The sequence below is a fragment of the Dipteris shenzhenensis genome, chromosome 30 (genome assembly GCF_047967505.1).
Source record: "Dipteris shenzhenensis isolate YYH24624 ecotype China chromosome 30, Dip_SZ_1.0, whole genome shotgun sequence".
NCBI lineage: Eukaryota > Viridiplantae > Streptophyta > Polypodiopsida > Gleicheniales > Dipteridaceae > Dipteris > Dipteris shenzhenensis.
In genome coordinates this window covers 34,753,302-34,897,480 of record NC_141625.1, presented here as the reverse complement: position 1 = coordinate 34,897,480, position 144,179 = coordinate 34,753,302, and the positions used below count along the sequence as shown (strand labels likewise).

General features: G+C 42.2%; 1 pseudogene across 1 annotated transcript; it reads right to left on the bottom strand.

Moving 5' to 3' along the window:
- Positions 1 to 57,122: 57,122 nt before the first annotated feature.
- LOC147882028 (disease resistance protein Roq1-like) lies at positions 57,123 to 87,400 on the bottom strand (annotated as a pseudogene). The gene is made up of 5 exons (XR_015543967.1): positions 87,069 to 87,400; positions 86,664 to 86,983; positions 62,053 to 63,304; positions 61,644 to 61,946; positions 57,123 to 57,962 (listed from the first exon to the last, which is right to left on the bottom strand). The product of XR_015543967.1 is annotated as a disease resistance protein Roq1-like (transcript).
- Positions 87,401 to 144,179: the final 56,779 nt, after the last annotated feature.

The following is a 144,179-nucleotide window of genomic DNA, read 5'->3' as shown; positions in this document are numbered from 1 at the left end:
TCACAAACAAGGTTGTCGATCGTAGGATAGATGATAACCCAAATTTTTTCATCTTTGAAGCAGTTTTAAAAAATCAAATCAACACTTTCATCTTTGAGTTTCTCTTGAACAATTCGAATCAACCTATGATAGAAAGGTTTCTTTGAGTCTCTCTTCAATAATTCAAACAAACTTCTGATAGAAAGGTCTAGGCAGCCTTGGATGTCACAAACAAGGTTGTCGATCGTAGGATAGATGATAACCCAAATTTTTTCATCTTTGAAGCAGTTTTAGAAAATCAAATCAACACTTTCATCTTTGAGTTTCTCTTGAACAATTCGAATCAACCTATGATAGAAAGGTTTCCTTGAGTCTCTCTTCAATAATTCAAACAAACTTCTGATAGAAAGGTTTCGTTATAGTAGCTGGGAAAGAGCAAGCATTGGAAAGGGATGTTCATCGATTGAGCTATAGGATACGAGCAATATATCTCAGTGGTACCAAGGCACTTGAGTGGAACCCACACTCTAGCCATGAACTAGGAGCAAAAATGTTCAGCCAAGTACATCACTCCACTAGCAAGGGCTCAAAATGCATATGATTGAAGGGGATTTGAGGTTACCAGTAGGTAATTGGCAATTCACATTGGGAGCTAACTTTATTTCCCCTCAAGGTGAGTGGGAAAAAAAGCATGATTCAAAAGCTTAATGCTTGGAATACTCATGGGAGCGGGATTTTAGGGGCACTCATAATGATGATAAGGACAAAACCGTTTAGGAACCATAAAGCAAGGGTTTATTATAGAGGGATTAAGGATGACTCAAGAAAAGATGTGAGTCCAACATTGGAAAATCATGATGGGGACTAGAAGAAAGAGATGGAATGTTATAGCATGGATGGAGTCCTTATCCTATTCGTCTAGGTGTGCCTCGAACCTACGGTAGGTCCAATAGCTCAACTCCATGCTTGCTCCACAGAGTCCCCATATCAATCCCTATGCCTTTTCTTCGCTCCTTCATCCTTTTCCTCAAGAGGGAGATCCCTCGGCTATGAAGATGACTTTGCACATGGTGGACATTGTTAGTATCAACTGAAAACTTCTTTTTATTCAGACTTAGAATATTTGTTGTTAGCTTCCTAACTGTAACTACTTCGTAGGTTTATTGTATAGTATTGTGTGTAAATGATACCATCTGGAGTGTCTATAACTTTAAACATGGACATTAAATGTCACTCAATTGATACATTTGATGTAGAATAAATAAAGCAAATTATAGCGAAGAGATAGTACTAGGGAAGGTGAATCGAATGGCAATGGAATAATGATTTCGGCATCATACGGGCAATCACAAGGGTAATAAAAGGGATGAGGAGGAGGAGCTTATGGCATAGAGATTGGATTTGGGGTGTTGTTGCTAATCTTTAGCTCACCTTGAAGCAAGTGTTTTGATTGGACATAGTGGTGATTACCCAAATACTACTTAAGAAGGTCTGATCATCTCCCTTTAGCCTTTCAAAACTAGATGTTTGATTATGATGGCATAAGTACGTAAATAGTTATAAAGACTTGGAAAAATTCTTCATAGCTCTTAAGCTTTGCTAGTACTCCAATATTCTATGCACACATATGAGTTGCATGCCCACCCGCCCACCCACCTACCTCTTTACCCATCCTAATATAAAATTCTATGTCCTTTATAAACAATTCACAAATATGGAAAGACCATATATTCAAAATAGAGTTTGACCATCTATACTTCACCTTTAATATCATGTCACCAAGATTGAGTGAGCCAAGCCAAGCGGTGCCTAGGGTTGAAATTTTATTTCTTGAAATTAAAAACATTTAACCACGTTGAGACTCAATGAAGCGAGCCTCTAACCCATCGTAGACGGGTCAAGCTACTCATGGTAAATAAAGCTGAGCTTTATCAAAAAGCAAAGCTGAGGCTGTATGCCTGTTACCTCTAACGCATCGTAGACAGGTCAAGCTACTCATGGTCAATAAAGCTGAGCTTTATCATAAAGCAAAGCTGAGGCTGTATGCTTTAACAGGTGGTAGGGCCGATAGATTGTAGGCTATTAATGTTTAAAATAGATTGTAGGCTATTAACGTTTAAAAATAAGCGGCACAACTGAACACCCGTCCATGAAGATGGGGGCCTGGTGGAGCGGCAATGGACGAGGTATAATCTCATGGAGTTGCGGATTGTGTGACCTGTTGTTTTGCTCCTCGGCAGAGCATGAAGAAGAGGGACCTCTCATTGATGCCAACGCTCCCAGGAAATTGCCAAGCATGTCAGCAGTCGAAGCCGGCGTCCGTGTTCTTTCTGCAGCTGCGAACCCAATTCTATCACGAGACAATGTTCCAAGACCGAATCCCGGACGCGAATTGGAGAACACCACGAGGAAGAAGGCCACTGTCATTAGGATTGGCAAAGTGGACTACGTCTGGATCGAGCAGGATGAGCAGGACATCTGCCCGACGTGCCTTGATAGGTTTGACGACGAAAATCCTAGGGTGCGAAGTGGTTGCAAATTACATTACTTCCATCTAAGTTGTATTGCGGAATGGGCCGCAAGGAGCTCTTCTTGTCCTCTATGTGATAAAGAGTTTGTATATTGCTAAACGAGCTTTGTGCTTATCATTGTGTCGGGTTAAAATCACGAGTCACCTCTTTCAGAGTTGTGCTTGCTATCCTGGCCGAATATATACTTCAAGACTCAAATGTCTTTCTGATCGTGCTCGACTTTATTCCAAATTATATTCGTTTAAGGTGCCCCATCAGAGTAATGATTGGAACTTGTGAAATCTCTCGCGCTTCAAAAGAAGACTCTAAGACTCTTCTCAAGAATTGCTTAGTCAGGTCACCTGAGACCTCTCCTTTACGTTAAGATTACCTTAAGATCGTAATATTTCAAAAGCTTATTATATAGTTTTACGTCAAAATCCTATTTTTGAAATGATAACGCTTTTCAGTTTATGCACGGGACAAAAAATACTGGTCGTGTGCTAAAAGTGGAATGATGACAATTGTAGGGTTAAGCCTAGAGTACCAATAGTGATCCCTCATTGTGGCTGCATTCATATTTTTAAGTTAACACATATCCTTAGCTTCTTGTTGAGTTTAGGCACGATGAAACCCAATCAATATGTTCTATCTCATAGATGAATCCTACATCTAAGAGTTTTTCCAGTTCGTCTTAGACCATGGTGCCATATATTGGATCGGAGCGTGGACTTCGAAGAATTTAACGGAGGATGACTTTCATGTCTTGACGTCCCTACCTCATCCCTTGTCTAAGCCACCCACCCTCTGGCTCCATGAGATCAGCTTCCTACTTTTTAGTTCTTGCAATTCCTTACTAGCCGACACCAGTCTCCTTCAACGGCATGAGTGGGAGTGATTGTCATGGGGGATCTTGATGCGAATGTATCCCATCTTATACTCCTCTTTTGAAAGTCCCCATCTGATTCTTGATTTTCTTGTGTTGTCATTAGTTCAAGATGCCTTAGGGCCTCTAACAGCTAGAGAGCGGAGGGCAACATAAACCACTGGCCGAAAATAACCCAACAGCTCACGAGAACAAAGGGACGTGATATGAAGGATAGTTCCACACAATTAAGAACGTTGATGATCGCATACCAGAGTCTCAATTTCCATTTATAAATCATTTGCAAAGAAAGTGGTTAGACTATTGATCAAAAAGGTTCTGAGGGATGTCAAGAACTCAGAGGCATTTATCGCAACGAGTAACCTAACCTATCTATGATGGGTTAGAGACCTGCTCCATTGCATCTCAAGGTGTTAAAATGTCATTAATTTCTATAAAAAGAATATCAAATAAAAGGCACCACATAACTTGGTTACGGGATAGTAAAGGTGAAGCATAGATGGCAAATCTAAAAAGATGCACTTTCCACAAATGCATGCAATTCGTGTTTTAATTAACGGAAACTTTTAATGACATAAATATTTTATCTACGCATCAAGGAGAATGTGAAGACACACACTCACACATAGTGACAGACATGTATGTGATAGAGAGAGTTGTTTGTTATGCCTAAGGGAAAGAGGCTCGGCAGGGGGGGGGGAAGGGTTGAAATTAGATGAGTAAGATCACCTAATTTATTAAGTGTGTATGGCCAGAGATAGCACTGTTGGCAAGTCTTGTATGCCTATCTCTTATAATAAAAGAACTTTTATCATCACAATAAACTAATATCTAAATGCCTAAATTGTCTAAACCCTTTTTGGATTATCTAAACCCTTTTTGGTTTCTTGTGAAAAATAGACTTTCCATTGGAATTGTCAACTTTATAAAACAACCTCTCACCATTCAAGCATGGCTCCTTTTCTTTCATGCACCTAATGCATTGGATATCTTCGATGCCAATGTTGTGCTACATGCAAACATAATCAATGGGATACATTAGTTTGAGCAAATAAATAAATAGATTTTATGAAATTATTCAAATGAAACTCGTTTGTATGCATACAAATGAATATATGCATGCTCAAGTTTGGGAATATAGGCCACTTAGATCTTTGTTTACAACACAACAAAACATTTAAATGCAAGCAGTGGACTCTAACCAAAAAATTATCTATAATAGAGTACTTCAAAGTATTACATCCAAAAGGGGAGTCACATATTTGAATGCAATATCTACATCCAAGAACCAAGTGATATGTCCAAACACACATTCGCGAACAAAGTTATAACTGAACATACAAAATCTACAATAGACACACAAACTTTCCTAAGGGAAAATCCAATAACCATGTGCTCCATGTCCACCGCTTCTCTATCAATGGTGAACATACTGGTCACAGACTATATCCACATTAGGAAAAAAGACAATCTAAGGACTACAATTATTGATCCATAAAACTTTTATAACTATATGTTGGTAAAACCTAACTCATTAGTTAGAGTACTTACTCTGATGCAAAAGACTATGAATAATGTTGACAAAGGTGTATGTATATTCTAAGTTCTCCCCTTGCTAGACACATGCATAGTATCCTAGCCAGCAGATAGTGATGGTCTACAATCCATCAGCCCCATGAAGCCACCAAGCAATGATATTGTAATATCCTAGATGGACTCATCTAGCCAAAGGAGGACCAACAATGAGATTCATTACAAACCTTGAATCAAGAAAAAACCTGAAAGAAAAACAATAGCATGTTTACCAACTCATATATAATCCAAATAACTTTTTGTTTTAAAAAAAATAAAGGAACAAACAATACATAGGTTTTTCACCCAAAGTAGCTCTGCAGATCTAGCAGATCTAGGAGTAGCTGCGCACTCTCCAGAGAACCTCATCCTACGAGATATATATGTTTCTAATAGTCAACAACACTACTATTAAATAGATCAACATTGAACTTGGCTATCAAGCAATTATGTACTTTCCACCTCCGCTCCTGTTTTGGTGACAAAGTACACTCTGATCTAGACATCATGTTGCATTGCAATAACAATATGTATGTGTTAATTGTGGGGGTTAAAGGTCACTGTGCCTTTACCCCGTTCATGTACAATACTCAAACACATATATAAATGAATGAAAAAGAAGATTAGGGTGTTCTGCACCCACCAAAACTTGTGTGGCTCTTTGTTTCTCTCTCTCCCTCTTCCATTCTTGCTTCCGTTGAGAGCACTCTCAACTGGTATCAGAGCCCGGGTGATCTACCTGAGTGTGCGTGAATGCTTGGAAGCTCAGCAGCTCTGTAGGAGGAAGGAGAAGCTGTGTGGGAAGCTTTATGGGTGACTTTACTTGCATCCGAGTGTGCAGAGACCTTGGAGGAACCTTTGGAAAAGTCATTTCGTCTTTGCAAAGTGGTTTTGAGAGCCTGTTAAGTGTTTTCAAAGAAAAAGTCATTTTTTGAGCTTTTCCCTGTTCCATTCAATGACAGAGACTCCATATTGACTTGTAGAGGCAACTATTGCTTGCTTTTGGTATCCACTTCACTTCAAGAGCTTGGAAACACCTTCATTCTTGAATCTGGTCCATCATTTCATTGGATTTCTGACTCACTGTATCAGTTTCTGCGTTTTTCTGCCTGGGTGTTGGAACTCAAGTTTGGAGCAACCATTTGCAGATCTGTCAATTCCGATGGACTCAGGAGGTCCTAAAACTTCTACGTTGCTGATCATTCGCACTCTGGTGGAGTTTACAAACAGATCTGTTTCCAAAAACGTTTTTCAGTCCATGTGTTGGACCCAGTGATTGAGACCACGGTTTCCAAAACCGTCTGTCCCATTGCGTTTCGGACGCCCAAAAACCCCTACCTATCAGTTCTTACGCGATTCGGTGGAGGATTTTCAGAGTTATAGATCTCTGTGTATTCGATTTCGTCTCTCTGTTATGCATTTTTCATTCTAAGGTTTTGAAACCTTAGATTTATGCCACATGGCAGTGGATAAGTGTTGACTCCCATTTCTCACTCATCGGTTGGGATTTTGGAGTTACGGCAGAAGAGAGATATTTGTAGATTATCTTGCTGAGTCCGATTATGCAATGGCACCCATGTTTTGAGGCATCTCAGGTTCTATTTTCAGTAGCGAACATTACCGTGGGACTATGATTTCTTGAGCATACCTTATGCAGATCACTCTGGTTACAGTTTGAGCAGTGGTTTGAGCAGTGTGCGCTCATTCGTGGTGTGCATTGGGTTGCAATGAATGATTTATAGGCCATTTGGATGCATTGCGGTCCTTATTGGATGCACTGATAGGCCCAAATTGCCTTGTGGGATGCTATTTTTATGGACGCTTTGCACATGGATGCTATTTTTATGGACGCTTTGCACATGGATGCTATTTTATGTTGAGGGACAGCTTTGACACATTGTAGGTGATGCACTGATAGTGCTATGCTCTCTTGGATGAGATATTATTAATGCATATGCCAGTGGACGGTGTTTATGCTTGAGTCATTTGGCACTTATTGGCATTTTGGATTGCCATTGCAGTTGGCATTTTCTTTTGGGCCAAATTTGCTCATATGGATGCATAGTATATGCACATGAGTCAGATGCTTTGAGACATGAGTTTTGGTGATATTTCACTCTATTGTGGCATACACATTTGGGTGCACCTGGTATTTGGTGTGATTCTCTCTGGTAGGCACTAGAATTTGGGATTTTTGCTTCATTTGCATCATGGCATCCTCTTCCATGTCTGAAAAGGAGTTTTTTAGCATTAAAAAGTTTGATGGGACAAACTTTTCTTTGTGGAAAGAACAAATAAGGGATGTGCTTATTCAAAAGAAGCAGATTAAACCCTTGTCAGGGATTGAAGCTAAGTCTGCAAATATGTCTGAGGATGACTGGAATGAGTTGGATGCATTAGCAAAATCTACTTTTAGACTTCATCTTGCAGAGTCAGTTTATTTCACAGTAGTAAATGAGCAGACTACGGAAGATTTGTGGAAGAAACTGTGTGCCACTTATGAAAAGGAAACTGCCTCTAATAAAGTTTACCTCATGAAGAGGTTGTTTGAGCTACAGATGAAGGAAGGGGTCTCCATTGCTTCTCACTTGAATGAATTCAATATTATTTTCAGCCAGCTTCAGGCTCAGAAGATGAATTTTGATGCGGAGACTAAGGCAATATTTCTCTTATGTTCATTGCCATCCTCATGGGATACCTTCCGTACAGCTGTCAGTAACTCTGCACCTGGTGGAGTACTGAAATTTGATGATGTTGTGGGTAGCTTGTTGGCCGAGCAGATTAGATGGAAGTCTATGGATAGCAACAAGCAGGATGCAGCCTTAAATGTGCAAAGGGACAGATCACAGTTCAGGGGGAAGTCCCAAGAAAGAGGGAAGTCTCGTAGCAAATCCAGGGCACGGAACATTGAGTGTTACCACTGTGGCAAGAAGGGCCATATAAAAAAGGATTGCTACAAGCTCAAAAGAGAGCAAAAGGATAAGAAAAAGAATGCAAATTGGGGTGCAAATCAAAAGGAAGAGAGTCCAAGGGAGGACAAAGGAAAAGTGAAGATCGAGAAGATCAATGTAGTCACACATGATAGTGACAATGACGTTCTCTTCATGTCTAGTTTATCTACAGAGTTGCTTACCACTTCAGATGATGCATATGCCCAAGATTGGATTTTGGATTCTGGTGCTTCATTTCATGTTACTCCCCATAGGGAATGGTTCTCCACTTATGACAGTGGAAAGACAGGTTGTGTGCATCTTGGAAATGACTATGCATGTGACATAGTCGGAGCAGGTGACATAAAGTTTTCTTTTGCAAATGGGTCTGCATTTATTTTGAAACATGTGAGACATGTGCCTAAGTTGACCAAGAGTCTTATTTCAGTGGGTCAGCTAGATGATGCTGGTTTTCACACCACTTTTGGCTTTCACAGTTGGAAAATTCAGAAGGGCTCTATGCTTTTGGCCAGGGGTGCCAAGTGTGGGACTTTGTATCCCTTACATGTATCAGGGGTATTTGATCATGTTGTTGCAATAACCGAGCAGCCAAGCACTTCTTTGTGGCATTGCAAGTTGGGGCACATGAGCCAGAATGGAATGAAACTCTTATGCCGTTTGGGTTATCTACTGCATTTGAGTTTCTCTGATTTTGAAATTTGTGAGCATTGTCTCTATGGGAAGCAGACTAAATCAACCCATAAAAGAAGGGGAAAGAAATAGTTTGAAAAGCTTGATTTAATGCATTCAGACGTATGTGGTCCCATGCCTACACGGTCATTAGGCGGGGCTGAAATTATGTGACATTCATTGATGATGCAACTAGGAAAGTGTGGGTTTATGCTATAGCTCGGAAGAGTGATGTCTTCTAGGTATTTCAGAAATGGCTGGCCTTGGTTGAGAATCATTCAGGTAGAACGCTTAAATGCCTATGGACTGACAATGGTGGAGAGTATCTCTCTCATGACTTTCAGTATTTCTATGATACACGTGGGATTAAGAGGGAGCTCACATCCCCTCGTACTCCAGAGCAAAATCCAATTGCAGAAAAGATGAACCGTACCATTCAAGAAAGGTTTCAATGCATGCTTTCCAATGCAAGTCTTTCTGGTGGTTTTTGGGCTGAGGCAATGAAGACTACAGTGCATGTGATCAATAGATCACCTAGTAAGAGTTTGGATGGTGGTATTCCTGAAGAGGCATGGAGTGGCAAGAAGCCCTCTTACTCTCATTTGCATATATTTGTGTGTGAGGCATACGCACATGTGCCAAAAGAGCTTCGAAAGAAGCTAGATCCTAAGTCTAGGAAATGCATCTTTCTGGGTTATGGTGAAAGTGGAGAGATGGGCTATCATCTCTGGGATCCAGAAGCAAAGAAGATCATACGCAGCCATGATGTAGTCTTCAATGAGAAGAAGATGCATAAGGCACCCATGAGGGATGTTGAAATGAGGAGAATCACTTTCCAGGATGTGAATCCACCAGCACCAAATGTGCAAGAAATGGTACCACCAAGTACTCCCACAGGTATACAATCAAGGGTAGATGATAAATCATCTATTGGTGGAAATGATGAGCCAAATTTGGTTGATATGCAGGTGGGACAGCAAGCTAAAATGCCCTTGAGAAGATCATCTAGAGTGTCTAGACCACCTGATAGGTTTGTTCCAGGGGTAGACTATGTGATGCTTACTGATTGCGAGGAGCCTTCTTGCTACAGAGAGGCTATGATGCACGAGGATCAACGCAAGTGGGAGTATGCTATGCAATCAGAGATTCATGAGTTCACTTATGAAGAATAAGACTTGGGACTTGGTTTCTTTGCCACATGGAAAGAAAGCATTGCCATGTAAATGGGTCTACAAAATGAAGGTCACAGGTGATGATGTGCCTAGGTACAAGGCCCTTTGGTCGCTAAAGGGTTCAAGCAAGAGAAGGGTGTGGACTTTGATGAGATATTCTCTCCGGTTGTGAAGATGACCACACTTAGATGCATGCTTGGACTAGTGGTAGTAGAGGATATGGAGCTTATGCAGATGGATGTCAAGACAGCTTTCTTGCATGGGGATTTGCATGAGGAAATCTACATGGTGCAGCCGGAAAGCTTTGAAGAAAAGGGCAAAGACCATTTAGTTTGCAAGCTGAAGAAGAGTCTCTATGGTCTTAAGCAAGCGCCTAGAGAATGGTATCAAAAGTTTGATGCTTTCATTTGGTCCCAGGGTTTTAGAAGGAGTGAAATTGATCACTGCCTCTACACTAAAAGGGCTAAGGATAATAGCTTGATAATCTTGGCACTATATGTGGATGATATGCTATTGGCTAGCAAGAATACTTATGAGCTAGATGCATTAAAGGCCAAGTTGCATGAGGCCTTTGATATGAAGGATTTGGGACTTGCAGGTCATATTCTTGGTATGCGCATCACGCGTGATCAGAGTAGGAAACTCCTTTGGCTTTCACAAAAAGAGTATGTTACAAAAGTATTGCAGCATTTCAATATGGAGGGAGGGAAGGCAGTGAGTACTCCATTGCCTCCATATGTGAAACTGAGTCATATAGATAGTCCCAAATCAGATGAGGAGAGGGCCATGATGGCCAAGGTTCCTTATCAGCAGTTGGGAGTCTTATGTATGCTATGATAGCTACTAGACCAGACATTGCATTTGCAGTGGGAGTTGTTAGCCGGTATATGGCTAATCCAGGAAAGAGGCATTGGGAGGAAATTAATTGCATCATGAGGTACATGAAGGGTACCAAGGAGATGTGCATCTGCTTTGGTAGAGGAGACATCCGTGTACTTGGGTACACAAATTCAGACTATGCAGGGGGCATGTGGATAGTAGGAGATCCACTTCTGGTTATGTGTTCACCTTTGTAGGTGGTGCAGTGTCGTGGGAGTCTCGTGCACAGAAGTGCATTGCTTTGTCTACCATAGAGGCTGAGTATGTTGTAGCCACAGAGGGTTGCAAGGAGGCTATATGGCTTGATTGGCTAGTGGGAGATTTGGGGATTCATACAGGTGTACCGACATTGCATGGTGATTCCATGGGTGCTATTCATCTAGCACAGAATCCGGTCTTTCATGCAAAGACCAAACACATTGAGGTCAGGTACCATTTCATCAGGGAGGTACTTGAGGACAAGCACATAGATCTTGTCAAGGTTCATACAGATGATAACCTTGCAGATATGCTGATGAAGAGTCTACCTAGTCAGCGGTTTGAGTACTGTTGTGTATTGATGGGCATTGGATAGTATGCTCACTGGTCGTTCTCCCTTAAAGGCACATTGTCCTTTAAGTGGGAGGTTGTGGGGGTTAAAGGTCACTGTGCCTTTACCCCGGTTATGTACAATACTCAAACACATATATAAATGAATGAAAAAGAAGATTAGGGTGTTCTACACCCACCAAAACTTGTGTGGCTCTCTGTTTCTCTCTCTCCCTCTTCCATTCTTGCTTCCGTTGAGAGCACTCTCATTAATCTATATATACAAGAGAAATCAATAGACTTTCTAAGCCACAATTTCAAGAGAAAATAGTCCGTAGTATATTTCAAACCCATAACTCAAATGCAAACTAATTCTTATAGAGTAGTGAACACACAAAATTCATATTAAAGCCATACATTGTTAAGGAAAAAGTCAAGAAGTATTCCATCTCACATAATATTTGTATATATAGCTGGAATTTCCAAAGAGATACAACAATTCTTGGATGGAACATTGAATGAACTAAAAAAATCTATACAAACAGGGGCCCCGAGTTGGTGAAAAATCGTATTCGTTAGTGAAAGATGAGGAGAAGGGGGAGGGATAAAACGTAGGGATGGATACATTACCACGTGCCCCTCATAGATTTTTCTTCACAGCCCTGGGCAATGCATATAAAGACAAGCCTTCACAAGGTTCTTTTCACCTTGCCTCTTGCCTCGTTCATCCTGTTGTTTTGTCCGAGAATAGATCCCTACAGCAGCGCAAGGTGGTAGAGCTCAAAAAAAGGGGATTGAGTCTAAAAGGAATAAAGAAGGATCATGTTGAGAGATTGGAGGAAGTTCACAGGGGGCTAGGAATTGCTAAGAATGATAAACATGTGACGGAGGGAATATGTGAAGAGGGGGGGGGGAGGGGAGGAGGGGGTAGGCGACGAGACAGAGGGGGAAGGACAAATGAAAATTTCTACATCAGAGATGCTCTACTCCTCACATAGCCATAAAACAATTATCTGATGATGTCTTTGAATAGGGCCTTGCGGTGCTTGTTTTTCATCAAGCATGCATCACTGGAGGCTGAGATGCAAATTCACATCACTGCTACTTGTTTTTCATCAAGCATGGCATTAGTCGATGCTGAATATTGAAAACATTGACGAAAGGATTTAGAATCAAGATGACTGTAGATTACAATAGCTCTACATGAAATGTAGGTAGTAGAACTCTGCAGGGGTTGAGCAGAGGGAGGGAGAGAGGGGCAAGGTGGGTTGAGCAGAGGGAGTGAGATAAGGGGTGAGGGCAGTGAGGCGGAGGGGAGGAAGCAGCTATTGCGACGGAGTAAGAGAGGTGGCTATGAAAGGGGGCAATGGGAGAGAGGTAGCAATTGTGGGTGATGAGGTAGAGGGGGAGGCAGGGTTAATTTAGATTCCATTAATTAGATTGGATTAACTTAGGCTAACGACCCATTAGATCACCAAGCTTTTGTACAAATGGATTTTACAAAATTAATTTTGAATTGTTTAATTTTTCTTTTGTAAATCTAATCCCTGAATATAGAGTGAATTAAAGCACAAAATTATGAAGCTATTGCAACAAATCCTATGAAAATCTGTTGCGAGAATGTCTAGAGATATGGCTTTTTTTAGTATAGTAGACCCATAAGACCAATGATATGCAACAAACGGTCGTGACCACTTTTCAATCCATGCTCAATAATAATAATGATACAAAATAGACACTTGAGGTCTATGATACCATAAGTGTGGAGATTACATAAACGAAGATTTTCCACCAAAGAAAGTCTTAAGAGGGTTTCTAATAATATGGCATACTCCTAGGCTCTTGAGTTTTCCAATTGCAAAACTTCCCGATATACAACATTTGTGGTAGAGATCTTTTCTACATCCTCCTCATTGGCATTAGACACATTCTTTGGAAGGAACATCTTATTAACATTCCATGCTCAGACACACGAGAATGCCACGTACAGTTGCCCATGACTGAACAATAGCATTGCCAAGTACAAAACAATCTTTTCTAGAATTCCAATTTCACCAGAGGATTATAAACTAAACCTCTACTTCACTTCTACACTACAAGGCACAGGCGCTTTTTTGATGGAGATACCAACCTTTTTTATACTAAATAGTTTTTTTTAACAAGCGCAAAGGTCAGTATTTACGTTGCTATAAGCATCAAAAAAGAACGATCGCTATATAAGCGTCGCAAGCGTCGCTGTATACCGACGCTAGTAAACATCACTATATAGCGACACTTGTAAATGTTGCTATATAGAGAAACTGGTAAACGTCACTATAAAGCGACGATTAACAAAAGCTTAAAAAAAAATATTAGTGGGGCTAAACAGGGCCACAGCAAGCCCTGTTTTGCCCCACTAATGTTTGTTTTTAGTAATTACAAAAGAATGTTTTTTGTTACAAAATTTCCCTTGTGAAAAGGGTGATACAAAATTGCTCAAACGAGTCGAGTGACAGAAGCATATACATGTACAGCTTCTACCTCACAAGGGCAAATCTGCAAAACTAATGAAAGTGGTATTTGACCACACAGTCACTTCCTAGTGACGATTTTGCATGAACAAGCAATAAGGATGGTTCTGTAACTCCCAATATCTCTGTGCATAGGCATACGATGTAATTTTTGTGGCAACTTTTCACTGACCTACAGCGCAATGATAGCATAGCAAAAACAGGGCCTTTTTCTCAGTGCTTGTGGAGAACTTCCGCCTCTAAAATGGGCCCTAAAATGGCCTCGAATCATAAAAATAAGGTCACCCAGCGCTTTGCCCTGTCCGCAACATATACTGCCCTCTCGCCACACCGCGAAGGGCATCTCAATTTGAGACAATGCACTCTTGCACTTTTCGGATGTGCTACCTACAGAGCCAAACTCGAAAAAGGAAAGCAACACTGGTCCTCTTACCAGGACACCGCGAAATTGGTTTGCTTTCGTGAGCTCCTTACCACAAACCAGGCTCTGATACCATGTGAAGATAGTGGGAGAGAAGGAAGGAGTCTCACTTGCGGCTTTCTCACATACACAATGGGGGAATACACACAAAGGTGGAGGTTGAAAACAGTTTTTCTCTTCTTAGTTGTGAAAGCCAAAAGAGCTCTAGTATAAAGAAATAGAAGAACCCTATATGTGGGCCTTAAACCAAACTCAGCTAACTAAGGTGGCATACTAACTGAGCCACAAACTAGAGTACATAAGGATATCTGTCATCCAGCTATTATTCATGGGCGGTGTACCAACCGCATCTACAGCTAACAAGTTGGTGACATAAATGCAATAGGGGCTTATTAATAATAGGAAATTTGTTTGCTGAAGTTGGGGGATTGTATCATGATTAATGATATGCAAAAATCCATGGTCGGGGGAGCTACAAGGTCGTGCAATGCGAGTCGCAAGTGAGTAGGAGGGCGAGGAAGCCAACACATGGCACAAGAGGGGGGTTTGTTTTGTTTAAGTATGGAAAAATGAGTAAAAGTGAAAAATTAACAGTGGAAGTGGTGCAAATTAGGAAAGTAGGTGAGAAAAATGTAAGGGGGTCTTTTAATGATAGGTTACAAGTATAAATTTGTTTTTAAAATATTTCAATAGTGGTTTATTAAGAGTAATGAAAAAGTAAAAAAAATGATTCAAAAAATTAAGTAGAGCTAAGAAGACAAGAAATAAGATAAAATATATAATGGAAAAATTAAACAAGAAAAGAGAAATTAATAAAGGAAATTAAGAAAATAGTAAGAAATAGGAAAAAGGAAAATATTAAGGAAAAAAGGAAAACATTAAGGGAAAATTTTATGGAGTTAAAGAGAGATTAGAAAAGATGATTACTAAAAAAGGAAAAAGGGGTTATTTAATAAAGGATAAAAAGGGAAAGGAAGAGATGGAAAAAAAGGAAAAAATAAGGGAAAGGAGATAAGAAAAATTAAAGCAAAACAAAAAGAAAGGAGAAAATTAAGGTAGGTAAATTCTTTTAAAAAGGAAAACAATGAAGAAATAAATTTAATAAATAAGAAAATTAGGGAGAAGAGAAAAGAAAAGGAAAAATGAGTGACAATCAAAACACGAAATAAATAGGGAAAATAGGGGATATTAAGAGGGAATTAACGAATGAAGGTCATAGGAGAAATAATTAAAAGTTAGGAAATTAAAAATTAAGGAAGAATTTATTATTTTTCTTTAATACAAAGGAAATTTGGAGAAAGTATTAGAAAAGGGAGAATAAATAAGGAAGTTAGGGATAATTAAGGAAAGTAGGGGTTAGGGGGGGAAAGGGGGGGGGATAAGGTGGGAAGATCCTGGAGCGCCAACTATCGATACCCTCGCACTAACTCCAATCCTCGCTATGAGTTCCATCACCTATACTCAAGCTGCCAATTACATTACTGAACGAACTCCCTTTAGTAAGAAAACCTATTAAAATCTGGAGTATGAGATGAATTTAACAATATGCCATGAGTAGAAATTATTCAAATTAACATGGTTGTGTTCTACACTTAAAGAGCTTCAAATATGTCTTTCCACCTTGAAATTTGGGTAACACATTAAAAAGCTACATTAATTTGAAAGGAGATGGGTTTTCATATTTTAGTGTATTTTTTGTTTTACCCCCCCTCATCCAAAAGACCCCCCCCCCTTGGGCCTCACATATTATGAAAAATATGTACAAATCTTAAAATCTTGCATATTTTTAAGGTATATGCCTTATATTTTCTGGGAGGGGGGACATGAAATTTTTATATTCTTCCCTTGCATATTTGAAATCTTTTAAGGAAATCCATGCATATTATATATAGACCTTGTCCCCCCATACCATGGATTTTGGACGAGGGTAGTAACATATTACATATTGAGTTGGTGCCCCAAGGGGAAGGTAAAGGAACAAGGGTTTAAACAAAAGGAGGAAGGGGTAGGAAGTGTGTGTGTGTGTGTTGTGTGTGTGTGTGTGTGTGTGTACACACCTTAGCCCCAATAGGATACAACACACTAAGTGAGACAATAGGTCATCACCTAGACTTGTGATGACCTACTGTCTACCCGTAAAGGATTAGTAATGTTTTAGAAGTGTCAAATAAGCAGTGGCAAAAGAGTAAGAGAATTGCTTGAGTAAGACATGCGACTTTAGAGCAATGGGAGCTGCTGGTTTTGCAAGTAACGAGGGGAAAAATAATTTACGTGATAGCCATAACAAGGATGGAGTAGGCTAAAATCTGGGAATTGTTTGGGGTGGAAGACTTCTTAGAAAGAAAAAAAAACCAAAATAAAGAGAAAATTTCTCAGCAAGCAATGAAGTGAGTCAAAAGGCAATGCCATGATGACTTAGATGTAATAAGTGTAACCATCCAAAGATGCTTGGGATGAGGTAGAGGGAGCCGGCAGAGGGTTGTTTGAAAGCTTCTGATTGTAGCAAAACATTCCATGAAAAAATCTAAAAGAAAAATAGGACACAAGTTAGATAAAGGAGTCCAGAAGCCAAAAAAGGCCCTAATGACTTAAGTGAACTATGTGCAACCATCCAAAGTTGTAGGGGAAAGGACGTGGGTGGAAGACAAGATGACAACCCCTTTTGTATAGTGAAAGGGAAAAAGAGTAAGGGTAAAGGATGGAAAGAGAACGTTATAGAATTAAGGAAGAGTTTGAGTATGTAGGTAAAGCACCTATGAAATTGTAAAAAAAGTATATAAGAGCTTGGATAAGAAATGACAATAATGTTTTTGCAAAAAACATATTGGAGCCTGGTGAAGTCTTGATAAGCATCTCTTTTATTGAAGAGGAGAGTCTGCATACTTGCCACCATCCAACAAGAGAACATGATAAGAACTAGGTTTAACTTAAGTTGGGAAGATAGGTGCCATAAACAGTCCTCCCTTGTTATTGGGGCCACAATAAATTAGAAGCTTAGCCATAAACTTAACCAGCACGATGTAAAAACATAATTTAAGTGTAAAAGAAGGGTTTATTCGAGTGTGGATTAGATAGAGTGTATTAGGTAAAAGGTTACGATGAGTGGTTAGGTAGAAGGTTACGTGTGGAACTATCTAGGGAAAAGAAATTTGGTTACAAACAACGAAAAAATGCAAGGTACGAAAAATACTTTTTGGAATTAGTAAAGGGAAAAAATTAAATGGGGATATATAAAGGGAAGAACGAGGGGAATGTTTTTTGGGGAATTTTCTTAAGGTAGTTAGAAAGAAAAGGCAGGGAAGGATATTGGAAGGAAATAGTTTGAAGAGTAAAGAAATAGTAGGTGGGGAGGTTTTCTTTGGGAAAGTAAGGGAAACTGATAGCTTAGGAAGAGCTAGGTAGAGAATTTTAATAAACTAGAGGGGGAATTCGCCGAAAGATAAGGGTGGGAAGGGAGAGAAATTAAAGTAATGGCATAAGCTTAAAAAATATATTTAGGATGAGGGGGAAATTAGAAGTGGATGAATACAAAGAAATAAGAGGGGAATTTGAAGCAAAATGAGGGGGAGAGGGGGTGGGGAAAATAGATTGAAAAAAACCTATAAAGAAAGCTAAAATTAGAGTAAAGAAGGGGATTTAAAAATCATTGGGGAAGGAGAGTTAAGAAGCTTGGAGCTACTACCACGTAGACAGATGGGAAGCATAGAAGGTACGGGGACGTAAAGAAGGCTTTGGGTGGCAAACCGAACAAGTACCACATGGGCAAGAGAGTCCATTCGCAGGGATATTCAAGCAGGCGCCGACCGCGATGCATGAAGGACTAGGCTGCAAGGGGCAAATGCGATGGGTTAGGAGGTGGGTAGACTAAAGGGAGAGCAAGCCTTAAATAGGTGGGAGGGTGAGCAGTCGGGGAGTCAGGGATATAAAGAGCTAGTGAGGTCAAAGGTTGGGGACGCATGTACAGAGGGTCAAAAAGCCAAAAATTATAGAAAGGCAGGCCGAGGAGGGGGGTTTTTTTTTAAGGTAAAAAATTAATTAAAATTTATTTCGAGAGAGCAAAATACGGGCTTATTAAGAATAGGAAGTTTTTTTGTTGAAATTGGGGGATTGTATCATGATTAATGATATGCAGAGATCCAGGGTTAAGGGAGCCAGAGAGTCATGCATCGCGAGTCGCAAGTGAGTCAGAGGGTAGGGAAGCCAACACATGGCACGGGAGAGAGTGGGTGTTTGTTTAACTTTGGGAAAATGAGTAAAAGTACAAAATTAAGAGTGAAAGTGGAGCAAATTAGGAAAGTAGGTGGGGAAAATGTAAGGGGTCTTTTAATGATAAGATATTAGTATAAATTTATTTTTAAATTATTTCAATAGTGGTTTATTAAGAGTAATGAAAAAGTAGAAAAAATGATTGAAATTTTTAAGTAGAGCTAAGAAGACAAGAAATAAGAAAAAATATATAATGGAAAAATTAAACAAGAAAAGTGAAATTAATAAAGGAAATTAAGAAAATAGTAAGAAATAGGAAAAAGGAAAATATTAAGGAAAAAAGGAAAACATTAAGGGAAATTTTTATGGAGTTAAAGAGAGATTAGAAAAGATGATTAATAAAAAAGAAAAAGGGGTTATTTATTAAAGGATAAAATGGGAAAGGATTAAGAGATGGAAAACAAGGAAAAAAGAGGGTAAGGAGATAAGAAAAATTAAAGAAAAACAAAAAAAAGGAGAAAATTAAGGTAGGTAAATTCTTTTAAAAAGGAAAACAATGAAGAAATAAATTTAATAAATAAGAAGAGAAAATTAGGGAGAAGAGAAAAGAAAAGGAAAAATGAGTGACAATTAAGCAAAACACGAAATAAATAGGGAAAATAAGGGATATTAAGAGGAAATTAACGAATGAAGGTCATAGGTGAAATAATTAAAGTTAGAAAAATGAAAATTAAGGAAGAATTTATTATTTTTCTTAATAAAAAGGAAATTAGGGAGAAATTGGGAGAAAGTATTAGAAAAGGGAGAAGAAATAGGGAAAATTAGGGATAATTAAGGAAAGTAGGGGTGAATAGGGTGGGGGGGGAAAGGGGGGAGGGGGGATAAGGTGGGAAGATAAAGGAACAAGGGTTTAAACAAAAGGAGGAAGGGGTAGTGTGTGTGTGTGTGTGTGTGTGTGTGACACAGAGAGAGAGAGAGAGAGAGATTTTGTTTCAATTGTTGATTTTTTTAGAAGAGAGAGAGAGAGAGATTTTGTTTCAATTGTTGATTTTTTTAGAAGAGAGAGAGAGAGAGAGAGAGAGATTTTGTTTCAATTGTTCATTTTTTTCAAGTAGAAGTATTGTCACTTATAGGGTCATGTTACCATTGGTAATAGAGCCTATCATACATACAGTAGAATGCTTGTTACCAACACTATTATATTCTTACCGCCACCAATAATACTATTACTATACTATCAGTGGCTTAGTATTATTTTTTTCCAATTATTGATTTTTTTTCAATTAGAGTATGGTCAGTAATAGGGGCATGTTACCATTGGTAATAGAGCCTATCGCACCTATGCTAGTATGCTCATTAGCGATAGTACTATATTCTTACTACCACCAATAATTCTACAATAATTCATTTTGATCAATGATATATTCAGCTTTTATTGTAGTAATAGTATTTTTATTGATGTGATAAGTTGTTTACTTTTCCAATCCTTGGATTGAACAAAGATTTTGTCATCATTGCATGCATCATTTCATGGAAAATATGTTCATGAACATAAGTCATGCAAAAAGTGCACTTGATTATGTTAATATCTAATCTCTAAATTATCTTTGCATTGTTGATATAACTACATGTTAGAGTATTTAGTAAAAGATTATGCAAGAGAGACGCAAGAATGCAACTAGAAAAAGAAAATGATGCAATTAGAGAGAAGATTACATGCAACAGTGAAGGATTCCAAGAATATATGCTGAAAAATCTTTGTTCTTTACTACAAAGAAAACCACAACTTGGAAGACCACACCCAAAGGTAGGGCTGCAATCTTGGAAGCCTCTAAACGGATGCTAAATTTGCACCTCTAGCTCATACAATACAAGGGTACATTTTCCTTACTTATAGAAGGGAGGGTTGGCTACAGACTAGCTAAACTAACTCGATCGGGTTGGCTGGTCTCCTAACCTAACCTAGTCAAGTTGATTGACTCAACCCCAGTCAAGTCAACTGACCCAACTCTTAAGTTGGGTGATTGGATGGGCTAACTAGGCCCAACCTTTTGGCAATAGCTAGCCCTAAATTGCCTTTTACTAGATCCTAACCAAACCATAAACTAGGCCCTATTCTAGCCCTTTACTCACTCCCTAATTATGTCGACTTGTCCTGACTAAATGCCCTAGCACAACCCCCAACTAGCTCTGTAGTTTATAGTAAGAATCTACCACTATCCTTGGGCAAGCACACCCACAAATTATCCCTCACTCCCTATAGTACAAACAAGAGATCCTATAAATCTAACACTACTCGATGTATAGGCAATTGCGCTTTAATTAAAATGCTTGCTTTAGATGGTCCATATTTGAAAAATAGGTCAAGTAGATATCCATATTCTTGGGTTTGTATCAATTGTGGATGTATTTTCTTTGCCATATCTTGTTTTCATGCTATTTCTTAGCTCATCTCGAGCTTTGAGCCCCATGCCATATGAAACTTCACTATGGCATAGGCCTACACTTTGTTTTCACCTCTTTCATTGATCACTACCATCATGTAGCCAAGTGTATATCTTTTTCGCTCTCACATTGTTGGAAAGCATCCATGAGTGCATCATGTCTTCTAACCCAATGGATATACTCTTTATCACTTTCATGAATAGAGGTAGAAAATAATGTACCCTATAGACAAGTCTAATGGGAAATGCATATTTTGGGAAATGCTTAAGATAGGAAAATACACTCTACAATTTCTCTTATTGCATCCTTGGTCAATTTTTATTGACAAGAGACGATGACTTAGGAATGACTTGAGTTGGCAAGTGCGTTGTGAATCCTCCTCCTCTCAATTGTAAAGTGACAACTTCATGTCTTGATTTAATCATCCTAAAACATGATTCAATTCTTTGATAAGGTCTTCAAACACCACAACTATTCAAAGCAATTCTACACCCTACCCTTAGTTATAGAAACATAACAAATTGGTTCACAAAACACTACTTATACACTATTCACCGATTTTGGACTTTCTCACTTTGTTTGGACTTTGTTTCAAAATGGTCAATTCACTCAATATTCACCTAGTAAACTCTAAAATTGCATGTATTTGCAACATTACATAGTCACCTCCATACATATATCACCTATTATTACTTGAAAACTGATAAGGAAAATGGAATTCAATTACAACACTGTGCAAGCTGCCTTCACACCTTTTTAATTGTTTGATAATTAAAATATGGAAAGTATTACGTGCAATTCTTAGACATGACTTAAATTGAGTAACTAAGAGCTTGTCAAATTCAACATAGAGATGAAGTAAATGTATACCATTTGATTGGAAATTCATGCCTCTCTACCAAGGCTTGCAACCACATTGGTGTGTGGTGGACACTCCCTCTGCTCCATCAGATTGCTCCTTTGGTTTTGCTTTCCACCTTGCCCTTGGTTTTTTCTTTACACAGGTGCCTCTATTATGCCATTCATCCTTCATTCCTTTGGTTCCTTGGTCCTTTGCCCTTCATTACTTTAACCTTTTCCACCCCTTTGCCCTTGCTACTATCAATGTCTAGAATGTGCAAGTGAAAATCGATACCAAGAAACCATAAAAACCTAAATATTAAAATTGAGAAAAAAAATCCTTGCAACCTGTTTAGGAAAAACAAAAAATTTATAGAATTTGAGCAAGAGGTGGTGGGTGAGGCCTCCTACAGCTGGTTTGCTTCCTCTTGCTCTTCCCCTCTTCCTCTATCTCCTCCTACTCTGTCCCGTCTTACTCTACCTCTGCCTGCTCTTTTTGGTTTGCTAAGGCTACAAACTCTTTCATTGAATTTTATTTATCTTTGGCATTTCTTTGGGTAGCTCAACAGCCACGACGGCATGCAAAATTACTAAATCATTGTTGAAGACATGGTCTTCCAATTGAGTATTTTCAGCCTCTGTCTCAAGCTCCCATGGTCCATCAATTGATGCCCATATGCAATATTTGCAGATGCAATGCATTTGAAGGAGTTCTCCCAGAAAGGCTATAGTCGCGGTCAACTAATTGGATGCAATGTGCAGCTCTTGCAATTTAGCAAGGATGTAGGAAGAGTACTCGTAAGTCCTTTGTGTTAGATATTAATGCTCCACTCTCGTGTAACTACGCGAGAACCAGCTAACTCTACTTGTAAGCCCCCCATATGAGGAGAAGGCATTTGAGTAGCTCGGTTATCCAGTAGGTCCTGGTTTGGACACTAGATGGGGGCCATGTGTGGCTTGATGGCTGGACGGCTTCAGATAGAGTTGGCACACTACCAACTAGGCTACATGCAAGTGCGAGAAGGCATCCCATGATTGACCCATTGAGGGTAGACGGAGCATTTCTCAGGGTAGCAGCCCACTCTCAGGTTGCTGGGCCCGTTTGGAGCCCCAGATGATCTCGGATGGGCCAAACGGAGACCGTAGGTTAGTTGCTCTATTCTGTGCCATGGTACTATCGTGTGGTCGGTGGCCTACCGACCTCCAGTCGGCCGTTTTGGGCTTACTAGGTTAGTCTCCCAATTGGGTCTAACCGACTATGACTGGTGGCTATATAAGAGCAAGCTCGTGAAGCCCATCATCGTCATTGGCTACAGCAACCCTGATTCCTTAGCATTCAGCCTCCGTCCTCTACTGTTTTCAGCATGCCATCTAATCTTCTCACATAGGAGTGCACGGCTGGGAGGCAGTGCCATCTATTGTATCGGTTTTACAGTAATCAAAATTTTGATTCCCCATACTATCAGCTTTTCTCTCTTGCATACGAGATCCTGTTATCTGTTGAGCACAGATGTTGTATTGTTTTCTTACATGGCATCAGAGCTTGGGCTCTAGCAAGAAGATTTGGTAGTGTGTTTCTATTTGCGAGCAGATTGTGAGAGATGGCCCAGCCCGCAAAACTGTGAATCCCACCAGTCGACGAAAGCGGAAAGTTGGACGGCACTAACTATCCACTCTAGAAGTTCAAGATGAAGACCATCCTAAGCGCATACAAGCTTTGGGATACTGCTACTGGGGTGGACGTGAAGCCGGTTACGAGACCCGAATCTAGCCAATGCAGGATAATAGATAGTATCAACTACGAATGAGATTCTCGCGTGGACAAGAAGAGATGCAGATGCACTGTGTTCTATTGTCTGCAGTATAAGTGATTCTATCATGGCATTAATTCAACATGTCACCACAGTGGAGGAGGCATGGATGGTCTTGAAAAATCAGTACGAGACCATGAATCAGATGCGGATTCAAAATTTGGAGACTCAACTCGTGAACGAGAAACTGTCTGAGTCTGAAACGGCAAAGAAGTTCATCACCAGGGTGAAGAATCTGTGCGATCAGATGACTGCGATTGGCATCACCATCACCATCGAGAATCTAGCACGAAGGTGCATACAGATTCTCCACCAAAGTACAACAGTCTTGTTACGGCACTGAATATGCAGAATAGAAATCTGCCCATCAACTTTGAGGATTTTAGCACGATGCTTCTGGAGGAGGAGATGCGTCAAAAGATGAGGACTGGAGAAGATTCGGCTTTCTCGACTGGATCAAAGAAAGGTAAGGGTTAGGACTCTGGTAACCCATCTTCTTCTGATGATAAAAAAAGAAAGAAGAAGATCAAGTGCTTCTATTGCAACAAGGCAGGGCACAAGCACAATGAGTGCGAAAAGAAGATTGCAGATGAGAAGAACGGAGTAAAAAAAGAGTCTAGCAATAGCACGCAGGCAGTACTAGTGGAGCTGTTCATAGCAATTAAGGAGATTTGAATGGAGGCAGTTCATATACCTGCAGAAGAACCTTGGATTATTGACAGTGGTGCATCACGCCACATGACCAAGTGGAAGGATTGGTATACCTCTCTACATCTGGTAGGGAATGACATCTTGGTAGTAGTCGGCAATGATGCAAAATGTCTAGCAAAAGGAAAAGGTACGATTGCTCTCAAGTCAGATGGAGTTGTAAAACAGTTATCCGATGTTCTTTACGTGCCAGATATCAAGAGGAACTTGTTGTCCATTTCTGCGATCATGGATCGGGACCTCAAAGTTCACTTCGATAAGAATGGTGCACAGATTTTGGATCTTCAAGGGAAGGTCGTTGGTAAAGGTACATGACACAACATCTACGAACTCCCAACTTTCAGTGCTCGAGCCGATATGAGCAACACTAAACTGTGGCATGAGAGGTTTGGTCATCTAAACCTTAGTTCTTTAAAGGAGATGCATAAAAGTGGAATGATTGCAGACCTACCAGAAATTACAAATCTGCCCGATGTATGTGAAGCTTGCATGATGGGCAAGCAACATCAACAGCCCTTTCCTAAAGAGGCCAACATGGCAAAGGATCCTCTAGAGCTCATTCACACGGACCTCTGCAGAAAGATGGAGACAGAAGCTTTGGGTGGTTCCTACTACTTCATGATGCTAATCGACGACTACAGTAGAAGGATATGGATATACTTTCTGAAGACTAAAGATGAGGCTTTTAGTAAGTTCAAAGAATGGCATGTAATGGTCGAGAAAGAAATGGGGAGGAAGGTGAAGAAGTTGAGATCAGACAGAGGTGGTGAGTTCACATCAAGTGAATTCGAAAGTTACTACAAAAGTCACGGGATCAAGAGGCAGAAACCCCTGCCACATACATCACAGCAAAATGGAGTAGTAGAGCGCAAGATGCACGTCGTCTACAAAATGGGCAGGAGTATGATGAAAGGGAAAGATTTGCCAAATACTTTTTGGGCTGAAGCATGTAACACGGTAGTTTACATTCTGAATCGTAGCTACACGAAGGCTGTGAATGGGATGACTCCACTACAGGCCTTTTCTCGTAAGAAACCTTCAGTTGCACATTTCAGGGTTTTTGGGTGTGACTATTTTGTGCATGTTCCTGATCCTAATAGGACCAAATGGGAACTGAAGAGCCGGAAGTGTATTTTCTTGGGCTATAGTGAAGAGGCGAAGGGTTATCGTCTCTATAATCCTATTACAAGAAGGTAATAGTAAGTCACGATGTGGTCTTCTCAGAATAGCCGCATCAATTGAAGGAGGATGCTTCCTTCCTAGACAACCAGGACTAGGATATCCATCCAGTACAACCACCAACAACAGACTGACCTCCCCCAATGGTGCTTGGGAGGATTCAAGATAAAGAAGAGGAAGAAGAGCCTGCAGAACCACAATGGCAACAGCCATTCTGGAAGTGGGTAAAGTAGCTTTTGGACGGCAGAGAACCTCCAGCCATTGAGGAGGAATCATCCGAACACCGCCGGTCCAAGAGATTAGAGGAGTAAAGAAGGGCGCAGGAACACTTGGTTAACTACGCTTTGATGATAGAGGTGATCCGTGCTGAAGAACCCAAGTGTCTTGAAGAGGCACAGGGTGATGATAGGTGGATGGAGGCTATGCAGTTGGAGTATGGCTCCATAATGAGGAACAACACTTGGGACCTTGTGGATCGACCACCAAAACGCAAGGTCATCGGCACCAAGTGGGTGTACAAGACCAAGTACAAGTCTGACGGCATGTTGGATAAGTACAAGGCTCGGCTCGTGGCAACATAATAGGGAACCATGAAGAGAAGATCTCACAGACAAAGCAGTTGCTAGGAAGAGAATTTGAAATGACAGACCTCGGACTGATGCATTTCTGTCTGGGGATTGAAATTTGGCAAGAGCCAAAACAAATCTTCATCTCACAGCTGAAGTATGCTGGAGAGCCTCTGAAGGCATTTGGCATGGCTGAGTGCAAGACAGTTGGCACCCCTATGGAGGTTGGCATGAAGATCTCAAATGAGGATTCATCACCACTGGTGGATGAAGCAAAGTACAGAAGGCTTGTGGGCAGTTTGATTTACTTGTGCAACACGCGATCAGACATCAGCTTTGCGACTGGTGTACTAAGCAGGTTTTCCAATAAGCCCGACGAGAACCATTGGAGGGTAGGGATGCAGGTGCTGAAATACATTAAAGGCACACTTGATTATGGCATCACCTATACCAAGGGCAACACCTTGACCAGATTCTGTGACTCGGATTGGGCAGGAGACATGGACAATAGGAGATCAGTGACAGGTTATTGTTTCTCACTTGGATCTGGAGCTGTGTCATGGGTCAGCAAGAAGCAACCCACAGTTGCTCTTTCTTCTACTGAGGCTGAGTACAAATCAACATGTTTTGCTTCTTGTGAGGTAGTGTGGTTGAGGAGAACTTTAGGGGACATGGGTGCAGTGCAGAACAAGCCTACGCAATTATCATGTGACAATCAGAGTTGCATGGCAATTGCAAAGAACCATGTGTTCCATGCTCGCACAAAACACATTGAGATTCAATATCACTTTGTACGCGAGCTCATCATGGATGGAGAGGTTGACTTGGTGTACTGTTCGACTACAGAGAACACTGCGGATATCTTCATGAAGGCTCTTGGAAGAGACTTGATGGAGAGGCATCTTCATCAACTTGGCATTGGGCCAAAAAAGTAAGTTCACTTATGGGTGGACATTGAGGGGGGGTGTTAGATGTCAATGCTCCACTTTCGTGTAACTATGCAGGAACCAGCTAACTCTACTTGTAAGCCCCCCATACGAGGAGAAGGCACTTGAGTAGCTCAATTATCCAATAGGTCCTGGTTTGGATACTAGATGGGGGCCATGTGTGGCCTGATGGCTAGATGGCTTCAGATAGAGTTGGCACACTGCCAACTAGGCTACATGCAAGTGCAGGAAGGCATCCCATGACTGACCGCACTGAGGGTAGATGGAGCATTTCCCGAGGTAACCTACTCTCGGGTTGCGGGGCCCGTTTGGAGCCCCAGATGATCCCAATTGGGTCTAACCGACTACGATTGGTGGCTATATAAGAGCAATCCCGTGAAGCCCATTATCATCACTGCTACAGCAACCCTGATTCCTTAGCATCTAGCCTCCATCCTCTACTATTTCCAGCATGCCATCGAAGCTTCTCACACAGGAGCGCACGATTGGGAGGCAGCACCATCTATTGTATCGGTTTTACAGTAATCAAATTTTTTATTCTCCATACTATCAGCTTTTCTCTCTTGCATACAAGATCCTATTATCTATTGAGCACAGACATTGTATTGTTTTCTTACACTTTGAAGCTTGCCAATTTGCAAAGGGATTTGTCAGTTGAACTAGTTGTACGATAGTGAAACTTTTGCTAGAAGCTAGCAGTTTGTCAAGAATGTAGGAATTGAGCGGAGATTGTTGTAGAAAAGGTAAAGCATTCCCAATTGTTTTAACATGCCTAGCTCTGGCAATATCCCTTTGCTTATCTATTTTGCACAAGCTCCACCTTCTCAAAGCTAAGCAGTTGGCCAAAGTTGTGGGAATACCACCATTTGAAGACATAGTTATGTGGAGTGTTAGTGCATGGATTTAATTTTTTTGCATACATATGGATTGATTCCTTACATCTACATGATAGCAATCAAGTTGTAACATCCATTATGAAGGCAATTCATAGTGTACATGCAGAAAAAGGTCACCTACCAGAGCAATTTTGAGATACATGTAGACAATTGCAGATGAGAGAATAAGAATATACTCTTGTTTGCATTTTACTCAATGATAATCGCTCATCAAATCTGCAATGATATTGAAGATGGATTTTTGTTGGTTGGGCATACACATGAGGATATCATCAAGTTTTTAGCACAATCTCAAGAGAGCTACAACAAAAGGACATGGAGACTATGGATGATGACTTGATAAGAAGATGTGGGAGGCAAGTTGGTGGCCATAAGGAAGGCATAGTATGCTCCAAGGTCAAAAGAATGTATGATTATAAGAGCTTTATTCTACCTCTTTCATTTTAATAGGTGGTGATGCCCTGACATGTCATAGCAATCTACACTACTTTTGCTTTTTTTAAAGGACGAGAAACCAATAATGCAGTGGCAACAATATTCTCATGACACAACATGGGAATCTAAAGAACCTTATACTTCAATTCTGAGCAAGGAAATGTACCCAAAATGGGCTCCTATAAGAGAATTGACTGAGAAATCCAAGTGTGAAATAGAAGGCTTAAAATCTTTTATTACATACAAAGAGGTAATTCTTCAAAGTTTTCCTCATTGGAGCCTTCTTGGAAGAAATACACTACTACTGTAATTAACAAGACCTACAAGTTGATAAGGACCTTGAGAACATTCAATAGCCTATCCTACTTCAATCCAAAATCCCTCAGTCACAATCAAATACGAGAGGTGTGAAAGATGCTCAACCAAGAGGGAGCTTGAGGATCCAAAACCTTGCAGCACATAGTAGCACATTGGGTGCCTCCCCAAGCGTTTCTACATAAAGAGTAGAAGGCCAAGCTCTCAAAAGTTGAATACATGTGTGCAACACCAAGCTCTAGCTAAACAAGAGTGCTCTCCAAGATCTGATTAAATAGTTAGCCCAAGGGCTTGAACTTCACAAGCACCTTGTGAGCGCAACCCATGACGCATGAAAAGCCCAGTAGGAGTAGGAGGGAGGATACTTTTAGACTCAGAGGACATGAGACTTAAGGGGACATGCATTTATTTTTATATCATCTTCCATACAAAAGTTATATCACATTCCATCACATTACATCTACTATTTTAAGTTCAATTTAGGACATTTTGATGTGAATTATAAGTCATAAATGCCACAACAATGGCCATGTAGCCGACGAATGTGGCCTCAACCAGTTATGGTGCATCATATGCCAGATGGCAACTCACACCATTGATAACTTAGGTACAATTTTCAAAGATCACAACCTCTACCCAAGGTTTAGACCATGGTAGTAGCCCCAGCTCAACCACAATGGCAATGCTTGTAGAGCCACTCCATTGATACCAAACCCTATTGCCCTCACCAAAGACTGTCCCATGGTCCTCCAGACTAGATCATTTGTTACTATTGTGATGTGCTTGGTCATTGGAAGAGCGAGAGCGAGCTGTTCAAGAAACATCAAGTAGAAAGAGCCTCATTGCATGCCCATATTCCTGTGACACCTTAGATTCTCAATGTGCAAATCGTTGAGCTCAATGATCCAGTAGCTCCAACCGTTGACACTAGCACCACCGCCAATGTGGTGACAAGGGTGATGAATATTTCGTCAGATCCCGTGTTGCCATCTGGCCGACCAGACAAGGAGATCAAGGAGCCAATCAATTAGCAAGAGAAAGCATATGTTAGGGACACAGTTATGGAGTGGGTGCAAGATTTGCAACCTCCAATTAGTACAATGCCTAGTGTGAAAGTTCCGATGGAAACGGTTTCGGAAGTAAAGTCTGAACTTCCCTAGATTGGGTTGATTTGAGCCCCAGAGTGTGCCAGAAATCCCAAATAAGGGTGAGCAAGTGTCATTTGAAGCTGAATTTAAAATTGGACCATGTTAAAGGACCTGCAGATCAATATGTTTGTGAAGCAGCTATTGAATCTAGTGCCAACCTTCCGCCAGGAGCTTTGTCAACAATTCAATGTTCGACCTTGCCAATAGTACCAATTCTTCTAGTATGCATCGCAAGACTTCCTAAAACCAGTCTAATGGTCTGCGTTGCCCAAACCAAACTGCAGAGGTCAAAGCCTCACAGATTTACGATGAGAATGTGGCAGAGATCACAATGACATAGAAGGGAGAAGCAATTACGGATGCACTACTCGATGGTGGTTCAGGGGTCAATATTATATTCAATGATATATGCTAATGAATGGGATTCTCCGGATGGGAGCCAACACGATTTGCGGTAAGGATGGTAAATGAATGGCATGTACAACCAATGGGCCTCATTTGCAGTGTTCTGATCATAGTGGCAAACCTAACCTTTGTGGTTGCCATAGTCATCCTTCATATCGAAGATATCAGCATTGCCTACCCAATAGTGCTTAGTAGGCCATGGTTGTGGCAACCAGGTATAAAGCAAAATTGGCATTATCACCGGATCACGATATAATAGGGCAAGAAGAAGGTGAAGTTATCCATGAAAGCCTGGAGGCCAATCCATAGACACGTCTGCCACAAGTAGCTGGAGTAAACATGACAGAAGGACTTGATGACAATGAAGAGGAGGAATTCCTTCGAAACAAACCTAATATTGTGACTCTCTTTAAGGTGGATGCAGTCTCCATCCTTGACAAGTACCATTTCCTTCAGGAAAGACTGCCACACGAATCTGCCGATTGAGGATGATCCAAACCCTTTACTTGAAGCAACTGATGATACTCTGGGAGATATCCTACAGCTTTTTCAAGCCAAACAAGGTTTTGAAATGGAATTGTAGCACTCAAAATGAGTGATAGAAGATGCTTTGATGGACATGAACCATGACACAAAGAATGATCCGTGCATGATCCATGTCGGCACCAAACTCATTCCTTAGCTTTGGGGACAAAACTGAAGGAACTCCTCGGCACATTTGTTGATATCTTTTTGTGCTTATGCCTTGGCAATGTGCAAACAGAGCAAGTCAAGCAAACGCACACTCAAGCCAAGCCTTTATAGTTAAGGGGACATGCAATAAAAAATTATCATAGAATTATAAGAACAATATAAGGGTAGAGGATTGTACAAGCAATAAATAGGTTACTATATAGAAGGGTAAGACAAGGTTGCTAACCATTGAGCCAAGTAATCAAGCATAGGCATCAAGTATGAAGAGTAAAATCAACAAAATCAAACCATGGATTATGGGGCATCTTCCCAACTTGGGGACATGCTATAGATCCAGTTGTGGGGAAAGATCTGGCTGTGGCAACATGAACCATGGATACCAAAGTGTCTAAACCATGGGCAAGGTCTACATCATCTCCAAGGAAGGTTGGTAGCTTACGGGACAAGTGGCTTCTATAAACCGCATCAAGGACATGGTGAAGTGTATATAGACAGTGTATATAGACACTGGTGGGGGCTGGTTGTCTCATCTTGGGACTAACATGGTCGTCGACTATTGAAAGCCATATAAGAGTGGTCAATGCCAAGTGTTGGAGACGGGACTGTGAGGTCTCAGTAGCTAGTAGGGCAGGGCCTAGTTGGGACCCAGGGCTGATCACAACAACAATAGAGCTTGGCTTGGGTGTCACCAAGTTGTAAATATCCTAAGCAAATACTACAATTGACCTACGGTCAAAGAGTTCTTATATTTGGTCAAGAGACTTGGGTTCAACCAAGAAGGATTGACTTTAGTCAACCAAAGCATTTTGACTCTAGTCAGAAGGATTAGATTATGATTAAGGTATTTTGGTTGCTGATCAAAGTCCTTAATTGTGGTCAAAGAGGGTTGATCTCGGTCAACCAAAGAATTCATGTGTGCGCATTATTTTTGTAGGGTGGGGACACCTACAGTGACTAGGAATAGTCAAGGATTTGATTTTGCATGCAAGAGCTAACGATTAATGGGTGCCATGGCTATGTGCATTTAATTAATTGTAATGGGTTCTTAAGTGTGGTTTATTCTCCCATTATTATGGAGCTTAGCAAGTAGCCATAAGATGTCCATGCAATCGTGACCTTAGAGAGTTCCAGAAGTTTGCCATACCATGGCATGTAACTAGAAAGTAGCTAGAATGGTGCAAATAGCAGTTGCCAAATTATGGGGAGCTAGATCTCTTCACTTTTTTGTATTTCATTTTTATGAGGATAAGCCATAACACAGCTTCATGCTACAAGACATGTATTCTAATTTCTATCAAGAAATGAAAACACCTTGGGGGGCTGGGCCCTATTGCAATGTTATGTGTTATCTATGTTTCACTTCTCCCTTTCAGTCAAATTTTAGCAAAGTCAAATCAAATTATTTGAGGTGAATCATTCTATGCACGATGTAAATGAACATGCAAATTGCATTGGTATCAGAGCAAGGGTCCCTTGCAGTAGTTTGGTACTAACGGTCCAAGTCCTATTGCCTACACTAGACAAAGTCTGTGTGTAAGGGGGTGACGGGATTCAAGAGTAAGGGGCTTATGTCATGGAAGGAAAAAAGGGACGAAATAAGGATGGCTATTTTGGATGTTTTTCCCTTGGTGCGTGACATAACGATCCAAGGGAAAATGAGCCAGGCTATAAAGGAAATGTCACCTCAATGGTTGTCAAGTGTGTGGGAAATAGCACCATGAGGTCTAGAGCATGGAGTGCTATTTCCCATGGTACCACCCTATTTCCCACGTATTTCTCCTCTATTTCCCATGGTGCATTTGCACAACATAACAGAAATAGCTATTTCCCACCTTTTCCCCATCCATGACATAAGGCTCTAAGTGGGGGAGAACATGTCTTGAGATGTTGATTTGCTTCTTTATAGGAGAGATAGTGTCGATTAGTTCGTCTATACACAAGCATGATCCAAGTTCTTAGAATCGCCCTTATTGCATGCCCTCCATCACTTGCAAATGACAAATTCTCCTACGTCAGATGGCTTCATTACCTGCACCATTAGACTCATAGGTGTGTGGTTTAAGAGGACCTATCTACACCAGGATCTAGGCATAGCTCTCGAATTACCCAACCTTGTCACCATCATAACTCTCTTGCTCTAGCCCCAACCACAATCTAATCTTGGCTTCTGGCAAGAGAGTTCATAAGAGAGCAAAAGATAAGCTCATCACACGGGCATGGGCGTACAACGTGAACGCATGTCGCAATCCTTTCGAGCAAAATCTACAAGCTACAATAATCCTGCGTAGGAAATGTGTGAAGATCCCAATTTGGATTGTTAAGGCCTACTGATATCCTTTTGAAGTGGACTTTTATATTTCACCACTCAAACATGATGATATAGTCCTTGGAATGCCTTGGTTCCATCACAAGGCTGTAAAGCTATCTATACCACAGAGAGTTCTAGAGTTTGTACATAAGGGTAAAGCCCAATGGATTGTTGCTAAGAACAGAGGGGAGACCATCCCTATTGTATCATATACTTTCATTGGCAAAGTAATAAAGTCTGCAATTTCTATGTACATGGTTTTCATTAAAGATAAGAATTGAGTATGCATGATGCGCCTCTAATAGAGAGAAATTTCAGCACCTTAAAATCTTTAAAGATTGTTTTTAGATGCCTTGCTAAGGGAGTTACCCTCTGAGAGACTAGAGGATCATCAAGTAGAACTTATGCCAGAGAGTGGTCCCTTGATTACCCACCCTATCGAGTAAGTGCAACATAGGAAGAGGAGATTATGACTCAAGCGTAGAACTTGTTTTCTTTTAGCCCAGCTCCTCTTCCTTTTACTCGTTTGCACTTTTGATACAGAAGAAGGATGGTTCTTTTCGGATGTGCATAGATTATTGCACTCTGATGACCATCAAGAATAGATTCCCCATTTCGTGCATAGATGATGTGTTGGATAAATTGAATCAAGCTTGAGTATTCAGTGGGATAGATCTCAAGAGCGGGTATCACCAGGTTCACATACAATTGCAAGACGTGCATTAGACTGCAATAAGAACTACCTTCGCACTGTATGAGTATTTAGTGATGCCTTTTGGTTTGACAAATTCCCCTGCCACTTTCAATAGAATGATGGATCACATATTCAAACCTTACTGGCATTTTACAAGTACCTTGTTTGATGCAATAATAGTCTTTTTGATTTCTGAAGAAGAACACAAAAAGCATCTTGACATTGTCTTCCAAGAACTATGTAATCATCAGCTTTATGCAAACATTAAGCAAAGTGAATTCTTCTTAAAAGAGATCCATTGCCTTGGCCATATTATTTCTAAGGATGGAATTTATATGGACCCTACTAAAATGCAAGCTATTCAAGAATGGCCTAAATTGAGGTCCACATATGAAGTACGTAATTTCTTGGGACTTTGTTCCTACTATAGGAGATTTATTAGACATTTTGCTAATATTACGGCTCCACTTCAAGATTTGAACAAGAAAAACACACCTTTTAAATGGGAAGAGTGGCGGAGGAAAGCATTCAAGACTCTCAAAGAGAAATTGACAATAGAACCAATTCTTGTTGTTCCTAATTTGTATAAATCATTTGATGTGGATTGTGTTGCATATGAAGAGTGTATTGGAGCTGCCCATCACCAAGATGGTCACGTGGTGGCCTATGAAAGCCATAAATTGTGAGATGAAGAAAGGCATATGGGGATCTACAAGAAAGAGCTGGCTGTAGTACATGCCTTAGCCACCTAGAAGAACCACCTCTTGGGAGCTGATTTTATAGTTAAGACATATCATCGAAGTTTTAGATACTTCTTAATGTAGATGAAGCTCTCAGAGAAGCGTATGCTATGGGAAAACATGTTGTCCATGTTTCATTTTTAGAGTACCAATACACAAGGATTCCATAACAAAGTGGTAGTTGCCTTGTCTAGAAGACCTCAAGTCCATAATGTCACTACTACAAAAAATTCATGTATGTACACATTGTTTTTGCATGGTGGGGATGCCCAGAGTAACTAGGATTAGTCAGGGATTTGATTTAGCATGCAAGAGCTAACAATTAATGGGTGCCATGGCTATGTGCATTTAATTAATTGTAACACATTCTTAGGACTAGTTTATTCTCCAATTTTTATGGAGCTAGCAACTAGCCATAAGGTGTCCATGTGACCTTGACCTTAGAGAGCTCCAAAAGTTTGCCATACCATGGCATGTAGCTAGAGAAGTAGTTGGAATGGTTATAAGTGACAATTGCCAAATTCTTGGGAGCTAGATCTCTTCACGTTTTTGTATTTTGTTTTTATGAAGATAAGTTGTAAAGCATATTCACGATGCAAGCCTTGCATTCTTATTTTTATCAAGAAATGAAAACACCCTTGGGGGAGGGGGGGCATTTCTCATTTGGGTACGTGTCTACTTGAAGTTTGATAACCTTAGCTTCCAGCTCATGTACCATTAAGGCATGCTGGTTGGTTTTGGCATCCAATCTCTTCCTGCGAACAAAATGGAGAGGAGACAGCTAGAAGCAAGCTGCGAACTAATCGACTGGGTGAGCTTCGAGGCCTTGAAGGCAGAGAGAGTATTCACTTGGCACAAAAGACACTCAGATGAGACTAGATAGGTTTCATTTGTCGAAGAAAGGCGATTGGATAACACCGAGAGTCCAAGGAAGAGTCATGAAGGAGTACTTTGACTCAGATCACTTCCCAATACAGGTTCACTTCGACCTTCTGACAGACTCGACTCCAGCGAAGGGTCCTCTACCCTTCAAGCTCAATGTATCGATGATAGGGCGAAAGAAAGTATAGCCGCAGAGTGGGGGAAAGCGGCTAGCAGTCAGAGCAACCCAGTCAAAAAGTGGCTACAGTGCATGCAAGCAGTCACCAGGGTGGCCAAAGACTTCGGAAGAGATAATGCAAAAAGAGGGGGACACCAAATTAGACTAGCAGAAGTAGCAAGGGAATCACTAGTCTAGGCATTGCAAGAACAATCTAAAGACAGCCACTTAAGCTCACTACTGAGTACTACTGAAGGCTTTCTTCGAATGCAGGAACACGAGAAGCTAAAGGCAGCGCGCATCCAACTGAGACACAAATGGATGATAGAGGGGGACAGACCCAGCGTAATGTTCTTCAAAGCGGTCAAAGACAAAAGGAAAAGGGAATGCATCACAATGATTCAGAATGAATGAGGGGATATAGTGATAGAAGACAGAGATAGCAGAAGTCTTTGCTACACACCTTAGCAGAATAGCGGGCTCTAGGCCAGAAAAACCAGAGAACTATGAAGCAAGGATGGACCAACTCCTAGCAAAGATGCTAAGGAGAGTTAACAATTACGAAGACACCATGCTACAGAGGCCCTTCTCAGAGGAAGAAATCAAATTTACAGTAATGCAAATGCCTATGGAAAAAGCGTCGGGACCAGATGGAATCCCAATGGAATTCTACCAACACTATTGGGCACTGTGTTAAAACGAGCTAGTCCAACTGATCCAATGGTTATGCAAGAAGGGAACAATGCCTAGGTCCTTAAACACAGGGATAATCAAGTTGATCCCCAAAAGCCACAACAAGCTAGCTCCAAATCAATGGAGACCCCTGGCAATGCTTAATACGACCTACCAGATCATAGCCAAACTATTGGCTAACAGAATCAAGTTTATCCTAGCAAGAATCATGCATCAGAGACAATACGGTTTCATCACATGAAGGAACATCAAAGATGTAGTCCTCAATGCTTTGATAGCAATAAATTACACAATGGCACAAAACAAGCAATACGTGATGCTTATAAGACATGGACCTGGAAAAGCATATGACAGAGTCTCTTGGGATTTTATCTTAGCTACAATGAGAGCGGTGGGATTTGGGGAGAAATTATGTGCTATGGTTAACATGCTTTTTACAAATGCCTGGGCTCAGATAGTGGTGAATGGGTATCACTATAAGAGCTTCGAATTACAGAGATCAGTTAGGCAAGGGTGCCCATTGGCCCCCCTGCTGTTTGCCATAGTCACTGAACCACTACTGAGCCAAATAGATTGGCACCAAAACAGAGGATCACTGAAAGGACTACCACTCCTGGATGGTACAACCTACTGTGCACAGTTTTTTGCAGACAACAACACAAGCCTCCTAGAGGGGACCGAAGATAACATTGTAAAGTTCATGGAGATCTTGAATGAATTTGCAGATCTGTCAGGATCAAAAATTAACAGCAGCAAAACAGAAGCCCTTTGGCTCTCAGGGACTGATCAGCCACAATGGGCGGACAAATTCGACTTCAACTGGGTCCCAAGAGGACGTATAATCAGATATCTTGGCTGCCCAATCGGGGTAGGAGTGTCCCTAAAAGACCAATTTGAGTGGGCATTCCAAAAAATCTCAGCAAAGTTTGACAAGTGGTCGGGTAGAATGCTTTCACTCACAGGGAGGCTAACAGTAGGCAAGCATGTTTTGGAATCAGTGTTAGTCTACATTCTATCTCTAATGCCCTCCTCAAACAACTGCCTGAAGAAAGTTGATAGACGCATAAACAATTTCGTTTGGGAGGGAAGATGGCATGCCTTTAGTGCAGACCTACTCTTCATAGCAAAAGAGGAAGGAGTGGGGCTAAGGCGAATGAAAGACAAGAATAATGCCCTATGCATGAAGACACTAATGCAGTTGGGAAGTGATCAACCATGGGCAAAAATGGCACTAGACCTCATTGGCAGGAATGCCCCACGAGGGATCAGAACACCTTGGCAAGATATGATACTGGCGGACAGAAAGCTCAAAGTCCCCTCCACGGCAATATTGTCAGAATTACTCCGTCTGTGGAAGACTAAAGCAGAGGGAAGTTACTAGGGCGGATGCAGAAAATTGCAAGGTGATGCCTCACTGGGAAGATCCTTATGGCTTATAGACTGGGCCCTAAAAGATCCACCTGCGTATGCAGTAGCTAATCCAAGAATGGCATCTAGGCTGTATGGTAAAGGATTGATCACCTTCAGGAAAATTTGGGATCCAGGAGGAGCACAATGGATGGACGTGGAGCAGCTAACCAGAAGATACCAACCGTCCAGAGCAGAAGGTGTTGGGGTAAAGGCACATTGCCAACCCTTCATTAAAAGATAGGACACCTATGACTGTCTTAAGACAGTCATAGGACAAACCTAATCCTAATAAAACATAAGTGAGTTTGTGGTGTGGCTCATTGTACTTCACACCCGCACTAGAGTGTCACTCTCTCTCACTCTCACTCTCTTGCTCTCTCTTCCACTTCTCTTCCCCTCTCAACTGGTATCAGAGCCTACCTAGCCTCCTCTCCCTAGCCTACCTAGCCTCCTCTCCCTAGTCTACCCTTTCCGTACGGACGCACGGACAGCGCCGTACGACCGTACGTCGTCCGTACAGTCGTACGGACGGACTGCGACGGCGCATTTCACCTGCAGGGCAGCAGACCAGTGCGCAGGCGGCGCAGCAGATCAGGGTACGGCGGTGCATTTCGCTGCAAGGCGACAACACGGGCGTAGGCGTGGGCTGTGGCGTAGGCACGGTTGCAGGCGGCGCGGGCTGTACAGCAGCTACACAGCTGCAGGGTGGAGCTGCATCAAGCAGCTACACAGCTGCAGGGCGGAGCTGCATCAGGCAGCTACACAGCAGCCAGGGCGGAGCTGCATCACGCAGCTACACAGCACAGCAGCCAGGGCGAAGCTGCAGCGTCGCGCAGCCTACTCCAAGGGCAGCCGTACAGACGACGGTCGTACGGACTGCCGTACAGTCGTACGGATTTCCGTACAGCTGTACGGACGACGCCGCCACACCCACAGGAAGTTACATCAGAGCTTTTTTTTTCGATCTGTGTGCAGCAGGGAGGTACATTTTCTCGGGATCTGTGTCCAAAGATTTTTTTTTCTTTGGATCTTGCTGTTGTACAAGTACAGCAAGTACGGAAGTAAGGAAGAAAGAGAGTTAAAAACAGCATTCTGCTCTTCATTCCTCTTGATTCAGGGTCATTTTTCAGTTCACAAAACTATCTTATCTTGAAAGTACAGCAAGTACTTTCATTCATCTCGTGCTTGAGGTGAAGAGAACCACAGTGTGTGGTTGATTGCACAGTTATTCTGTTCTGGGAATGTAATGCCTTGATTTTGCAAGAGGATATATGCTTTTACTGGGTTGAATCTCAGTTTACAGGTGAGCAGATCATAGGGCTTTTGCCCGAAAGGTGATGCATTGTATGCCTTGAGGCAGTGTGGTGCCAGAGAGCACACTTTTGTCTTGATTTCCGCAGTGTCGAGGTGACATTTTCTTGCAGGTCACATTTCTTGTGCAACACTCAGAGAACTTCAGTTGAGCCACGCTTGGCCAGGGCGCATCGAGTTTACTCGGTCCCTAACTGTCCATCGTTGACAGTGCTCAAAAGGTTCCTCATTGAGTGTTTGTACGTTGGGATCTGTGTATGTCATTTCTACACAGGGCAGTATATGCATTACACTGGTGGATATTTTTTTTTGTCAGAGAGATTTTCATGTTGCATGCTACCTCAGTGTTGAGGTGTTCTCCACTTGATTCAGTTGTCAGATCAAGGGGCTTTTGCCCAAACTTTGTTTGATAGCACTTGGGATACCGACAGAGATCTTCAGATGCATTTTCTCCCCTTGGTCTAAGGGTGATTGCTTGGGATTTATCCCCTTTACTGTTGCAGGCTTTGTGACAGGCTGAAGGATCATTTACTGTTTTTTGGGTGTTAGTCAAGTGGTTTCTGCAATTTAACTCAGTGCAAGACCTCATCTGAGGTGGGAGAAGTGATCAGTACAGTCAGGACAGCAGTGTTTACAGCAGTGTTGGTGGTTTTGTCAGATGATTATGCACTGTTAAGCACTTGTTGAGCAGCAGCAGTCTGAAATTACTGTTCTTTTATGCCTCTTTGAGCTCAGAACAGTGTGTCAGAAGGTACAGTTTTTGCAGGGTCATTTACTGTTTTGCTGCAGCTTTTACTGACAGTAAAAACAGCACCATTGAGAGTGCAGATTTGCTCTTGAATAGAGCAGGTTTTTCTGAGAAATCAGAACTTTTATTCAGTCTTTTTACTTCCAGGGTGTCAGGTACTTTCCTCATCTGATATGGCATCAGGGGGAAGTGATGCTTCAATTCTGAACATAAAGAAACTGGAAGGAGCACACAACTATCCATTATGGGCAGAACAATGCTTGAATGTACTTCTGTTAAAGAAGATTGCTAAGCCCATAAGGGTGAAGGGTGTCAAGCCATCTGACATGTCAGCTGATGACTGGGAAGAGCTTGACTTGTCCGCGAGGGCAGCTATCATGCTCACTATTTCAGACACTCTTGTGTTCAATGTACAGGCTGAAAAGACCTCTTATGGTCTATGGCAAAGACTAGAAGAATTGTATGCCCAAAAGAGCTCAGCCAGTAAGGTTTATTGGCTGAAGAAGCTGGTTGATCTTCGCATGAAGGAAGGTACAGCTATGACCTCACACTTGAGTGAGTTTAATGCTATCTTTACACAGCTGATTGCACAGGGGTTGAACCTTGATGAGGAATTCAAGGCTACTTTCTTGCTGTGTACCCTTCCTGAGAGTTGGGACACTTTCAAGACCACCCTGTCTAATTCCAATGTCACTCTTATTTATGCTGATGTAGAGAGCTCTCTCCTTATGGAGGAGATGAGCAGGAAGAATAATGCGGGCAGCAAGTCTTCAAATGCTTTGCAGGTACAGGACAGAGGCAGGACTCAGCAGAAGGGGAGATCTGCTAGTAAGTCCAAATCCCGCAGTCAGTCCCGTGGCAAAAAGGACATTGAATGCTTTTATTGTGGCAAGAAGGGACATGTGAAGTCGAAGTGCTTCAAGTTCATACGGGATCAGAAAGCCAAGAAGGCTGAAACAAAGGATGCAAGCAAAGGCAAAGGCAAGGCCAAGGCAGATGACTTGGATGCAGTGAATGTTGCAGCAGAGGACAGTGACAGTGACATACATGATGTTTTATGCTCTTCTGCTGTAATAGCACATGCTTTGGTTATTGATGGCCATGACATGCACACCTGGCTCTTGGATTTAGGTGCCTCTTTTCATGTTACTCCTCATAGGGAGTGGTTTACTTCCTACACAGGTACTCATGGAGTTGTTCATCTTGGGAACAACTATGCATGTCAAATTGCAGGGATTGGCAGTATACAGATAGTATTTCCTGATGGACGCACATTCATGCTTGATGGTGTCCGCCATGTGCCGCAAATCAAGAAAAATCTGATTAGCACTGGCTTATTGGATGACAGTGGTTACCACACCACATTTGGGGATTCCAAATGGGTGATTACTGATGGCCATACTGTAGTGGCTGAGGGTTTTAAGAGTGATACCTTGTACCCTCTTCATGTTTCCAGTGTGGGTAATCATGTTGTTGCCATAACCGAGCTGCCAAAGGTTTCATTGTGGCATAGCCGGTTGGGACACATGTCTGTTAAAGGAATGCAAGAACTGTCACGTTTGGGTTATCTGCCGCCTCTTTCTTTTTCAGATTTGCCTACTTGTGAACATTGCATATTTGGCAAGCATTCTGTGACTCCTCATAAGAGGAGAACTCCCCAGAATAGAGCACCGCTTGATCTAGTGCACACTGATTTGTGTGAGATGCCACCGTTATCACTAGGGGGTGCAAAATATTTTATTACTTTCATTGATGATGCCACACGTAAGGTGTGGGTCTATTTCTTGAAGCATAAGGGAGATGCCTTAGATGCTTTCAAGAAGTTTGTCGCTCAGGTAGAGAATCGGACAGGTCGTAGGCTGAAATGCCTCAGATCCGATAATGGGGGTGAGTATGTGTCACATGCTTTTGTGCAGTTTTGCCAAGCTAAGGGCATCAAACAGGAACTCACAGCCCCTCATAATGCATCTCAAAATGGTGCAAGTGAGCGGATGAATCGAACTATTCAGGAAAAGGTTCGATGTATGTTGTCTTATGCTGCATTACCCCATGGCTTTTGGGCAGAAGCCGTGCAAACAGCAGTTCACATTATTAACAGGTCGCCAAACAAGGCTTTGGAGTTGAAAGTGCCAGAGGAGGTGTGGTCTGGCAAGCCACCCTCATATAAGCACTTACGTGTATTTGGCTGCGAGTGCTTTGCTCATGTACGCAAAGAACTACGCACCAAACTGGATCCAAAGTCTATCAGATGCATCTTTATGGGTTATGGTGACGAAGGTGAAATGGGGTACAGGTTATGGGATCCCGTTAAACGGAAGATTATACGCAGCAATGATGTCATCTTTAAAGAGGATAGTGTACACAAGGAACCCGTGCAACCTGTGGAATACAGGAGGGTTATTTATGATGATGTTGGACAGCAAAGAATGCCCATTTATATGCAGCAGCAGGCTGCTGCAGATCACCCTGTTCAAGAGGGTATACAGGCTGAAAATCAGCCAGATAATGTTGCCAATGATCCACCACTGGATGTGCCAACAGATGGGGCTGTAGAACAGCCAGATATGGTGGTACAGCCACCCGTCATGCATGAACAACAGGCTGGACAGCAGCCTAATGCGGAACATTTTGTTAGGAGGAGCTCCCGTGCACAACGGCCTCCTGCCAGGTTTGTTCCAGGAGCCAATAATGTGGCTGATTTTATCATGCTGACAGATTGTGGTGAGCCTTCCAGCTTCAAGGAAGCTATGGGAAGAACAGAAAAAAGGAAGTGGGAGAAAGCCATGCAATCTGAAATGGACTCCCTACTTCAGAATGATACATGGGACTTGGTGCAGTTACCTGCAGGCAGAAAAGTTTTGCCATGCAAGTGGGTTTACAAAGTCAAAGTGGATTCAAATGCTTTACCAAGGTATAAGGCCAGATTGGTTGCCAAGGGATTTAAGCAGGAGAAGGGCATTGACTTTGATGAGATCTTTTCCCCTGTAGTCAAGATGACTACTTTGAGAGCAGTGTTAGCTCTTGTTGCTCATGATGACATGGATTTATGTCAGATGGATGTGAAGACAGCTTTTCTTCACGGAGATCTCCATGATGAGATCTATATGAGTCAGCCAGAGGGATATGCTGTTAAAGGGAAAGAGCAGCTTGTGTGTAAGCTCAAAAGGAGCTTGTATGGACTCAAGCAGGTACCAAGAGAATGGTACAAGAAGTTTGATGCCTTCATGCAGTCCCAAGGGTATCATCGGTGTGAGACCGATCATTGCTTATACACCAAACGGGCAAAGGATGGCAGTTTGATGCTACTCATTCTGTATGTGGATGACATGCTTATTGCCAGTAAATCTCAGCATGAGATTAGTGCTTTGAAGAAACAACTGCATAAGTCTTTTGACATGAAAGACTTGGGTGATGCAAATCATATTCTTGGCATGCGTATTACTCGTGACAGGTCCAAGGGACTTTTGTTTCTGTCACAGAAAGAGTACATTGACAAAGTACTGCAGCGCTTTAAAATGGAGGGGGGGAAGTCCATTAGTACCCCGTTGCCTCCACATTTAAAACTCAGCAGTAAGGACAGCCCCAGATCATATGATGATAAGGCTGAAATGGCCAAGGTTCCGTATGCATCTGCAGTTGGATCTTTGATGTATGCCATGGTTGCCACTCGTCCGGATATTGCTTTTGCGGTGGGAGTCATCAGCAGGTACATGGCAAATCCAGGCAAGCGGCACTGGGAAGCAGTGAAAGGTGTCTTGAGGTATCTCAAGGGTACCAAAGATTTGTGCATATGCTATGGTAGGCAGGATGCATTGGTGCATGGTTTTACAGATTCAGACTATGCAGGGAATGCAGATAACCGGAAGTCTACTACCGGTTATATTTTTACATTTGCAGGAGGTGCTATATCATGGGTGTCTCGGTTGCAGAAATGCGTTGCACTGTCAACCACAGAAGCTGAATATGTTGCAGCCACTGAGGCTTGCAAGGAAGCAATATGGCTTACTCGGCTGGTGGGAGATTTGGGCATTACAGGAGATATGCCAGTTTTGCATTGTGATAGTCAGAGTGCTATCATGTTGGCAAAGAATCCGGTCTTTCATCAGAAGACCAAGCACATAGAGGTGAAATATCATTTCATCAGGGAGGTACTGGAAGACAAGCGACTTGAGCTTGTGAAAGTGCATACTGATGATAATCCTGCAGATTTGCTCACTAAGAGCTTGCCTACAGAGCGGTTTGCACATTGCCGCCACATCATGGGATTAGGATGAGACCATTCTTACTTTATGGTCTTGTATACAGTAACTGTATATTGCTGTAATTTTTTATTCTTTTCTCCCCTTTAGGCACATTGGCCTTTAGGTGGGAGGTTGTTGGGGTAAAGGCACATTGCCAACCCTTCATTAAAAGATAGGACACCTATGACTGTCTTAAGACAGTCATAGGGCAAACCTAATCCTAATAAAACATAAGTGAGTTTGTGGTGTGGCTCATTGTACTTCACACCCGCACTAGAGTGTCACTCTCTCTCACTCTCACTCTCTTGCTCTCTCTTCCACTTCTCTTCCCCTCTCAGAAGGGAGGTTCATGCAAGGTTTAATCAACAGCTTGAAACCGGATTGCCCAACGAGCCTCGCTTGCATGGAGGCACAAGACTTCAAGGGATTTTTATGGCAATCAGGGAAAGAATATCCTAAATTAACTCTGCATGATTTCAAAGAAAGACAAGGCAGTGGTGCTGTGCTGACAGCAAAAACCCACTGGAAATTCCATGCACCTGGTTAATGAGGCTGAGGAGAAGTTGGAAAGCGGCTCCCCCCAAACTAAACCTTTTGGTTTGGAGGGTTCTAATGGGAAAGCTCCCAACTAGAGTGAGACTTGCCAAGTGGAACCCGAGAATTTCTCCACTGTGCTCGCTCTGTAACAACTTCAGTGAGACCCACATGCACCTTCTGTGGGAATGTCCAATTGCCCAGGAACTGTGGAAGGAAATAGAGGCAAGATTAGCAAGAATGAATGTGCAGGTCAAGATCAATTGGAAAACTGCCTTATTGGGAGACAAGAAAAAGCACGACGACTTAACCCATCAGATGCTACAAGTGATTAGAGCCCTAGTTAGATACCATCTGAAAGCAAAGGAACGATATCGTATTCCACAGAGCACCTAGATCTAGGATCCAGGATCCCAATGGAAAAAAGCTTCGAGGAAGTGGGCGCTCACTGCCCTTTTTGGAAAAAAAAGGGAATATCTGATTGCCCAGGATCTGTAGAAGGAAATAGAGGCAAGATTAGCAAGAATGAATGTGCAAGTCAAGATCAATTGGAAAACTGCCTTACTGGGAGACGAGAAAAAACACAATGACTTAACCCATTAGATGCTACAAGTGATTAGATCCCTAGTATTAGATACCATCTGGAAGCATAGGAACGATATCGTATTCCACAGAGCACCTAGATCTAGGATCCCAATGGAAAAAAGCTTCGAGGAAGTGCGGGCGCTCACTGCCCTTTTTGGAAAAAAGAATGCCTTGTCAAGGCTGTGGGTTTAAAGCTAGTACCTCCACACTGGAAGGTGAATTGTAATTATTTATTTCCTTTAATACATTAAACTTTACCGCAGGAAAAAAAACTAGGCCGTGCAAACCCCCCTCTCACGTCGTCGTATAGATGATTGTAGTGCTAACCTCAATAGTCTCCCTCTAGGTAAGGCCCAAACCCTATGAAGATAAGTGACCATTTGGAAGATGGCATCAATGTGGAGTGGTGTCATGACAAACTTTGCTTTTTTCAAATTTTTGGTCCTGAATTTTTCGGGCATTGGTGGAAACCCAAGTGCTTTTGTAATTGCATTAAGTGTCACCTTAAGCTCCATCCAATCTGCTCCATGTCGGTCTCTTATATATGTCGTGTAGGTGTTTTATTAGCTGATCCTTGACATTTGGCAGCCCAAATGAGGGAAATACAAATTGTACTCAATGGTTCTAACATCCTCGTGCCTCCCTAGAGGAAAGAGGGAATGTGCTCTAAGAGGGACTCCCCCGATGTGGGGATGGCTGGGTAGTGCTAGCACTAATCTTAGCCATAAAATTTCTAGCTTATTTGCATCCCCTGCATGGGTCCCCGCAACTAAATTGAGTAGGGATGTGTGCTTGAAGTCAAGTCATAGATGAACATGCTTTGATGCACCTTCATTGGTAAAACAAGGTGGAAAACCTCCATGGCCCTACTTGATGAGGGTGCTCATTGCCATGAATATATGGATCATTTGTAAAACATGGTGGCAAACCACCATGGCTCCGCTTGATAAGGGTGCTCATTGCCATGAATATTGAGGGATCCCGATTAGATCATATATGGCCAACTTGCCTGCTACATCAACAACCGCCACAAGAGCTAGATTTGCATATTGGATTGACCATTCAATTGTGTACATTTACATAAAAGTTATGGGCATGGTTGCTAGGGTCCCAGTGGTCTCCCAAATAAGATTTCTTTTAGAATCCTTCACACATATGTACACAATTAATATGGCATTGTCACATCTAAAACATATTTAAATAAATCTAAGAATATTTTAAAGGCATTCAAGCACTTAGCATCATAAACAAAGGTCTTAAATTTACAAGAGACAAAGGTATGAATTATGAACATGCACAGGGTGGATGATATATAATGACATCCTTACGCCCTTAGCATCTCAAGGATGATGTGGTAAAGCACTGTTCAAATATTTCACCTCAATCATACCAAAGGGGAAAATGCAAGCACTCATGTTTTATTCTTAATTTTTTTGCTAATCACATGCAAGCTAGCTTGCAAGCCCAACACATATTTGCATACTGAAAAAAGTAAATCTTTTATTCACCATGGAGAATTACAAAGAGCCAGCATTGGATGGCAACAAGTGTCTTATGCCACAATCCAAACAAATTACAATCTTTTGTAGACCCATGGCCTAGTAGTTTTTGGAGACATACTTGGCAAGTTCCCAAGTACTATCTTAACAAGTATTTCCTTTGTGGTGCCTTTGACGATGGTCCCTTTGCATCTACAACTGACTTTGGAGGACCTAACTTGCCTCTTGGAGAAGGTTTCTAAGCAAATGCAGGGGCCTTTCCTTCTTTCTCTTTTTTGGAATCGTCTTCTCTAGTGTCTCTTTGTCATAGGGATTTTTCACACCCATGTGCATGTTAACAAAATACTTTAGCCACCATGTCCTTGACCAAGCCTTTGTGAGCCATGCTTCCACTCCCTTTCACATTTTTGGAATGAGTGCCAGTAGCATTCTCAGCCCAAATGATATCACCCATAGTTTCTTGCTTATTTCATTTGTCCATGATAACATACTAGATCTCATCATTTTTATCACTACATCTCTAGTTTTCTTGGATTTTCTTTGGACAAATGTCAAAAGTATTACACCATGTATACCTGCACAAAAAGGTCAGTAATAGTGTTTGAAATGGATACTTTTGGTTAGTAAGTTTTGGTTTATCACGTCTCAACTCAATGCATCTATTGTCACCGCATCAAGCCCTAGACAATAGTACTAAGATGGCCACACGCAGAAACATATTACAATAGTTGCAAGCATACATATAGAATGTAATATACTTGTTTCTTTCTTGCTATAAAATACTTGTTGTTTTTGTAGACGTATATGACATTTTCCTTACTAACTACTATTTTCTTGCTATAAAATACTTGCTATTTTTCTCAAGAATATGTAACTTTTCCCTTACTACGTACTATTAAATGCAAGCATTAGGTACTCTTCAAAGAACATGTTACATATATACTAGTAACTAGAAAAAGGCAAGTCCGCAAACTACTACTATTGAGTAGTTGATGTAGCAATGGAGATGTGATACAGTAGGTTGTGACATACGAGGGTGTCACTGACCCAAAAAATTGACAACAATGTCGAAGATATGCTGCATTCTAACTATAATCTATGTTAAATGATGCAAGGTTGAAGAAGACCGCATAGTCAGTGTGGGTAGAGTGATCCAAGGGTTGCATAAAATTTGGGGCTGTAGGTGCAGGTATGATATTCAGCTCTGCTAAAGAAAAGGCCCATAAAATAGACAAGGTACAGCAACCTGTCAAACCTGTATGCTCAACTGGCACGAGCTAAAGGTCATCTACTGTGTTCATGCTAAACATCCATCGGCATGGGATGTAGCATATGTCAAAGGCTCAAGGTGGAGCTGACAGTATAAAGGCCTAGAAGCCTAGAATGTCACTGAAAAATCATATGGCATCCTTGAGACATATGAGATACCGAATGATGATGTAGAGATTGATCTGAAGTCCTAGATCCAACCACTAATCTACATTAAGTATGGACTGTATACAATAGCCATAAGTGCATGCTAAAACACTGAGGTTCCTCGGGTTGCAATATGGCTGAATCTGGTGATGTCCACAGCACTGGGGCAGGACCATGCTGATGCATAAATATCCCCATGCCGAGAAACGATATGTTGATCGAAAGAGGTGGTGATCGCTGGATCCAAGGGTGGTGCAATGCGGCATGACTGAGCCAATACTGGACTGTCCTAAAGATTGATTTGCTGATTTGTACTATTAACAGAAACTATGTTCAAGGTATGCTCTATGTCAGAGGCGAAAGCCTCAATGATGGATGCCGGAATGGAATCACCTGAAGAGCTCAATGCACTGTGGCATGTATCTCCACATGTGGCAGAAGTTGTGAGCACCTCATACTGAGGACTTACATGCCATAAATCTGCATGACCATAACTGAACTCGTGTTGTTTATCTGCATCATCCGGCATGACAGTAAATGGAGTCGGATACATGTGTGAATGGAAGCGTGGATGTACATCACTCTAATCATAGTGTGCTTATGTAGATGGGATTGCCTCGTGCTGAGGGCTTATCGTTAAACGAGCCTCATGTTGAGGTCTTACTATCAAATATGCCTCATACTGAGGGATCCAAAACTGTGGGTTGATCCATGCTAATGTGTGGTACATCTGTGTCTAATCTCTCAAGATCAAAGAGGGCTTACTATCAAGTATGCCTCATGCTGTTGAGGGCTTACAATCAAATATGCATGATCAAAAATTGTGGGTTGATCCATGCTAATGTGTGGTACATCTATGTGTGATCTCTCAAGATCAATGAGGCTCGAGTCTACATCTTAAATGGGTTTCTGTGGCAATGAATGGTCAAAGTAGGTTCTATTTCCACTCATGGATCTCATCTGGAGACATGACTGGTATATTTCATCAACTATGTGATGTGAATAATTCCATGTTGGAGGCGATCTGGTGATGTTTGCTAGAGGCTTACCTATGTGCCAGGGAGAGTGTCTACCCATGAGAACATTGTAGAAACTACAACTACACCAAGTCATGTGATGGAAGAACGTGTGTATGCAAAGGATCACACCTAGGTGACAATTGGGTGTCAGGAGTAGCCAAGAGGCTGTACAAGGCTGATGTATGTGTGAATAGGAACCAATGCCAAAAATTATTCAACAATGTGTGACTTTACATGGGTGGCATGTGTGTGCAAGATGTGTGCAACAATCCTGCATCCGATAAAGATCACTGCCAAGTGTCAAATTATGTGATAGACTACTAAGTGCCAAGAGACCGAGCTGGTGTCAGATGTATGATGTGTAGCCGATTTTAGAATCGAAGGGACTGACGCCACTAGGAACTAATCGAGTAATTGACAAAATATGAAGAGGGGAGAGGAGAAGAGTGAAGATGAGGAGAGAGGGCACAGCTAGAGAGCTCACCACAAATGACTAATTGTAAACTAGATTTAGTTAAAAATGTAGAATATATAAAAATCCTTTTAGGTTTAGGGATAGGGCATCTAACCCTTTCCTTTACAACACTCTATTGGGTTAGTGCTATGCACATATGATCACATGATGTTGAGCATGGTTTCTCAACAACTTCCCTCAAGATCAACATCATGAAGTAGGCCTTCTCTCAAGATGATGATTTTGGGGAATCGAATAAGTACTGAGCATTACATTCCATCACACCCCTTTAATGGGAATGTCCTTCCTCTGCATCAAACGAAGAGCTTATCGGTGCTTCTCGAAAAGCTCTTTACCGAGTGGTTTGGTAAAGATGCCTGCAACATTCTCTTTGCTATCATAATGCTATGGTGTGATATCACCAAGTAATATTCTTTCTCTGATGAAGTGCTATTTGACATCAATGTGCTTTGTCGTGGAGTGATATATTGGATTCTTCGCCAATGCTTAAGCCGATTGATTATCACAGTATATTGTTGTTGACTTTGATTCATTAAAGTAGTCTATTTTTTACAATAGTCTTCTAATCCATATAGCCTCACATGCACCTATAGTGAGTGCTCTATATTCTACTTCAGTTGAAGACCAAAAAACAGTTGGTTGTTTGTTGACAACCATGATATAGAACCTTGACCAAGGAAAAATGCATATCCATGTGTCGATTTGCTGGTCTCATGATCTCCGGCTTAGTCACTATCACAGTATCCATACAACCTTGGATGATTTCCTCTCTATTCTATTCCAAACTATCTTGTACCTCTAATGTATCCCAAGATTCTTTTGGCTACATTCCAGTGAGACTGTTTTGGATTTGACATAAACTGTGCAAGTGAGCTTACCGCATAACAAATATCCAACCATGTGATAGTCAAATATATAAGAGATCCTATGAGCTACCGATAGTACCTGTCATTGACTCTAGGCTTTTTTGAATCTTTTGTAAGTTTCAAACTCTATTCCATTGGAGTAGCTCCAATCTTGCAATCTGCCATATGAAACTTCTTCAAGAGATTGTCAGCATATTTTAGCTGACTCATGAAAGTGCTGTCTGAATCTCTTGAGAACTCAATACTAAGACAATAGTGCATAATTCCAAGATCTTTCATGTCGAACATGTCAAACTCTGCAAATAAGTTTTGTTTTAGCCTTTTGATGAAGCTATCCTTGCTTCCGATCACAATCAGATCATCTACATACAAAACTGCAATAGTAACGTCTTCCCCTTAAACTTTGTAGCAGAGAGTATGATTTGCAATGGATATCATGTATCCTAGATTTAAAAAATACTTGTTGATTCTATTGTACCTACTTGTGGGTCCTTGCTTTAAGTCGTAGAGACTTTTCTTCCAATAGCAAACCTGATTCTTATTTCGTGGTTCAACATAACCTGCTGGTAGATTTCTTTGTCTATATAACCATTGAGAAAAGCATTCTTGACATCGAACTGGTACACATTCCATTTGCTGAGTGTTGCTAGTGATATCAAGAAGCGTATGGAATCCATCTTTGCTACTGGAGCATAAGTCTCATCATAATCTTGACCATATTACTGAGGAAATCCTTTTGCAACTAGTTTGGCTTTGTATCTTTCAACGCTTCCATCTGGATTGTACTTCACTTTGTATACCCATTTGTTTTCTATGGCCTTCTTTCCTGGTGGAAGGTCGCATAATTCCCAAGTGGTATTCTTGTAGAAAGTGACCATTTCTTCATTCATAGCAGTTTGCTATTCTGGCTTGTCAACATCTTTGAAGTACATTGGTGCTTCTGTAGCCATATACCTAGATGAATCCAGGAACATTCCCAAACTCATCCTCTAAAAACACAACATAGTGCAGTTTCAATCTCATGAGAGTCACTCACAAGGTTGAAAACCATAAACTCCATCATGCATAGCAGGGACTAGCTACTATGACATAGTCATAAGAGCATAGTTAGTGGTTTGAACATGAAATGCTTTGCCTTTCTGAGCATATGTCAATCTCGCTGGTGGTCCGCTGTCTCTAGTAGACCGTCTGAGTTGATGTGGCTCTTCTTGAGTGCTTCTGGAAATTCTTGCTCTTCTTCATCATCAACCTTTTCTATAGAGCCCTGAGTAATCAGTGTGTCTATCTCTTGTGTATTTGAGGTTTTCCATTCTGATTCCTCATCAAACATTACATCCCTAGAGATAATGACCTTGCGGTTGATGGGATCATACAACTTTTATGCTTTGCTTTCTTCACTGTCTGAATCAACTACAAAACATTGATGTGTGAACTGTCAGTGAAGATAGAACTGCAATATATAGAATATTCACACAAAGGCTAGATCCTATTGTTTGGCAATGATTGGATAGTCAAAGGAGATTAGTCAAAGAAGACAAGGCACGTGATAGCGTATCCATCATGTGGATAATCTCTGTTAAATGATGCAAGGTTGAAGAAGACCGCATAGTCGGTGTGGGCAGAGTGATCCAGGGGCTGCATAAAATAGGGGGCTGTAGATGCAGGTATGATATTCTGCTCTGCTAAAGAAAAGGCCCGTAACACAGACAAGGTACAACAACCGGTCAAACCTGTATGCTCAACTGGCATGAGCTGAACGACATCTACTGTGTGCATGCTAAACCTCCATTGGCATGGGATGTAGCATCTGTCAAAGGCTCAAGGTGGAGCTGACAGTAGTAAGGCCTAGAAGCCTAGAATGCCACTGAAAAATCATATGGCCTCCCTGAGGCATATGAGGTACCAAATGCAGACGTAGAGATTGATCTAAAGTCCTAGATCCAACCACTAATCTGCATTAAGTATGGACTGTATATACGACAGCCATAAGTGCATGCTAAAACACTGAGGTTCTCCAGGTTGCACTATGTCTGAACCTGATGATGTTCACTGCACTCGGGCAGGACTACATTGATGCATAAATATCCCCATGCCAAGGAATGATATGTTGATTGAAAGAGGTGGTGATCACTGGATCCAAGGGTGGTGCAATGCAACATGACTGAGCCAATACTGGAATGTCCTGAAGACTAATCTGCTGATCTATACTGTTAACAAAAACTATGTCCAAGATATGCTCTGTGTCAAAGGTGAAAGCCTCAATGATGGATGCCAGAATGGAATCACCTGAAGAGTTGAATGCACCGTGGCATGTATCTCCACAAGTGGCAGAAGATGTGAGCACGGGGAGATTGAGGCACAAGAGTAAGTCCTCATATCGAGGACTTACCTTCCATAAATCTACATGACCATAATTGAACTTGTGTTGTTTCTATGCATCATCCGGCGTGACAGTAAATGGAGTCAAATCCATGAGTGAACGAAAGTGGCTATGTATCACTGGAATCATACTATGCTGATGTAGATGGGATTGCCTCGTGCTGAGGGCTTATCCGTAAATGTGCCTCATGTTGAGGGCTTACTATCAAATATGCCTCATGCTGAGGGCTTACAATCAAATGTGCATGATCAAAAAACTGTGGGCTGATCCATGCTAATGTGTGGTACATCTATCACAATGCTATGGTGTGATGTCACTAAGTAACACTCTTTCTCTGATAAAGTGCTCTCTGACATCAATATGCTTTGTCCTGGAGTGATATATTGGATTCTTGTCCAATGCTTGAGCCGATTGGTTATCACAGTATGTTGTTGTTGGCTTTGATTCATCAAAGCACTCTGTTTCTGACAATAGTCATTTAAGCCATATAGCTCACATGCACCTATAGTGAGTGCTCTATATTCTACTTTAGTTGAAGACAAAGAAACATTGTTGAGATCGACGTGAGTGATGTAGATAAGCTGAGGAAGGAGCGTTGGAATTCGGTGAAGGGTCTGTTGACGTCGCTTGCAACGTTGTGGAGGGGCTGCTTAAGAGATGGAGCTGGGAGCTTTGTTGTGGTCACAGCTAATGATAGAGGCATTGTTGCATGTCCTTGAGCTTGCTATAGGCTAGGCTAAGCATGGGGGAGCGACGCACCATCACTGTTTGCCTGTGTCGTGCTAGCTACCAGAGGTTGCCTCTGTCGGTGATAGAAAGTTACTGCTGGCTTTTGTCGAGAGTTCATCGTTGCTAGTGGACATAAGTATGTCGTTGGTGGAACTAGGCTATGGTGGCACTGTTGTAGCTAGCGCAGGAGAAGTGCCGTTAGCTAGTTGCCATGGAGCTTTGTGTTGATGGAGGTTTTCGCTGTTGTGGAGCCAACATCTACTAATAGGCATTGTAGGAGCCATTGCCAATGTTCACCACCCCAATTCTAACGCAGGTCTTCCTTTCGCATGGTCTATCACAAGATGAGATGATAATGTTGTTAGGTGCTCACATGATTGGAAGAGCCCATTGTTCATCCTTCTCTAATCACCTGCAAGTGAACGATCCAACTCTTAATCCTCAGTACGGTGGAGTTGAATCCCCTCTATGGATGCACTAGTCTAGAGCTAGACTACATGTCGAAGCATCAAATGTAGCAAAATGAGTTTTAGTTCGTTCATTTTATGTACTGGATGCGCTGCAATGGATCAGGAGGTGGTTCCAATGATGAGGATTCAATGATGCTTACCTATGGATAATCCAAAATGTAGATTCAAGCTGCTTAGTGCGTAGAGCATGATTTGGCGGCATTTTTGCTTTTTGGACTATCGCAAAATTCCCTCTGGATCAAAAGTTATGGCCATGTGAAATATGTGCCAAACTTTGTCCAAGGGGAATGGTCAAAAAGATGATGTGGCACATGGTGATGTGGCACTGTGTGTTCACATGTTGTGTGTATGTGTAGCACTGATGACATGGATGTTGATTGGGCAGATGACATGGCACTACCACATGTCATGATGACATGGTCGGATGATGATGTGGCCAATCACTGATGATGTAGCAGTCAGTTGAATAAGGTGCTGATGTGGCACTACTCCTCTAGAGCCCCCTATTTACTCCCTAGAGGACACAACCTCATAATACAGATCTAAGGTATGTGCTTCATAATACACATCCAAGCTACTGATTTCTTCAAATTGTGCACCATAAGTACGCTCCATAAGAAAAGTAGATTGATGCCTCATAATTATGCTTCTTGACAAGAAAAATATCTATTCTTATAGATCCATTTAGATATAAAGATGCCCAAAAACCCAAAAAATGACTCATATTCATGGATTCATTATATGCAACAAAATTAGATAAATCATGGTGTGACACAGCCATCCTCTTCTATCCCACCTTCACCACACACTCAACAATACTCTAGTAAGTCTATCCATAAACCAAGAGAGTAGTCTCCAACAATGAACATTCACACAACTAGGTCTTATTGTTTGGCAATGATTGGATAGCCAAAGGAGAGTAGTCAAAGAAGACAAGCCACGTGGTAGCCTATCCATCATGTGGCACAAACTGTATACTTCTCGTACATCCTTCATGTGGCAAATGATCGATTACCTTACTTTATCTTGATGACGTTGCAATACATTGCTTTATCCTAGCCTATGTTAATACATGGCTACTTGTAATAAATTACTTTTGCCCCCTTCTTTTCCTTGAACAAAGTTTTGAGTTGCAAGGCTTTCTCTAGGGCCCTTTCTGAAGCTTTTCCAAGCCATCAAAGCCTCTTTCAAAGGCCCTCTTCAAAGCATTTTCAAAGACAATTCAAAGTCTTTTCCAACACGTTTTAAATATCTTTTCCCAAGGTTTTTAGAGACCTCTTAAAAGTTCTTTAAAGCACATTTTGAAGATCTTTTCCCAAGGTGTTTAGAGACCTCTTAAAAGTTTTTAAAGCCCATATCTAAATCCCTTTAAGGGTCTCTAAAAGATCAATTTCCACGCCATATCCTAAAGCCTTTTAACATCTATTCCAAAACTTCAAAGGATTTGCCTAGGCCATCTTTTGTAATCTTTTTCAAAGCCATCAAAGCAAATTTGAAGCTTCATTAGGCCTCTTTAAGATCATATTTGACATTTTTAAAAGTACAATATCCAAAGGAAATTATGTGCTTCAAACAAAAAAGATCCTCTATATCAAACCATGATTAAATAAAGTTGAGAAAGAATGGCCACGTTCAAATTTGTAGGAGCAAGAAATTTCAAGGACCAAAATCATTCTCAGAGTTTGTTATATCCTTTGAAAAAACACTTATTAAATGGCACCAAAATTTAATCATAATTGAGGGCCTTCTTGGACAACGCACTATGTTGGAGTAATTCCAATCTTTACACATTCTTCAACAGTAAGGGTTCTTACTCAAAACATGCTCAACAATTTGCAAAGCAATCCTAGGTACCTTTGTTTTTCAATCTTAAAATAACTAGCATCTCCAATTTCTCCCAAACTTTAAAAATCCTTATTCAAACCATGCTTGAATAAAACTAATACTCCAACATTCAATTATGAGTTTTTTTAGTGAGATCCTTCTTGTGTCAACATGTACACTTTTGGGAATCTCATAAGCACGAACGGATCTTTTCAACATCATTACAACAATGGAAATTTTTCATGACATAATATTTTATTGGGTCAGAACAAAAAATTGGATGACAACAACTGTGGAAAGTGGAAATTGAATTATGGGTGATAATATGCTACACAAGATGAAAGCAATGAGCAACATCTCACTGCACAACAACATACACCTTCCATAACATTGACGGGTCATCAAAATCAAGATGCACATCTTAGCAAATTGTGCCATAGGAGACTTGCCATATCAATTGAATTGATTCCCATACATTATCATTGCACTATAAAGAAACTTGATAATCCTGACAATCATTACAAAAGTTAGCCTCGAAACACACTTTCCCCTATTTTGGAGTTGTATTGTGGTCCATAGATTATGGAGCCACACTAAAATGGCTAGCTAGGGCTCAAATACATGTGTGATTCTCCTAGGACATAGCCCTTCTTGGCGATAGAGGTCGTTTGAATGACTCCCAACTGCAACTCTAGAATCTTGTTAGATTTGAAGTGATTTACAACACATGGAGAATTCGCAACCTTGGAATCTTCCATCACTACAAAGCACCTCTTGATTTTCCTCATAGGTTCAGCAACAAGTTTTAGGGCTCCTCAAATATTTCAGCTCCAAATCAGTTTTAGGGCTCACCAAATATTTCAGCTCCAAATCGATTTTGTCCGTATAGACAACTGGTCAAGCTATGTTTTTATCCTTTTGTATTTTTCCTTTTTTTATATAAATTCTATTTTTCTTTTCCTACAAAAACAAAAAGAGATCATTGGTTTCTCATCATCATAATCAATATGTATATCTCAACACAATGTCGAGGTTTGGATATCCTCAGTTTCATAAGGAAATTTCTTTGAAGAGTTCATATTTGGTTCAACACAATGTCGAGGTTTGGATATCCTCAATTTTATAAGGAAATTTCTTTGAAGAGATCATATTTGGTTCGGATATCCTCAATTTCATAAGGAAATTTCTTTGAAGAGATCATATTTGGTTCAAGGCCTTCAAGTCCACTTTTAACAAGATATTTGTGAGTCATGCAATGTCCTAATTTAGACATAAAATGAACACATTTATGCTTATAATTCTCTTTTTACATGGACAATGAGACCATGAAGTAAGAGGAAGCAAAGTGCAAGCGAAAGAATGACAAGGCCTTCTACAAATCTACTTTCAACAAGATATTTGTACATCATGTAGTACTCCTTTAGAGATACACATTTTTGCTTATAATTCTCTTCACATGGACAAAGGCAAGACGTCGTGAGCTGCTTCCAGGAGCTATAGAGTCGGCGCTACTGCTCAGGTATTGAGGCGGCGAGGTCCAGCCCTGCTGTCAAGGTCAAGGAGCCCAGCTGCCCGAGCTCTTTGCTCTTTCGAGAGTTCTGTGAGGCCCGTGCACCCGGAGAGGTCCAGCCATGTGCAGGAGGCCAGCTGCCAGAGCTCTTTCGGGAGTTTTGTGAGGCCCGTGCACCCGGAGAGGTCCAGCTCTGTCAAGGAGCCCAGCTGCCCGAGCTCTTTCGGGAGTTCTACGAGGCCCGTGCACCAGGGGAGGTCCAGCCGTGTCAAGGAGCCCAGCTGCCCGAGCTCTTTCGGGAGTTTTGCGAGGCCCGTGCACCCGGAGAGGTCAAGCCATGTCAAGGAGCCCAGCTGCCCGAGCTCTTTCGGGAGTTCTACGAGGCCCGTGCACCCGGAGAGCTCCAGCCCTGTCAAGGAGCCCAGCTGCCCGAGCTCTTTCGGGAGTTTTGCGAGGCCCGTGCACTTGGAGAGGTTCAGCCGTGTCAAGGAGCCCAGCTGCCCGAGCTCTTTCGGGAGTTCTGCGAGGCCCGTGCACCCGGAGAGGTCCAGCCATGTCAAGGAGCCCAGCTGCCCGAGCTCTTTCGGGAGTACTGCGAGGCCGGTGCACCCGGAGAGGTCCAGCTCTGCCAAGGAGCTCAGGTGCTGGATCCAGCATGGCAACAGCTTGTCGTGGAATCCATTGAGGTGGAGCTGACGGAGAGTAGAGGGTTGGAGGAGCGAGGCCGGGATATCGTGATGCATGTAACGATTCATCTCTTTGTCAACAATGACTGTGAAAGCCCGGAGCGGAGAGAGAATCTGCGAATCACAAATTCTCATCAAATTTCAGAAGTACAATCAATAAATCTTAAGACTTTTATCATAGGTATTGTTTTTCCTGTGCATAAATAAGTGGAAAGCATCCCAATACACAAGATAACCAGATAATGTGTGAAAGACCGGTTGCATGTTTGACCCATTTTTATGTTTCACTGAGTGATCCCAAAACCAACAAGACAAACCAGATGATGTGCATGTGTGAGCATACATTAGCAGCACATGAACAACATTTTTAGTGGGTTTAGGCTTTATTCAAATATTTATGGAGTTTTCCACCTATTATTGACAAAAGTGACGGAGTGTTTTTGATGAAAGTGTTTGCTTGTTTGATACATATATAAGTAATCTTCCAATTGGGGTGTAATTTGGGGATATGATTCTTAATATACGTTCTTTCATGGAATTTTCCACACGGTTGACATTCGGATATAACACTAATTACATAATCTAACAATAGATATCGATGTCTATATAAGTACACTCAGTGCTAAATCAAGAAAAGACTACCACACAAACAAAATAGCCAGTCATTGATTGTTTTTTGTTGAATGCTATCACAGACAATTATGCTAGTGGGATGAGAACTGCTCATTCAAAGATTGTATGGGAAAATATATCTAAGTTTCTTAATTCACAATCTATTCACAAAGGTAGAGAGAGAAAAGCTTAGTGGTTGAGATATTATTGGGAGACAAAATCGGTAAATATATATTTGAAAAACAAGGAAGATCCCGTCCGTTCACTAATAGTTCCACGAGTGCAAATATTCATGGGGACGGTAACACATTTAAGTCATCTGGCGAACCACATGTATGTTATCTGCCCTACCATTTCACCCTGATCTGTCCTGAACATATCCGCTACTTCAGGTCGATTTGGCTTGATTGATGCCCGTGTTGCTTCACTCTCTTTTTTCTTCAACTGATAGCATTTGTTTGAGGCTGCATTTTGATATCATGGCACTATCATCTAGTGCATCACTCGTGGAGAAATTCTATGGTAATGGATTTCCCACATGGCAAACTAAGAAGCAATTACTTCTCATGCGAGAAAGACTTTGGGAGGTTGTTACCGGAGAGGAACCACCTTAGATATGAAGAAAATCAATCAAAGAGCCATAGCCATCATTGGGCTTGGACTTGTTGATTCTCTAGTACACTATACCGATCTCAGGTCTACTGCAAAGCAAATCTGGGAAAGACTTGAAGGTATCTTTGGAAATAAGATCACATTCTTTTTTTGAAGTTGATACTTTATGACCTTAAGATGAGTGATGATGACGAGCTAAGTGACCACTTGGCGAATTTGGATCTCTTGTCCAACAACTGGCTAGCCTCAAGTGTGAACCAGAATGACGAAGATAAGATAGCCTCCTTTCCACACAGACCTCCACTCCCTTCTCAGCCTTTTTCCCCTGCAAATCTCTGCTCTCATTCTCAGCATACTCCACTTCCATGCAAAGCCCTCTTTCTTCGAAACACTACAAAGGAGCCTAAAGCAAAGTCTTATTAAAAGCTTGAGAAAAGCTACATAATCATGATGCCTTATTCCTCTTTGATGATGCCTTATTTCTCTTTGATGATGCTTTTACTGATAATATGCATTGATCTCAAAAGTGGCTCCCATCAGATAGAATAGCCCTAGAGTGTGAACCAGAATGACGAAGATACGATAGCAGTACTCACAAAGAGTATGAGAGGTATTCCCGGTTTTGAGCATAGTCTTGGCAGCTACTCCTTTTGAAGACCTTGTGGCTTTGCTCCTTACAAAGGACAAAGAAACAAGGAAGATTGTAGCAGCACGACAAAGCCTTCTACAGCTCCCATACTATGCAGTTCTCAGCCTCCCTTTCAGTCCCCCTTTCTCACGGAGATCTCAACTCCTCTTTCTCCCAGCTCTTAACTCCAGCTTCAGCCTCAACTCCTCTTTCTCCCAGCTCTTAACTCCAGCTTCAGCCTCCTTTCCACACAGACCTCCACTCCCTTCTCAGCCTTTTTCCCCTGCAAATCTCCGCTCTCATTCTCAGCATACTCCGCTTACCTGCAAAGCCCTCTTTCTTCGAAACACTACAAAGGAGCCTAAAGCAAAGTCTTATTAAAAGCTTGAGAAAAGCGACATAATCATGATGCCTTATTCCTCTTTGATGATGCCTTATTTCTCTTTGATGATGCTTTTACTGATAATATGCATTGATCACAAAAGTGGCTCCCATCAGATAGAATAGCCCTAGAGTGTGAACCAGAATGACGAAGATACGATAGCAGTACTCACAAAGAGTATGAGAGGTATTCCCGGTTTTGAGCATAGTCTTGGCAGCTACTCCTTTTGAAGACCTTGTGGCTTTGCTCCTTACAAAGGACAAAGAAACAAGGAAGATTGTAGCAGCACGACAAAGCCTTCTACAGCTCCCATACTACGCAGTTCTCAGCCTCCCTTTCAGTCCCCCTTTCTCACGGAGATCCCAACTCCTCTTTCTCCCAGCTCTTAACTCCAGCTTCAGCCTCCTTTCCACACAGACCTCCACTCCCTTCTCAGCCTTTTTCCCCTGCAAATCTCCGCCCTCATTCTCAGCATACTCCGCTTACCTGCAAAGCCCTCTTTCTTCGAAACACTACCAAGGATCCTTAAGCAAAGTCTTGTTAAAAGCTTGAGAAAAGCTACAGTGGCTCCCATCAGATAGAATAGTCCTAGAGGACATACATAAAATAGCCTTCCCACGTCCGGATTGTATGAGTACTTAGTGATGACCTTTACGTTTCACCGATGCACCTACCTTCAATTGAATGGATCAGACTCTTAGAGCACACAGGAAGTTTACTGAGGTGTTCTTTGATGATATTATGGTGTTTTCCAAGAATGAGGCTGAAAATAGGAAGCACTAGCCATTGTGTTTGAAGAGCTCAAGAACCATTAGCTCTACATAAATGGTAGAAGAGTGAATTCTTTCTAGTTGAAGTTCACTATCTGGTCCATATTGCGTCAAAGGCTGAAGTGTGTATGATCCTACAAAGATACAAGCCATTAAGGTTGGCCAGAGTTGACTTCCGTGCATGAAGTCAAAAGTTTTGTTCGTCTGTGCTCGTACTACAAGCGATTCATCAAAATGCTTTGCTTATATTGCCATTACATAACCTTTCTAGGAAAGGAATCATTTAAAAGGCGAAACAGCAGAAAGAAGCCTTTCAAAAGCTAAAGGATGCAATCAGCAGCGACCCTGTGTTACATTTGCATAAACCTTTTGTGATCGAGTGTGATGCATGTGGGGAAGGCATAGGTGCTGTCCTAAGCCAAGAGGGTCATGTAGTAGCTTTTGAGAGCCAACTATTGCATAATGCCAAGGTCCGAATGACTGTTTATGAGAAAGAATTATAGGCTGTAATTCATGTCCTAACCATATGGAAACACTGTTTGTGTGGGGCTGAATTCATGGTCAAGACTGACCATCAAAGCCTCAGGTATTTATTGACTTAGGCAAAGATTTCTGAAAAGCTGTCCTTTCACTATATCAGGTTTTCTGCAGTCTCATACATCTCGTGTATCATAACATGAACACCATTTTAGCATGTTACTTTCATAGCGCTTTAAGTATTCAAGATGCTCCATCCCTCCCTACTTTCGAAATTCTCAATTAGAGACAGACAGGAATGCTTATGAACGTACCTTTGAGATGCCTGCAAAGCTGCCGGCCTTCACATACAGAGACCTTAGTTGTGTGAGATTCGCAATCCAAGAGAGTTGCTCCTGTGATAGGCTGCCGTCGGCTTCTAACCGTACCATCCTTAGCTTGTGGCAATGCTTAGTGATCATAAGACTGAACTCCCTGCGCTGGTTCACTAGCGAATGGCCCTGAGTTGAGTCCAGTTGCAGGTACCGAACCTCCTGTATTCGAGGAATCGAAGGATAGCTGTTCCTTGCATACTCGCACCATGTTTCCTCGTGAAAAGCTCTTATTGAGACCGGCTCCTACAAAAATATCCTCATTGTTAACACAAATAGTTGGTTATTCATGCATTTACTCTTGTTAACACAGTATTTGCGAAAGCGACCTGCGAGTGTGAAAGTAGGTGACCTGCGAGTGTGAAAGTAGCTCGACTATTTGCTCGCCTCCACGCGTTTCTTTCACGAACGATATGTTTCTCTCCGTCGCCATTTCTTTGGCCACAACAAGAAACAGATCATGAATCTCCACTTGCCCCCATCTATTCTTGGTGACGAGTGATTGGTCAACCAAACGATCGAGGTCGTCTTCCTCCTCCATTACGAGCTTCGCCGCCTCAAAGTTATCATCGCGAAGGTAGAGGGCGACATCAAGAAACGCATCTTGAAGCCTCGGGGGCTGGAAACCGATACTGAGCTTGAGTTTCTGGAACACCTCTTGCTCTGCGGAGGGTAGGTCTCGTGCTCGTTCCAGCTGCCGAAGCACACTCCTCCACGTGTCGCATTCTCGCCTATTCTCATCGCTGAAGTAGGAGCCATACACGGCCAGGGCCAAAGGAAGCCCACCACATTGGGGAACGATGGCCTTCACGAGCGGATCATCCCTTTGCAGTGGCTTCTTCTCCCCTTCCCTCGAAGATTTTAGAAGAAAGAGATGCTCGGCATCCTGCGGAGACAGCAGATGTAACCGATGATCGAGGTAGCCCTCGGTTTGTTCTTGCTGGGTCTTGAAGCACATGCGAGCAAGCTCTGCCGACACATCTGCAGAGCGAGAAGAGATGAGAAGGCAGCTCCCACGGGGGAGCACGTTTGGCAAAACCTGACGTTGGGGCAGCAGCTCCACCAGGTGCTCAACTTTCCAGACGTCGTCCAAAAATATGCAAATCTTCTTATCTTGATTCTTCAGTGTATGCATAAAATCTTTGAGGGCAGCTCTTCCTTGAGCCTTGCTGGAAAAGTGTTCCTTGCTGCCGTCGCGCAGTTGGGTGTATAACTTCTGCTGGAGGTCGCTCAAATTTTGTGGACACATCCCTACCTCCACAAAGGCTATTTTGAACCCTGGAGCTTCTGATCTAAGGTTTGCTTCAACGACCCGCATCAAAGTCGTCTTGCCTATTCCTCCCTCGCCGTGGAGTCCCACAACGCGTACTCCTCCAAAATCCCGTTTAAGAAATTCCATCACCTCCGACTCGCTCTCCGCCATCCTAACAAGAGAAGTGGGCAGTTCGGGAGCGACGAGGCAGGGATGTTCGATACGATCGGCCAATATCTCGACAAGGACAGAGCTTATACTGACGAGGAGCTTGTCCAGGGCTGCAGTGATGTCGGAGAGCTTCCTGTCGTCGCATTGCGCGCACACACAGGCACACAAGCGGCTGCACCTCCTGCACGTGCTAAAATGAGTCAGCAACATACATAATCATCACATTAGTCTTACCCATATCCACACATGACGCAAATCACACTCACATAATATGTGCCCCTACCGAACAAATCTTTCTCTAGTAACCTCTATGTCCCCCCATACATTGAAATTTCCAGAAGAGGGGTCTCAAGGGGCATGATTAAACTAAGGGATAAGGGGGGAGGGAGGAGTTTCAATCCGTGTTCACGAAAAACCGGGGTTTAGTGTCAGGTGAATGGAAGAATTTTGATTTTGACCTAAAGAAAATAAATTTGGAGGTCGCAAAAACCTGCACTTTTTTTGCAAATATAGTTATAAATTGTGTGAAAACCTCTAAATTTACGAAAATCTATCTCCAATTTTATGAGCTTAGAGGTTTTTTGAATTGTTCCCAAAAATGTTTGATGTGAACACTAGTTTCAATTAAGAGGGACCACTTAAGAAGGGAACATTAAAGAAGAAGGCACTTGCTAAAGAGGAAGGGGGAATGGGGACCATTTGAAGGGGGCTTTAAAGAAGAAGGCACTACTAAAGGGGGAGGGGGAAGAGGGACCATTTATAGTATTTTAGTTAGCACTAGAGATACTCTTCCACTCTATAGCTTAGTGGTAGGGCTCACATGTGGGAAAGACACATGGCAAAGTGGAAGAGAAGAGCCTACCACAAGTCACAAAGGAGCTCTTGGATACAGGCTTGAAGAGGGGAGGATGTGGAAAGACAAGAGGTAGGCTTTGAGTGGGGAGGAGATGGAAAGACAAGAGGTGGAAGGAGGAGATAGAAGGTCTATGGACTGGAGGAGATGGAAGTTCAGCTTTGGGAGGAAGGAGGAGATGAAAGGTCAATGGAATGAAAGGAGGAGATGGAAGATTTTCGAGCCATGGGTTAAGACTTAGCCAAAATTTCAAAAGCCAATCCAAGTACGCAAGGTGAATTGATTAGCAATTTAAGAACTAATCAATGCATGTGCCAAAAGGAGCTTTGAGTGTTTAAAACATGCATTTGTTTTGGGCTTGGACATTTATCAATTACTTTTTGGTTGATCAGTTTCGATTCCAGCAAAGCAGACAAACAAGAGCTCCATTGGATCCAGATAAATAAAGAAAATTGGATTCATTAATCTAGCATTGATTCGTCGTCTTTTGGCAATTACTTTGATCTTAGAGACAATATCCCGAAAACTTGCCAATGTGAGCCTGAGAGGATCTACGTGTGTTCTTGAGCAAGATGATTCCAACATTCTCAAATCATTCAACAGGCAATTCTTTTATGAGGAAGCCCAACAAATACATGAAGAAGGCAACGCTCATAAGACCTTATAACGGATCCTCAACGTAATGTTTACAATATTGTCACATGGACTGTAATCACATGAATAAAGGTGTCGTCATCCTTTGATATTGCATCCAACTTGCATTTCTTGCTCCCTCTCATCAATAACATGCATTAAAAAAGAGGAATGTTGTAAGGAAAACAAGCAATTTTGAATGGATGAGCAATTGAAAATATTTATATGATAATATATAATATATAATTATTATAACCACACATAGTGTGGCGAGAAGGTGGTGCGCTTCCTTCCCCAAAGTGTTATAATCTGAGGGAACGGGCCCTTCCCTGGGTGCCGAGATAATGCTAAGAATATTAGCATCGAAAATATACACGTCAAGAATATTAGCGCCAAGATAAGTCTCACGAATGGATGAGATACTGGCATATTACCTGAATGTCAATAGTCATAATCGTAGTCGAACGTCGATACAATCACCACGAGCAACTGCAAATACTTTCTTTGCTCCAACTTTTGTTGCAAACAAAGTGGAACCATCAAGGTGAGAAAGTAGCTTGGGGCTAGCTCTCCATAAGAGCATGAAGGGATACAAGGCCAAAGGAAATAATACTTATGGGGTCCCAGTTATTGGCACGATCGAACCTAATTGCCACCATTCCGTTTATGCCAAAGTGCTTGATTGCAATTTAGAATTGTAAAGACGGAATGGTCCTATAAAGGTCGAGTTTGTTAGGGGCTGTCTGAGTGACCCCAATCTCTACAACAATACTAATGAAAAAACTCCCATCGCTAAGGTTAATGAGGTGAGGTCCTCGACCATTATAGTTTCCTCTGACATTGACGGTCATATCTGTCGTGAAATTTTGACCTTGTAGATAATCCACACCTTCCTTAATGCCGAATTCCAAGTCATCTTTTTCTTTTGGATCTTGTGCACCTAGCATCTTGATTAATCTTCCAAATGCAAAACCACAACCTCTATCAACCAACTTAGCTGCTATGATTGTACCAAAGAACGTATTCGCATTTCGTTCTTTAAGCCCCATTGCTTGGTCATGATTTCTTCATTGCAAGATGCCCACTCTTGGAATTGTTTGGGTGTAGTAGTGAATTAAGTACTGATAGTTTCCCACCCAACTCTCGCCCTTCTATAGACTTATGATGTCTCATCTACTTTGCTTAGCAGTCTTAAGAACCCGTCTTACATGGTATCAGCCAATCCTTTACATGCAACCTCTTCCAGCCATTCTTTATTCGACTCTTTCCACGTTTGGGAACTTCCAGAAGTCTCTGGATCCTTCCTCAAAAATATTCAGACACTCCTGACTCAGCATTTTTCCATGGAAGTTTTGGAGAAGACGCTCTGCCTCCAAAGTGGTGTCTCATGTCTTCGCAACTTCTTCCGTGCATGGACCAGTTTGGACGTCATGGGGAGCTACAAAGTCCACAAGATTGTTGAAAACACCATCCTTGTGATTGTGTTTGTTGAAGTAGGCAATGTAAAGAGATCATATCCAATCATGCTTGTTTACATACATAGATGTGGGTGTCAATCCTTTAGGGATAGAAAGGCCTCTCATGCCTTCTGTAATATTTCTTTCTTATCTAGCATGGTAGCAAAGCCCATGACTAAGGCCCTATCTACAACATTAAGGAGGTAGTTGTCGAAGGCAAAAGAGGGCCCAGCAATGCAGACTTTGTTTACTCCGTGCTAGTCTATCACTTGCTTGATTTCGCTGAGAGCAACATAATACTTGGGTGTGGTGGAAGGGCAGATTAAAAACGTAGTCACCACGCTGCGCCCTACGAGCAAGCATATTGCAACCCCCAGGGAGACCACTGCTCCAGATGGCTCTTTCCACCATTCAAAGACTACTCCCACCACATGGTGTTCATCCGCTATGTTGGCTTACTACCAATGATTTGAACAAACGAGAGCATGCGCATCCGTGCAATGAGGTACAATTCTAAGATTTTGAGCGTCGATTAGATCTACACGGAATGTGATTTGTGAAGTCACAAAATTTTCATCCTTGCACTGAGGCTCTGGGAGCAACTTTGATTCTCAAAACATGTGGCGATGCGAATAGATCTATTACTAAGGAGTTAATCTTGTGCCGATTTTGACGAAATCAAAGTGTTACAGAGGAAGAAGAAGAAGGTGGATGGATGGCAAACATGGGGACTTCAGATTCTTTAGTTTCTTAGCATGCCACAATGGTTTCATTGGAATCTGTTCAGATCTAGCCAAGTCCCCAGGAACCCTTGCTTCAGTGGAAGGAACATCTGAGATAGCATCGGAAGGAAGGAATGAGGAGGCACAAGGGGGTGGTGACGCCTTGTCAACGCCAGTTTCTTACGACTTCTCTCTTCTAGGTGATAAGCTGACCAAGATTTTACTGTTGCAAAAAATGAGTTCTTGGCCGATCTCGGCAAGCTTGCTACTTACACGCCCAACGCTAATTTTTATTTGTCACACCTTTAGTTGGTGTGGATTGATTTCAATATGTTTCTTCCATCTAAAGCTTTGCCTTGAGACAACACACAATAGATTGGACGAACTTAACAACGACAAAACATAAAACACACAACACACCCACACACTGCCCCAAAGCCAGCGGCCAGAGAATCCTTTGACTACCCTTGTATCATCAACTCGGTTATGAGTTTCACAATTAAGCACCAGGGGTCAGTCGCCGTGGTTGTAATTACCCACAATCCTAGTATTTGTTTCTTTCTGTGGACATTACTCTCAAGTAGTTCAGCTCCACAACTATTTGGCTTTCCTCTCTTCTTGCAGCTGCGTCTTAGAGCTTTTGCTCTGTTGAGTGCAGCTAAGACTAGAGGATCTCTTACACCCACCCGCGTTTGGCAACGTGGGCTTGCAACTCTGTGATTCATGATAATTTATAAGTTTTAAAGGATGACACCCTTAAAGTGTCGTGTACGTTGAGCGTAGTGGTGTCTCCGCCTTCGAGCTCAAAGCTACTCCTTATCGATGTGCCAGAGTCTAGTATAATGATTGATTTTAGGAAACTCTTTGCTCATCTGTCAATGAGGTACAAGCGATGTCTCTTCATTAGTAACCTTGGTGGGCAACGTTGTTGTGTCGGAGTGTTGAAAGAAGGATGGAATCCAGGAACCTCGGGTAGCAAGCGGACGACATCCCTGCATGCCGTTATTCGAACCTTCCAACTTCTCAGAAATCAAGTTTGGTATTGCGACTGAACTATAATCAAGCGCCTGGATCATGGTCCAAGGCTCAAGACCCAATGCTGAAGAAGCACACAAGAGGTCTAAACAAGCGCCAACTCCATTCAATACGTGAAGATGTGTAGTACACAGAGAGAAGCCGAGGGGAGAAGCAGGAATCAAATCAATTTCTTGTGTCGGCCATTGAAAAGACATTTGTGATACCAACGAAATTTCTTATTTCGTCCTAAATTATGTAAAGCAAAATTATGAAAAGCTAAAAAGCTTCAAAATCTTTCAATCTATATCAATGGTTTACTCTTACGACACGTGGCTCAACCAAAGCTCAAGAAACTAGAGCTCAAGAAACCAGAGCTCAAGAAGCCCAAACTTCTCCCTAGGCTGCCTACCATAAAAAATTAATCGGCCCCTTGTCCTTTGCCACATCGCTTTTCCTTCCCCTAAAATATCGCTTCCTCCACCTAGTGTCAACCTTCCTCTCAACCTGTTGTCCTCCTCCCCCATCTCAACCTTCCCCTTTACCACTCTCCCTCTGTTGCTGACTCTCAACTAAAGCCTCCAAGCTCTCAGAAGTGAGCTTCTGTCGTACTAACCAGTGCAGAATTTTTGCTAAGCTGGAAGGATTCGTTCCTCAAGGCATTATACAATGCGATGGATAAAGACGATCGGACGATCAATAGCTTTTGCATGAGACAACAGCAATGACCATGCTTGATTATCTTTGCTTTCTGTTGTGTCAAGTTGTGCTACGATGAGTTTCTAGTTGCTTTTGAAGCTCTAGATGACCTCAAGATGGTTCTCGCACGGACACAATTTAGTGATACGAAACATAGGAAATTCTCCCACTGTAGGTACTTTGATGGAGGGCAGCACCATGGAGGCCGTCCAGTTAATGAGACTAACTTGAAGCCCATTTTGCCAGGTAAGGCTGTTACAATTTCAAATGTTTCTTCTTTCTGCAAAAGTTGCATGGAGATGGCTTTGGTGATTGGTCACTTGGAAATGGACATTGAGATTTACAATGGAACCAAGAGATGCAGTATCTGTGTTGGAAGAGGGTGTGGCTATCAAACAATGGTGAGCGATGGCCAGGGCATTTGGGGACTTCTGCCTCAGAATAGATGTACTGCTACTAGTGCATGCAATTCTTGTTATCACAAACTTGTGGACAGATCTTTCTAATGTCGTGAATTCGTGGTCAATCGAAAATATTTTGAGGAGAATATTTAAGTATGGAGCTTTATGTTGCTTCATTATGTGGGTCAACCTGAGGCGGGAGCAAGGGCAGTGTTGGAGGAACATGGAAGCTATTGCTAAGCTAGGAAGCTAGACAGAAAGCAGGAAGAACTGAGCAAGGCTAAGCTAAGGCGGAAAGAACACAAAGACAAACATGATGAAGAAGCTAACTACTCAAACATAAACTCAAGTTCAGTTAGGCCACAAGATTGAGACTTGTGTTCATGAAAAGACTTGAGAGCTTGCTGGATGATATATTCAGATAGAGACCTCACTTATATAGAAGAAGTACAAGTGATACAATTTCACCCAACTATATGGGATAATAGAAAGAGTGCCACATGGCAGCTCACACATAAACCACTACAAAACTAGCACTCTAGTGCTCATATAAAGAGGCAGTTCCTTGATATTCCCAACAAATCCCCCCTCAAGGAAATGCCTCATACTGCAAGGATAAATCATAGGCTCATGGCCTCTCAAGCCAGTTTTTCTAGACAAGGATAAATCCAAGGCTCTAGTCTCTCATGCTAGTAGGACATCCTTGGGTAGGAACGGAATATGGGATATACCAGGACAAACACACAAAACATAATAGATACCTCTGAGAGGTTCAAAATAAGACAAGATACCTTTGCATACTCATAGCGGTTGCAACAGGTTTACAAAATCCTTTTTTTGGAAACATGATCCAGGCAAGGAACCCTAGAAACATAAATCTTTATCATCTACCATATATGCTTTATCATCACTTGTGTCGTCCACCATATTTGCTGTTTTTTTTTTTTTTGAGAAACAGTTACTTTCAGAGTGGCCATTCTTGCCACAAATCCCACATGGCTTGATGCGAAAACAATCTCTCATCATGATTGTTTTTGCCAAGGATTCCACACCTGGCAAATGAAGATCAAGTTCCACTTGATGAAGCACAATCTGTGGAATCTAGTCAAGGGAACTTCTCAATGGCAGCGTGAGTATTCATCATGATGAATCAATCTGAGAGATATCTCAACTCAAAATGAAGATTAGCAATACGCAGCTCCCATACACGCAGACAGTTAACTGAAAATGGCGGGCTGATTCATGGGAAGATGCAGGAGAATGGGGCGCACATTTGGGACAGATATAGCTGGAAGTGTCGCGCTGATTTTGGGGCAGAAATTGTGGGCAGATGCTGAGGCAGATTCAGGGCAAACTTGGTAGAGCAATGGCGCACAGATTTCAGCAAGTTTTGGGCAGAAGTTGGCGCATATTTGCAGCAGAGAATGACGAGCTGAATCGTGGGTAAACGCTGAGGCAGATGGCTGGAAATGTGGCGCAGATGTGGGGCAGATTTCCAGTGGAGAATGGCACAGATCTGGAGAAGAAAATGGCGTAGATCTGGGGCAGCTTATGGCAGGTAGAATGCAGGCAATGGCGGGCAGATTTGAGGCAAAGATGACGAGGCTAATGGCGAGGCAAGGAGAAGAGAATCAGGGCAGCATCAAGGCTAGAAGGAGGAAGACGAGGCAACGTGACGACGAGGGTGGCGTGGCTCTGATACCATGTTGGAGGAACATGGAAGCTATTGCTAAGCTAGGAAGCTAGACAGAAAGCAGGAAGAACTGAGCAAGGCTAAGCTAAGGCGGAAAGAATACAAAGACAAACATGATGAAGAAGCTAACTACTCAGACATAGACTCAAGTTCAGTTAGGCCACAAGATTGAGACTTGTGTTCATGAAAAGACTTGAGAGCTTGCTGGATGATATATTCAACAAGTGATACAATTTCACCCAACTATATGGGATAATAGAAAGAGTGCCACATGGCAGCTCACACATAAACCACTACAAAACTAGCACTCTAGTGCTCATATAAAGAGGCAGTTCCTTGATATTCCCAACAAATCCCCCCTCAAGGAAATGCCTCATACTGCAAGGATAAATCATAGGCTCATGGTCTCTCATGCCAGTTTTTCTGGACAAGGATAAATCCAAGGCTCTAGTCTCTCATGCTAGTAGGACATCCTTGGGTAGGAACAAAATATGGGATATACCAGGACAAACACACAAAACATAATAGATACCTCTGAGAGGTTCAAAATAAGACAAGATGCCTTTGCATACTCATAGCGGTTGCAACAGGCAGGGGAAGGGAGAGGGCCAGCGTAGGGGAATGGGAGGAGAAAGCGAGGGGTCAGGGGAGGATAAGGGAAGGAGACGGTAGGGAGCACAAAGAGGAAGGGAGGCAAGGCGAGGGGAGGAGCAGGCAAGGAGGAGCTCCTATTTGGCAAGGCGGGGGAGGGTTGAGAGGCTGCTGCTCCAATTTTGATGGGGACAATTTTGCACATTAATCACAACCCCTTCTGGCTTATCCTAACTTGCAAATGTTTCATGCTTGATTATCATGACTCTAATCAATGTTTGATTAATGATTAATGTGAATGTTCCACTTTTGGATTGGATTGATCTTTCATCATGGCATTTTTCTATGCAAAGTTAAAAAATGTTGGTGCTAGTGTCATGCTCATTGGAGCTCTCGATCAGAAGTTACAAAATTTACAATTAAGAAGACCCATTATGTATACATTACTTATTTACGAATAGGGCCCCCCCAATTAGAAAATTTGGCCCGATTTATTAATTAGTTCGGGTGGGAGGGGGGGATTCACCTAAGCGATGGGCTGAGCAGAATATTAACCTAAGGTGCGAATGATAAAAATTAACGAGTTTAAGAGAACTCTCCAAAATCCATTGGGAGGAGAATCTTCTAGAAGCAGTTGGAGATGTATAAGTAGAGGGCTGAGGAAGGTAGAGTGAGGAAGGAGGAGAGGGAGGAAAGGTGAATGGTGGGAGAGGAGAGGGAGCGGGATAGGCTATGCGAGGAGAGGGAGAGGAGAGGGTGCGGGAGAGAAGGTTGTGATGTGGAGAGGAGGAGGAGAGGGCTACGACAGCCTCTAACAACCTTAAGCCATACCTTAATTCGATTAATTTTTTGTTTTGTTGTACCTTAATTCGAACAAGACAAGATGGGAGCCAAACAAACAAATTAGTTAATACCAAAAGGCATAGGAGCAATTAGGTGAAAATTAGAAACTGTGCAAGTTTTTTTTTCCTCTCATAACGCATCATCTTATTAGAAGATAGTCACAGCAGCAAATAAGACATCTTATCATCATATCACACTTAACCATGTGAATAGATAACACATCATCTTATAAGAAGATAGTCATAGCAGCCAATAAGACATCACCCTATCAGCTTGCCATCATATCTTGTCCACTCCCCAAAATACATTGAGCCTACTAGTAGTGGTGCGCTCTCTTGCAATGACTGGAAGCTTACATGAATCAAGGCTTGGTAGAGCTGGACCCAAAAGGTTGCCAAGTCTTCACTTGGAACAATCGAAGGAAAGATGGTGATTTTCATGCTGGGCCGTTGGATGGGTTTTGCAGTACTGAAGAAGTTGTGGTGGTGGATGAGGGGTCCAATGCATGGCGAATGCCTAGCTGGGCCCTGTATTTTGGACCATGTTCCGGTGGCATGGAGTTTTAGCACCCCACTAAGTGGCGGGAGATCCAAAGAATTCCCATTTAAATTCAAGAAATGGTTTTTAAAGTCTGCAAGTTCTGTAAGATGATTCGGAGGGTTTGGCACCACTCTATTGCAAATCTAAGTGAACCATGTCAAAGGTACCATCTAAAGAAGTACTGGTGTCAACAAGGGACTAGGACCGACAACATAGAGTTAGATGGAAAGGGCCAAGGGAAGAACTAATGGCGGTAAGACAGTCCCTTCATTTGGCGCTAATTAGTTCCCCTCAGGACCTGTACCTAACTACACTCTAGTCAAAACGAAACTAGCCCTCCAAGAGCAGGAACTGGAGGAAGCAGAGCTGGCAAGAATCCAAAGTAGATAGACATCGTTGGTCGTTCCCTCCAAGGCATTCTTCCAACCGATATGGAGGAAGCATCAGAGAGAGAACATTGACAGGATTGAGGATGCCACATGAAACTTAGTCAACGGAATATTGGCACATCGCTGAGGTGTTTCGATGGGAGCTTAATAATGTGGTAGGTGAACATGTGGTGCAAGATGCCAAATGGACTAAGAGTTTGGTAGCAATGTTGGAGGGTGTGGTTGCCAGAGTCTCCGAATATGCCAGGTCCAAGTTGGATTACCCTTACACTAAGAACGAATTAGAGGACGCATTGAATGCTATGTGATACGACAAACCTCCCAAGCCAGATGGGCTCAATGCAAAATTCTTCAAGGCTTTTTGCAACTTAACGGCCCAAGATTTGATTGACATGGCCAATACAACAATGACAATCGGCTCCTTGTGTCAAAGGATGTTAACATTGGGTTCATGAAGCTCTTTCCAAAGTGCCCAAACCAAATGAAAGTTGGTGACTAGTGGTCTATAACCATGCTCAACACTTCCTACAAGGTAATTGCCAAGGCTCTGGTGATTAGGATCCACAATGTGTGCTCCTCAATAGTGGATCGAGAGCAAAATGGCATTGTAAAAGGCTGAGACATGCCCAGGTCTTGCATTGGACATGTATGAGGGCAGATACATGGCCTACATCAGGCTTGTAAAATGGCGAGAAGAGGTGTAGAAGATGGCAGGGTTGTCAACAACAAGGTCGGCTACAAGATAGGTTGGTTGGGCTAGTTAGAGCCATGGAAGTAAGGGCCATAGTGCCTTGGTTTTGTGAGACCCATAAGTCACGGGGTAGGAGAAAAAGACGGCTAAGGGAGTCAATTTTCTCTTACTGGTCCAGTAGTTTTTAAGGGCTACCATGCCTTATAAAAGGAGGGCCTTTGGCCCCATATTCTCATTCACTCAAGGACCAACCTTCGAGATGATTGCATTAAGACAACACCAACCAGAAAGGACTTCCACAAGTCCCAAGAAAGTGATCATTACCTGCAAACTAAGAGCTCATTGAGGCCTATACCCTTGGCTATCTTCCAGGGTAGCAAGGTTCATGGATCTAGAACGGAGAGTCTACACATGCTCATCAGAGAGCACGCGGGTCCATGGATTTAGAGGTGTCAGGTGATAGTAGTACGACATTTTGGTAAGGCCAGAGGTCCATAGTAGTTTGGTGGAACTCCCCTGGAACTCTCAGCCTCTCTTTTGTATTGTGTCCACATGTTGTTGGATGAAAATATATCAGTTTTGTTGGTAGTATATCTCTCTTTTCACAGTCTAGTTCCTGGGCTTGCACATGTTTGTACACACAAGCAAAAAAGTTTTGGATTCAATGTGCGCACACTTATAACACTTATGCATGAATTCTCAGGTCCACCATCAATCAATCTTCCGCTGCATGAGGTATCCTCTCTTTTAGTATCACATGCAAGTACATTACGTGCACACATCACAAACCTGCACACGCAAGGGTGCTACATATGGGCATTGGTAGCTTTATAGAATAGAGCCCATTATTAGGATATAATAATATTCCATGCTAGTGTGTGCAATCTCATTGATGGTGTGACGTATTCCTTTCTCTATTTCTAGACTTATAAATGGTTTGATGAATGGACACTTGTGGAAGGGTATGCCCTTTCGACGGGACACTTCCTATAAGGCACAACCCTTGCCCTTTCGACGGGACACTTCCTATGAGGCACAACCCTTCACAAGAGACATCCTATTGAAGAGACATTCCTATTGTTATGTACCCTCTCATCAAGGGTCACACCCTTCACAAGGGGTACACACCTCTTCATGCACATACCCTTTGGAGTACACACCTTTTCATGTGTGACTCTTCACTCTCTATATAAGAGAGGCCCAATTGTATGGATAACAATACATCTACACAACAGATACCCTACAGACATTCAAGCAATACAATTATTCCTTGTTCTCTGCTATTTCAGTCTCCTTTATGTTCCTTAGCACATTTCTAAATATAGTAAATCTAGGATTTCATACAGTGGTATCAGAGCAAAATTCGCTCCTGCCTGTAGGAAATGCCCCCCACCTTCTAGCGCCGATCTGATACATCTTTTCCGCTAGAAGGATATCCGTGCGCATTGTGCATGGAAGAGATGGAGAGGATGAGAGTAAAAATTTTTAGCGCCAACCCTGCCTAAAGTCATCTATGGCCTCTCCATCTCCCACACATCACGAGTTGATGTGAATGGACATGACAAAAATCGTGTCTTTTCAGGTGCTTGGGCTATCCCAAAACCAAGGGGCGCACCTTTTCCACCATCGGACACACCTTTTGATGAAGAGTCTCGACTCCTCACCCAAGGGACACACCCCATCGTGGACAAAAGGACACACCTATTCATGTAGGGACACACCTTTTAAAAACAGGGACACAACCCTTCATGAAAAGGTGCACCTATTCCAAGGGTCACACCCCTTCGAATAGGCACACCTTTTAGGCACCAAGCACTTATAAAAGGGTACCTAGAGGGGTTAAAATGGAAAACCCAGCCCCAAACCTTAGGTTTACCCTAGCTACCCTAGGGTTAATTAAACCCACCATTTAACTTTTGGGCAACCACCCAACCTAGGCAGCCCCCAACGAAAAAGGGGCGCACCTTTGACGTTCCGTACGGATTTGCATGCAGGTTCGCCTCCACCGTACGGATTTCCACGCAGCAGCAGCCCTCAGCCCTCGCCATTTCGCTGTCAGCCCACGTAGGGTCTGCCCTCATCCCTCGCCATTTCGCTGCCAGCCCGCGCAAGTTCGCTGCCCGCCTTTGCCTCGCCATCTCGCTGCCAGCCCGCGCAGGTTCGCTGCCAACCTTTGCCTCGCCATCTCGCTGCCAGCCCATGCCATCTTGCTGCCAGCCTTCACGCGCCATCTCGCTGCCAGCCGTGCCATTTTCGCTGCCAGCCCCTCGCCTTTTTCGCTGCCAGTTTCCTTGCCCTTGCAGCCCCGCTGGTTTTGCAGCCTTGCTCCTTTCCAGCCTGCAACGTGAGCACAGCACCAGCCAGCCCTTCAGTCGCAAAACAGCCTGCAAACAGATTTTTGCCATGACATCAGCAGCCTGGTGCGCCAGCCCCTATTGCGATCCAGAATTGGGTACCTGCAGCCTGTTGCGCCATTGATAGCCTGCTCTCCTTGGTTTGCTACAATTTCCTGCCAGATCAGCAGCAGTTTCAGCCTCCTATCGCGATGAAGACAGCCTATTAAAGGCCCAGATCAGCTCCTCGCCACCCATTGCAACATGGATCTCCGGACAGAAATCTGCAGGCCTCTTCTACGCAACAATTTGGCAGATTAAATCATTGCCAGGTGGAGTCTTTCCATTCTGCTTTTAAGGATTCTCTTGTCATTATCAATTTACAGCAAATGAAAGACGCTCCCTTAAAGCATGGAAACCCCTGGTAATTCACCCGGCATTTCAAGGACACCTCAAGCATCATCTACCACACAATATCGTGTTCAGATTGCACAACCAGCCCATTTCGGAGCTTTTGCATCTTGGGTCTTCTGTGTCACGTGCCCTCCTAATGATTTGGACCACATCCTATACCTTCTGCATGAGGCACCTCAGTTACATTACTTCCTCAGCACAGTACAGGTTGTGTTCCACGAGACACGAAGATACCCAGAACCCGATATTCCTCAAGAGTTAGCTGTCCATCTTTGGAGAGAATTTTACCCCTCACCTTCGGCATCTCCAGGGTACTCTCCACCTCCTTCAGCTCCCAGATATCCTCCTATACAGGTTGTACCTTCCCCAAGACAGTATTTACACTCTGAAGGCACTCCTTCTCCTGGATATCCTCCACTTCCGACAGCAGCTCATCCCTTCTCAGATCCGTGGACTCTGCAACCTACTCCTGTACTCTCACGAGCAATAACACCTCTTTCCCATCACCAGTGTTACCTCAGACAGGACCACCTTTACCAGATTTCCACGGGTGGTTCCATCCTGCCTCGCCTGCCCCCTCCAACATGAGCAACCTGAGGGAGCAGCCCGAATCTTCTTCCAAAAATGGTCCAAACTAGAGCGCAAGTTCGCGCTTTTCTCACAGGGATCTCCGATATGTCGCAACGCTCGCGTGAAGCCTCTCCAGAGATCAAAGACTCAAGTCCAAAAAAGACTCCTGAAGTCAACATACAAGGCGAATCACTACTGCAACTTCAAATTTCCCAGCTTCAGGACAGCATCTCCGACTTGGTCTAGAGATTTCAACAACTTCAAGATTCTCGCAGTACCACACATACAGAGGATGACGTGACGCAACCAGACGACTATGCGGTATCATTCCCACCAGAGGTAGAAAACACTGAACTAAGTGCCCTCTACCGTTTACTCCAAGCTTTCAAAACTAAAAGACTTGACATCAAACTTCCGAAAGCCTACACTGGTCAACGCAATTGCCGAACAGTTGACCAATGGCTCGCAAAAATGCGCATGTATTTTGATACTGTTGACCTCATTGAAGGTAAAAAGATCGCCTTGGCGGCCTCCCTCCTCAAGGATACAACTTTTCTATGGTGGCAAAGACGCTTAAAGGACGGCAAAAGTGTGTTAACATGGGAATGTTTTGAACACGTGCTCCATAAGCAGTTCATACCTGCCAATGCGGACTTCCAAGCACGTTCAAAACTCCAACAGTTGGAGCAAACGGGCTCCCTGTCTTCCTACATCTCTCAGTTCACCACATTGGTGCTGGAGATTGATGGTTTAACTGAGGATGATCGCCTTCATGCTTTCATCTCAGGCCTAAATCCCTCGTTACGCATTGATGTCCTTAAAGCAAACATCGCCACCACAGCTGGCGCTATTGCTTACGCAAAGCACATTACAAATTTCCAAAACACAGGGAAGCAGAGTGCTAATCGCACACAGAACTCTACTATGGCCAAAGGTGCTCGCCCTCAAGATAACACCAGGTTTCGAAAAAACTCCGGTAATCAAGGCCAGCGACAGTCTCAAGATCCCCAGAAGACTCAGAAATCATATGCTGGATTCCAACAGAAGCACTCCTCCAAGGATCGCGCCTCTTCTTCTTCACAAAGTCATTACCGACATCCCCAACATAAAGGAGCGGCCACTAACAAGAAGAACAACTCCAGCACAAAAGGACTTTGTACCATCTGTACAGGCGACCATAGATGGTTCGATTGTCCCAAGCAACCAAAGCAAAATTCCAATATGGAACCTAGCACTTCCCAAAGAGAAGATGCTACCCCAGCACAAGACAAGAAAGGCAAAGCTGTTCGAATGGCGAATACCATCCACCTAAGCCTTGCCAGCAACCCCGAACCTTCCCTGGCCACTCAAGTACTTTGTGTTCAAGGATCGATTCGTGGAACTATAGTCACTATCCTCATCGACAGTGGCTGCTCTCATAGCTTCCTAGCTAGTTCTATGGTCGACAAACTTCGGTTGACCACCAATCCTAGTCTCATGGACTATCAGATTGAACTTGCAAATGGAACTACCTTCTTGTGCAACACCAGGATCAATAACTTGTCTTTTCGCATCCAACATTATACGGACAAGTTGAACTTCGACATCATACCACCTTCTCAATACGATGTCATACTTGGACAACAGTGGCTCTACGACTATGATCCATCAATCAGTTTTCGCAGCCATACTATCCAGTTTGTCCACCAGGGAAAACTTATGTAGCTAACTGGTTCTAGGGACTCTCCTTCAACCCCAGTTGCCTCTGCCCTACAAGTAAAGAAGTGGATTCGTAAACGTCAAGTAATGACTTCACTTCTGTTGGTTACGGCAGTAGAGGAGACACCAACAAAGGATCCTCCTGAATACCTCAACCAACCTTTTTTCCAACCCTACCTGGATATTTTTCCACAAGAATTGCCAAAGCAGTTACCACCTCGACGACCAGTGGATCACCCAATCGAACTTATTCCCGACAGTAATCCACCGTCGAAACCTCCTTATCAGGTTTCTTACACTCAAAATGAAGAAATCCAAAGACAGGTGACCGAACTACTCGACAAAGGTCACATTCGGCCCAGTCGCAGCCCTTTCGGATCTCTTGTACTACTTGTGGAAAAAAAGAATAAGTCAATGCGCCTCTGCATCGAATATCGAGCCCTCAACAAGCTCACTATAAAAAACAAGTATCCATTGCCTCGCATCGATGACCTCTTCGATCAACTTCTACACGCAACGCAATTCTCAAAGATTGATCTTCGTTCAGGTTATCATCAAATTCGCATACGACGTATTCCTTTCTCTAATTCTAGACTTATGGATGGTTTAATGAATGGACACTTGTGGAAGGGTATGCCCTTTCGACAGGACACTTCCTATAAGGCACAACCCTTGCCCTTTCAACGGGACACTTCCTATGAGGCACAACCCTTCACAACAGACATCCTATTGAAGAGACATTCCTATTGTTATGTACCCTCTCATCAAGGGTCACACCCTTCACAAGGGGTACACACCTCTTCATGCACATACCCTTTGGAGTACACACCTTTTCATGTGTGACTCTTCACTCTCTATATAAGAGAGGCCCAATTGTATGGATGACACTACATCTACACAACAGATACCCTACAGACATTCAAGCAATACAATTATTCCTTGTTCTCTGCTATTTCAGTCTCCTTTCTGTTCCTTAGCACATTTCTAAATATAGTAAATCTAGGATTTCTTACAATTGAGCTGGATCATGGGCGTGAGATAATACACATGTGCGCATGCAAAAGCACACATACACATAGTGTAAGAGTCATTTCCCAAGATAAAGGGCAAGATAGAAATATGGAGGGGCAAGACCTAGGAAGAATTACAGTGGAAAAGCACATGCTGCTTGAGTCTTTGTTGGTCTATGTGATGTCAAATTTACCTTTCTCTAAGGTGAATATGAGGAAAGTAGACAGGTGCACTTCTAACTTTATCTGGGAGGGAAAATGGCATGCTATAAATTGAGAGGTTGTCACGACCCGGTGGGATTGGATTGACCAGCATGATAGAAAAAAATGTGAATCTCTACTCAAAATGGATGTTGCAGATTGAAAGTGCCCAACCATGGGCTAGAATTGCTAGGCACCTTTGCATCAGTGAGCCCTATCAGGATGTTCTACTCTCTAAATTTCATACAAAGATCCCTCCGTCTGAATTACTAGTAGCTAGACTGGTAAAGGTGTGGAAGGTGAAGGCCAAAGACTGCTCTTGGGGAGGGCTAAGAGCCTTGCATGGTGATGCTTCTCTGGGCAGACTCCTATGACTTTAAGACTAGGCATTTGACAATGGCCCCCCAAGAGCAAGGAGCCACCCCTCGAGTTATTGGGTGTTCAGAAAGGGACTCAAAATCTTAAGACAAATATGGGATCCAAGGGGGAATAAATGGGATGAGGTTGTTGTCATAGTGTAAAAATTTAATATGTCAAATGATGAGGGTATGCTGGTGGAGACAATATTGAGCAGGTTGAAAGACAACTGACCCACAAGTCACTTTTATCGTCACGATGAGGGACTAATAGGTTTCATCTGGAAGTCGGGGAAACCACTCTCAAAGATAAGCTTTTAAAGGATCTGAGGCATGAGAACTCGAGACAGGTGGTGTGGATCGCCAAAGGGAAATGGAAGTCCCATGCACCATTAGATGGGGTCAATATTTGGGCAGCCAGGCTGAGAAGGGTGTGGAGAGCAACCCCATCCTTCAAACTCAACTTTATGCTTTGGAGGGTTCTTATAGGGAAGCTTCCTGTCAGAGAAAGGCTAATCAAGTGGAAACCAGATGTGGACTCAGTGTGCTTCCTTTGCAATGCTTTCAAGGAGACACATATGCATCTGTTATGGGATTGCTTCTACACTAGAGAAATTTGGAAGGAGGTCAACAATAGCTTGAGAGATAACCAGATCCACATCACGTCAAGGTGGAAAATGGCCTTGCTAGGGGATTTTGGGGGGTTGAATGAAAAGCTCTACTACAATTGGCAGATGGTCCGAGGAATCACTTTGACTAATATTTGGAAGTATCGGAATGATCTGGTCTTCCAGAGGATCTGGGTGGGGAGACAAATAGCACCTGATCGAGCACGCAAACAAATTAATTAATTGAAGGATTTTTTTTTTGAGTGGAAAATTAATTAAATTAAACAAAAAAGGGGAAATACAATTAAAGAGATGCGTGAAGTGCTCGAAATGCTATAAGCACTTCAAGCCACCTAGCATTATAAAACCCCAACACCGCCAAAACCTCAAACATGAGATTAGTAGTCATATCATCCTGAAGTGGCACTCCTTTGAAGATCAGAGAATTGTGGATTTTCCATATGAACTAAAGAGTCACTATGCATACGATATCCCAAACACGAATCAAGCTTGGATTGAGATTGCCACGATCTCCCAGCAAAGCCAACTTCCAGCAAAGACAAACAAACAATTGTGCTCGATGAAGCCATCTCTAAATCGCCCACCAAAGTCTCCTCACCACCACACAACTCCAAAAGACGTGATAGTGGGATTCCATAGCTATCTTGCAAAGAGAGCAGACTGGAAAGATACGTCGCCGCCTATTAAGCCTGTCCTTAGTGGATAGCTTACAAGTCACCAACCTCCATAAGAAAAAATTACATTTGGGCGAATGTGTAGCTTGTCACGCCTTAATGATACGTCTCCTCCAAACAAATACACTATCCATGGGTGCCCAACGTCTCCACTAAAGCTGAGTATGAGAAGAAATACCAGACTCCAATTGAGGCACAAAATCTTGGAGAGAAAGCCTATGGAGTTGTTTCCCTTTACTATTCCCCCAACCTTGAAGGCCTAGGCTGCGAACCACAACACTACTAGTAGGCCAATCTACTCTCACCCTTGATAGTATGGCTTGAAGAAAATAAGCTTCTCTTGGAGTCGATCGAAATCGGCACACCTGCCAACCTGCAAATACTCGTGAAATCTGAAGACCACCTTGCTACTGGATTAATCCTCTTGCAATAATAGCCCATGGTTGCATAGAATGTACCTTAAGTAGCCATTTACAACACAACTTATCACACTAGCTTTATAAGAAAGCACACCAACCCCTCGCAGCTCTTTAGGAGCGGTTACATAATCCCATGGAATTGGGTCCCATCTGCTCTGCCATAAGAAATCTTTAGCAAGTCTATCTAGTATCAACTTTAGTAAGTCCCTTTTCTAAGAACGAAAAAATTGATGACGCATAAACACGCATTGGAGAGAAAAATTGCTTGAGCACGACAATCCTGCCTAGAGTGAAAAGAAGCTTACCTCTCCACTTGTTTGGCTCGAATTTTAGTAAGACTCCAATCTAGTCTTTGTTGCATTGTGATTCCAAACCCGATTGGGCATCCAAGGTATCGACAAACTGAACCCGGAGAGACGACTGAAAAACCATACTACATCAGCCAATCAAGAAAGGGGCCCCAATCCAAACACATTAGCGTAGACTTGCGCTTATTGATCTTTGAATCTGAGTCAATGGTAAAATCATCATATAGTTGCATTAATGCATCAACATTATCCTTCTCTGCAACAAGCAGGTTTGCATTATCATATGCAAGGAATTGAGCGGCCAAATGCGAACCATTAAAAAGGGATAGACCATGTATGGAAGAGCGACTCATAAGGAAATCCAATTGGTGCAGTAGTAGTCCAGTCACCAGAGCATCATTGAAGCGCAAACTTGTTGTAAGTACATCCATTCACAGATACAACCGCAGAGGCAGTCATAAAAAGTGTAGAAACAAGTCTATAAAATCCCAGGCCTAATCCCAACTTACAAGGCACCTTAAGGATGAGCTACCACGAAACTCTGTCAAAGGCCTTTTCCATATCCAGATTTAAGAGGACTTTTCGTTCTACGTGCCAGTATAATCGCTCGACAGCACTAATTCAAAATGGCATCATGAATATTCCTCCTCGCCAAAAACCCATATTGCTTTGGGTGTAACCGCGATGCAAGAAGAAACTTGATGCGCAGAGCAATAGCCTTGGCTAGAATTTTATAGGCTCCATTAAGCATAGTCAGCGATCACCAACCTCTTGGAGAAAGCTTGTTGATTCCTTTTGGGATCAATTTAATCAATCCCATATTGACAAACTTTGGTAGCTGACCCCGTGAAGACATCAAGCATTAAGAAAGGCCGTAAGATCTGAACCACAAACACACCAAAAATCTTGATAGAATTCAATGGGAACTCCATCAGGCCCAGTCACTCTTTCACGAGCCATAGAATGCACTGCGCAAGAGAAAGGTCTTTGCAGTTGAAGCGCTTTAGGTTGAGAAATTATACGATGCATCGGCTATAAGAAGGCGTGAACATGATTATCATAATCGTCAATCATACGAGGTGGAGTGCCAACAATGTTCGAGAGATGCCTACTACTGAAGACAACTGCAATCATCTCTTCACTAGTGACTTCTTCACCGTTTTCATCTAGAATAGCAGCAATATTTTCTCCACTCCTTTTGTCCTTTACACTGTTAAAAAAGGAACTTTGAAGGGCGATCTCCATTGTCCATCCATATGTGCCCTGCTTGCACCTTTGCTGCTGCAAGCTTAGAATGTTACACCCTGCGAATATGCAATTCCAGTGTTGCCAAGAGAGGAAGATCTAGATCCCTTGGAGCCTCTTATAAAGCAAGCAGGACGGAAGCACGCACCCAGTGCAACGCATAAGCTTCTATCCTTTGTGCGCAAGCTAACCAGCGGCCGTGATCCTTACACACTCGAGTAACTGCCTCTAAACAAGCAGTCCATTGTGCCAAGAAGGACCTCTTGCCTTGCTCCATGCTCAAGCTATATCTCCATCAAAGAAAGGTCTACCAAAAAAGGATGTGTTCATCTTGAAAGGTGGTGGACCTTTATGTTGTTGACCCTGTGAGGAGCATTTGAAATTTAACTACAAAGGAAGATGATCTGAAGCGCATGACCCAAATAGAATTTCACCTCTCATCCTGGGATCCAACCACCACACATGATAAGTAACATAGACGCGGTCGAGTCTAGCAACCCTCCAAGAGTTGTCAAGATGACGATTGTGCCGTGTAAAACATTGAAGGTGACTAAGTTTGCGAAGATGGCACCAATCAACCGACCGTGTGCTTTGGGAGAATTTAATCCAAGCTGCCTACTCCACTTACAAGATCTCAACTATCTAATGCGAATGATCAAAGGCATCTTGAGTCATATTCCAATCACCAAAAAGCATAGCATGCTTACCAGAACAAACATTGCTCAAATTTTCCCATAGTATTGCACGTTTGTCAGAGTGATTAGGGGCAAAGAATGACAACCACATTGCCTTTTATGGAGGCCTCAATAGCGAGATAGGAGCCATATGCTGCCTAAGATAGAACGTTAGCATGAATTTGTGGCCGAATAAGAATTGCAGTGCCACCACGCCTTCTAAATGGGCAATTAGAGAAAAGTTGATATTCTGAAACCTGCAAGTCTATCAAATCTTGATTACCAGATTGAAGCTCTTGAAGGCAAAATATATCTGGTTAATGCCTATGAAGAATCTGAAGCACCAAACAACGCTTCCAAGAGGAACAAGCTCCTCTAATATTCCATGAAATGCTAGAAATCATTGAGAAAGTTTAAGTATTTATCTGCACCACTTCAAGTGGCCTATCATCATCATCCTTCATTAGCTCCGAGATGGCGCAAACAAATTTGCAAAGGGAGCCAATTTTCTAACATGACCTTTAATAGAACGAAAAGAATTAACCTTGTTTAGACTGCAAGAGTTGAGCCCTTTAGTCACCAACTCCTAAGCACATGAACCCTTGGCTTGAAGGTTCCATTCATGCATCTGCAGTACGACAGTCATCTTGTTGTGCATCGTGAGATAGTGTCGTCGCTTTGCTGGCTCAGAATAGATCTACGCGGGGTCCTTTTGTCATATACGACTATGGACCCCGTCTTGACTGGCTTTAGCAGACCGAGAAGCAAAAATGCCAGAATCAGGGTTGATTCGACTGAATCGTCCATGGGGTCCAATTGTGAAGTGAAGAATTGTATATGTTGCAATAGTTTTGAATTGTAGCATGTAGGTCATCGCCTTCAATATGCAAAGACTCTGATTTTAAGAGTCTAGCGATCATCGTGTTCATCTGTTGGACGTGATTGTTAAGTCTATTCTGTGATCGCCATAATGAATAGTGCTCATCCAAAAAATCAGCTCGACTGTATTTTAAAGGAAAGCCCTAAAAGTTTTTGTCACCTTCATATGGAGTGATGACTCTGACGAGTTCATCACCTTCGATATGCAATTGATTTGTCTTGGCCTATCATCCGCGTATATATATGGCCCTAGTACCTCCTGCATGGCTATGTCTTTAGATTCAATCAGTAATTCGTTACACACCTCTTATATTCCTTACATGGACTAATCCCATACGTGAGAGAAGGGAGGTTCATGGAGGTCACGTGGAGGCATTCTGGAGGTTTGGGGGAGGAAGAGGGAGTTTCGGGGAGGGAGAAGGGAGCTTCAGGGAGAGGTGAGCGCCACATGGCACCATGAGGGCAGAGCGCAGAGGAAACAGAGGCACTGCTGTGACCAGTGGGGTAAATGAGATGGTGAGATCACGGCTATCTCTCATTAGTCTAAACAGGGCAGAGGACACGTGGCAGGCATATGGCATGTGGGCACTGCAGTCTAAGGGGGGGGTAATGCAATCTATGAGGACACATGCCACATGGGCTAATACATTCACGGTGGCTACGGCTCAGACTGTTCGGTCCAGACCTAATAAAACTTGAACAGGATGCCATGTGGCATCGCGAGGGAAGGAGGGCCGAGTCTTGGTGCAAATGTGCAGCACTACCATGCGGACATCACACGTGGCGAGGATATATACATACATACATATGTATATATATATACACATAGAGAGAGAGAGAAGGGGAGGAGGGGGAGAGAGAGAGAGAGAGAGAGAGAGAGAGAGAGAGAGATACATAAACAAAAATATGTATATGTGCTGTGTGTGCACACACGCGTGCACGCAAGCATGTTGGTATGCGTGTATATGTTTTCCGCAAATTTTCTAAAATTCCTCAAAGTTTGAGATTTATAAATGAAACCTTGAGTTTTATGAGCAATCTACGATTGCAACTTCAGACCTAGCGGGTCTCCAACCCGTCCTAGACGAGTCAAGTTACTCATATTGGTGATGCTGGCAGACACCCACTTAGAAAGTCGAGGTGCTGGAATGAACACCGTCGTGTGCGGCAGAAAAACACTATATGGGCGATTGACAGGGGAGGAAATGGTGTGGACTTCACATGGGAAGGGAAAGTGTGTAAGTTTGAGATCGGGGAGGGGAAATGGAGGAACGTGAACGAGCTGCCACGCTCCAGGGTGCAGACTGAACATGGTAATGGGCCCCAGTGCTCACTAAACAGGGTCCTTCAAGCCCCAGCCCATGGACGATTCCAACAAGGGCTCTCACGCTTCCGACTCTCCAACTGTCAGGGCGGGGTCCATAGTCGTATAAGACAAAAGGACCCCGCGTAGATCTATCCTCAGCCACAGATGAAAGACAATCTTTATGTACACCCCCTCGTTTACCTCAACTTGCTGTGTGGCCTTGAAGGAATTTTCGGCGAGTAAATTAAATCAAACGATCGAGCGCGCAAACAAATTATTGGTAAATTAGAGAACTAACCTGGATGCTCTTGCCTTGATGTCGTCCACAACGGCCGAAGCACCGATAAGTGTCGCCGTGATCTGCTTCACTTGATCTTGCTGCGCATCGGGCAATCCCAAGCCCTGCAGCCTTTCTAGTTTCTGTCTCACCTCATTAACTGTGGAAAGCAATGATTCTCGAGCGATGTCGTTGTCTTGTGCTTGTAGCGCGCTGTCCGCGAGAAAGAGTGTAGCTTTGATGGCCAGGTTCACTGGCCAAGGCATGCCTCCACTCGCCTTGTCCACGACGTGTAGAATGGTTTTAAGCACATCAGGATCGAATTGCGTCCCGCGTCGCACCTGCGGCCCCAGTTGGAATTATAATCAGACGATAGACAACCTTAAATCTACCGCGCCACATTTAGATCTACAGGCCGCAATTCACCTGGCGATAGATCTCCGGTAGGTGTTGCCCAAGGCCCCGGAACATCTCTGTCAGGTCGTGAGCAGGAGGAGGAGGTGTGGTGGAAGCGACGACGTTGCCGTTGGGGCTGGTGTTTGTCGCAGGCTGGAGGTCCTGGCGTTGAGGCGCAGGAGGTGGTGCGGTGATGTCCTGGAGGCTAGTGGAAGCGACGACAGGGTGAGAGATAGTGCATGTGTTGCCCATGATGCCGATTGGAGCAAAATGGTGAGGTGAGGGAAGTCTGAGAGGGCGGTTGAAAACAAGCAAGGCGTGGAAGAGAGTTAGCCGCTAGCTCCTTAAATCAGAGTAGACGTGCGAGAGACCACACACATATTGACCATCACTTTAATGTAATCCACACAATACATATCTTGGTGGCCACCATTATCAAGAGAACCGTTGAAAATGGGAAATTATTTGATCAAAATTCCACATCGAACCCTATCCGATATCCTCATCCACCTCATCCACCAATCATGTGAAAGAAGATTTACCCCTCTAGTCACCTTGATGTCTCAAATCTCAACACTGGGTGAAGTATTGTACAATCATCAATTGATATAAATGGGGAAATCCTTTATAAGTAACAGGCTTATTACCTTTAATTGAAGACATGGTGTTAACTGACACAACTCGCCACATAGCATAAAATAGCAGCCATTGAGTTCCGAGAACTTCCTTGCAGTTTTGGCAGCAATTGGCGAACACGCAAGTTCCATAGGTAATAGAGCTTCTTGCTTTTCAGTCCCTTCTCTTGAACAAGGCCTCTGTAATGGTCTCACATGAAGCTCTTCCCAACTTAGTCACTGTACCCCTACTTCTCTCCCTCTCTCGATCTTTGTCATGATACCTCTCCCCTTCTCTATCACGTTGCTTCTCCGTTTCTTTATCATTGCTGTAGGAATCTTGCAAATGATCTTGCTCATAGTCTCTTTCTTGATAGCTGTAGTCATGATCAGGAGGAGCCTCTTGGTCAAAAAACTAAGACGAGGAAGTGGAGCTTACCCTATAATGAGATGATGTCAAAGGCTACAAATGATGCCCATAAGCTTAGCTAATCAAATAGATGAGCTCAGATAAAGGTAGTCTTCTCTAAAATCTTACATGATTAGCAAGCCGCAACCTACAGAGGCCCACCCCATCTTCATCCAGGTGTGGGATGCCACTGCAGCGGCTGTAGCTGTTTTGCCAAAACTTTATTGCGATAGTTCGTGACTCCGGACACTATCGTAGCTTCGGTGTTGAAAAATGCTGCAGTACACTTCTCCTTGCGCTCATCCATCAAAATTTTCTGGTAGCATAGAATGCTCGATCCCCCTGCATTCCAATATGAGAGAGTGAAACACTGTTAGAAAGAACCTCGAACTCCAACTATGGAATGCTTGAAATCGTTTTAACGTTTAATAGTTGGAAGGATCTAGAGCTCGAGAACAATCAATACCTATACATGAAGATGTCCTTTCCAGGAGCAAGTTGACGCGCTTGCAAAGGGTATCAAATAGAGGAAGCCATATTTAAGCTTGGATGGACGATATTCTGAGCAAAATGCTAAGTTAGTGCCTGCCAAAACCGACCTCTTAGGTTGAGAAGCTAAAGTACCGAGAGAAGATAGAAGGGATTTTCCACCTTGGATCGGAAGAAAATTGTATTGGTAGAGAAGGTCAAAGTTAATTAGAGTCTCAAGAAAAAGGTCAGAGATTTCAAACTTGAATAATGTACTTGAACGCTCTCCAATGAAATTGTCAGAGGATGACTACAATCGACGAATAGGGAGACAGACAAGGAGGTAAAGGAAAAGCATAAGGCAAATGGAAAGATGTGTAGAGTGCAAGAGAAAACAATACAAGGGCTACTTCAGCAAAGCCAAAAAAAAAAGAGATGCTAGCTAGGAAAGTAGAGGAGTAGGAGGAAAAAAGTTAGAGATGCTAGCAAAGGGCTACATTGATTGAAGGGAGTACATGCATAAGTATATATAGTGATGCAAGATGAAAACAGGGAGGGTGACATAAAGGAAAGGAGAAAGTGTCAAAGCAAGAAAGCCCACAGGAAGATGGAATGGAGTATGTAAATAAATTTGCCATTTACATTGCAATGTAGTAGTGACATTGAAGAAATGAATCATACAAGGGAGGGGACCTCACCCAAGCATGGCCAATGGAGCTAAATTAGATATCATAAAGAAAGAGATGCGAAGGACCTAGGAAGTCCATGCGAAAAAGAAACAAGGAAAAGATCACAAGGTGGCATGTAGCAAAGTCAAGAGTGTGTGTGAAGTTCAAAGTGGGAAGGTATCACTTGAAATTTCCAAGGATCCAGTAAAGACCATGCTCCGTAGCAACAGCTATGATTTCTCGAAGGGTAGCCTCTTCTTTGCTCCTAGTAATGGTACCAATAGCCCTTGGTCCCCTGTTCTAATGCCCAATCCAAGCTTCAAGGTTAAGCTCCGCTTAGTCTAACTGGTAGAGTCTACAGATAGTAATGGCACACCTAGCTCTGTCTTCTCTAGCCTCTTCACTTCCTATCACACTCTACCTACTCCCATAATGAAAGCAGCAAGAATTCTCTTTTGGAGATTATGCTCCAGCATGCCCCAAGTTGGGATGGGATTGATCAGACAACATGAGTTTTGGCAGAACAACTTCTGGTGATGATCACCTCTAGCAAAATAGTGGTGAAACACAAGCATGCTATCTTGATTCTAGAATGTTGACTCTTATTTCAATTTGTCAGCATACACTGATCAGTATTTACCTTTGTCCCTCCCTACTAAAGATAATCATACAAGTCATTGATTCATGGCAACTTTCTCTATTTGCTGGGTCATGTGCTTTCCAATTTTGTCTTGCATTCCAACCTAGCTTGTAGGATGGAGATTTCTAAGAATGGCTGAGAGAAAGAAGCTGGACTTATCCACCTCTTCAGGAGCAAAGTCTAAGAAATCGACCTAGAAACAATTGTGCCCTTTCTTTTTATGTGCCTCATCACAAATTGGCATCTCCATGCTCTTCATTAGCTCTGAAGGAGTTTCTTAAACCCATATAGCTATTTGCATACGTGTAATCTAAGGCTCACAACATGTTTGCAATTTGGGCCTTTCCTTAGTCTCTTATTCATCAAAGGTTGTCCTTTGTACAAACAGTGATGAGTATTTGTCCTGTTGTATAAGCAATAGAATGTTAGGAATTCTTGTAGTTTGAAAAACTTTGAATGTTGCCAAATTTTGACTTTAGCAACTTTTGTTGCTTAAATGAAGTTGATGGTTGATGGAGGTCGATGGTCCATCAAAGAATAATAGCTATTAGAAAGGTCGATTTTGGGTTGCAATTTTATTCGCAAGTAATAGTTTTGAGCGGTAGTTTTAAGACCTTTTAGCTATACTTATCATGCATGGAGGTGGTTTGGTGTGTCATGGAAGAGATTAGGGTCTATAATGTGAATTGTGGCATTCTTATAGGAGAAGGGTTGCCGAAGTTTTAAAAGATATTGATTAATAAAATACAAACCTTCCCTTCTTACTATATATTAAGGAGGGAGGGAGGCTCTAACAAGACAGGTGTCCTGTGGAGAGGAGTTGGTGATTGCCACATGTCATGCACAATGGAAAGGTGGGAGGAGTGTGCTCAAGCTTCCACGTGTAATGTGCATCTTCTCAGACTTGCTCATGCTAGAGAGTTTGAATCCGTGCACTCCTCTCCATCATTCCTTCTTCATTTTCTCATTACTCACTCACTAAGATTCCATTTGAGGAGCATATTGGAGCTACAAGGAGCTTGCTTGAAGGGCTAGGACATGGACAAAGGAGGTAGCCATAAGCAATATACAAAGCGCTCATGAGGATCAGGACCCTTTGATGTGCTCCAAGATAGCAAGGAGAATGGGATTCAAGAGAGTCATTTTGGCATCCAATGTGGTAGCTTCTAGGGTTGTCAGCTAGAAGGAATTCCGCAAGACCAATTAAGGTAGCAAGGACCTGCAAACAAAGATTTTTGGGAACCCTTGGCTATCATCCCAAACATCAAAAGTACAAGGAACAGGAGAATCTTGGGCCTCACCGTTGGTTGCAAATCAGGGTAGCAAGGAGGTCAAGACTTCTAGGAATTCATTGCCACAGGTAGCTTTCTGGAGGGATAGCTTGGAGGTGTGTTTCTCAGCATAGGTGATTAAGTCTACAGAAGCTTATAGGATCAGGGATCTAAGGTGCCAAGGGGATCGTAAGAAAACTTTTGGTAAGATTAGAGGACCCTGGTTTGGTGGGACTTTGGATCTCTCTTTTGTATTTTGTCCTTTGAGGACAAAAATATATCTTTTGCTGGTGCTATATCTCTCGTGGATCACTATCTATTTACTAGCTTGCACACACACAAATGGTTGTGACGTACACATAAGTAATAAGTTTTGGATTCCATAGTTAAAACACTTCCACATGTAAAGGCTATCAATCTTTCACTGCTACAGGATACCCTCTTTTAGGATTAGTTCTAATATAGTATTTGAGACCTGATCGGAAGTTCAAGGATGTGGAGCCTAAAGACAAGGACTTGCCAAAGAAGAATCTTGTTTTAGAGCTCCAGGGAATTTACTTGGACATCTAGAGTATTGTACCCTTGAAGGAGGGGGGATCGGGTTCCGATAGGTGCACAAGAATTGTTATTTGGTTGCAGACCTTGCCAGATGGAGGACGGGTTGAAATAGACCCTAAGAGCATGGTGCCTGGAGGACCTCAGTAGTTTGGTCACCTATCATGGGGGGGACAGTTGGAGGATGCTAGTAACTGGATTGCTCAAGTTCAAAGGTGGGTATGTGACTAAAAATGGTGGTGCCATTAGGTGCTACCATGGATGAACCTATAGTAGGGTGGTTTGGTTGGGTGGGACTAGACTTGGTAGAGAAGGGGCCACCAAACAAAAAGCTAGATATCAAGATCGCCACCAGATTGTTCAAGAGGGTTTCGAGATGGAAGCCGATGGAGATCTTCATTGAGGAGTCGGGATCGAGATGAGATGTGTTGGTGAGAGGGGGTGTTGTGGAGAAGTCACCTCCCCATCTATAAGCCCCCATATGAGGAGTGCAAGAGGGAGGTGGACTTCAGGTTAAGCTTGTCACATGGGCAATACTTTGGCTGCCATGTGGGGAACAAAATGAGTAGGAAAATCATGAAGAGGGGGCTACCACCACATGGGTGGCACCTAGTTTGCCATGTGGGTAGTAAGATTTTAGAGAAAACCATAGAGAAGGGGTTACTATGTGGGCAGCAAACAAACTGTCATGTGGACAGCACAATGAATGACATACTTGGCATGCCAGAGGCTCTTTGGAGGACTGGTCTGAGCAAACCGATTGCAGGACACATGCAAACATTTGAGCAGGTGAAGAACCAGACCTCAAACTCAAAGTAGACCAAGCAGAATACAAGATAGGCAAGTATTTTATGGGACACCTACACAAGGTTTACGAAGCTATTGGAGGACAGAAAGGCCCAGGAAATAGTCAAAACATACCAACATGGGAAGATTGGCCACGGCAAGTAAGCAGCAAAAGGTGGATCAAATTTAGGGCTAGAATATGTCCTAGAAGGCGGCGAAGAAGTTGTAGGATATGGTGTGCCAGATTTGGGACCGGAAAGGCCTCCTACACATGACTATATGGCTGAGGTAGGATTGGGAGAGTGGTGTATTTGCCTGAGGGAGGCCATGCAGGCTTGCTTATAGGCTAGGCAGAGGCAACCAACAAGGCCAACTTGCACGTCGGCTGGTAGGGACTGTGCTGGTTGGTTTCTAGGGCCGAAGAGCCCCAGCCAGTTTTGGATAGCATAGGTTGGCCAACTAGGGTTGTTAAGTTCGCCACTTTTGGAGGGGGATTTCCCCTATATGAAGGGGTCTTTTGGGGCCTCACTACTCACTCACCACCAAGAGTCCATATGAGGAGTAGATTGGAGATGTAGGGAGCCTCCCTCAAGGACTAGTACATGGACAAAGGAGGTGGCCATGAGCAATAGACAAAGCGCTCATGAGGATCAGCACTGTTCACTTTCCTCCAGGGCAGCAAGTAGATTGGGAGCCTAGAGCATTTAGCCATCTAGGCACACTAGTATAATAATGAGATGCAATCTATTTATTCTGAACACCACATAACTCGGACACACGGCAACTCTATATTGCATCCTACATCTCTACACTGCTTCACACAATGTAGTCTCTGGCTTGAGCTGCTTGACTACTTATCATCGCATAGCTTTTGCCGCAGCTTTGCCACCTGTCACTGGTCACCACACCCATGAAGATCATTAAAATTGAAGGTTGGCTTGGAGAGACCACCGCTCTAGTTCTTGGCATAGTAATGAGACGCAATCTATCATTATGAACACCATCGCAGTGCAGTCTCTGTTCTGACCACCTGTCATTGTGCAGCCTTTTGCCGCAGCTTTGCCCATGCAAATCATAGGTTGGCTTGGAGAGACCATCACATTGGTTTTCGGTGTAATAATGAGACACAATCTATCATTCTGAGCATTGCCTCAGTGCATCTCTAGCTCGATGACCTGTCACCGCCCATAATTCAAGGTTGTCTTGGAGAGACACCGTGCTGGTTCTTGGAGTTATAGCTCCGTTACCTATTTTTATGTATTATAGGAGGAGGTCTATGATGACCACTGTGTTGGCAAATAGGAGATCTATGACAGCCACCACGCTGATTCTTCGAGTTATATATTTTTGTACCAAGGAAAATGTATTTCCTTGTGCAACCAAGTAAAATGCAATTGACGATATGGCCCTTAAGGGGTCCCCTCTAGGGGCAAGGGTCATATTGACATGCAATTTCTGTCCATTGGCATCCTGGATATTGTATAATGCATGTCGATATGGCCCTTGCCCCTACAGGGGACCCCTCAAGGGCCATATCATCAATTGCATTTTTTGAAAGTTTAATTGTATTTTTCTAGATGTATCTCCATGCAACCACAATGGTTGGTCATTTTTTGGAGCTATTTTAGCACTATTTTGGTCATAAACCAAGGAAATTATACTCCTGCTTTAATGGTATTTTAGTTCTTGTTGTAGTACATATAAATGAGGGCAAACATACAATTCAATGAGTGAGAATTGAGCAAAAGAGATTACAATGTACATCTACGTCCAATAACAGGTTATATAAAAATTAACAACTTATACCGAGCAAAAATCTTACATTTATAAAAACTTAAAAATTGCTAAGAGCCTTAAAGGCCAAAAGATTACAACTAGTGACCATAACCATTCAAATATAAAAGCTAACAATAGTGCATACTGAGAGCCTCAAATAGTACATAAATGTAATAAAAATCTACAATTGCTGAGAGCCTTAGAGACCAAAACATTACATCCAGTGAGCCAAAAGATTGTTAAGAGCCTTAGAGGCCGAAAGATTACATCCAACCATTGATCAGTGTTTATGCGCCTCGTCTGAGCAAAAGGGACTTCGTAGAACTCAATATTACCACTAGTTGCATTAAATGTTTTAGGGAGCCAAAGGAGGAGATGATGGAGAGGCCGAAGACCATGCACATTGCCAGGATAGATTATGGCCCCCCCCAACAAGTCAAGAGTACTCTTCTCTGAAAATAGTGAGGCCTTCGTCGGCATCTAGGGGGAACCCATACAACACATCCATAAAGAGGGTAGAGGTGAGCATGTCATCTAAGGTGGTGACATGCAGATATGGAGGGAACAGAATGTGGGAACGAAGGATCACCAGTGTCCACTAGTGCCAACATTTCTACTTTAGGTGAGCGCAATGCAATCACCTTATATGAGAAGGTAGATAACATTGGGATCATAGAGCATCGAGGGGGGATGGTAGTAGGCATGGTGAAGATGAGTGGGTGACTGAGTGAGTGACAAGAGTTGGAGGGGGAAGCGTGGAGCAAAGTAGAGTAGGGGTGGAAACGAGCTGGAGGAGGGTGTGGAGCAAAGTAGCAGAGCAGGGGCGGGTGAGAGCAACATAGTAAAATGCCAAATGCCATAGATCTTATGTATTATAAAGTTCAAGCCACCGTGGTGGTTGGAGCCCAGGGTTCCATCCATATTATTTGCAAGCCACAAAGGTGAATGGTTGGCAAAAAATTGAGGAGAGCGCAAAAGGTGTGCCACAGAGGTGAATGGTTGGCAAAAAAGGTAAAGTCAAGGAAAGTATGCATGCAAACCTCTCTCCCTCATAGAGTTGTTTTAATGTGGTTACAAAGACTCCCTGTGAAATGGATTCACAAAAGGCTATTGAGAAGGGGTTGCATGAAGTTGTTGTGTCCCTAGAAGTGGTGCATGTTGACAGCAAGTTGGTGTGGAGACCAAAGGTTTTGAGAGTTAGGCTGAGATCATTGAGATGGGCATGTCAGATGCGAATCATAGGAAGAGACTACAAGAAGAATGGGGTAAAAGAAAGAAGGTGTCGAGCCAGAATAACTCCTATAGTGGTGTTTCGACTTTGGTGTCAAAATGGCTCAAAGATGTGGCAAGGAGTGAGGGGAGGGAAAATAGGTTTTCATTCCTCAAAGATGCCTACAAAGTCCTCATAAATCAATGATGGTGGTCGAAGAACCGTCTCTTAGAAAGGTTTGATGCAATTGAAAGTTTTGTCATGGAATATTAGAGGAGTCTCTATCCCTTTAAAACAATGTAGCTGTATTTCTACCTTGAACAATGGAAAGCCAGATGTTATTCTACTACAAGAAAGAAAATGTGATGCTGCAAATCAGCTTTGGTTTAGTATGAGGAAAGCAAGGTATACTATCTTTGTCAATTGCCCAATGCGTGGTTTGGGAGGTTCTATTGTGTTGGTCAAAGATTCCTTCCATGCCAAAAAGAAGTTTAAGAGTGTGGAGAGATGGTTCATAGTGGTAGCCATCTCATTGGAGGGTTTCAAGTTAAGTGGTTAGTGTGTATGCCCTGAATTAGTCGCAAGAACGTAAAGAGTGTTGGGAGAACTTGAATCAAAAGATTATAGGTGAGAAGTGGCTTCTAGTAGCTAGAGACTAGAACTCCATGGAGAATAACCTAGACATGTCTCATTTTGCTAAAAAGGTCGTGGCTCTAGAGGGAGATGCCTGGTATGAGTGTTGCACTAATCATGGTCTAGTGGACTATGGAGAACTGGATCTTGTGGGTTTGGGTGGTTTTACCTGGTCCAATAAAAGAGTGGGTGATGATTTTAGAGATGGTAGACTTGACAAATTTTATGCATCGGATGAATGATGGTGTCTTCGCATGCCATTCAAAGGGGAAATGATCCAAAGCTCTGGAATCTTTGATGAAGTCCGATTGGTGTGGAAGTTTAGCATGCCCTCCAAGGTTGGTTGTTTAAGGGATAAGTTGTTGGGTAATTGTAATAGGTAGAGATTAAATCCCAAAATCTACCTATTAGTAGAAATACCACATCTTCAAGAATGCATTCAGAACTTTCGAAAGAGAACACATCAACTCAGGATTTTATGCAACGTAGATAGTCGATTAAGGCAAACAATTGCATATTCCTTGTATTATAAATGCTTCTATCACAACAGCATATATAGAATAGGCATAGGACTGAACAACGATCAGAAACATCATATCCACATTCATAATACTGAATGATAGGTATATGAGCCGAACGACTAACTTCCTACATATGGTAGTTGCTTACTAACTTGCATATGTGCCTCATCAACGGTTGCACAACTAACTTCCATTAAGGTTTTCCATACGTCTTGCTAAAGATAAAGAGTTCATAAATGTGTTTGAGCTACACTCGCCCACACTGGCACACCCTGTGGAACAATCACTTTTGTGCCACAATATTAGTGAGACTCGAACCCACTCATTTATCTGCTATAGTAGATCCAGTACAATGGTCTACTCAGACTGAACTAGTTGGAATCAGTTCATGATCAACATCATGATCTTCATGCTGAACTCCCATAAACTACTCTTCAAACTGGTCTTCAACTTGATCTTCAAACTGTTCCTATTCATTCTGTACACGTTTCTTTGGAACAATATTGGTTATATCCTCATCTTTCTTTTGCATTACATTGAATATATCCTCCGAATGGTGATTGAACAACAATGCATTCGGGTTTCCTCCAGTCAAATCATGAACAACTTTAAAAGCTTGAAGTATTTCTTCTCATTGTATCGAATCCTCTTGAAAGTCTTCTTTCAGCTCCACACGACTGCTACTTTGATTACTTGGCCCTGGTGCCATATCTTCAAGTACCTGCATAGACAAAAGCTTATAAAAAATTTTGGCTGAATTAGTACCCTGAAGTGTTGCTGACATCACCTGGGACTGTCGCTAGAACTGCAACAATTGTTGCTGTAATTCTTGAATCTAGTTTTCCTGTTCGTGAACCTTATCTTTTAAGATATTTGCTGTATATTCCTTAGAAGCAAAAGCTTCATAAGGCCTCTGAGCCAAAATAAACAATATTTCTTTTAAATTATCCCACACTCCTTGAGATATTACTACCAATTCAGTCTTAAGACTGTCCACAGCATTTTTTGCCATAAATACTCCCTCCACCTCTGTTTCATCTAAAATATCTTTCAACTGCTACTCCAAATTCTGCAATGCATCTAGTCTTGCTTGCAACCATAAGTTATTGGTTTGCAGCTCTGTGTTGCATTTAGACACTACCTCCAAAACATTAAAAAACCGATCCATGTGGGTTTCATGAACAATGTCCAATCTATACCCCAATTTAGAATGGACATGGGATGAGTTTGGTTGATACATGTTGTTGATCAACAAGGCAAGAATGATTAGATTGTACTTGTCTAAAAAATGGAAACCACCACGGCATTGCCTAGTACAATAACCCCTACCCTATGGTAGTGGGATCTCAAAAGTATCGAGAAAGTATGTGTCCCAAGGGTTGGGATTCCTTATTGATAAAGCACTCTCAATCACAAGAGTTGGGATGAGTTTCATTGATAGAATGTGTCCACCATAAACAAGGCAAGAATGATTAGATTGTAGTTGTCTAGCATAGTGGAACCACCATGGTCATTGCCTAGTCCAATGAACCCTACCCCATGGTGGTGGGAACTTGGAAGTGACGCGAAAATATTTATCCCAAGGGTTGGGATTGCTTCTTAATAGAATAGCATAAACAAGGCACTCTCAATCACAAGAGTTGGGATGTGTTTCATTGATAGATGGTGTCCATCAATAAGGCAATAATGATAAGATTGTAGTCGTGTGACATAGTGGACCCACCACCGGCATTACCTAGTGCAATGACCCCTACCCCGTGGTGGTGGGAACCCAAAAGTAACGGGAAATTCTTTATCCCAAGGGTTGGGATTCCTTGTTGATAAAAGATCAACAAGGCACTCTCAATACCAAGAGTTGGGATGAGTTTCATTGATAGATGGTGTCCATCAACAAGGCAAGAATGATTACATTATAGTTTCTTGAAATACTGGAACCACCACAACAATTTCACTAGAGACTTGGTACTGATGTTGAGGAATGGCACTAGTGCCATTCTCCATGCAAGTTTATGTTGACTGGTTCCATCTCCATGTGAGTTTGTGTTGAATGGTACTATCTCAAATTTATTAAAGTCTCCCATATGCAAATGCCTCTCCTATAAAGCTATCATATGGCACTTGGAGAATTGGGTTGTGGAGATTGTTGGCACCAGTGCCATTATAGATGAGGACTGGAGAAGATTCGGCTTTCTATGCTGGATCAAAGAAAGGTAAGGGTAAGGACTCTGGTAACCCATCTTTTTCTGATGATAAAAAGAGAAAGAAGAAGATCAAGTGCTTCTATTGCAACAAGGTAGGGCATAAGCAGAATGAGTGCTGGAAGAAGATTGCAGACGAGAAGAACAGAGTAAAGAAAGAGCCCAGCAACAACACGCAAACAGTACCAGTAGAGCTGTTCGTAGCAATTGAGGAGATTTGCACGGAGGCAGTTCATGTACCTACGGATGAACCTTGGATTATTGATAGTGGTGCATCGCGCCACATGACCAGTCAGAAGGATTGGTATACCTATCTACAGCCGGTAGGGAATAACATCCTGGTAGCAGTCGGCAATGATGCAAAATGTCCAGCAAAAGAAAAAGGTACGATTGCTCTCAAGTCAGATGGAGTTGTAAAATAGTTGTCCGATGTTCTTTATGTGCTAGATATCAAGAGGAACTTGTTGTCCGTTTTTGTGATCACGGATCGGGACCTCAAAGTTCACTTCGATAAGAATGGCGCACAGATTTTGGATCTTCGAGGGAAGGTCATTGGTAAAGGTACATGGCGCAACAACATCTATGAACTCTTAGCTTTCAGTGCTCGAGCTGATGTGAAGAATACTAAGTTATGGCATGAGAGGTTTGGTCATCTAAACCTTAGTTCTTTAAAGGAGATGCTTAAAAGTGGAATGATTGCAGACCTACCAGAAATTACAGATCTGCTCGATGTATGTAAAGATTGCATGATGGGCAAGCAGCATTGGCAGCCCTTTCCTAAAGAGGCCAGCAGGGCAAAGGCTCCTCTAGAGCTCGTTCACACTGACCTCTGCGGAAAGATGGAGACAGAAGCTTTTGGTGGTTCCTACTACTTCATGACGCTGCTGTGCTCACATATGCACATACTACTCTGGTTTCTTTCAGTTTTCTTTTCCAGTTTTGGTTGCTATCATATGCACCAAATTAAATCTAGTTTTGGTTGTTATCATATGCACCAACTTAAATCCACAAAAAGGTCTTGTACATGCACCCTCTAGTTACCCAATGCAATTTAAGAGGGGGTGTTAAAGATAGTGTAAATTGCACTATCCACATAGGATGTAGGGCAAACCCTAGCCCTAACCCTAAGGGATTCACATGTATATCTTCATGTTCATTGCCAATACACTTAGTGTACAGGTAGCTAGATCATGTGCACTTCTCTCTCTCTCCCTCTCTTACTTTTGTTATCAGATGGCATCTCAAAGCTTTGACCTACGATGCTTCAAGACAACACACATGCGATCTCACATCATGTATTGGTCATTGAACTCTTAACTGGGGGGGTTAGGAAATTGTCTTCTCAATTCCTCGAAGACTGTCTTCTTCTTTTTGTAATCATGGTTCCACCAGTCAAGTATTATGCTGCTCTCAAAATGGTGGCTCATCAATTGCCTCATGGCAGTCAGTACCACTTGACTGCCCTTTTTATTTTCTATGATCTCTCGACCCATAGTGATCTCATAGTAACGGTCCTTGGGCAAGGTAGTGGCAAAAGCAGAGCTAGAGCGAGCGCTTAAGGAGCAAGGAGTAGCAGAGGGAGTGGGATTTGGGGTGCCTCTACCTGTGAGTAGAGAGGGCAAAGGACCTGACTGGAACTGGGTCTCATGACAGTGGAGACCTATCGAGATGTGAGTGTGTTGACTCATCTACGTCCCTCGAGCCACCACAGCAGCCTCGACCCTTACTACTCTTTATGGACCTATGATGGGTATGCCCAGGTGATGACCCCTCGGTCAAAGGGGCTATAGGGGACGGCTATCGAGTAAGTCTAACCGTCGATGGCCCTAATCTACCCCAGGGGTGTAGGAGAGGGAATAGATGAGGTCCTCAAAGAATAATCTCATTGCGTCCGCATTGCTCATGGATGTGACAAACTCCTTGGGACTCTCGATAAAGCCATATGCTACTAGCAAAGGAGTTCCCCGAGGGGTAGTCATAGTGCTAGACCCGAGAGGAGTCAGCCTAGGGGTGGTCGCACGGTGATGACACAGATGTAGAATCCCATAGGATAGAATATATGCATCTTGGAAGAGGTGTGAGAGTGCAAGATGGAACCAAAATGTTGTTCTCTATTATGGATTTGTGAGAGAGATGACTCTCTCTTATAGAAAGGGGGAGAAGGTAATACCTTCCCTACATAAGTGGCAATCAGCCCCTACATCAGTGGGAATCAATCCCTACATCAGTGGGATTGCCTTTGCCTTACATCATCACTTAGGTCACACACTAGACACATCATAGCACTTGATGTGCCTTTACAACACACACAAACACACATGTGACTCCCCTAGATGCACACATGCACCATAGAGCAAGGCCTTGATCATACTTATCCCAACATACTCCCCCTCAAGGGGTTGCCTCTTGCAGTGTCAAGGATACATCTAGTCTCAGAGTTTCTCATGCCATCTGATGGTGGTCAAGGATAAATCTATGGCTAGGATCTCATGCTAGCAAGGGCTCCCAAGGGTGTGAGGTTCATAGAAGTGGGATAGTCAAAACACATATCACATGGTCTACATCATATGGTGACCAGAGGTGATTTACATAACATATTCTTTTTGGAGTACTACTCCAGACAGAGAACCTCAAAATTTTACCAAGTGATGATAAACAAAAAAGACAAAGTGCCTAAAAAGCATAGTCTTTATAGGAGGCCTCATCTTGTGGAGGCACATCAACTGAAAGTAGATTGGCAGTTTTTGACTTTGTAGTTGCTTCCTTTTTGGCTTTACAATACTTTTCATGGTGATTGTTTTTGCCACAATGTTTGCATGGATTGAGCTTGAAGCAATCTTTTGAGAGGTGATTAGTCTTCCCATAATGTTTACAAGGTGAAAACTTGCCCTTCTGAATTTTTATGGCATAGGCTGTGTCATTGCCTCTTCAGAGTTCCATGTGCTTTTCTTCTTCTTGAGGAGCAGTAATAAGACCTTCAAGAGTAGGATTAGGAAGATTTTTCAAAGTGGTAACAACATGATCATAATCTTTAGGCATACTTTTGAGCAACACTGCCATTGCATCATTCGTAGTGATTGGAGAGTTGATAGAAGCAAGTTGAGTCATGAGACTCCGCATATGATTGACATGGGCAGCCAAAGGAGTTTGAGCAACACTGCCATTGCATCATTCGTAGTGATTGGAGAGTTGATAGAAGCAAGTTGAGTCATGAGACTCCGCATATGATTGACATGGGCAGCCAAAGGAGTGCCACTAGCCATCTTCAATTCAAAGAAAGCAATCTTAAGTGACAATTTTGAGATGTGAGAGCTAGCACCATAAATAATGTCAAGCTTCTACCAAGCTTCAGAAGGAGACTCTAAATCAGAAATGTGATGAATATAGTCATCTCCTAAGCCAAGAGCAATGATGCCATAGGCTTTCTCCTCTCTAGCAGGATCTCTTACCGGGCGTGTCAGAGCTGAGGATTCTCTAGCATTAGAGGCTATTGAAGAAGAAGTTGAAGCAGGTTTGACAAGCCCCCAGAGGTTTTCCCTTCATCAATGCAAACTTAACCTTCATTTGCCATGTGTGAAAGCCTTTACCATTGAACTTATCCATATTTAAGAAGGTAGCCATGAGAGGGTCTAACCCAAAATGGGCAGTGTCTACTCTCTTACAAGGCTAGAAAGAGTTGAAGAGCTTCAAAGTACAAGAATTTAGAGTAGCAAAGACTTGTAACCAAATTCCATACTACAAATCATAATGGAAATGATGCTTTCACTTGCATGCTTCATAGAGGTGGCTAAATGAAAGTATTCCAAGCAAATCCAGGTATAGCAACTCAAAGGAAAGCTGTAGCCACAGTTGTACTGATGCTATTCAACACTTTAAAACATCAAAAATGCTAAAGTAGCATCTAATGTAGCATCAAACTCACAACATTGTCAAAACTGTCCAAAATAGAGGCCTAAATTTGGAGGGTGCAATTCTCACAGCTCATAGCTCTATTCAAGGGGATTTTTATGCAAGAAGAAAGGCCTTATACTAGAGAAGGTACCAGCAAGAAGGGGCACAATGTTGCACCAGGTCGCCATAGCCAAGCTTGAGAAGACCGACTGGTTTTTTGGTGTTTTCTCCTCCATCTCTTGTCGAAACAAGCTCAGATTTCAATAGCAGCTTACCCTCAGTGTCGTCTAGCTCGGCTCAGAGGAATTTGCATATAGGTAAGTACAGAGGCGGCATTGTGTGAAAGTTCATCGAGGAGTGTTCTTGTTGGCGTTGCGCGTACAGATGAAATTTCCCTAAATGCTTGCAACTAGAAGCTCGCCCGTACGTGAGGAGACTGCAACTCAAAGGGTTTGAGCAATGGTCGCTTGTAGGCAGAGAACATAGCTCTCAAAGATTTGGGGAAGAAGGAGGGAAATGGAGAAGATGATGAAGTTTTGAGAAACTAGTAGTTTATGCTAGAGAAAGCATCTAATGCTAGGCTAGGCTAGATCTAGAACCTAAGGCTCTGAAACCAAGTGTAGAATCCCCTAGGATAGAATAGATGCATCTTGGAAGAGGTGTGAGAGCACAAGATGGAACCAAAATGTTGTTCTCTATTATGTTGTGAGAGAGATGACTCTCTCTTATAGAAAGGGGGAGAAGGTAATACCTTCCCTACATAAGTGGCAATCAGCCCCTACATCAGTGGGAATCAATCCCTACATCAGTGGGATTGCCTTTGCCTTACATCATCACTTAGGTCACACACTAGACACATCAGAGCACTTGATGTGCGTTTACAACACACACAAACACACATGTGACTCCCCTAGATGCACACATGCACCATAGAGCAAGCCCTTGATCATACTTATCCCAACAACAGAAGCGGTATAGCTATATGCACCTTTATAGCGTGTCACACTCTCACATGCAGAACAAACTCACCTAGAACTAAACACCCAGAGATATCAATAGACTTTATTTCAAGCATGTATACAAAAGCTCAGTTTTAGCTTTGACTCTTTACACAAAACTCCATAGGAAAACCCGTCCAGAGTGATCCCACACATGAGACTGTATTCAAATTACAAATAAGCTCAATTCTAGTCTAATTTAATACACTCTCTAGCATCAAAAGATTACAGATTCTCTACTACAACAAGGCCACATAGTTCCGCTTCAAAATAGTCCACAAAACTTGCATATATTTGACTCCAGACTGCACAAAACTCCTCCTGTTTCACCCCTTCTGCTGCTGTTTTTCTACAGCCAACTTAGAAATTCAGAAAACACCTATTTTCTTGTAGCTCCTAGCCCACAACACCTTGAGAACACCTCAAAACAATTACAGCAAATTGTATTTATCAAAAAAGAGCTCGAATCACAAAAAACTGCAACTTTCCTGTCCAAATCTCCTCCTGTGGCTTCTCCCCTGACCCACACAAAATCTGAACTGAAAATTCTTCAAGAACCTGGAGCCTCTTCCTGTTGCCAACAACCTCCTCACACCAAAACAGGTCTGATTTTTGTAATTTTTAGCAAGTTTTTAGGGTCTATCACACTCCTACTGCCTCCCTCTTCACGAAACATAGTAGTAGCCCACTTCTTCTCATGAATATCAGCCAAATAACAATTGTTTATGCATTCCTTTTTACCCAGGCAGTGAATTCCAGCTAGTACAAACTTCGGGCAGTAAGAAAACAACCAAATCTGAAATCGACCTCACTCTCTTCACCTCTGTCTGCAAGTTCTACTGACCAGGAACCACCTTTTTGAAATTGCCCAGCTTCTAGCTCCTTTAGCATGCAAAATCAGTAGCACTTCCTCCCATAAATCAGGTCGCCCTTCTTTCCTGACTGTCTTGGCTTCGTTTCTGAGCAAAAATCTGATTGCCTTGCTTCCCTCTTGCTTCCGACACTTGATTTCAGCAAATTCACGGTTGCTTACTCTTTTGACACCCAGGGATAGCAAAAAATAGCAACTTCCCACGATGGAAATGCTTCCTCTGCCAAGAGCTCGTTGTCCACAGCCTCTAGGATGCAAGTTCAGCAACCTCTACTCAAAAGCTGCACTCCACGCTCACCTACAAGCATCTCTGACCAGGTTTCTTGCTCCCTCCAGCTCTCTAGATCAGGGCGTTCTGAAAATGCCTCTTTTTCTCTGCTTTTCCCCCTTCCCAGCCTCCATTCAAGCATCCGTCAACCTCTTCAGCCAAGCCTATCATCCAAGGTCATTTGCTGCATGACGACCCAACACAGCTACCTCCTCTGCTCAACACATAGAGCTCTTCCCTAGCTCTTCCTGCTTTAGACATGGCCTCACCTTCACGATGAGCTTGCAGTACACCCACGTCGCCATGATCCTCCAGCCACCACCAACTGCTACATCCTTTCAGTCGTCAAGTCCCTCTCCCGTCTAGAAGCAACAGCCCGCATGCATAGTGTCACAACAGCTCCATATAGGAGTACCTTCTTCATAACTTACAATCCTCCCTACTGTATAGTGGCAATGACCCTCTCCCGAAGCTCTCCCCCCTTCACTGAGATCCTCACCGCCTGCCTGGTAGAGACCTTTTTCAGAACTCCATCCACCTCTTCTTTTCCCTCTCCACTTGAGTGTCTATTCCCTGTGTGTTTCGGAAAACTTCCCGAATTCTCCTTCATGCCCAAGCTTCACGTACATGCTCGCTCCTCAACGAGAAGCTTCCCTCTTCTATTACGTAGCCACATGCATGGATACCTTTTTGATTCTAGCCACATGATTCTTAATTAGCCACCTCATATTTGCCTTTTTACCACTCCCAAGACTTCCTACAAAACTTAGACCAAGTCACTTAATGCACACATTCCCAACTCTGGATACTATGAAGTACTCGAAAGCTGCTTACACAAAATCTCATTGAATGGCAACAAGCACACACATAAGTTGAACATCACACATGTACATATGTACAAGACAAGTTTGGGGTTTTCAAAAATCTTCACACACCTTTAGCAACCCCACTCTTCTGCTGTGACATTCATGTCCAGCAGTGAGCCAAAAAGAGATGACAGATCCAAATTTTCTTCTTCTTCACTTTGCACTGACTTCCATTGATTCTGCCATAGCTCATTATCTTAGGGAACATAATGGAGAGGAGCTAGGCTGAATTAATCCTTTGGATAGCAAGTTCGACCTAAGCTCTATCCAAACCATCTAAATCAGTCAATTGGTAAGTTCCATTTTCAAATTTCTTCTCCACTCTGTATGGACCTTCCCACTTGGTTTGAAAAGCAGTATGAAATGTACTATCCAGTTTGCCATTGTATCTAAGAGCCAAGTCTCCATTTTCGATTTCTTTTTTCTTGATTTTTGCATTTTTCAATTCTTGCCTCCGCATTTGCACTTTGGCATAATGCTCAAAAGCCAAATCCCTATCTAAGTGCATTACGTGCAGTGCTAGTAATCTCTCCCTGTAACTGTCTACAGGCTCATATCCTTCTTCAACTAAAAATTTCAAAGTTGGTATCTCTACATCCAATGGCAGAATTAGTTTTTTCCCATGCACCAAATGAAATGGAGAGAATTGAGTGCTATGCTTCACCGCTACCTTGTATGCCCACAAAACTCTATTCATCTCTAAATCCCAGTTTTTGGTTTGGTGGCTCCCAGTCTGGCTCCCAATCATCTTAGTCATCATCAATTTGAAATCCCCATTAAAATTTTCATTCAATCCATTGCACTGAGGGTAGTATGGAGTGATATACTTGTGATTTATATTCAGCTTGCTGCATAAATAATCTGTCACTTCTCCTCTGAATCTAAGACCACTGTCTGAAAGTAGCTCCAACGGAATCCCAAATCTGCAGCATATGTGTTCATATATAAAATCAGCAACCCCTTTGCTATCCACTCTCTTTACTGCCTTCACCTCTACCCCATTTTGATAAATACTCCACTGTAGTCAGTATATAACATTTCCCTCTGGCAGTTCTGGGTAGAGGACCAACTGCATCTATCCCCCATCTTTCAAAAATATCATAAACTAGCATAATATTTCTTGGCTCCATTTTAAGAATTCTTTTTCCCATCCTCTAACATTCATGGCAAGATCTGCACCAATGCTGTACATCCTTCTGTATTGAAGGCCACACATAACCCTCCAGAAGTATTTTTTGCAATGTGATCTTAAAAGCATAGTGTCCTCCACAAGCTCCTTCATGGCTGGTGACAGTATATAATATATTTCTTCTCTCCAGGGCACTCTTCTCAAAATTTGATCAGCTCATTTCATGTAAAGCTCATCATCAATCATCATATACTGTCTACTCTTCCGTATGAAGTGATATTTCTGACTCTTCTTAAGCTCCCGAGGTAGATGTCTAGTAAGTAAGAAATCCACTATTTGAGCCAGGAATTCTCTCCCTCTGTACAGTGGATCTTCAAGCTTTGCTATCACTAGATCTTGGTCACTCATCTCCTGAGCCAATTCATGTGCCATTTGATTATCCTCCCTTCGCACATGCTGGATATTCCATGCTGTAAATTATTGAAGCAGCCTTTTTACTTTGGCTAGATACCCTCTCAACCTTGGGTTTCTTGCTTGCCAACTTCCTAGAACCTGCTTTACAATAAGTAGAGAATCTCCCTTGATCATTATCTTCTGAATCTTCAGCTTAAGTGCAGCCAGCAACCCCTCATATAATGCTACATACTCCGCCTCATTATTACTTCCGGCTTCCAGATGGACTCCCTCCTTTTGAATCAGCTTGCTCTCTGAATCAGTAATCACATAGCCTCCATTAGCTTGATGTAAACTCTTCTTGTATGAGCCATCAAAATGCAAGATAGATGCTCTTGGAATGATAGCATGCTCCTCTTTATCTATCTTCTTCTCTACTTCCTTTACCAAAATGGGGCCCTCTTTGTATGTTAACAGATCTGCCAGTGTGACTCTGGAAGTGATCTCCACCAGAAATGAGAAAGTATATTCTTGTAGCTCAACTAACCATTTCATCATGCTTCAAGAAAGTGTTGAATTATTAACAAGCTGAGGCAATAAAGGGTAGCAAGTCAAAACCACAAATGGCTTTGAGATCAGATATGCCCTGAACTTCCTGCAAGCATACACCAAGCTTGATAGAATCAGCTCTGCCTCCATATATCTCCTCTCTATTTCTGTTTTGACTCTGCTAGCATAATACACAGGCCTCATATAATGGGACTCCTTCCCTTTTTGCAATAAAATGGCTCCCATAGCATAAGGTCCAAATGAAGGGTTCACATAAAAGGTCTGAGAGAAATCTGGAGCTTTCACATAAGCAATCTCTCCCAACACTTCCTTCACTCTATTGAACACTGCTTCACAATCCTCACTCCATTGTAGAGGTTCTTCTTTCATAGCTTGTTGCAAAGGATACAACAACTAAGAGACTAAATGTATGAATCTTGTCATATACTTCACTTTCTACACAAAAGTCTACAACTGTTTTGATGTAGAGGGAGCTGGAAGTAAGATAAGGGCTTTCACCTTCTCTGGATCAGGCTCAATGCCATTTTGGGATACTATATGTCCCAATAATTTCACTTTGGAGCATCCCAAATGACATTTCTGTGGGTTGAATTGTCCTCCTGCTTCATCCATTCTGTGGAACACTTGATCTAGCCTCCATGCATGCTCTCTCTTGGAATTGTACACACATATATAATCCATAAATGCTCTCACAAATTTATCAATGAAAGGAGCTAACACTTCATCAATATTCTCCTGATACCATGCCGGTGCATTCTTCAATCCAAATGGCACTACTCTGTAACAAAAGCAACCCCAGGGTGATGAATGTAGTTTTGATTTGATCCTCCTCAGTAGCAATTGAAATCTGGAAGTATCCAGAGTATCGATCACACACACTGTATTTCTCATACCCTGCCACTCTATCCAATATATCATCAATAAAAGGAAGAGGATAATGATTGCTTTTAGTTATCGCATTGAGAGGCTTGTAGTCAATACATACTCTCCATCCTCCTACATGCTTAGGAATAATTACTAGTGGACTGCCCCAATCTGAATGCTCCACTAGATATATCAGCCCAACCTTGAGCAACTTATTCCACTCCTCTCTCAGCACGGGTAAAAGCTCTCTGTGTGTCCTCCTCAACTTTTGAAATAGGCCTGCTGCCTTCTTTTAGCTCAATGTGCATTGGCTCACATTTGAAACCCCTGATCTCTTCGTGTGAGGTAATAAATAGCTTTAGATACTGATGAATGACTTTCATATACTCCTCCTTCTCCACTTCTTCCAGACTGGAATTCAACATGGACAGCAATATCTCTTCTCTCTCTATCTGGGAAGGTGGGGGTTGCATCAAATTATCCATATCTTCAAGCTTACTCTCCTCCTTCGCTTCTTGTATCTCTGTTGTCTGCAACTCATATGCATCTCCTCAGATGTAGTACTTTCTTCTTTAGTCCCACTATCTGACTCCTCTTCCATGCTTGTTTCTTCTGGTTCTTCTTCTATTTCCTGTCTACTGCTCATATCAAATTTCTTGGCCTTTCCTTTCTTATTATGCACTGTAATTGTACCCATCTTCCAATTTTGTATTGCTCCCACCTATCTGAGCCAAGGTCTGCCCAACCAGCAGGCATAATGTGGCAATTAATGCCACAGGATACCCGAAAAGCATCCACTACTACTCTCGTGCGTATACCCAGACACTTCGAAGACCTTCGCATGGTTTGCCAATCAGAGCCTAAAATCTAAATGTGCATTTAATTTTATCCCCAACCTCTCCATACATTCCTGAGTCATGACACTTATCTGTGCATTGCCATCAACATATGCCTCTCCAACACTCATACCTCCACACCATGCATCCACTACAGGGCATAAATTTGGAAGATCTTCTACAGACATCATCTCCATCTCTCCTCTCATAGGCTCCTGCTCATTACTTTTCCTAGGATTAGCCAACTTCTTCCATTCTCTTTTGAGCTTCGGACACAAACCAAGTAACTACGCAAAAGTTATATTAGCTGTTCTCCCCTTCAAATCATTCATCAGTGTGTATTCCTCTTGTCCTTGACCCATATGCAAATCTGAAGCCTTGTAATGTTTCCTAGGCCTCCGACTCTTCTTTTTAGGAGACTGAGGGCTGAGATCAAACTCCACATGCTTCCCTTTTTTTGCAGAAGGTCCATTTTCTCCTATTGCAGTTCTTGTTCTCTTTGCCACTGGCATGATATCCGGAATAGTCTCCACCCTAATCATGCTGATTGCCTTCCCTTTTCCTTTATCTTCCCAGTTGACTCCACTGGTAGAGGGTTGATTTAGATCCTTCACTTCCACATTGAAGTCTCCTGATCTATCATTTGTCTTCTGCATCACAGGATAAACTTCTCCACCTACTCTTGATGGCTTATCACAATGAGGGCTGATATGTCCCCACTCTCCACAGTTCCAGCACTTCACATTGCTCATGTATCCCCATCCTCTACCTGTTCCAACTGTATTTCCTTCACTCCCAGCCTGTACATCTCTCCTGTTGTTTTGCACACCTCGGCCTCTTCCTCTTCTTGCAGTCTCCATCCAATTTAGACTGAGTGATTTCATAAGCTCTACAACATCATGCAAGTCCTTCTTCAGGGAGTCATCCTGCATAGGAACAGACACCGGCTCTCTCTGTGCATAAGCCTTTATTATATCTAGACTTCCAATCAGATTCCTAGGCTCTTCTTGCATGCCAAGCTGTCTCAGTCTCTAGACTTTCCATTCTTTCTCCTTGGCCACTCTGACAGCATCTTCAAAACTATCCAGATTCTTCAGCTCCACTTTCAATCTGAGTGTAGGCTTTAGGCCAGCTATGAAACGATCATGCTTGATCATTTGAGGTGGTACTTCCGGAACAAGAGATTCACACCACAAACTCCATAATCTCCTAAAATGGATTATGTACTGATTCACATCTTGTTCTTCTGCCTGTCTCATTGAGCATAGCTCTTTCCAGACTTCATTAGGGCTCTTGGCTTGTGCAAACCGTACAAGGAAAGCTGCTCTCACCACTGTATACTCTGGATTTTGTTGCTGAGGATGAGCAGTCCTGAAGGTAGCAACTTGAGTCTACAACCATGCTTTTGCATCTCCTTGCAAACAATAATTCAAGATCTGAAACAAAATCTCAGGGGTTGCCCTATCTTTCATAAGTGCTGTAAATTCCATCTTTTCCAAGAATCTTACTGTATTTTCATACGACATCCCCCAGTATTCTGGGAAATCCTGTGCCATCCTCACAATCTTTCAACTATCACACCCTGGCTTTCTCAACCATAACAAAATGGAAGGAAACAAAACAAAAACACTACTGAAGAAGCTCACTCTGCATCCGAAGAGCATTCTTTTTCCTGCGGGCAAGCACTTTCAGAGCTCTCTGCACTCTGGCTCGGAGTTGGATCACACGTAGCTAGACTTTAATGCATCTGTCCTTCCTGTGACCACATTCTCCACACCACTCACACTCTATCACTCTCATGTGTGGATTTCTCCCCATTGCTTGCAACACATCTCAAAACATCTGCTCTTCCAGTCTTGTAAAATGAAGTGAACTGCCTCCGTGGAGGCACCAAAAAGTGATGACACGGAAGCGGTATAGCTATATGCGCCTTTATAGCGTGTCACACTCTCACACACAGAACAAACTCACCCAAAACTAAACACTCAGAGATATCAACAGACTTTATTTCAAGAATGTATACAAAAACTCAGTTTTAGCTTTGAATCTTTACACAAAACTCCACAGGAAATCCCGTCCAAAGTGATCCCACACATGAGACTATATTCAAGTTACAAATCAGCTCAATTCCAGTCTGATTTGATACACTCTCTAGCATCAAAAGATCACAGATTCTCTTCTATAACAAGGCCACATAGTTCCGCTTCAAAACAGTCCACAAAACTTGCATATATTTGACTCCAGACTCCACAAAACTCCTCCTGTTTCACCCCTTCTGCTGCTGTTTTGCTGCAGCCAACTTAGAAATTTAGAAAACACCTCTTTTCTTGTAGCTCCTGGCCCACACCTCGAGAACACCTCAAAACAATTACAGCAAATTGTATTTATAAAAAAAGAGCTCGAAATCACAAAAAACTGCAACTTTCCTGTCCAAATCTCCTCCTGTGGCTTCTCCCCTGACCCACACAAAATTTAAACTGAAAATTCTTCAAGAACCTGGAGCCTCTTCCTGTTGCCAACAACCTCCTCACACCAAAACAGGTTTGATTTGTGTATTTTTCAGTAAGTTCCTAGGGTCTATCACACTCCTACTGCCTCCCTCTTCATGAAACACAGTAGCAGCCCACTTCTTCTGGTGAATATCAGCCAAATAACAACTGTTTATGCATTCCTTTTTACCCAGGCAATGAATTCCAGCTAGTACAAACTTCAGCAACAAGAAAACAACCAAATTTGAAATCAACCTCACTCTCTTCACCTCTGTCTGCAAGTTCTACTGACCAAGAACCACCTTTTTGAAATCGCCTAGCTTCTAGCTCCTTCAGCATGCAAAATCAGCAGCATTTCCTCCCATAAATTAGGTCTCCCTTCTTTCCTGACTGTCCTGGCTCCGTTTCTAAACAAAAATCTGATTGCCCTGCTTCCCTCTTGCTTCCGACACTTGATTTTAGCAAATTCACGATTGCTTACTTCTTCTGACACCCAGGGATAGCAAAAAATAGCAACTTCCCGCAATGGAAATGCTCCCTTTGCCAAGAGCTCATTGTCCACAGCCTCTAGGATGCAAGTTCAGCAACCTCTGCTTGAAAACTGCACTCCAAGCTCACCTACAAGCATCTCTGACCAGGTTTCTTGCTCCCTCCAGCTCTCCAAATTAGGGTGTGCTGAAAATGCCTCTTTTTCTCTGCTTTTCCCCCTTCCTAGCCTCCATTCAAGCATCCGTCGACCTCTTCAGCCAAGCCTATCATCCAAGGTCATTTGCCGCATGATGACCCAACATAGCTACCTCCTCTGCTCAACACACAGAGCTCTTCCCTGGCTCTTCCTGCTTTAGACATGGCCTCACCTTCACGATGAGCTTGCAGTACACCCACGTTGCCATGATCCTCCAGGCACCACCAACTGCTACATCCTTTCAGTCGTCAAGTCCCTCTCCCGTCCAGAAGCAACAGCCCGCATGCATAGTGTCACAACAACTCCATCTAGGAGTACCTTCTCCGTAACTTACAATCCTCTCTGCTGTATAGTGGTAATGACCCTCTCCCAAAGCTCTCCCCCCTTCACTGAGATCCTCACCGCCTGCCGAGTAGAGACCTTTTTCAGAACTCCATCCACCTCTTCTTTTCCCTCTCCACTTGCGTGTCTATTCCTTGTGTGTTCCGAAAAACTTCCCGAATTCTCCTTCATGCCCAAGATTCATGTACATGCTCGCTCCTCAACGAGAAGCTTCCCTCTTCTATTACGTAGCCACATGCATGGATACCTTTTTGATACCAGCCACATGATTCTTAATTAGCCACCTCGTATTTGCCTTTTGACCACTCCCAAGGCTTCCCACAAAACTTAGACCAAGTCACTTAATGCACACATTCCCAACTCTGGATACTATGAAGTATTCGAAAGCTGCTTACACAAAATCTCATTGAATGGCAACAAGCACACACATAAGTTGAACATCACATATGTACATATGTACAAGACAAGTTTGGGGTTTTCAAAAATCTTCACACAACGGGTAGGCCCCTCAGGAGTCAATTGAGTGGAATCAAAGTCCTCTAGAGAGTACAGATCATGACATCACCTCCTACAAGGGTTTTTATACTCTTCAGATGTGTGACATGATGCCATGTCTAATTTGGGGGGATTGGACAAACATAGAGACAAACATGAAAACAATAACAAACACAAGAGTAGTTAAGAAGTGGAAAGACAATTTACTTAAAAGACAATTTATTACTTGAAACTCAAATTCAATTTACGAAAACTATGAAAAGAAAATTGTTTACTTAAGAAAATTTATATCCAAAAGAGAGAAGGAAAAGAGGGGAAAATATAGGAAAAGAAAGAAGGAAAGAGAGGAAAAGAGAGGAGAAAAGAGAGGAAAGGAGAGAAGAAAAGAGAAGGAAAGAGAGGAGAGGAGAGGATGAAAGAGAGAAGGAAAAGAGAGAAGGAAAGAGAGGAAAAGAGAGAAGGAAAGAGAGGAAAAGTGACGAGAAAAGAGAGAAGGAAAAGAGAGGATTAAAGAGAGAAGGAAAAGAGCGGGGAAGAGAGGAAAAGAGTGAAGGAAAGAGAGGAAAAGAGAGGAGAAAACAGAGGAAAGGAGAGAAGAAAAGAGAAGGAAAGAGAGGAAAGGAGAGAATGAAAGAGAGAAGGACAAAAAGGAAAAGAGAAGAGAAAAGAGAGGAAAAGAGAGCAGGAAAGAGAGGAGGAAGGAGAGGAAAGGAGAGAATGAAAGAGAAGAGGAAAAGAGAGGAAAGGAGAGAATGAAAGAGAGAAGGAGTTTGCTTCAAATATTTAAAGATTTAAATCTTTATATCTTTAAGCATATGCATAAAGCTTTAAAGGTTTAAGTATACACATAAGCATATGCTTCAAACCTATATGCTTCCCCTCCCCTTCCCTTTCCTTTGTAATGTTAGTATATGAAAATCGTCTGAGGATGTATGGACAAAGGGTACCGGTATGCATATGTCAACAATACAAAAACTCTAATGATCCTACCCATAGAGAGAGGAAAATTCATACCCTTCCTCAATGTAAGCCCTTACTACATCCATTTTTTTTCAAATGACCTCAAAGATATACATAGTAACCATGAGAATCATGTGTTGCCTTATTGAACATGTGGATGGGGATGAAAACTTGAAGGAATCTAGCCAAGATAATGCTGCAGCACGTGGAGAGGGCGCCAGTGGGGGATGACGATAATGGAGAGGGCATCATTGGGGTTGACGATAGTGGAGAGGATGAGGATGGGAGCAATGAGAAGTAGCACTAGATTCTACCCATCTTCTTATTGATGGACATATGGAGATAGTTCAGACTTGTAAATAGTATCAAATTTTTATCTCAAATGATGTAATAGTTTGATGTAATAGGACAATTTTGTACTCAACAAATGTAAACAATATAGTGTAATACAAACCTTTACAAAAGGGCTTGTCCAAGACCTAATATACCCTTAAAAAAATTTGACCACAAATTTTAGCATCGATATTAGCATCGAAACACTTGAGACTTTTACCAGCGTCGGTATTACCATCAAAAAATTATTATTAGGGTCGATATTAACTTAGGTTTGGGAAAATTTTATTGTTACCAGCATCAAAAATAGATTTGGGAAAACTCTAGGAGTGTAGATGTGGCCATCAATATTAACGTTTCTATTACCATCATAAATATTAATATCAACTGCAATTTTGACTAAAACTATGACGTTAATATCGACATTGTCTTTTCGATGCTAATATAGACTTTTTCAATGGATTCTTGATTTAGAAAAAAAATTAATGTATTTTCCATTAAAAAAAGCGTAAAAAATGAGCTGAACTCTTGTAGTGTCTAAATTCAACCCAAGTGATGGGTTCACATGGATTCACTTTGACCTGTACATGAGATTTTTACCACAACTTTGCAACTCCACGCAACTACTGTGATGCAATCTTTGTTTTATCTACTTCATCAAACTCACGTAGGGAAAAGAAATTTTCAAGCTCCTCGAGCCAAGCCTCGAGATCTTCTCCAAGGTTCTTTTCACCTTTGTATCCCAGGCTTTAGAGTATCATCTTGAAGTATCTTCACAAAAATTCCACCATCAATCGAAGTACAAGTAACTCCTCTGGCCACTGTGTTCTCACTAGCATCTCTGGTCATTGTATCTTCATCAAAATTCCGATTACATTCTTTCCTTTTGACAATGCATTTAGTTCTTCAGTGAGTCTTCAAATTATAAGGTCTTGTTTTGTCAGCTCTTGTGGAATTGCAATGTTGTCAACCATTTTTGCAATCACGACTCATGTATTCAACCTACTTTGATACCACTTGTGACACTATGTACTTTTAAAATCAATCAAAATAAAATCCACAAAACCATGTAAAATAAGGAAGAGCATAAAAATAGTGTATTGAGTCAAGAAATCTTTACATCAGATTCAGAGAAGGAGAACTCCATGTGTGGATCTCAAACCATACGACCACCCCTAATCAATCTCACTCTAGCATACATTCTGGTAGGCACTTGTTTGACACATATGTAGGCTTTTGCATCTCAAGGCTCCCACAAGGAGTAGGTCGAGAGTGGAGACTCCAATGGCATCCCTCCAAGATCCCCAGAACACATATGTTATAGCAAGAGTACACATCTTTGGCTAAGTTGCCAAGGAGATAAAGGTACGTGCTTGTGATACATTTGATTCCTTTCATAAACCACCCATTGCACAATGCTATAGGCCTTATTTGTAGAGATTAAGAGTGAATTTGAAGTGGAAAAGAATGGAGAAAGTGTGAGATTAGAGTAGAGAAATATTGCTTTTTCATTTCTATCCATGCAGCCATTTCATGCATTTGAGCTTGTTTTTGCTTATTTTTTGATGTTTGTTTATATAAAAAGGCAGCTAGTGTGATTGATAAGCTTGTTGCAATGTCAAATCCAACTAAAAACACTCAAAAATGAAGAGTGGAGTGAAATTTTGAAGTGGTTTTTGGTGTGTGACATTCCAACTTGTGAAAATCATTCATTTGAGTAGGAAAGATTATTGGTTTTATATGTTTTTTGTATGCTATAGGAAGTTAGTTTGTAACACCCCCATGCACACAAACCTGGAACATGACTTGGAAATCCATCAAGAATCATCAGAAAATAGTTGGTGACACTTTGTGTTCCCAGACAGTCCCTATCCCACCGACTCGACACCTTATGATAGCTATCCCGTTGGCTGGTGCCATAAGCACTTAACCCACCGACTGACAGATGTCAGTAACCTAAACAACCGCCTCAATTTAAGATTTGTTAGGGGATCGTCAGCTAGCTATCCCATCGGTCTAAGAGTCATTGACTCAGTGCCATAAGGCTAAAGCATAGACTTGGAGGCATAACCATGTAACTCGCTAACCAGTGCCTTCCTGGTATTCATCCGAGGTAAGCTATCTCACCGGTTGTCAACCCACTGCCCAGTGCCATCCATCTATTCTACCTCCTTGTATTATCCCACCATCTGGTGCTTCAAAGCTAACCTACTGGCATGGTGGCCTATCTCTTCAGCCCATCCCACTGACAAGTTTTGTGTACTAATCCACAAACTAGTGCCATAAGGTTTACCCTCCGACCCGACAGCATATGGCTAACCCTACGACTAGAGGGATGGATCTGAGAACAAGTTTCCTGACAAAAAAATCAGAACTGGAAGTGAGATAGGGTGTGGTCAGGTGGGAACCTCATACTGTTAGATATCAATGCTCCACTCTCGTGTAACTACATCGGAACCAGCTAACTCTACTTGTAATCCCCCCCATATGAGGAGAAGGCATTTGAGTAGCTCGGTTATCGGGTAGGTCCTGGTTTGGATAGCAGATGGGGGCCATGTGTGGCCTGATGGCTGGACGGCTTCAGATAGAGTTGGCACACTGCCAAGTAGGCTACATCCAAGTGCGGGAAGACATCCCATGACTGACTGCATTGAGGGTAGATGGAGCATTTTTCGGGGCAGCCCACTCTCAGGTTGTGGGGCCCGTTTGGAGCCCCAGATGGATCCCGATCTTGGATGGCTTTGGGCCGAGAATGGAGTCCATAGGTTAGTTGCTCTATTCTGCACTACGGTTCTATCGTGTGGTGGGTGGCCTATTTCGAGACCGACCTCCAGTCGGCCGTTTTGGTCAGACTGGGTCGGTCACCCAATTGGGTCTAATCGACTACGACCGGTGGCTATATAAGAGCAAGCCTATGAAGCCCATTATCATCACTGGCTACAGCAACCCTGATTCCTTAGCATCTAGCCTCCATCCTCTACTATTTCCAGCATGCCATCAAAGCTTCACATAGGAGCGCATGGTTGGGAGGCAGTGCCATCTATTGTATCAATTTTACAGTAATAAAATTTTTTATTCTCCATACTATTTGCTTTTCTCTCTTGCATACGAGATCCTATTATCTGTTGAGCACAGACGTTGAATTGTTTTCTTACATGGTATCAGAGCTTGGGCTCTAGCAACAAGATTTGGTAGTGTGTCTCTGTTTTCCAGCAGATTGTGAGAGATGGCCCAGCCTGCAAGACTGCGAATCCCACCGTTTGGCGAAAGCGGAAAGTTGGACGGCACTAATTATCCACTCTGGGAAGTTCAAGATGAAGACCATCCTAAGTGCATATGAGCTTTTGGATACTTCTACTGGGGTGGACGTGAAGTCGGTTGCGAGATCGAATCCAACCAATGCAAGACAACAGATGATACCAATTGTGGATCAGCTTCTCGCATGGACAAGAAGACATGCAGATGTGCTGTGTTCTATTGTTTGCAGTGTAAGTGATTCTGTCATGGCGTTAATTCAACATGTCACCACAGCGAAGGAGGCATGGATGGTCTTGAAAAATCAGTACGAGACCACAAATTAGATGCGGATTCAGAATCTAGAGACTCAACTCATGAACGAGAAACTGTCTGAGTCTGAAACGGCAAAGAAGTTCATCACCAGGGTGAAGAATCTGCGCGATCAGATGACTGCGATTGGAATCACCATCACCAGCGAGAATCTAGCACGAAGGTGCATACGGATTCTCCCACCAAAGTATGACAGTCTTGTTACAGTGCTGAATACGTAGAACATAAATCTGCCCCTCAACTTTGAGGATTTCAGAGCGATGCTTCTGGAGGAGGAGCTGCCTCAAAAGACGAGGACTGGAGAAGATTCGGCTTTCTCGATTGGATCAAAGAAAGCTAAGGGTAAGGACTTTGGTAACCCATCTTCTTTTGATGATAAAAAGAGAAAGAAGAAGATCAAGTGCTTCTATTGCAACAAGGCAGGGCACAAGCAGAATGAGTGCCAAAAGAAGATTGCAGATGAGAAGAACGGAGTAAAGAAAGAGTCCAACAACAGCGCACAGGTAGTACTAGTAGAGCTGTTTGTAGCAATTGAGGAGATTTGCATGGAGGTAGTTCATGTACCTATAGATGAACCTTGGATTATTGACAGTGGTGCATCACGCCAGATGACCAGTCGTAAGGATTGGTATACCTCTCTACATTCGGTAGGGAATGACATCCTAGTAACAGTCGGCAATGATGCAAGATGTCCAGCAAAAGGAAAAGGTACGATTGATCTCAAGTCAGATAGAGTTGTAAAATAGTTGTTCGATGTTCTTTATGTGCCAAATATCAAGAGGAACTTGTTGTCCGTTTCTGTGATCACAGATCGGGACCTCAAAGTTCACTTCGATAAGAATGGCGCACAGATTTTGGATCTTCAAGGGAAGGTCATTGGTAAAGGTACACGGTGCAACAAAATATATGAACTCTCAGCTTTCAGTGCTCGAGCCGATATGAGCAACACTAAGCTGTGGCATGAAAGGTTTGGTCATCTAAGCCTTAGTTCTTTAAAGGAGATGCATAAAAGTGGAATGATTGCAGACCTACCAGGAATTACAGATATACCTGATGTATGTGAAGCTTGCATGATGGGCAAGAAGCATCAGTAGCCCTTTCTTAAAGAGGCCAGTAGGGAAAAGGCTCCTCTAGAGCTCGTGCACGTGGACCTCTACGGAAAGATGGAGATGGAAGCTTTGGGTGGTTTCTACTACTTCATTGCCCGCAAACTCACATGGGGAATGGCACTACTGCTATTCTCCACAAACTCGCATGGTGTAAATATCCACATGACTATATGGAGAGTGACACTCGGGCAAATCTTTACAATCCCCTGTGAGACATGGCATTGATTCCTATGTCAGTGTGAATTTGTGGAGAATTGTACTGGTGCCATTCCTCACCTACGATTCTCAGGGGGTTCACCTCATAAAACTTTTGTGTACCACGTGCATTCAAAAGGACAATCAATGATCACATCAACCACATGTACATCATCACCAACATCTATATCTACCTTTTGAACAACAGGAATGGCACTTTTCTTCTTTTTCTTCTTTTTCTTCTTTGACACTCTTGTGCTTGCTAGCTTTCCCCATTCCTTTTGTAGTTTTGGAGACAAAGCAAGTAATTGACCAAAGGTGATATGATCTTACTTTTCTTTAAGGTCGGACAACAAGTCATTTTTAATTTAACTTTTTGGAAAATTTTAACAAGTTTACAATAACAGGAGGGTTTTTTAAATTGAAATTTAGAAAAAAATTAGTTAGTTCATAAGTAAAGAGGGGTGTTTTTATTGAGGGGAAAATTTTAGTTAAGGGTTTTTTTAAATACCCCTTGAAGGCACGTGATACATAGGGTTTCTAAGTAGTGTACCCCTCAAGATGCAATTGTGGAGAATGGCAGCAATGCCATTCCTCACATGCGGTTATGGAGAATGTCACTACTACCATTATGGCACTCATTCTATTCCCCATAAGTTCATAATGGCACTAGTGAAGAATGGCATTGGTGCCAATCTCCGCAATTCTCTCCACATGCGGCTGCTTTCAGAAAATTTGGTGTCTCTCCATAAGACTTTATGGAGAATGGCACTGGTGCGAATCTCCACATACTCAGATGCTGCCATTCTCCATGAAACCCACATTTAATTTCTCCATATGACATTCTCTACAAACTCAAATGGAGAGTGTCACTAGTGCCATTCTCCACAAACTCACATGGAGCAAATCTCCATGTGACTTCATGGTGGATAATGGCACTAGGTTAAAACTCCACAACCCCGTGTGAGGCATGGAGCTAGTCCAAATGTCAGAAGGAATTTGTGAATAATTGCAATGGCATCAATCTCCACGACACCACATGAGGAATGGCACTACTATCATTCTCGACAATATTATATGAGGTTGTTGAGAATGGCACTAGTGCCGTTCCTCACATGGGGTTGTAGAGAATGACACTATTGTCAATGTGGGACTAGTTCCATTTTCAAGGGAGAATGGAACTATTGCTATTCTCTAGGACTACTTATGTGGTCTTATATCTTGGAGAATGGCACGAGTGCCATTCTGTGGAACCTGTTAGATTTAACTATCAACATTCACATGGTGATTGACACAATGTGAGTTAGTAGAGAATGGCACTAGTGCCAATCTCAATGTGAGCTTGTCTTTAATGGAACGATCTCCATGTGAATTTGTGGTGGAGAATGCCACTAGTTCCATTCTCCACAACCCAATTCTCCTTGTTCCAGATGATAGCTGCCAGGAGAGACATTTGCATATGGGAGACTTTAATAAATTTCATATGGTACCATTCAACCTCATTCAACACAAAATCACATGGATATGGAACCTTTCAACATAAATTCATGAGGAGAATGGCACTAGTGTCATTCTTCAACATCAATACTAGGTCTCTAGTGCAATTGCTGTGGTGGCTCGACTATGTCTAACAACTACAACCTAATCATTCTTGCCTTGTTGATGGATAAATTATTTCCTGGTACTTCCAAGTTTCCACCACCATGCAGTAGGGGTCATTGCACTAGGCAATGCTCGTGGTGGTTCCACTATGTCGAACAACTACAATTTAATCATTCTTGCCTTGTTGACGGACACCATCTATCAAAGAAACTCATCCCAACTACTGGTATTGATAGTGCCTTGTTGATTCTCTTCTATCAAGAAGGAATTCCAACACTTGGGATAAATACTTTACTGGTACTTTCACATTCCAACCACCACAGGGTAGGGGTCATTGCACTAAGCAATGCCCGTGGTGGTTCCACTATGTCAGAGAACTACAATCTAATCATTATTGCCTTATTTATGAAACTCATTCCAACTCTTGGGAGTGAGAGCGCTTTATCAATAAGGAACTCCAACCCTTGGGATATAGACTTTCCCGATACTTTAGAGCTCCCACCACCATACAAGGTAGGGGTCATTGTACTAGGCAATGCCGTGATGGTTTCAAATTTTTAAACAAGTAAAATCTAATCATTCTTGCCTTGTTGATGGACACCATCTATCAAACAAAATCATCCCAAATCCATTCTAACTTGGGGTATGGATTGGAGATTCTTCATGAAGCCCATATGGAATCGCTACATGTGGCATTGCCCACAAACTCACATGGAGGATGGCACTAGTTCCATTCTCCACAAACTCACATGGTGCCAATATCCATGTGACTATATGGAGAGTGACACTAGGGAAAATCTATACAACTGCCTATGAGGCATGGCACTAATTCCTATGCAAGTGTGAATTTGTGGAGAATCGCACTAATGCCATTCCTCACATGCAGTTGTGGAGAATGTCACTACTGCCATTATGGCACTGATTCCATTCCCCATAAAGTCATAATGGCACTAGTGAAGAATTGCACTAGTGCCAATCTCCAATACCCACATTTCTCTCCACATGCGGCTATGGATAATGGCACTGGTGCCAATCTCCAATCTCCACATTTCTCTACACATGTAGTTGTGGAGAATGGCACTAGTGAAGAATTTCACTAGTGCTAATCTCCAATCTCCACATTTCTCTCCACATGCGGCTGTGGAGAATGGCACTAGTGCCAATCTCCACAATTGCCTTTACAAACTCTGGTGTCTTTCCATAAGAATTTATGCCAATCTCCATAAACTTAGATGGTCCCATTTTCCATGAAACCCACATCAAATTTATCCATGTGACATTATCCACAAACTCACATGCAATGGCATTCTCCACAAACACACATGGATCCAATCTCCATGTGACTTCATGGATAATGGCACTAGGTTAAAGCTCCACAACCTCGTGTGAAGCATGGCACTAGTTTGAATGTCAGTGGGAATTTTTGGAGAATTGCTTTGGTGTCAATCTCCACAACACCACATGAGGAATGGCACTAGTGTTGTTCTCCACAATTTCATATGAGTTTGTTGAGAATGGCACCAGTGCCATTCCTCACATTGGACTCGAGAGAATGGCACTATTGTAAATGCTGTGCTTGTTCCATTTCCAAGGTGATAGGAATACCATCAACTTTCACATGGTGATTCACATGATGTGAGTTAGTAGAGAATGGCACTGGTGCCAATATCAATGTGAGTTTATCTTGAATGGCACTATCTCCATGTGAGTTTGTGGATAATGTCACCATTGCCAATATCGACAGCCCAATTCTCCTAGTGCCATATGATAGCTGCATAGGAGAGACGTTTTCATATGGCAAACTTTAGTAAATTTGATAATGGAGAATGGCACAAGTAGTACTATGCATGTGAGTTTGTGGAGAATGGTATGGGGCACAGTCTCCACATCCCTTTGTGAGGAATGGCACTATAGTGACATTCTCTCGGTTCTCATATTCAGCTATGGAGAATGACACTGGTGCCAATCTCCACAACCTCTTGGAAGGAATGGCAATTGTGCCATTATTCATAATCTAAAATGATGTTCAAATTCATTTGTGAAGTTTTTATTTTAATCTTTCTTAATGTGAATATTTTCTTGCTTTATGTTATTATGTTTAAGTATTCATTCTATTGATGTTGTTTCCTTGTTTCTGTTGTTTTAAGAAGTTGCAAGAATGGCTAGTAGGGGAAAGAGAGGATGCAGAGGTGTTAGTTTTTTATGGGGTTACTCTTGTAAGGGGATGGTATTTAGACATATACAATAATTAACTTCATAAGATCCATAAGGTTCATTGTTTTGTGAACCTCCAAGGAACAAGTTTTGAAGATGTGGGGCAAGTCAAAGATATAGAGGATACCAAAGCTAATAAAGATAACCTTCCTTGTCTCAAAATTAATGTTGTGGGTGGTAGGGTATATCAATCGGATCCCACTTGCTATGATCATATTAGAATGAATACCAATGGAGAGGATACAATGATATCTAGGGGTTGGAATGTTGATCCAAAAAATTGTTCCAGCCAACAGATATTAGAAGGCTATTATTTTGTAAACAAAAAGGCTAAAAAAGTGTCTAAGAGGGCTAAGGTAAACCATAATTTCGTTTTCCATAACCTTATAGAGGAGAATGGCACTAGTGCCATTCCCCAAGATAGGAATGGAACTAGTGTCATTCTCTCTAAGAGGTGATAAAAAATTGTTCCAGCCAAAAGATATTAGAAGGCTATTATTTTGTAAACAAAAAGGCTAAAAAAGTGTCTAAGAGGGCTAAGGTAAACCATAATTTCATTTTCTATAACCTTATAGAGGAGAATGGCACTAGTGCCATTCCCCAAGATAGGAATGGAACTAGTGTCATTCTTTCTAAGAGTGATTAAAAAAGGTAGGATTGCTATCATTCTCCATGATCTTTTAGGGAGAGTGGAACTAGTGCCATTCACCGAGAGTACAATAGGATCAGTGCCATTCTCTCTAGAGGTGATAGATAATGGTTGTAATTTATAGTCTTGTCTTGGTTTTGTATGCTTCAGTGCTTTGACTATGTGAATACATTCTAAAGAATGGGACTATTTTTATTATTTTACAGGGAACAATGATGCATGGAGGGAGATGTGGACAAAAAATGTAGAGGAGAAGATCCCACCCAAAATGGGGACAATTGATGGTGAGATGGATACAAGAGGTGTAGAAGAAAACATAGTACAAAAAATGTGGACAACTCTTTTGGAAGAGAGCATGGATGATCAAAATGATGGAATACTCAGTAATCTTATTGTTGTTGCAAACATGTATAAAGACATAGCACCTAGAAATTTGGAGGAGTCAGAAGCTAGCAACTTTGAGGCCAACTACATCCTCGTGCAATTTCTTTAGATATGCCAAGGATGATTGTGATATTGGACTTGAATGGCTTACTATTGAGTCGTTGCTTGTTCAAGTCACCAATACACCCATGTATCATGTATAGCCACAATAATTATATGATTATTCATCTTGGGTGTATTGAATTCCTAAAAACCTTGCTACAAAGATTAAATGTAGGCATTTGATCAACTACAATGGTGCATAATGTCCTTGAGATGGTAGGAAAGCTACAAAAATATGCAGAGGAGAGCCTCCATTTTTTTGTGATATGGTCTCACCAAGGATGCTACAATTATAGAAAGTTGAGGGTAAATAGGCCCAACAAGATTGGTGTTGAGGCAATGTTCAAACCCTTAGCAAAAATCTCAAAGGCATTTGGATGTGATGCTAAAAGGACAATCCTTATTGATTAATCTCCGTACAGAGCTTGTGTCAGTCCTCCAATGAATTGCATATTTCCCTCTATGTTTGATGTAAAAGAGAACGAGGATAACATTTTACTAGGAGAGTTGATGCTGTATTTACTATGACTCAATGAAGCTAATGATGTGCGCCACATGATCAAGACAAATCGGTATGGATAGTTGGCCGTAATGGATGGCATAAAGATTTCAATCTTGTCCAAAAAATTCTTGTGAATGGATAGAGAAAATGATGAATGGAGATAGGAAATGATGAATGGTCAGGAAGGGAATACAAAACAAGAAAGCTTCCTCTTGTATACCAAATAAGAGAGAGGACTATACATGATAATACACAAGAGAAGAAAATATCACCTACACCAAAAATCCATGGCGGTGATGGCCAAGTTTTCTGAACTCAATGCATCACAAATAAGATGTTTAAGTGATGATCCTTAGCTCTCTAGAATGAATGCTATGCAAGAATCCCAATTGGCTATAGAACTAGGGTACAAAGGTCACTATATCAAGAAACACATTGCTAAGGCCTACATAAACCAACTAAAAAATACAAAATTTCCATCAAGGTACAAATGTCAAAATGTTCTTTGTTTTGATCTCATGTGATTGTAAATGTTTTTGGAACTAATTGGACTTGTCTTTTGTGATATTGAGAGATATACGAACAAATCATGCTTGAGTAGATACATACCAGAACATGTTCCTCTTAGAACACTAGTGTTTCCTATCCCTGTCAATGAAGTGTTTCAGATAAAAAGTATGGTCTTTGAGGTGCATGAGTCAACCATTAGAGATGCTAGCCTAGGCTTATTTGTGCATGGTTCCATCAAGACAGGGGCTACTATTCTCCATTATGGAGGTGACAAGTACTCCTACAGTGATTGGAAAGAATTATGTAGAGCTCAACCAAGGCTAAAGAAGTACTCCATCCAAGAGGACCCTACTATCCCTATGAAGGATATGATGCACATTGTTGGTGATGTTTGATATGGCAATGTGGCAAGGTTTATTAACAATAATAGAAAAACATTGAGTGCAAAGCCAAATGTTTGTTATGTATTTTCCCCTGACATTCCACATTGGTTTGACTCCATGATGAAAATAGATATTCTAGAGTATGGGAAAATTTTTGTTGAAGCCGTAGATGATATACATGCAGGATAGGAGCTATTTGCAGACTATGAGTTTTGATTAAATACGTAGTATTTCTTTGTGCATTCATTCCTAATGAGAATTATTACTTTCTTACAAACTGTGCACTTAAAAAACAATCAATTCTACAAAAGGACACAAAAGAATGCAACACAACTTTTTAAGATGAACTAGATACATATGGTTAGGCTTTCATACTTGACAACACATGAATATCATCTTCAAAACACATGCTAGATTATTAATTTTATTTTAAATGTTGCATGAAATATTTTACATTCACAAAGTCACCCTAATATTTCATCATCACTGATAGTATAGAAATTTAATTCAAATCAAATGAACATGAAAGATTTTGTTATTTATATTATAACAAATAAACCAAATGTACATGTGAAATATGTACCAATTGGGAAATCCATATGACAAATAGAAAACCAAATCATTTAAATATCTTAAAATATGTCCATATATCAAAATTTATATGAAAAACCAAATGTCTAACTAAACATCAACACAATCTATGCCTGTCTTATCAATAGTGGTAGCAATGTCTCTAATTGTACACTCCTTGTACAATAGTTGAACCTATTCTAGTTTCCTTAATAGCTTCATGCTCAGCCCAACAAATTCACCAGCCTCATCATGAAGGGGAGATTGAGGCTCTGATGACCGCTTGCACCCGATCATTATTAATTATAACTTTTACGTGGCTGAGATAAAAAATCACGCTTGGAAGATCACAAGCGACTCTCTAAGAGAGGCTTGGAAGATCAAAGGAAATTTTTATGTGGCTAAGATAAAAAATCAATCTTAGAATATCGTACATGAATCTCTAAGAGAGGCGACCAGGGAAAAAACTTGCGAAAAAGAGAGGCGATTAGAGAAAAACTTGCCAAAAAACTAATTTTGAATGTGGTTTCATAGTCCGCTTTTTGCCCAAAAAGTACCATAAATCCTTTTAAAATTCACAAATTATGACATAATTTGATGATATCATCAAGCCATGTCATAAATTTAACCCTAAATTTGACGACAGCATCGACTTGTAGTAGCGAATGTTATGATGAAAGTTGATGATATTATCAAATTTTGGAATGATTGTGATAGAACTTGATGATATCATCGATTTTTGTCATAAGTTATGACAAAAATCTATGATATCATCGAATTTTGTCATAAGTTATGACAAAATTCAATAACATCATCGAATTTTGTCATAACTAATATAGAAATAGTAAAACGATGATAACCTTTCAACCAAGACTCCGTTTTGGGAGATTTTTGGCTCAAAATTTAGAGCACAAGGGCTTACAATGGTGTCTTAGCACTTTGTTCTAATTTAAAGTTGAATGTACACAAAAATCGGGTGCAAAGTAAGGGGGTCATTATCTAGTGCAAAATTCTTATAGAAGGAAATTCCATCCAACCAACACATATACCGTACAAATACCAAGCAATAATCCTAGCATAAATATAGCTCTAATTGCCCATTTTCAAATCATATTATGGCTCATTGCTATTTTGCTCCAACTTATGACATAACTTGATAACATCATCAACTTCTATCATGAGCTATGAGTCATAATAGCATGAACTTTCCTGATGACCGATAGATGCCTTTGTCATAGGATGGAGATAAAATTTAAACTTTCACAAATAGATGAGGATGCAATACATGCTAGCATTATCCAGGAATCACAAAATATGTGCTTGATAAGGAGAGAAAAATATGTGGAGAGTATGATGGCTTCTTGTGCGTACATCGGTTTAATGGAGAATGTGCTCAATTTAATGTATGCATGCAAATCCAGTCAAGTCAAGAATTCCATTAAAACAAGTGTTTTTTTAGTTGGGATGTATGATAGGAAGCCAGTTTTTCAAAAAATAGTTATAAATGGCAAATTTTAACAGTATAAAAAAGAATATTCCATTTAGTTCTCGTTTCTATGAAATAGTTCTCACTTCATCTGTAATAGTGTTTTATACATGCACCATCTACTTATCCATCGCAACGTAAGAGGGGGATTTGAGGATGGTGTAAATTGCACCATCTACATAGGGCATAGGGGCAAACCCTAACCCTAACCCTAAGGGGTCCAAATGTATAGATTCATGTTCATGGTCAATACACTTCGTGTACAGGGAGCTATATCATGTGCACTTCTCTCTCTCTCTGTCTCTCATGTCTGCTATCAATGTCCACTTCAATTCTTTAAGATACTTAACAAAGAGTCCCTCACTGGAAGGAGTGGAAGGAGCATGTGGTTGGACATGTTAAAGAGGATGGAGTTGAGCAATGGCTGGATCTTGGCCTTGTTGTTGTAGGAAAGCTCCCTAAGTTGCTACTCCAAGTCATATAACACCTTTGCCTGCAACTACACCTTTTCAGCTGTATATTGAATCACTATTTGCCATAGGGTGCCTAAATTCTTGATGCAAGCATGAGGTCTGGGTTAATCGAGATAGAGTGGGGATGGCAAAGCATGAGTTAGGATTGGAGGGGGACTTAAGGGGTATCCTTCAACTGGCATGTCAATATATTGGAGTAGATATAGGCCACTTCCAATGATATTTCTTTAGGAGCGTTCAAGGCTCTAGAGGAGGTTTTTTTGCCCTCAATGGAGACATCCCCTCCACAATCTAGTCGGATAGCATCTCACCTTTGTATTAACACCCTGCAACACTTGGAAACAATCCTCAGGTTCTCAGAAGGAGCCTTTGGTGAAGCTTCAGAACTCACTAGAGATATTTGAAGGTGACAGCATTCATCGTTAATCCCATGAGGCGAGGCGTTATTCCTAGCCTCCCTCTGTTTGTCGTATTGGTCTCGCATGCCCCTACTAGAAATTTTGTCAGAAAGCGCTTTGCACAATTGTGTAAACGATTCTTGAACTTTGGTGATTGAGCCATCACCTCACTTTTGTGAGGTTGCACCTTTACCGAACGCACTTGTGCACATTGTGTGCAGTTGTCTACACATGTGTGAAAAACCTTGAGCACCTACAGGCTTCGGCTAGCTAGGGCCAGCTTTGTGGTCATACAATGAAGCAAAGAGGCCAAGAAATAATAGTAGCCCCGAAGCTGTGGCTCTAACATCATGTTGAACCAACATAAAACTAGGGAAGACAAACAATTAAGCCCCGAAGTACATTGATCATGTTAAGTAAAAAGCTTCACGCTGAGGAAGTTGTGGCTGTAACATCATGTTGAACCAACATAAAACCAGAGAAAATGAGGTGTCAATGACACATAGGCCCTGCATATTGAATTTTATGATATTTGATTGTGTAATGTTCATGATATCTTATGTGGATAGGTATGTAATGGAGTGGTCTGACCAGTAAGCATAAGATGTTCCATCGGTTAAATTATCAATTGGTATGTTTGTCCATATGTGATCCAAAGTACTCCCGTATATTGTAGTTGGTACTGTAATATGCATTTTGAAATTGTATTTTTGCATAATGTTTAGTAATCTTAATGCATTTGCCAAATTTTTTAGTGTGTCTTGGTTTTTCTTGAAAAACCATGCGTCTTTCACAGGGTTGGCCTGGTAGAAATCACCACATGTAATTATGTCAACATTTCCAAAATAGTCATCGTAATTGTACTTTAATGCTCTCATTCAAAGATCTGCAAAGTCCATTGTACGTTTGCCCACAAGAGATATTTCATCAAATACAAGAAGTTGTAGTTGTTTGTAAAGGCTTGATATGAGAGACGTTAGTTCTTTGCTATGTACTGGAAGGTGTAAGGCTGAGTGTATTGTTATACCATTGATACGTTGGGATACCTTTCCAGTGTATGCCATCAATAGTGCTTTTGGCAAATTGATGTCATTTGATATGATGATTTGATTGTAGTACCTAAGCAATCCTTGAACAATAAGCATGAGTAGATATGTTTTACCCATACCTACTCCTCCTGTAAGAAACAAGTTTATTCTTTCTTGTGGTCGTACTCGTTTACATAGAAGAATATCATCAAATATTTGTCTTCGCTCCATGTTAAGGCTTCTAATACGCATGAAGTATTCCTCATTGGGGAGTAGAATGATTTGTTTTGTTGGTATTATGAAGTTATCTACACGTGAATTTTTTTAAATTGGTGGCATATCTAATCCAATATCATAATTGTTGTACATATTTTCTACCTCTTCATGGCATGCACTTCCTTGTAGGATCTCTACTCTTCTCAAATCTTCAATGCTAATTCCTTAGACTTGTAGCAAATTGCTGTAGTTGTAGTTGAACTTGTTGAAATTTTGAAGAATACTGTCTTCATTAGATTTATAAGCTGCTTGCCATGATTTGTAGCTATTGAGAGGACTTAGCTCATCTTCTTTAAATGGAAAATAAAGTAACACGTGCTCTTTGTAGTAGTTAATGGGATCTTTGACCTTGTTGAATTTGACAAATCTTATAATTTTGAATTTCTTCCTCAACTTAGAACTTGAGGTGGTGTGGTTGTACTCAACAGAGCAAATGATGCTAGGCACACATATTCCATACCTTGTCTCTTTGTGTACTTGTCTATGATTGATAAACAAGCAATGTTTTTCAAGCTTTCCTCTAACTTATCTAGTTGATTCTTTCTTTTAAATATTAAAGCTCTATTTTAGTCTCAATGTTGTTAATAAATTAAAATTCTCGTGATGCTTTATGCAATGGTAAGGACAATGAAATGAAAGAAGCTAGTTGTGCACTCATTTGTTGTGCATGTAAGAAAGCATTTCCTAATTTTCTCAATCGACTTTGAGTGTTTGTGCCATCTCGCATACATTCCTTCATGGTATCTTGCAAGCTTTTTGTTATGGTGTTGTCAACCTTTGTGATGTAAGACATGCAATAAGATGCTACTCCGTAGGGATCCATAATGAATTGTATATCAATGTTTGATTGCTAAAGGTAAGATATTTTTGGATTGAAATAGTGTGCGTAGATATATTTGGGATGTCATTTTTAAAAAAATGTTGGCTTCTTAATTTGTGATCTAATAGACAATATGTATGTGTCTAAATCCATCCCTTGTTCTTTATCCATTCATATGCTGATGAGGCGATGGTGTTAGGAATGTTTTCCAAGCTATTGTGTAGCTTTTGATATGACAATTTGTATGTTATTGCAACAGGGCCTTCGAATGGCAAAAGTAACATGGTTTTTGGTAAGGGAGGCTTAGGGAAGTTAAAATGGCATTGTGTGTTGTTTTTTTTGGAGCATGTTGATGTGTGTTTATGTGTTTGAATGTCTTTCATGTTGTTGTTGAGAAAGTTAGTATCACATGTGATGTATGTATCAACGAAATTGTACACAGCCTCCTCACTATGTTGTCCATATATAGGAGCATCGTCAATCCAAAGCAAACTGTGCTCATGCTGGCTACCTCTACTTTGAAACTCTATGACAAAGAAGTAATCAATAATGTTTCCTAGTATTACTTTGTCTTTCTTAATTGTGTTCATTTGTTGAAGTTTGTGGTTGTAGTACCTTGCACAAACTGTTGGGTTCTCTCGGATTAGGAGTCTTACATTTGCTGCTTTTTTATGTTCATCTTGATGCTATGAGTTGGTGCTATATTTTGTTTGAAGGCAACCTAGGAGTGGGTCCCATAATCGTTCGATGCAAGAGAAAGTTATGAAAAAGGTTGGTGGACCCAATTGACGCATCATTGCAAATGCTTCTTTGCACAATTTCTCTTTGTAATCTGGAGATGTTCTAAGTGATTCAAAGTCACGATACCCTAAGTGTGACTTAAGAATCCTTTCAATGTTAGTGTTCCCTCTAACATCCTTAGCGGTGAGTTGTTGGCTGTGTAGAGTACCTTTGAGCAAGCGAACCCAAATGGATTGCATTACTTGTTTGATAAGTACTTTGATTGACTTAAAGAAGAGATTGGGAATGTTTTGACTAAATTTAAAAGATTTGTGTGTAAGTTCCCATTTCACTATGTCAATGTAAGTTAATTTTGGTTTCCATTCATTCTTGGAGACCCAAAAAATAGTGTTGGGAAGTTAAGCTCTTCACTATGCTTAAGTCCCAACGGTCTATTATTCTCACATGGTGCAACGAAGTGAATTGTGGTTTGGTAATCCAATACTTGTTCGGATGAGGTGCAATTGTGAATTAATGTGTCTGTTTCAATGTCCTTCTCAATACTATTCTCTATCTCTTCATAGTGTCTTTCATCCTCATGAGTTTGTTGTTGTTTTAACATGTTTAAATGATTGTACCATTTATTATTTAAAACAATGTTGTTAGATTTGTATAATGAAGTGTCAATCAATTCAAACATTGCACTCATTAAAATATTTGGCTGAATGTGTCCAATCATATATGATGACTTATATTCCAATTTTTTTAAAATTCCAATTAACATGTTAGCCTCTTCATCCATGAAGCATGGCAATATGTTTTGTATTTTTCTAGTGTCTGCCATGACATTTACTATACTACCTTTTATCCTAATTGTCCATCAAAAGACAGTTCTCTTATTTGTGTAAATGCTATACGTGTAACTTGAATTTGTGTAGGTGTGCAATATTTTAGAAGCTTGTTTCTCGCAATAAAGTAGTGACACTCCTTGCAAACATGGAAAAATTTTGCTTGAAATGCCACATCACAATGTTGTCATTTGTCCTGTATCCACTTGAAGATGTCTTTCTTTGAAAATATAGTTTGTTTTCTAAATAGGATTCTCTTGCATGAGAAGCACTCAAAGGAAGGTGTATCTTTTATTGCATCTAGGTACTTAACTATTCCTTTTGAAGGTTTTCCAAACAAAGAACAATATTCATTTTTGTTGATATTGTCATCAACAACTATTTTTCTTTTCCTTTTCAAGATTGTGCTTTTGATGTTTCTCCATTTGTCTCATCACATGCAAATGAGTGTAGCACATGCTGAATATGGTCTCCATCACTATGTTGTGATTCCACTTTTATCTCAAGAACATATTTTCTTAAATCTCTCAATTTTGCAATAATTGTATGCAAAGACATGTTAGTTGAAGGATACATATTCTTGAAAGAATGACTTATGTCTCTCAAACTACGTTTTGGATTTGCAATAATTGCATTGGTTAAAGAAGACTCCAACTCCATTGTCCAAAATTTCTTTTTGTTGAATTTTTTATGAAATGTGGATGGAAAAACAAACATTTGTGATAGTGAATGACTACTTGAAGCTCATTTAGCTTTGAATTGGAAGTACTCCTGTACTTTTGAGAATTGGTCTTGTTGTTGTTGTTGTGATAAATCTCAACTTTGAAATTGAAAATTTCCACAATGGTTTTGTATAGCATTGCGTCCAAAGGAGAGACCAATATTGTCTTATCTTCAAGTAGCTGCAAATAATCTTCCATTGTGTTTATACCTGGGTACAAGTTTTGATGTATTGTACTTTGAATACTTTCATTCCTTTCAATTACTGGATTGTTTATCTCAAAATCTACACATGATATTTGTACATCCACAAAAAGTTTCTAGAAATAGAATGAGAAGCAAATTACTTCACAAATTTGAATAATTCTATGATTAGTCTGAGGCAGTTATCCTTCACAACAAGAACAAATGCTAATAAGTCAGTAATTTAAGTTAAAGATTTCATTTTATACCTTCTATTATCATTGAAAAAAAGATAAAATTGACAGTATGATATAACAAAAGATAGACAATGTTTCTGCACTGTTTAATTATTTTTAAACCTCATGATAGTTATACAAAGTAAGATTGATATGCTGTAGGTAGCTGCACTTCTCGAGATGCAGGAGAGAGAGGATGAGTTGTAGGGATCTCTAAACCACCAGTGGATGCACCCATTGTGAAGGAAATTGCTCATGCTGAGCAGCCTCATCACTATCATGCAATGTATCATGAGGGGATGCTTGGGTGGCATGGTGGCTATGAATTTCGAATGCAGGCAAGGAGATGAAGTGGACTTAGAGAAGGAGATAGCAAAAATCCTATTGTAATGAGCACCTGCTACATGTATAGAACCACTAAAAGGGCCGATGGCGAAGCTCGAGAGGTCCATGGAGATTCCATTTCAAGACACTATGTGCCCTAGGATGACACCATGTTTGACCCAAAACTGGCACTTAAGGGGGTTGAGGGATATGTGGTATAAGCGACACTTCTCGAGGACGAGCCTGAGATACTTCAGGTGGTCATCCTATTTCAAGCTCACGCAAATATCATCCAAGAAGACTTCCACAAAGTCCCTTAGATATTCCTTGAATACCGTGATCATCATATGTTGGAAGGTAGCTGGGGCATTGATTAATACAAATATCATAACCCTGGCTACATATACACCGCATTTGGTTGCGAACGCGGTCTTGTGTTGATCTTGGGGGGTGATTGAGACTTGGTTGTAACTCAAAAATCCATCTAGGAAGCTATACATTCCTTTCCGGCTACCCTTTCTAGAACATGTTTTATGAACGGCAAGGGGTAGTGGTCACGTCTCGTGGCTGCATTAACATTCTTCAAATCCACGCGTACTCTGATTTTTCCATTCTTCTTCAAGACTATCACAATGGGTGATACCCAATCTATATGCTTGATTTCATAGATGAATCTTGCATCTATGAGTTTCTTGATTTCTTTCCTCACTATGAGTGTGTATTTAGGATTCATAGGATAGCAGCGTTACCATACTGGCCTAGCAACATCCATCATGGGGATTGTATGCTACACTACTATGGTAGGTACTCCTTTCATATCCATGTATTTCTAGGCCATGCAATCCTTATATTCCCATAGGAGAGCTATTAAGGCATTCTCCTCACTGGGAGTGAGGTCATCGGTAACAAATACAAGTTGTGGGCCCTGCCCTTCTGGGGCTAAGTTTACTTCCTTGACTGAGGCCAGTCCATCATATCCTTGAAAACAACCATCCTATCAAGATCTTTTGGCCTGTTGGTATAAGATCTTATGATCCTGAATAGTATAGACCTTGTAGTGGGATGGCACCTACTATAGGTCTTCTTTATCCTCAATTTCCTTCTCTTTTTCAACCGGAGCAGTGGCCTTTTTGGCCTTAGCCTTGCCTTCGGATACAGGGGATTTGGGACTTCCCTTGTACTTATAGAGCCAATGGGTGTGGTTACCTTACTCACCCTATTTCCCCAATTAGAGGAGAACTCGTGGTGGGCGGTCGTGGTGCCTACGTAGGTCAGCCAGTGAAGATCCGATTTTACCCTTACTGTTCCCTTGCTTACCTCCCAAGGTTTGAGCATATTGAACATCCTTAGGGAAACCACCGAGATCCCTCGAGCTCTAGGGTGGTGATCTGAAACCCTACTCTTTCTAGGACATCTATGTTGGCTAAGATGTGCATCCAGTTCTACAAGAATTCTGGCTCAGGAAGAGGTGCATACCAGAAATTTTCAGGCTCCTTCTCATCCTCTTCCTTGCCACAGGGTTGGAATAGATTTATGAAGGTGGTTTGGGCAGTGGTGTTGGACTCTACGGCAAAGAGGTGTCATGACAATGGGTGGGCCTTGTAGGTATGTAGGTCCACTCTCATGGTTTGCTCCTCATGTCGCAAGTAGATATTATCATTATGCTAGTCATGCACAAGTCCTAGTTGTCGAGTGAATTCCATAACCACAAACTTGACAAGGTATGTGAATCCAAACACCTTAATGTTTATGCCAGTGAACACTCCCAGAGGTTCAATGGTTCCTCCATCAGCTAGCTTTACTACTAGATGGGTCTGCTCGAGTGTGGGTTATCCACATTTTTCCCAGCATTCCTTAGTGAAAAAACTCACTCCTACTCCCCCATCCAGGATGGCTTCCATCTTTTGGTTTTGGTAGACTATGGGGATTGAGGCATTTGTGTCATCACCCTCGAAATACTAGCCTAGCTTGTTGATGTGAATCTTAGGTAGGTTTTGTCCCTTTTCTAGCATTGATTGGTTGGGGCAGGGGCTAGAGATAAGAATGACATGTTCATTCAATTGGACAAATCACGCCATAGGATGGGATTTCTTCTTAGCAGAGATGCGATCGGCATTTTCACTTTTGTAGATAGGAAGGCAGACAGCCCGGCACTATCGCAAGGTTCTGGTGAAGCTTCTTCCTCCATGGATGACATGTCATCGAAGCAATATAGGTCTCCTTCATCTTGGAGGTTATGTAGCACTGGGTCTTCTTGGAACATGTTCTGCATCAGATCCGGAGCTTTCGACTATTCCAAGATGAGGAAATCCTCTTCCTCCACTCATCTAGGACCTTGGGCGATTTCACTCCTTGATGCCCCATCAAGTGGGCTGGATGGACCCCCTACTCGCCTTTAGTCGATGCTTGAACTTATGTTGGCACTCACGCATCTGGGCACCCTTTATGTATTGCTTCTCTAAGATCGGGTCAGGGTAGGTCTCTTTATAGGTGGGCACCGGTGCCATGCCCTAAGCCTACACTGGATTGTTTACTTCTTGAATCAGGGGTACCTCACGGTCACCCTGGGTGGAAGACTATTTGGAAGCAGAGGAGGTGGCAAGGGTAGCCATCTCCTCATTGGAACCATCCTATATGAGCACCTGATCGGAATCATCACCTACTCGAATGGCCTTCTTGGAACAAGTTAAGGCTATAGAGGAGAATCTTGGGACTGCCCGGGCAACAGGGATACCTTACCCTTCTTGGTGAGATTCTTCATGGCCTTGCCTAGTGCCTTAGCCTACATCCTAGTAATGACTTGTAGTGGCACTGTGGCCACATGGCCTTGTTTGATGCTAAGCAGATTGAGGCTGGTGCTCTTTGTCGGGGTGAGTGGAGTGGTTGGTCTTCTTGTGGGACAGCAGTCCTGGAATACATGCTCCATGCCACATCCTACACACAAGGGGGTGGGGTTGGTTGCGGTTGGGGCGATGGGTATACGATCCCTATATGGACAATCCTTCAAGAAGTGTGGCCCGTGGCATTTGAAACAGGACACCAGTGGGTTTGAAGTGCTTCGGTAGGGGCATTCACTTGCTCTATGGGGACATTGGCAGGTATGACATTGGAGGAGGGGCCTCTGAGCATTTGAGTTCAAATCTCTCACTCTTGTGTTTACAAGGGCAGTCTGGAATACGGGGACTTAATGTTGATCCTCTAGCAAGAGGTAGTGAGCCAGGGCTCCAGTCCCTTCCCCGTAGGGGTAATAATCATGAGGTCCATGATCAGAATCCGTTTCTTTTGAGTCATTGGGCAACTCTTCTACCAACACTTGGTTGACTGGGGCGATGCGAGGTAGCAAGGGTTGTGGACCTAGTATGGCTGGTGGCAATGGGGCTAGCTGGTACTAGCTAGAGCTAGCCACAGGGCCACCTTGCAAGATTTGGGGGTTGGGTGGGGCTGTGAGGGCCAATGGGGGTCACATTTGATACATGGGTTGGGGAAGGAACCTCAAAAATCGACATTGGGAGGTATCATTATTTCCCCATGTATGGAAATGTGCACACTAGAGTGTCGGCCTTACCCTTAGGTGTGGGCACTCATTGGAGGGGTGTTTGCCATTGCATACCATGTACCAGACATTGTCTCTTGGGGGAAACAAGTGGAGGTTGCTTGGCACCTATTTGGAGGTTCCGGCTCTCCATTGCTGACCTAACTGCTCCAACAGATTGGAGGCTAGCTCACTCACATCCAAACTTTTAGGCTCGTTAGCCTCCTCCTTGCTTGACTCTACACTCAAGGACCTAACCAACGGGGCTACTTCGGAGGGGGACGAGGCCTTGTACGAATCCATTTTGTCCATCATATTGTCACATATACGGATGGCCACCTTGCTGCTAGATCAAAGGAGGTGGGTTTCATCACCATGAGGTGGTCATGCAGCTTTGGGTCTGCTAACTTGATAAGGAAGTGAGGCAACAATCATTTGTTGCTCATTCGCTCATAGGATTCCTGTAATGTAATCCCTCAGGGATTCCTTGTCATTTTGTTTGCCCCATACATCTGGTTGATCGAGCTCCATTTATGGCCACTGGGGGCGAATCCCACAATAAAAGCCTTTCTCAATGTCTCCTAGTTGATCTTTTCCTCTAGGGTGAGAGCCCTATACCATTGACCTGCCTTGCCGTCCAAGCTAAGGCCAAATGCATTGGCCATCTCGAGGTCACCTGGTGCAGCAAATGCTTCACAAATCTGATTGAACCTTTCCATGTGGGAGACCGGGTCTCCTTCTCTGAGGAATTTGGTCATTAGCTTGGAAGCTTGGAAATGCTTATGGGAGATCTTCTCAAGGGATTTGCCATTCCTGTAGGGAACACTGGGGCGGGTGGAGGTGGTGTTGCCCCCCTTCCTAGGGCATTCACCAAAATACGCATTGCCTCATCAGTCAACACCATTTGAGCAGCTAGTGGAGGTGGTGTTGCTATGGGCCTAACGGGTCGCAGGGCTGGCCTTAGGCCTCGCCCAGGTGGTGGTGCCCATGTAGTTGCTGGTGTCGGCATTGGGACAAAAGTACCCATGCATGCGCTCGTTGGTGCCACTGGTATAGGCAGGAAGGGATGGACTCCCGGAGGCGGTGGGTTCTGGGGCATGGTAATGTTGGTTCCATGCAATGGGCGATAGGGTGGGAACTGAGGTACCCCATAGTTAACGAAGGCTGGTGGGGTTGGGGATGTTAGAGGGTCATAAGGCATTCCACCTTGGAAGTTCCTGGTATCCCCTTGACTCGGGTCTTGTCTACGGAGTTCCCTCATCCATGGATCTTCATCATCCATGTTCTCCCACGGGGGGGTCTGGCATAGGTGGAGGAACCTGGATCAACAAAAGTAGTTTTTGTCTTGGTCTGTGGCTCGAGAATTGTATGTTGCTAACCTTCCCTTCCTGCGGACATGCCGGCAAAGGGGTTTTCCATGTCTGCCAACTCTGTTTGTCCTAAGCAGCTGAACATGTTAGAGAACGTACCTCTAAACCTGGATGCAACCGAAGGTGTAGGAGAGTTGGGAGAGGCTACACTCGTGAAGGGGGCTTCCAAGGCCCTTGGACCTAAGGGGTCCTACATCACTCCTTTAAGGCTCTTTGTTTCGTCTGAACTAGATAGAGTGTCTGGATGGGGACCTACAAATGAGTGGAGGCTCGGGATCGAGCTTTTGGACTCCCAACTAGGACGGAGGGTGGGCTGAGTGTAGCTTGATGCGCTTTCTTCTGGCATGGGACCCTTTGGCAAAATCCTTTTGGATCTCAAGTGCATGTGGGATGCCTCTGGCTGGGGACACCCAAGATAAACTGAGGTTCTGCAATTTTCTGTTAATTCCTTAGCTACCCCAGATGTATCGCACCGGTTGGCGGGATAACTCTACAACACCAGTCAATGGGCTACGAGTATAGCAATGGGCGGTGTAGTACGGTTTTGGCGACTTGCGACAGTGTAACCTTTCAGTGACGATCGAGGAATAAGGAAATAGCACTGATCAATGTGATGAATGTATCGTGACGATCGGTGGGAAAATAATTGCCATGTGGTCGACACAATTAGTCGTAAGGGATATCCCCACGGGTGTAGGGATATAGGATGACATCGAACGGCAGGATAGTATAGCGATAACGATGGGGTAAGTGAAAAACACCGGTGGGGGATTGCATAGCAACAGGCGGTGCGATGGAGTAACGCGATGGCGGAGGGGAACGATTATGACCACGGACGGAGGGGTGGGTTCACCGTGCCGGGGGTGGGATAGTAAGATAGCAATGGTCGACAGGGAACCACTACAGCATCGGTCAACAACTTGTTAGATCGGTGTAGAAGTAACTTTGACATGCATTAACTTTGGGCGACGGGGTAAACCGTAGCTAGAGGTTAGGTCAGCGGGAAAGCATTACGGTGCTGGGTCAATGCAATTTGACCAACGGGATTCGACTAACACGTCGGTGGGTAGGGAATCTGGTCGGTGCAATACGCTACAGCACCGAGTCGGTGGGATAGTCATACACAGTTTCTGTCGAGTAAGATTTGATGATTTCTGAGGATTTTGCAGTTTTTTTTCATCATTTTTTGTGATGGGGGGGTGCTACACTACTATTCTACCTACTCAGTGAAAAAAAAAAAGAAAACAAACACTTTTTGGAAGTTAAAATGCAAAAACTCAGAAAAGGGGAGTACTAGAACATGAAACTACTTCAAAACTTGACAAAAATCCTTAGTTTTGTTGTTTTTTGAGGTGATTAGACCTCACACACACCTTAGCAATCAAGCCTACTAAGTTCCTATCAACTTGAAACACCAAAAAGCATCCAAAAGAAGCTTCTTAAGCTCACAAATGGCATTCCTACATGAAAAAATGGATTTCTATCCTCTCTCTCTCTCTCTCTCTCTCTCCTCTTCCACCTCTCTTCTCTCCTACATCTCCACTAACAAGCTCCAAGGCCAAGACCTTAAGAAGGATAGAGGGCGTAAACTCATTAAGAACACAGTGCCATATCAGCTGATAGCAGGCCAACTCTACCGCATGGGTAAGGATGGCATACTGCGAAGATGTGTGTGCGAACGTGAATACATCGAGGTGCTTGAAGAAGCCCACTCAGGAATCCTAGGAGGCCATTTTTCCACCGAGGTTATAGCACGTAAAGTGCTGCAAGCTGGTCTCTGGTGGCCAACACTCTTCGGAGACACGGCGGAATTCATCAACTGATGTGACCCTTGCCAGCGCATCCAAATCCCACACAGGGCAGACATGATGCTCCTAACTAGAATCCTGGCCGATCAACACTTCGAGAAGTGGGGCATTGATTTCATTGGTCCTGTAAGCCCAATCGCCAAGGGGACCGGGGCTCGATACCTCATCCTAGCCGCCGACTACTTCACCAAGTGGGTAGAAGGAAGAGCCACAGTAAAGGCTGATGAAAGATCCACCACCAAGTTCTTATATGAACAAGTCATCACGCGGTTTGGATGCCCGTTGGAGTTAGTCAATGACCAAGGAACTCACTTCCTCAACGAAACCATAGCAATCCTAACAAGCGAGTTTATGATCATTCATAGGAAGTCAATGCCATACTACCCCAGAGCAAATGGCTTGGCAGCAAGCTCCAACAAAAGTCGCTGTAAGATTATCACATGTACGATAGAAGCCAGTCATACTGACTGGATGCATAAGCTCACAGGAGCATTATGGGCCTACAGGACCTCCTACAAGGTGGCAAAACATTGTACCCCCTTCAAGTTAGCCTTTGGGATAGAGGCAATAATGCCAATAGAGTATGTAGTACCTAGCCTCCATCTTGCCGTAAAAGAAAGACTCACAAAAAATGCACTAGCCGAAAGGCTACTCGACCTCGAAAAGCTAGAAGAGACAAGGCTGCGAGCAGCCTACACTCTTCAAGTAGAAAAGGTTCAACATAAAAAGTGGTTCAACCGCAAACTCAAGAACAAGGACCTAGCAGAAGGACACTTGGCACTCCTGTACAGTGTCTGCAACACCAAACTTAAGCTTAAGTATCGAGGTATGGGTCCTTACCATGTAGTTGAGATCACTCCCCAAGGGTCATGCTGAATAGCTACCCTTGATGGGACATAAATGGATGGCTACCTAAACAGAAGTAAATTGAAAAGATACTACAGACCACTCACTATCTCCACCCTTCATGTTGTGCATAGAGAAAAACAACTCAAGGCAGATGTGGCTAGGATGAAGTGCTAGGCCATCGAGGAAGCTAGAATCCATAATGCTAAGATCCGACAACATAGACAAATGACAATACTTAAGGCAACAATTGAACAGATGCAACTAATGAATGAGCTAACAATAGTGCCATCTAGGTTGCTCATTCAATTATAGGTATCACACATGCGCATCAAAGCACTCGTGGACCCAGGAGCGAGCCACAATTTCATCTCCTAAGAGGTATGGGAAAAGCTACAGGTACCCCTAACCCTCACTATTGCCTCAATAAGAGCTATAAACAACAAACTTCTGCAAACCTTGGGTTATGTAAATATAAGTCTAATGGTTGTTCGCCAAGCTGTGGACATACGCTTTTATGTTTTCCCTATAGAAGCCCCGAAGAGCAGATTATTCTAGAAAGAACCTGGTGCTATGCTATCAATTGCCAAATTGAATGGCGTGCCCAAGCTACTTTGCTTGCCAATGGTGGTCAAACGGTGGTAGTCCCACTCTGCAAACCAAGTCCCCCTCTTCAGCCCTGACCTCGCCAATTCACGACAATGAAGTGATGCAGTATTAGCCAGAATAGAAATCGAGACCAGAGGCTAGAGGCTAACCATGGCGACGTTCGAGGGCCATAGAGAAAAGGAGACCGTGAGGGCGAACCGTTGTCATAGGAGGGGAAGAGGAATTAGAAGTGGAGGGAAGGAAGTGGGAGACTATGACACAAGGGAAAAAGGAGAGGGGGAAGAGAAGCATGTACATGATAGGGGGAGGAATGTAGAGATGGAGACATCAAGGGAAGAGAACCATACTTTATTTGAAAGAAGGGATGAGAGGGAAATATCAAAATACTAGCTAGGTGGCTTTACAAGAATGACCGTGTCTCATCAAGGAATAGCCCCCTCCTTTTATAGCCAAAAAAGGGGGTCTCTCCCCATTAATGTATCCTCTCACATGCATGGTGTGTGTGGAAAAGTCTCCCATGTGGGCTAGGCGGTTACGCACTCTCAATTGTGTGCGACAACCCTTTGCCTCAATTTTCCACATAAATCAAGCCCTATATCTCATCTCAAGTCTATGATACTCCCTTGGTCTCTTTCCAATTTTATAATATGTTCAAACCTCTAGGAGGACAAGTGGAGGGTTGGCACAAGGAATCTTGCCACCTCATCCTACTTTCCCCATTATTTAACTTGCTCTCTTGGACCTTCTATACCTCCCCCACATGGGCCTATCCCATATGGAGGGAATAACTCAATATAATATCCATCTCCACCTATTTTATATTGCTTCTCCCATGGACTTTGAGCCATAGCTCACTAAATGCAGCCTAGGTGGAGGGGTGGCACATGGAGGAGCCATGCCATCTTACATTTTATAATATTACTATCATGGATTATGTACAACACACCTTATGGGTCCTCTTACATGGAAGGGTGGCACATGGTCATGCCCTGCCACCTCAACCTTGGGCCCTATGCACACCATATTTTATTATACTATTGCCACATATACAAACACACATACATATTAATGCCTTTTTCCTTAGACAATTTTATCCATAACAGTTCCCCCCCCCCAAGCAGGGAATGCACATCATTTCCATGCCTGGGTCCATCACGCACAAAGAAAGGCTTGAGGTAACGCTTGTTGATCACCTTCTTGCCATATGGTTCATGCAGCTCCTGAACTTGTACAGACCCATTGCTACGGTCCTTGATGACTTTGTATGGACCAATCCACAGTGGCAGAAACTTCTTATCCATTTGGTGGTCCAATCTGTTATCAAAGCATAGCACAACATCCCCCTCAGCAAAGTGTCTTTCCCATTCCTTGCGAATCTTAGCATCCAAGCGGGCCTTTTGTCGATTCTTTTGGATCTCTGTTTGGTGTAGTGCAAGGCGTCGGGTTTCATCTAACTTCTCAAGTTGTACCAATCTGGCCCCTACATGTTCATCTTCTGTCATCCTCTGTTCCTGTGCCAATCTCAAGGCCGGAATCTCTATCTCTAGTGGTAAAACTGCCTCAGTACCATACACCAACTCAAAAGGAGTGTGACCTGTAGATGTTTTATGAGTGATGTAAGCCCACACGGCTTCAGTGACCTTCTAATCCCATTGGCTCCTGTTCCCTGTGGCCATTTTTCCCATGGTTTTACAAAGGAGGCCATTGGTCCGCTCTGTTTGACCCATGGATGCTGGATAATAGATGCTAGAAGTGTGATGATCAATACCCATGCGATCCATGAGTGACTCCACTGCTTCATTTCAGAATGGACTCCCATGGTCAGAGACTATCTCCATGGGTGTCCCAAACCTTGTGCAGATACGTTCAAATATGAAATTTGAAACTGCCTTGCCATTTACAGCAGGGAGGGCAATAGCTTCAGCCCACTTAGTGACA